This window comes from Conger conger, chromosome 19 (assembly GCF_963514075.1).
Source record: "Conger conger chromosome 19, fConCon1.1, whole genome shotgun sequence".
Classification (NCBI taxonomy): domain Eukaryota; kingdom Metazoa; phylum Chordata; class Actinopteri; order Anguilliformes; family Congridae; genus Conger; species Conger conger.
Window position 1 is genome coordinate 5,860,299 of NC_083778.1, and position 144,179 is coordinate 6,004,477.

Genomic DNA, 144,179 nt, shown 5'->3' on the forward strand with positions numbered 1-144,179 from the left:
AATTGGCCTGTTGGAAAAGTCACCATATGAGAAAGAGTCATATTTTGTAGAAATATAAATTTGTCATTCATTTATCTGAAATAACAGTGCCATGTTTGGCACATATTTGACAGCAGGTATGACGCGCTTCTCCTTGAATTATTTTCTTGCCGCCAAACGTGTCGATGGTGTGTATGGGCCAAATATTCAGTTTCACAGTCATTGTAGTGGTAATTCCAATGACTTTTGGGTTTGTTTATTGTATTCAGAAATGGCTTTTTTTTTGCAGGTCATCCTTTCAAATGGTTTGTGATCCATTTCATGGATCTTTTTGAGACTGACCTGAAGATGTGCGATTGTTAAACTGTGGTCCTTGGGTTTCTCATGACCTCCCTCAACATCATGCTCACCATCCATGGTGACAATGTGCACTTGCATTCTCTTCCTGGCAAGTTAGCAAGCTTTCCATGCAGTTTTGTTTTTTTCTTATTAAGTGCTTAACCGTTGAGACAGTCAATTTCCATTTATCTTTTCAATAGCGATTATCTTATATAAATTATCTTTAGACTGAGCTTTCTTTTTACCTAATTTTTTGACTGAATAAGATCAAAAATTAAATAGACATTGTACTTATTTTCTTGTCAATGATAGTTTGTTTGTTTGTTAGAGGTGGCACCTATGTTTTTCAGAAGAATAAAAAATTGTTGAAACTAAAATGAAAGAATATCATTTATAGTGTAATATCTCTGCTGTTTATTACCTGCAGCATTTTGTCTTCATTTTTATCAAGGGTGTCAATAATTGTGGCACTTACTGTGTGCAGAAGTATTTAAAAGTACAGCAGTATTCATAGGGCACAGGCCTCTTACAGGAGGCATTCTGCAGTGTTCAAGACAAGTTTTCGTAAGTCACCTGTTCGGCGAACATTTTCTTGATAGAACACTACAAAAAGACGGCAGGCAGTCAGCTTTCCAAAACAGTGCGCGAGAACATTGAACTGTATAATCACACTTTACATTATGTGTTATATTCATAGACTTTGGGAACAGTGTTGTTGTTTGAGGCGGTTTGTTGCTGCAATTCCTCTCTTGACATTTAGGAGTCCGAAATTACCTATTGTACCTTTAACGTCAAAAGCTGAGTGTTGCACAGCCTTGGCGTACTGTTTGCTACATTATTTGTGTAAAGTAAATACACACATGTAATATTTATGGAACTTGCGGCTGCTTTGGCATGTGAATACATTCATGTGTGCATACGTGTGTGCACAGCCCGATGTGTAAGATGGAGGTTCCAGAGCTTCCTCAAGGTTGCAGCTCATCAGCAGCACGGTGTGGCCCAGCCCCTTCCTGTGAGAGAGACTACAGACCAGGAGATACTGCTCACTCACAGGTGAGCAGGAGACCCCACCACACACATACATACACACATATGCATAAACATACATGCACATAAACACACAAACACACATACCAAAAGTGTCTGTTATATTAAATATTATGTAATGTAATGGACAGTTCTTATAATTCTTGTTTCTCAACCAGCAGAGCAGCAGTGCAGAAGGCCAATGCCAGCCACCCATTTAACTGGACTATTCTAGCCATGGCAACTATTTATGATTGTTCATCACTTTTTCAAAACAGGCTTCACTTCACTTTTCATCCAAAGGGCTTCAAGGAATCACCACTCAGTAATTATTGGACATTATATGTCATTATACGACATGGCTCAGGCCGTAAGAGAAGTCGTCTGGCAGTCGGAGGGTGCTAAAGGCTCCGCCCAGGCTGTGTCGAAGTGTCCCTGAGCAAGACACCTAACCCCCAAATGCTCCTGACGAGCTGATCGGGGCCTTGCATGGCAGCCAATCGCCGTCGGTGTGTGAGTGTGTGTATGAATGGGTGAATGGAGAAGCATCAATTGTACAGCGCTTTGGATAAAGGCGCTGTATAAATGCCTGCCATTTATAATGAATAAAGATTTTAATGTCAAGATCCGTATTCTCTGTTTTGAAAACCATGCACTCAGTTTCCCAATCTGCACCATCAGTTTTGTAAACAGTGAAAAATGTAAGTCTAAGGTTTGGCAAACCGAGCGCAGGGATCACAGAATTGAGTGTCCGGATTGCAAAACCAAGAACATGGATTTTCACTAAAATATTTTTTAGAGGGGACTCCGTAGCTATCTGAACTGCGCTTTCATAAGATTAGGTTAATCATGGGATTAGGGGTGTACTTTTTCATTCCCGGACCTGAACTCTTGCGTGTTTCTAGCCTTGATAATATACAGGTGATCAAAATGACCACACATGATGTTTGTTTGAACAATCATTCCTTTGAGATACTTGTTAATGTCAATTTCACATTCATATTAATTCATATTAATGAGAATTTGGTTTTGGACCATTGAATATCCTGTACGCTCCCAAGCCAATGCATATTCCAATGTCATCTTTATCAAGAGCTAGGACAACAGGACAGGCATGCTATACCAGCCTAATTACTTTACAGGAGTGAAATTGGCATGATTTGGCAAGGAAATTCTCACACCCAAACAATTTCTGAAATTATTTTTATACTCATTGTATGTTCAGTGATAGCCTACGAGGAAATAGCATGTACAAAGAACACTGACATTTTGCTTGTTTGGAAGGCACTGCTCAGTTTCTGTATTATATTTACCAAAATATACTTCCTATGATTCAAATTTTTCTCATAATTTACCATCTAAGCCAGTGTATCATCCTTGTTTTTAGCTGAGAACAGCCTTTAAGACTATGTCCTAGCCCATAGACTGATGTGATATGATTAGTTTGAAGGTATACATAGCCATTTTTCCTTTGGCTGCTTTGACATTTGCAGCTGCAGTCAACACACGTGCACGTTGTTGGTCTGAGTAAATCAGTCCAGGCTGGAGCCAATGACCTGTGTCTAGCATTTGTTTGTAACTCATTTTGATTCATCCTGAGTGCTCCTCTTCCGATTGGACAAAGATCCACACCAGTAATTATATTCAGTACCATTTTAATCTTATGTTAATCCGACTGCTGTCTGTCCTGGTCCCACGGTGGTGGAATGACCTCCCGGTGGATGTCAGAACGGCAGAGTCTCTGACCTCCTTCAAGCGCAGACTGAAGACCCATCTCTTCAGGCTACACCTTTCCCTCCCCAACTCACCACCATGATTAGCCTTAGACTGTAATGGCACTTACGTATAGATATTGTTACTTGTATAGGTATTGTTGTTTTTATTGGTTGTTGTATTGTTGTATTCTAGCTGCCAACTGTGGTATGCTAGTTTGAAAGTTGATTGTACTCTTGTGATTTTCGGTACGTTTACACAAGGACTCGGAACTGTACTGTCCTCTCAGGTCCTCTTTGCACTTGTTCTTGTGTTTGATTTGCACTTTGTTGTACGTCGGATAAGAGCGTCTGCTAAATGCCATGTAATGTAATGTAATGTTGTTTTTTTTACAAGTTAAATGTTTTGAAGTGCACTTGCAAAGTGGAAAATAAACATGATTCAAACCGTAAATCGTGTGTATAATCAAATGTCTTATTTCATTCATAGACTACAATAAGTACAGTAAATCCCCGGTCTCTCAGGCTGAGAAATGATCCAGCGGGAAACCAGTTGAGTCAATCTCAGCCGTTCCTGTGGTTCCATTTTATTCAGCTTAGAGTGGCGATTACATTTGTTCACAATGTTAACAATTTTGTTAGTTAATGCCAATCCCTGTCACTTTTTTGTAAAGTGTTTCCCAAGTGCAAACTGTGACCAGGGTGTTTCCGTATTTGCGGTGGTAAAATGAGCAGTTGCTGAGCTGAGGGTTGGCGCATGCAGGAGGGGAGAAGTAAAAGAAAAATAGCCACACCAAGATCCAGCCTCCATTTTATTCAGCTCTTTACTTACTGAACAACAGCAACTCTCCCTTACTTCTAAACCTTAAAGTTAACATTTCATTTCTTAAAACCATTCAAGTATAACAGTATTTCATATGCTGGAATAAATAATTCAACAATATGAAGCAAGCACCCTACTTAACTGCTGCTCTCTGCTTTAATTTAACCCCGAAATACAAAGCATGCGAATATTTAATACCAATCACATATTTTAAGATGAAAGATTTTATATTTGATCAAACAGAATTAGAATTTTAAAACAAACAAAATTCAGTTGGTAGAGAAGGTAAGCATCTGAACACCTTAAAAATGTTCCATCACAAAGTGAGAACTTGCTTTAAAACATGTACCATCAAAAATGTTTCATTCAAACGCCGCATCAAATTATTAATTCATCGTGCCCTTGAGCATGTGAGTTCGCTGGTGTAGTTTAAGGCTTCACTCCTGACTGAAACTCTTCCCACACTGGGTACAGTGGTACGGCCTCTCCTCTGTGTGAGTTCGCTGGTGTAGTTTAAGGCTTCTCTCCTGACTGAAACTCTTCCCACACTGGGCGCAGTGATACGGCCTCTCCCCTGTGTGAGTTCGCTGGTGTAGTTTAAGGTGTGCCCCTTGGCTGAAACTCTTCCCACACTGGGTACAGTGGTACGGCCTCTCCTCTGTTTGAGTTCGCTGGTGTAGTTTAAGGCTTCTCTCCTGACTGAAACTCTTCCCACACTGGGTACAGTGGTACGGCCTCTCCGCATGCATGCGCTCTCTTGCTGCTGGTGTCCACCTGTTTTGGGCTGAGGAGTCTGACTGTATCTGGGACAATCTGAGAGGGTGCACAGTGCCTGTGGGAGCTGGTGGAAGGCTGGAGACTCTCTGGTGTGACTGATCCTGCTCTGAGCAGTCTCACATATTCCTCATGGTGAGAGTGCTTGATGTGCTTGTACAGGTAGATCTCTGCTGTGTAGGAGAGCGAACACTGAGTACAGGGGAAGAACTGAAGGAATAGCATCGCCCCCTGGTGGAGGAAAGGGAGAATGAGTTCAGAGCGATACGTAGAACTGGACAGAAAAGAAGAATCCTTTTATTTGTGTTTTTAGCACCAAAACATTTTTCCCCGGCGTGTCTGACACGATTCTCAAATCTCAAAAGGAAATTTTAGATCAACATGAAATCAACAAAATTCTGGTTGTTGATTTCTCAAAATAGTACAAAGACACACATAGGTTAGGGTTAACATGGGCATTGATTAGGGCAAAGTCCTTTTTAAGTTAGATTTTTCTAGTCTAGTCTAGTAATGCTGTGAAACAGGTCAATTCAGAATTGCAGGACACCAAAACCTGTGATCTGTGAGAATCTGTGAGAAGGCCCCAAAAACCATTTGAAGAACCAATGCCTTTAATGCCCACACCAGCTTAGCAATTTGGGCAAGCCAATATTTGGTCCCCATCCAGAAAATCATAGCAAACCACAATTTCCATGTTCCCCTTTCCAGAGGTTTACCCCAAAATCATTGCCCAAAAAGTAGGGGAAATGCTTTACGGGAATAAATTCCAATTCAGAATTTTAAGAAGGCCATATTGATCTTTCAACGGTGGAACAAGAATGCAAATAAAACCGCAAGCTGCCAGTTCCACAGTCTTGGCTGTTCTGGTGTTAAGAGAAGGGATTAGTACCTTTAGAAGAGCACTTGTTGCCGCTCTCCTTGGCTATGTTGTCGAGGACCCGGCCCTAGGCCCCCCTGATGAGAGATTGACGGGGGATGGGTTAGAAAGGAATGCATTGTTAACCCCTCGCACACGCCATCGAGGTGGTAGTAAGAACGCCCGTAAGAAGAAAAATATGTGGTTCAGAGAATGAGCAGCCATACTTGTCAGTAGAGGAGTCTGAAGTCGGGAGACTTAGATTTAGGGTTTTAAGGAGCAAGGTTAAAGTTCTGACTGAGAATACCCCAACCCTACAGGGGAGGGGCACAATGCCTGGCTAAAGAAAAACAAAAATAAGGAAAACGGAAGGGATGTCAATACCGAAAGAAAATTAATGATTAATGGCGGATGATTTACACTCAGCTATTGGCTGGATGTCCTTTGTAAATCCCTTAAGGCGCCGCGGAGAGGGGCACCTGAAGAGTGTGTTGAGATGGTGGCAGGCTTTAACGTCTGGCTTGCATGAGATCAAAGTTTGGAGGAAGTCAAGGAGAGATTATGAAACTGACACAGACACCAGTGATGAATAGGTTCATTAAAAACAACATAAGGGCTAGTGTTTTTCCACTCGTATATTAAGATGGTGGAAATTCCCAAACCAGAAGGGCCCATGAAATAAAATATTGGGGACAGTTATTTTTAGGTATGAGAAAATGACAATTGGAAAAACAGAAATAATTAATATGATCATTAAAAAACAGGTTATATAAAAGATAAATGTCTTCCCGCTTGACATAATGGGGGCATTTCTTATCAAAAAAGGTACACTTTTGTATGCAAAAAAGATATATAAGGAATAAGCTTTTAGACCTTAGAGCAGGATCTTAGAATTTTGCTTCAGAAGATATCTACGAGCTGTTGAAGAGAGAGCAACACAAGACAGCTGTATTCAAGCTGGAGTGGCGCGCTCCCTCTGCGCGCCACTCCAGGATATGGATATGGAGAGAGGAGTGACGTACGCGGTGCGGACTCATCTGAAGAAAGAGCCACGCAGAACAATTATAACCAAGCTGGAGTGGTAATTATAATCTATATTACTTGTAGAAGTAGGAAAAGTAACATATTATAAGTTTACTTTTATATATCTTTTATTTCTCATTAGAGTACTATATAAAGTAGAAAAATGTAGAGAAATTATCATATTTAGATAAATATAATATTATAGGAATAGTTTCTTTTTAAACGTCAAGAAGGGGGAGCTATAGGATAAGGCTAAGGCCAAAGAGGATGGATATTGGAGGGGTGTACCTTGATTTTTAAACATCGTGGTGGAAAGGTAATTTAGAAAGAGCTAAGAGGGGTATATGTAACTTGCATGTGATTAGCAAACTGCAAAAGATGATATGTACACTGTAATCTGTATAACTCTATTCTTTTGATTGATTATAATAAAGTATATCTTACTATAATCATATGTGATAAAGATTCTTTAGAGGAATACATTGAATACAGGACATCGATTACCAGATTTGCATCACACCCTTCACTTCGAGACTGGGCTGGAAGTTCAGTAGAACTTACCAGGGCTCCAGGATGTTCGGAGTACTTGAGTTCGTCCCCGAGACACCTCATTGTGAGGTACTGCTCGTGGGAACGTGAGGTCTGAGCTCGGCAAGGGGTCCGTGGCTCACGACAATTTTGGCGCCCAACGTGGGGCTCGAGCAGCAGAGAATTGCTCACGGCCTATTGAGGCATTGTCCGAGTGGATTCCTACTCGAGGGTCTCGAGTTGATTACTGGCACTGAAGAGAAAGGTGCTGGACACCTAAGTAGTGAAACCGTAAATACTCGAACTCAAAAGGAATCGAAGTAATTTAGAATAAGTTACAATATTAAAAAACTGTATAGGACAGTAGATTCTAATAAAGTAATAGTATAAATATCAATTCATAAATAGGTGGGAAAATGGCTGTCAATGTCTTCCTCAGTCAGCTCTCCCTCGTAGGGTCCATAGTGCACTCCCCTGGGCACTGTCTGTCCCATGGCGAACACCTCCAGGGTTGCTGGAGACTCTGACCTCCAGACCGGGGGGCAGGGTAAGCCGGGCCCTGTCGGGGGCCCCCGCGGGCGCTGGAGAGTCCGAAATGAACGAAGGGGGTCCGTGGACCGGGCATTCATCAGTGAAGAAGGAATGGCACTCATCACAATCTAAGAGAAGGGAGAGTTTATCCATAGCTGGACCTCAATCACAAAGGAACCAAGAGAAATAGAAACAGCCTTTGTTTCCGCATGGCTCACAGAGATAATCTTCATCTCTGGGCTCCTCTTCCTCAGTGTAGCACACTTTCTGCGTGCTGCGGAGGTTTTCACCACGGATGTAGAGGTTTGCCTGCTCCTTCTGCGATTTCAAATTCAAATTCTTCGATCGTCCTGAAAGTCACAGAGCAACACAACTGTGGGGAAAATACAACAGATGAACATGCTAAATAATGCTCAAATGTTATTTTGTGTTTTGAGTCTTGAGCCACTCTGAGTGGGATTTTCTGGACCAATATTGGGAACTGATGAACCTTGGACAAATGATTGTTGTACTGATGTGTCAATCTGTAAGCACTGTGTACATTTCATTTTATTGACAGTAGAGCTTGCATGCAATAGCTGTTTTGTTTTGACCCGTCGTTTCAGTTTCATGTTTGTAACCACTCAAATACCCCAGAGAAATCGCTGTTAATGAAGATGTCTGCTCTGCTGTGTGTAGTTTAAGGCTTCTCTCCTGACTGAAACTCTTCCCACACTGGGTACAGTGGTACGGCCTCTCCTCTGTGTGAGTTCGCTGGTGTAGTTTAAGGCTTCTTTTGTGGAATTTGTGGAAGTGGAAAAACAGAAAGCTGGAGTAGGGGAGTTCAGCCCTAAGACCAAGAAGAAAGGTAGGTAACTCAAGTTCAGAAATTCAGACCTAGGTACTATCTAATTTCTAGGCACAAGGACAAACAGCAAGCCTTTCAACTGCAACTTCCTGTTCACATGTGGTCAAAGTCACACTCATCTGAGGTGAGGATAATTTTCTTGAAAAAGGAAAAACAAAAGACACTTCACAATTTATGTAATAAAACATTGTATTTTATGAATATTGAAAAACATTTTTCAAGTGAGTAGAGGGCAGAATGAAGTGTTTCGGTACTCGTCAGGAAGTACAACCTTGCACTGTGTAAAATAAAAAGAGCCTCTTACCGAGGGCTAGCATAACTTCATGGTTCCTCTTGATCCTTTTGAATCGCACTTTCTCACATTTCTGCAAATTGGTCCACTCAGACTTGGAGAAGTAAACTTTGAGCTCCTCTAATTTATCCTGGAACAGGACCAGAATGAGTTATAGATGTAACATGCAGTAAAAGATCATACACCAATTATTTGCTTTCCCTGGAATACAAGTTTGGTTGCTATAGCCATAGCATTTGTTTCTTAAAAGTGATGTGTGCTTACAGGATCAATTATTTTGAAACAGATTTCTTCATAGAGATGTATTAGTGTGCGCACCTACATGTTTCAACTTAGGAGCACATGTGAGTGTAGAGCCTTGACACAGCTAGGAAGACGATGGCTATTGAAATGAGAATCTCAACTTGAACTTGAACTGTCAACTAATGCATCCAGATAAAACTAACATTGCAAATTGAATTCTATAACCAGTAAATGTACAAAGCAAATTGGTCTTGCTCATGACAATTAAACTAAATACGAAGACATAATCTATCATCAGGAGGCTAATATATTCATGAGAACGAAATAATTGTGGGAGGTCTTGATTCAGTCGGAGAGAACTGCCATTTTGTTCCGTGTGAAATAATCACATACGATGCAATAGCACCATCTACAGGTGCTTGGCTTCAACTTTGTAGCCAAGGACATTTCTGAATCCCGAACTACGATTCCAACTAAGTTAACAGTTTCGCATCTTGAATGTTGGCTAGATTCGACGACAAGTGGTAAGAATTATTGGGATATAGCCATGATCAATAAAACCTTGTAAGTTACCTACGTAAGCTTATTAAAGAATGTGAATAGAATATAATTCACAATAATTCATATATATTTTGTTAGTGTTAAAATGCGAATGTAATCTTCACATCTAGCTAGTAAACGATATGTGCGAAACAGTTATGGAGGCGGCTTAACTTCAAGATACTAAGTTACGGGAAAGCACCAAGATGTCGCTAACGTCTGCTTCCCACCCAAACGCCAGTCACCTTGAGTGATCGCTTAGGTAAGCGTTACGTTCTTACCTCATCTTCCGAATCCATCTCTGGCACCTTTCTGGCTGTGGTTTAAAATGTTAAGTGTTAGCCGGGTAACATCAACATTTGGAAAACGACAACAACCAAAAATCCTGCTATGGTCTGCTTTTACATTTGCTGAGTAAAACAAACGTTAGCTCGGTAACAATATTCGTATTTGTCTAAATGTCAGATTAAATAGTTAGGTAGCTAGCTAAGTTAGCTACTAATGTAATATAGGGACTGAAGGTTAACCTTAACCATAAAACGTTTGCGAATGGTGTTCGCTAGCTATAATAGTTTCATGACATTAATGTTAGCTAGCTACATCTTTGAATTTCAGATCAGCGAATTAGCTAGACGTTTGTTTATTCGCTTATTTTGACATTTAATTTGGCTAACATTTTTCACGATCATTCATTAGGGAAGCGGACGCGTTGTGTTAAATAAAATAATTTTTTTATTTAACACAGTGCTGTGCTGTCACACGTCTATTGCTGTCAAGTGAACAACAGGCGAAAAGTCAAACGACCCTCTGACCATTTTTTTCTTTTTTCTTTTTTTTGCCCGCCAAAATGGAAATCTGGCCAGGCACTGCACTGCCACTGATTGACGAAATAGATGATACAATTGTGTTTTGCCTCATTGTTTTTTTGCAATCGGCTATATTCTCTTGAAATATTCAACAACATGGTCAGAATCTATTAATGATTTTTTTTTTTTTAAGTGACCATGAAGTAGAAAGGTTTGTCGAATTACTGCTTTCTAATGGCAAATTAGGCTTTCGGAAAAGGGCGTAGCTAACTGTACGCCGCTAGCGACAGTAACTTTCATTTAGCGGTTGTGAAAAATCAAAGTATCCTTTCCGGAACAACTGTGATAATGTCTTATCGTTTTCTTAGAATGTGTAGTTTATTATTCTGTGTAGGTACAAATCGTGCATGTCTGCATGTGCACATTTTGAAGCGATTGAAATTTTTTTTTAAAGTAACTAATCCTCTTATGCATAATTTAAAGTAGTATCCATGGCTAATAACAAATGTTTCATTTGTGTAATTTGACTTTGGGACCCGGTATTTAGTGTTGAGCACAGTGACTGAAAAACATTATAACTGCATTGCATTACATGGACAAATTATAATAATGAATGAAAACATCCTGGATAACCTGAGCTAATGTGTAGCGTCATTGAACGTATACAGCTGTGGGTTTGTTGAAAGTCTGGTTATTTAATAGGAGACTGTTTTTTTCAGTAAAAGTTAAGCTTCAACATGCTGGCCATAAGATTTATTGGCTCATGAAATCCTAGAATGTTTGATATTATGAATTTATTTAGCAGTATTAATCTCCTAAAAATGTGTTTATTAAAAAGAATTGCAGAGGATTATTGATTGATTGATTGACAATTGTTAAGTAACTGATTTCGTGAATCCTGTACAACGCTACAATTGCCATTTTCTTTGACAGCATAATTCTACAGGATGTATGAACTCTGCATATAAAGCGTGATATTCGAAAAACCAATAAAGAATTGTATTGTTTTCAACAATACGTGTTTTCTTGAAATTTGTGATTGATTCCTAACGACATATTTTTATTTGTTTAATATTTGATATTTAATTGTTTCAGTCAATTTCTGTGTCAAAAAAGTGGTCTTCTGAATTCAGAAAAAAAAATGCAGCAAACTTATTTTTTCAAAATAAGAGGAACATACATTGAACATCCATTTTATGAAATGAAATAAAATGGGAAAGGTGAAAAATTGAATCCAATAAATGAGTAACTTGATAAATTAATTTAGATAAAATTACATTTTTAAACTGGAAAACCAAGATCTCGTGTGTTTGTTAAATGTGTAGTTGCTGCTTCCAAGAATTGTATTTGCAATTATAGTTGGAAAATTTGTTTTTCCAAATGGCATTCTTTGGCTAACTAGGAGATGATGATGATGAGGCCTACATTTAGTGTAAATTTCACCCTTATGAATATCGTATGTAACCGATTTGAAGTATCTTATCTTCGGTAGCTGAATTATGAGGCTTTGAAAATGAATGCACAAAAGCCTAATTGTGAAAATGCAGATGAAATGTAACAGAGCAGAATAAAAATGAAATATCACTTGGGATGAATCATAAGAGGCCGACAAGGAATGTAATGAATTAAATACTAAACGTGTTCTCTTCTTCTCTAGGAAAATCGTTTTGAGTTCATTTGAAAGTCCAATTTGAACATCGAAGCTGTCTTTGCCGGGGCAGCCTATATTAAGTTTATTTAGTAAGTTGTTCTGCAGTAGCCTTCTCCGAAATAGTAGCCTACACGAATTGCAATCGGGCTACATTTTGCAGTTCGTCGGGAAACGCAGTCTACCCATGCCATTCTGGCATGTCAGGAACCTTGCCAATTTCCACGCTGCGCGATTTCCCAGGAGGACCAGGTAGGTAGTGTGCCCATGGTGGAACGGCGGAGAGTGAAACTATACAGAGTTGTAATAATTCGCTTTTAATCAATACATGCCAGAGTGAACAGATGAAGGGTGAACATGACAAAGCATATGAACGGAATATTTAGCATTTGTGGATTGTCAGGCATTCGTTACTCAAATTGTCGTTTTATTTTAAGAGTAATTCTTTCCCTGCGAATACATTTTAGAGTTCGAAAGTGTGGTCCAAAATGATATAATTTGGCCAGGGTAAATTCGTAGTTTTGTGTAGACGTTTATGGGCAAATTTTCTTTTAGACACCAGAGGCTTACAAAACGGCGATACCTCCACTGGAACATCCAGAAGAGCAATTCTTGGCCCCTGGTTTAAGTAGATTAATGATAATGAACAATTGGCCTTGATGATCCAATAGCTTTGGAGGGGACTGTATGTGACCTCACACTTTAAAGGGCTAATTGTTGCTTGATAATAGAGGCCCAGCAAAATGGTCAAGGTAAACTCAGGTGATGGGGGGATCATTGAATGCTCCCATGGCAAGACAAAAACATGGGTTGTTTTGTGGTGCAGCTGCATCGGCCAGTTTCCCCAACACTGTTCCTGTGGTTTCATCCTCATCAGCTTTAAGTGCCCTTACATTTGTTCAGTGTCAACAACATTTTGACAATGTTAGTTAATGCCAATTCCTGTAACTTGTTTCTCAAGTGCAAACTGTGAGCAGGGTTCTGTATTTGTGGTCATAAGATGAGCACGTAGCCAAGGGTTGGCACATGCAGGACGGGAGAAGTAAAGGAAAAATACCTACACACCACCAAGATCCAGCCTCCATTTTATTCAGCTCTTTACTTACTGAACACAGAAACTCTCCCATATTTCAAATAATAATCATTCTTAAAGTTAACATTTGGCGGCACGGATGGTGCAGTGGGTAGCACTGCCGCCTCACAGCAAGGAGGTCCTGGGTTCGAATCCCCGTCGGGCGGGGCCTCTCTGTGTGGAGTTTGCATGTTCTCCCCGTGTCTGCGTGGGTTTCCTCCGGGTACTCCGGTTTCCTCCCACAGTCCAAAGACATGCAGGTTAGGCTGATTGGAGAGTCTAAATTGCCCATAGGTATGAGTGTGTGAATGAATGGTGTGTGCGCCCTGCGATGGACTGGCGACCTGTCCAGGGTGTATTCCTGCCTTTCGCCCAATGTATGCTGGGATAGGCTCCAGCCCCCCTGCGACCCTGTTCAGGATAAGCGGGTTAAGATAATGGATGGATGGATGGAAAGTTAACATTTCTTGAAACAATTCAAGTATAAATACAATAACAATAATATACAATAATAGATTTACAGTCAGGTCCATAAATATTGGGACATTGACACAATTCTCATCTTTTTGGCTGTATACACCACCACAATGGATTTGAAATAAAAGGAACAAGATATGCTTTAACTGCAGACTTTCAGCTTTAATTTGAGGGTATCCAAATCAGGTGAATGGTGTAGGAATTTCAACAGTTTCTATATGTGCCTCCCACTTTTTAAGGGACCAAAAGTAATGGAACAATTGGCTGTTCAGCTGTTCCATGGCCAGGTGTGTGTTATTCCCTCATTATCTCATTTACAAGGAGCAAATGCTATTTGCATTTGGAATCTGTTGCTGTCAACTCTCAATATGAGATTCAAAGAGCTGTCACTATCAGTGAAGCAAGCCATCATTAGGCTGAAAAATCAAAACAAACCCATCAGAGAAATAGCAAAAACATTAGGTGTGGCCAAATCAACTGTTTGGAACATTCTTAAAAAGAAAGAACGCACCGGTGAGCTCAGCAACACCAAAAGACCCGGAAGACCACAAAAAACAACTGTGGTGGATGACAGTAGAATTCTTTCCCTGGTGAAGAAAACCCCTTCACAATAGTTGGCCATATCAAGAACACTCTCCAGGAGGTAGGTGTATGTGTGTCAAAGTCAACAATCAAGAGAAGACTTCACCAGAGTGAATACAGAGGGTTCACCACAAGATGTAAACCATTGGCGAGCCTCAAAAACAGGAAGACCAGATTAGAGTTTGCCAAACAACATCTAAAAAGGCCTTTACAGTTCTGGAACAACATCCTATGGACAGATGAGACAAAGATCAACTTGTACCAGAATGATGGGAAGAGAAGAGTATGGAGAAGGAAAGGAACTGCTCATGATCCAAAACATACCGCCTCATCAGTGAAGCATGGTGGTGGTAGTGTCATGGCGTGGGCATGTATGGCTGCCAATGGAACTGGTTCCCTTGTATTTATTGATGATGTGACTGCTGACAAAAGCAGCAGGATGAATTCTGAAGTGTTTCGGGCAATATTATCTGCTCATATTCAGCCAAATGCTTCTGAACTCATTGGACGGTGCTTCACAGTGCAGATGGACAATGACCCGAAGCATACTGCGAAAGCAACCTAATACTTTTTTTAAGGCAAAGAAGTGGAATGTTATGCAATGGCCAAGTCAGTCACCTGACTTGAATCCGATTGAACATGCATTTCACTTGCTGAAGACAAAACTGAAGGGAAAATGCCCCAAGAACAAGCAGCAACTGAAGACCGTTGCAGTAGAGGCCTGGCAGAGCATCACCAGGGATGAAACCCAGCGTCTGGTGATGTCTATGCGTTCCAGACTTCAGGCTGTAATTGACTGCAAAGGATTTGCAACCAAGTATTAAAAAGTGAAAGTTTGATTTATGATTGTTAGTTTGTCCCATTACTTTTGGTCCCTTAAAAAGTGGGAGGCACATATAGAAACTGTTGTAATTCCTACACTGTTCGCCTGATTTGGATGTAAATACCCTCAAATTAAAGCTGAAAGTCTGCAGTTAAAGCACATCTTGTTTGTTTCATTTCAAATCCATTGTGGAGGTGTATAGAGCCAAAAAGATGAGAATTGTGTTGATGTCCCAATATTTATGGACCTGACTGTATAGTCATAGATTATGTGATAAATCATGGTCTGTCCCTGAGGGAAGCAGGTTCGAGGGTTCAACCAAACTTGCCTAGATCCACTTTCAATAGTGAGGATTTTCAGGCAAACAAACAGGTACTATACAGTATTTACAGCATTCTGACTGAAGGCATTCAATTTATGTGTATATTACAGTAGTACTGTGATTTCAGAAGTCTCCAGAAAAAGCAGATGTATCAGTACACATTTGTCTTTGACTCACTACAGGACCCAGTGGTTACCTCACACAGGGGGAAGGGGTAGAATATTTACACCTCAACGGGAGGATGCAATAGTTGGGATGGTCATTACCAACAACAGCATCAGGCTAAGAGAAATATGCAACAACATAATCGCAGACAACAACATATTTCCAGACATTGACAGTGTTAGCACAACAACACACTACCTGCAGAGTGGCAGACCGGGGTGGTGGTCCCCATTTTCAAGAAGAGGGACCGGAGGGTGTGCTCCAATTATCGGGGTATCACACTCTTCAGCTTCCCCGGGAAAGCTTACTCTAGGGTGCTGGAAAGGAGGCTCCGACCAATGGTCGAACCTCGGATTCAGGAGGAGCAATGTGGCTTCCGTCCTGGTCGTGGAACAGTGGACCAGCTCTACCTTGGCGGGGTTGCTGGCGGGGTCATGGCAGTTTGCCCATCCAGTCCACATGTGCTTTGTGGACTTGGAGAAGGCTTTCGACCGTATCCCCCGGGGAACCCTGTGGGGGGTACTGCGGGAGTATGGGGTACCGGGGCCGTTGTTACGAGCCATCCGGTCCCTGTATAACCAAAGTGAGAGCTGTGTCTGCATCCTCGGCACAAAGTCAAGCACGTTTCCAGTGGGTGTTGGACTCCGCCAAGGTTGCCCCTTGTCACCGGTCCTGTTTGTGATTCATGGACAGGATCTGAAGGCGCAGCGGAGGTGAGGAGAGTGTCTGGTTTGGTGACCTCAGAATTGTGTCTCTGCTTTTTGCGGATGACGTGGTTCTGCTGGCTTCATCGGACCGTGACCTTCAGCACGCACTGGAGCAGTTTGCAGCGTGTCAAGGAACTCAGGTACCAATATGAAGTTCATGAAGGTATATGTGAAGGTTTATGACCACATGACCAGATGTCACTTCTAGGTGCAGTGGCTGCTGGGTGTATGGACATAACAGTGGAATACATCCAGGGCTTGATAAGGCACGCAAAGAGATGTTTTCCTCTGTGTACGGCAAGAAAAAACATTCGGAGTGATGTTGATGAAAAATGCCAAATGCAGAGGACAGGATCGATGGGCCAGGCCAACAGTAGACTTCTGATACTGATAAGCAGACAATATATGTGCAAATTACTGTATATAGTGAAAATATTGCTATTTGGTATGTATTTGTTATAGATTGTAACCCCCTGAAGAATACTGTTACTTTTGTGATTTGTTTATTTATCCTATTGTTTTACATTACACAGTAAAAAAATATATTCTGGGTTTCCGATACAGTAAAACATTCATTCATTTACAGTTTACTGTAAATTTACCACATTCAGTCATGACATCTATTGTGAGAGGCAAACCAACAGATCAGAAGTTTCTTTAGCTGCTTGGCTTGAAATATTTGTAGATGCAAAAATAGAGGAAAGGGCAACACATATGTATTTATCAGTGCTCCAAGTTGTTTGTTTTGTAGTTCATTGTACATTGAGTGATAAAGTAGTCTTATGGGAGAAAGCATATGCTATAGTTAAGGCAGCATGAGTCATTTTTGGGTGAAATATGTGTTTTGGTGGTTGAAGTGCATTTTGCACCAAAGGTTAACTGATGTGCTCAGGTGTGTGTTTCAAAAGCACACTCTGAAGAGTTTTGAAAAAGTGAACATGGTATTGAGTGTAAGAGTGTAAGTGTAAAAACGATTGTAAAAAACTAATAAAATCATATTGTTTATAGTCATGGTGTGTTTATATACTCTAGATGATTAAAACATGAGTATAACATTAAGAGTGATTCTGGTGAAAGATGGTAAAAGGATTTTGAGGTAATAATTCTGTCTTCTGTACCTGCATCTTTATATAAAAGTTCACTGCATTTTACTAGTTTTTGCAGTTGATTTCATTCATTTTCACAAGAGTTCCAGTGTGGAAAGTTGTGTGGGTGAATGCAGCTCAAAGTTATTTATTTCCTTTCATTACTGTGAACAGTAATGTATTGAGTTTCCTTATTTACTGTGTCATTGTTTGAACCTGTTCCTGTAAAATCTTTATGTGATTATACCTAAATTATAAAAACATTGAACATCTTGCTGTTATTTAATACTGCGGACTGCTGTGCTACAGTAGTACTTACAGTGGTGTGAAAAAGTGTTTTCCCCCTTCCTGATTTCTTATTTATTTGCATGTTTGTCACACTTAAATGTTTCAGATCATCAAACAAATTTAAATATTAGTCAAAGACAACACAAGTAAACACAAAATGCAGTTTTTAAATGAAGGTTTTTATTATTAAGGGAGAAAGAAAATCCAAACCTACATGGCCCTGTGTGAAAAAGTGATTGCCCCCTAAACCTAATAACTGGTTGAGCCACCCTTAGCAGCAACAACTGCAATCAAGCATTTGCGATAACTTGCAATGAGTCTCTTACAGCGCTGTGGAGGAATTTTGGCCTACTCATCTTTACAGAATTGTTGTAATTCAGCCACATTGGAGGGTTTTCGAGCATGAACCGCCTTTTTAAGGTCATGCCACAGCATCTCAATAGGATTCAGGTCAGGACTTTGACTAGGTCACTCCAAAGTCTTCACTGCAGAACCCAAGTTCGTTTCAGCTTGAGGTCACGAACAGATGGCCGGACATTCTCCTTCAGGATTTTTTGGTAGACAGCAGAATTCATGGTTCCATTTATCACAGCAAGTCTTCCAGGTCCTGAAGCAGCAAAACAGCCCCAGACCATCACACTACCACCACCATATTTTACTGTTGGTATGATGTTCTTTTTCTGAAATGCGGTGTTACTTTTACGCCAGATGTAATGGGACACACACCTTCCAAAAAGTTCAACTTTTGTCTCGTCAGACCACAGAGTATTTTCCCAAAAGTCTTGGGGAACATCAAGATGTTTTCTGGCAAAATTGAGACGAGCCTTAATGTTCTTTTTGCTCAGCAGTGGTTTTCGTCTTGGAACTCTGCCATGCAGGCCATTTTTGCCCAGTCCCTTTCCTATGGTGGAGTCATGAACACTGACCTTAACTGAGGCAAGTGAGGCCTGCAGTTCTTTGGATGTTGTTGTGGGGTCTTTTGTGACCTCTTGGATGAGTCGTCGTTGCGCTCTTGGGGTAATTTTGGTCGGCCGGCCACTCCTGGGAAGGTTCACCACTGTTCCATGTTTTCGCCATTTGTGGATAATGGCTCTCACTGTGGTTCGTCCCAAAGCCTTAGAAATGGCTTTATAACCTTTTCCAGACTGATAGATCTCAATTACTTTCTTTTTCATTTGTTCCTGAATTTCTTTAGATCTCAGCATGATGTCTACCTTTTGAGGATCATTTGGTCTACTTCACTTTGTCAGGCAGGTCCTATTTAAGTGATTTCTTGATTGAGAACAGGTGTGGCAGTAATCAGGCCTGGGTGTGGCTAGCGGTTTGATAAACCACAGTTAAGTTATGTTTTAACAGGGGGGGCAATCACTTTTTCACACAGGGCCATGTAGGTTTGGATTTTTTTTCTCCCTTTTCTCCCTTCATTTAAAAACTGCATTTTGTGTTTACTTGTGTTGACCACTATCAGATCTGTGGGTCCTGTTGGGAAACTTGAAACAGAAAGTGGATGCATTCCGCTATTGCAAGTGACTGAACTCGAGGTTGAGATTCATGGCAGAAGTTGAAGGTTCTGAAGAATTCACTGAACAGATCAAGCAAATAAGTGATCATGCTGGCTCTTTAACATGATTGGATAGTACTGTTCTTTTGCAGTATGTGGTCACAGTGTAACACCAATCAGAGGAAAGGCACTGATGGACTGTATCACCGCATAGATGTGATGGGACAGAGGGCATACAGCAGGTGCGCAATATTAGGGACATAAACTTGGGCTTTAATAAGGCCAAATTAAAGTTTACACAAAACACACAACATGAAATCTGAAATAAACCTTGCTCCATTTTGGAGTCCATTTCACTTTCAGTTCCCTGCCTAAGCCTGGATCACTTAGCGATTTGCCTGGGCAGGTTTCTTCAAGCAACACACAAAAACACAACAAGTGTACCAAGAGCACAGGTAAGTACCAAAGCATACATTTAATGTTTTCACAGCTATCTTATTTCTTCATTCACCTTGATAGTGGCTTTCACAAAGTTTCACAAAGGTCCAGGCCATATCTTTGGTCATGCAGGGTCAGTTCAACAACCTGTTCCTCCACCAAAACGGGTCAAGTTCAAATCTGGCCATGAAAGCCCTACCCCAGCATTTCCCCCACAGCTACTTCACATCTGGGTGTGGAGTGGCAGGCTTTAGACAGGAAGCCTGATGGGTATTAGCCCCAGGTGTGCATCCTTACAGGTGAATTCCACATTTGAAATCTTTCATGGCTCCATCTGTTGGAGTCATTTGGTACCACATATCTCCCTTTAACACCTGCCATACAGGTATCCATAAGACATGATAACATGCCATACAGTAACAACTTACCAGCATCTATAAGGAATGCCAAGATACCATACAGTAACAACTTACCAGCATCCATAAGACATGATAACATGCCATACAGTAACAACTTACCAGCATCCATAAGACTAACATGCTAACATGCCATAGAGCAAGCCAAATGATCTACACACTGATGGCAAGGTCCATGAGGTAGACAGGAAAACATGCCAGATTACATTCTTCCATTGTAACAGACTTTAAAGGCCCACGATGTAATGCTAATGGCTTACAATGAGCAAAAAGTCAAAGCTATGGTATACTCGTAGAGAATTATTCCCCTAAAAAAATAAAGGAAAAATAAATACGTAAAAGTACCGTCACTAGTTTTGTGTTCATCTTCGTCTCCCGTATTTCATTCTTATTCTGGTTACCTGTTACTAAGACGCCAGTGCAAGACGTTAAATACTATGAGTACCATGATCCCCGGAGGTACTTAGTTGCCATCCATAAAAAACAACTTAATGAGCTGTGGAAATTACATAGTGGGTCTTTATCGTCAAGTCAAAGTTATTATCCCAAAATGGGGAAATTTATTTGCCTCAACACTCCAATACAAAATGAAACCAAAAGTATTAACATACAGAACACAAAGAGGACATACATTCTGCTCCAGCACACAATACAAACTAATATAATACACCATACCTGGGAAATAAGAAAGCATTTCTGGACTATGACTAATGTTGCTCTGTGTGAGAGCTCATTACACAGATGGACCCCGGCTGGGATAAAGGAGACTGCAGAGCGTTTAGTCCTTTTCCTGTGCTGCAGGAGCCCCCTCTGTCCCTATGGCTGTGCCTGCTCAGCTGGCTGCAGTCAACAACAATCTGTGTGACCTTATTTTCCATGAGTTTAACATCCAGCTCCTCAACATCAACATCCAGATCTGCTCTAGGCCAACAACCCGACTAGCCAGTCGCACTACTCGCTCCGGTTTGGTCTGGTCTTGTGCTCTCATGTTTCAAAACAAACATGTGAGATGCTTTGGATAACTAATTCATAAAATGGTTCCATTATAGTTTTCTCTATGTTAAGTCTCAGTGTCCTTAAAAAGTGACAAACGCTGTTGACATTAGCTGTATTTTGACTGTGCAGATTACACCATAGGGTTGAGCTGACCCTGACCTGTTGGGATCTCCTTAAAAGCAAATCAACACTCCACAGAATAAGGTTGCTGTTCACTTGCAGCTCAGTCAGTTTCTTGGCCAATTTATGAGATTGGATTGTGCGGAAAGCACAAGTACAATTTTATCCAGAATACAATATGCACCAGGGAAATAGCCACTACACAGCATGCAGAGCATTCTCCAAAGACTCACTGAGCTATCTCAGTGTTGATAGTAGTTTCTAAGCGTCACGCCACATATGGTCACATGTCACAAGCATGTAGGCTGCGGTCACACACGCATGGGTGCCAGAGCTTTTGGGGTCCTCTCAGGAGTGCACTGGGGACGGCCCTGAGCTGCACCTCATCCTCCCTGTAGCTCTCCATCGCTCTGCTCCCTCATGGCCATGCTCACTGGGAACGTGGAGACTGGGACAAGGCCGCAGGCCTAGGAGTACATACAGAAACACAGAGACATACACTTCCCTTCACTATCTTAAGCCGCTGGGCAGCTGTACACTGCAGAACACTGTCTGAAGTCCTATAATCACTGCAGGTCTCCTCCTGAATCTACAGGAACTGAGGCAGAGCAATGAGAGACTGGGCAGCTGTTCACTATGCAACTAAAACACACATGAAACCTGTTTTTTACCAATCAAACATTGCCTGAATGATCTGTAAAACACTTTACTTTACAGCCCTATCTACTGCAATTAAGACATGAGAATACCTGTGGAGTTGTGAGAATTACTGTTGGAAAAACAATGGATTGCAGTTTCTTTAAACGGCCACTAGATGGTGGAGGAAGTTCTGGGGCCTCATTTAGAACCAAAAAGGGCTTAAAATGTGCTTATGCCACTTTTCATGGTAAATGGTTGGCATTTATATCGCGCCTTATATCCAAAGCGCTGTACAATTGATGCTTCTCATTCACCCGTTCATACACACACTCACACACCAACGGCAATTGGCTGCCTTGCAAGGCCCCGACCAGCTCGTCAGGAGCAAACGGGGGTTAGGTGTCTTGCTCAGGGACACTTCGACACAGCCCGGGCGGAGGATCGAACCGGCAACCCTCCGACTGCCAGACGACTGCTCTTACTGCGTAAGAGCTCAGGCAGTAAGAGCAGTTTTTTATGAAAATAAAAAACCTTGACGAGGAAATGCATGTGCGTACATTTACGGAAACCTTGACCCATGCGTACGCGCATTTTGGAGGCAGAGGGAAATAGCGACTCTGCAGGAAAATGTGTTCAAATGAGAATTTCACTCAATTATTTGAAATCCATACCATCCATTGTTTTGTTACCAATAAAGCACATAACCAAAAATAAAAGAAAGAGATTTATCTTTTTTCAATTAATTGGGGCATTAATTAGTCCACACTGATTGATTCAAAGCAATTCCACTCATTGTGAAAGGGTTATAAAAGGTCTGGGTGATGCCCGTGCGCAATGATGCGCAATAGCTGCTTTAGCACTGTTGGATGGCTTTGCCAATGGCAGGCTTCGGATGGAGAGGGTGTTCAGGATTTTCACGCCCATGATGATAACTGGCTTATGAGCCCATTTCCATTCCCAAGAGCAATTCTCTTTGAATTGTGCGCTGAACTGGGTCCAACATTAGAGCGACCAACCTCCAGAAACCGGCCAATTCCAGTCCACTTACAGATTTTGTCCACTCTTCGGTTTCTGGCAACCAGCACGTTCCAGAGGGAATTGGGGGGAATCTGTGATGCAAATGTGATTGTGATGAACATAGTTGCTGGATGGCCTGGCTCAGCCCATCATTCATTTATACTGAGACACAGTAGGGTAGAGCACAGACTTGAGGCTGGAGATGTGCCTGATGGTTGGCTACTTGGTAAGATAAAGCTTCCAGGAGTCTGTGTTTTACTGACCGATTAACCAACTTAACATTCCTGCAGGCGACAGCGGCTATCCACTGCAGCGCTGGCTCCTCACCCCGTTCCCAAACCCACAGAGCGCAGAGAGAGACACGACAACAATGTCCCCCGTGGAGCACACCGCCGTGGCCACGCCTGGATGCAACAGGCTTTCAAATCACCCGGCAAAAAGTCTGTGCTGTTCTGCACAACATGGCACAGAGGAATGGACTCCCCCACCCCCCCTTCAATTTGCCTGATGACCCTCGCCCACCAGACTGTCAGCCAAATGCTGTGCTCTGCAACTGCCTGTGGAAATAACGGATAGGCTGCCATGCCTGCCATAACATTTTTAGTTCCTTGAGAGTGGAGCTAATTTCAGACAGTCCTGTTATTGAGGCTTCCCTGACAACTTCCCTGACAACTGCTGCCATGCGCTCATCCAAGGGAGAGAGGTCTGGCGTCCCCAGTGGCACTTACACTCTGCCTACGCAGAGCAATGCGCTTTTTGGCGTTAACTTTGAGGTGGGACCACTTCTCCTGCACCTCCGACATGATTGGGCTCTCTGAGCTGGCAGCATTGACAGCAGCTACAACATGCTGCCACTCAGCTCATTTCATTTTGTTTGCGATGCCAGCGCTATGGCTACCAAAGAAAACATTTTTTCTTGCCTCAATCTCCCCCAAAAGCATTGCAAAGAAATTTCTCTTCTTAGGTCTGCAATCTGCACTCCATTCACAGACATAACCTACATAGGGATTATCCAGGACATTTCTATGCTTATCAATATTAATTCAGGGCATTTCTTCAACCATTTATGGGTAATTGTGGGAGTGAACTAGGCAGTGTGTTAGGCTCGTACAGACAAGTCAAAGTTTTTTGGGGATTTATAAAAGGAAATTACACACTGGCAGGCGTAGGCAAGGTTTTATAAATCAGAATATTTTTTGTGGTACGTACACTTCCTCATTTGTATGTAGGCTAACATTTAGTGTGGATTCTTCGCAGAGTTTTATAAATGAGGCCGCTGGTCTGATTGGAGTTTCCTTGCTTAAACCATAATCTAATGTTTGGGCTGTTACAGAGACAATGAACATAGCAATGCATTTAGAATAATCATTTCTTTTTTTTTTCTTTTTTTTTTTCATTTTAATGTTTTTATTGTGCAATAAAGTCCAATACAGAGTCACAAAATAATCACAGAAAAGAACCAAACAAACAAAATAAAACAAACCAGCAAAGTACCAGAGAGAGGAAATAAGGAAATAATCAATAATAATAAAGATAATGATAACACTGTGTGTTAATATGCGTGCGCGCGTGCGTGTGTTATAATCATTTCTGAGAGCTGGCCTTCTAATAGCTTGTCACACATGGCTTACAGCAGCTTTCTCAGGTCTGACCGTCACAGACATCAGAATGAAGGTTGGCTTTTTATGTAATGAGTATCATAAAATAGTCATATGGGAATCATAAATGGTTCAATATTTTCACTTATGAGCGAGAACATGGACTGATTCTGAATGGACCCTCTATGTTGTGTAAAAGTATAGATTCAGTGTGGGCTTCTTAACATCAGTAGACAAAACTAGTATCATTCATTTGTCCACTGAATCATAAATGACTTTCTCTTTGACTCTGACCAGTGAGATCTGATTCCACAAGTGTAACTCTGTACATTGTAACATCAATCAAACAATGGGCACTGGTACCCAGTCTTATAGTTACTGGCCAAATATGTATCCTTTGGTTACAGCTCACTGATTCATTTCACTATTTCATTTTACCTGGCTGTATTTTAAACACCTTTTTGATAAAACATTGTCTATAATAATGTTGATGAATTTATCAAGTTGGAAATTCAGTTGATTATCCATTGAGTACACATTTAACAAATAAACTGTTTGTAATCAATTCAATTTTAATGTATTAATTCTGGCGATGACCTGCCCAGCGTCAATACAAGGACAAGTGACTGAAAGAGAAAGAGAATGAGTCTTGTCACCTTTGGCAGGGTTTGGAGGCAATCACTTCATGCAAAGCGAGATCAGGTGTGTTGTTGACAGTGACGAGGCCTTGCCAGACCAGCTGAACTTGTTCTACGCCCGTTCTGATGCCAAGAACAGCCCCCGCCCATATCACTGCCTGATCCCAAGGAGTGTGACTTTCTCCAATTTCAGTTCAGAGACCTTGGACAAGAGCAACACCCCCTCCCCCACTACACCCCAAACCCCCCTGACTTCACACTCACCCCCTACTACACCCCAAACCCCCCTAACTTCACACTCACCCTCTGCTACACCCCAAACCCCCCTGACTTCACACTCACCCCCTACTACACCCCAAACCCCCCTAACTTCACACTCACCCTCTGCTACACCCCAAACCCCCCTAATTTCACACTCACCCTCTACTACACCCCAAACCCCCCTAACTTCACACTCACCCTCTGCTACACCCCAAACCCCCCTAACTTCACACTCACCCACTACTACACCCCAAACCCCCCTAACTTCACACTCACCCTCTACTACACCCCAAACCCCCCTAACTTCACACTCACCAAACTCCTGGGGCCGTATGTATCAAACTTCTAGTGACCAGGTGCATTTGTAGAATTTCTATACTCCTCTTTACGATTGTCAGTATAGATAACTTTCGGCTCAGAAAAGGATAAAAAAAAAACACATGGACTCTGGAGGTAACTGTGGTGTTGGTGGAAGAGGTTGAAACAAAAAAAGTTTTAAGTAAAGGAAAATTTAGCCCCACACTTAGGAGTAGATATAAAAACGAGGCATTGAGGCAGATCGCAAATAATTTAAACGTCTGCTTCACCTCTGCAATTCAAAAGCATAAACACTTTCGTCAAATGTCGAGTTAAAAGCATTTATGCATACAAATGTACAGGACGATGCAAGCAACAACTCAGCCCATACATGTTTGTCCGGTGCGTGTAGATCAAACAACAAGAGCCATGTTCAGAGCAGGAATACAGTTAGGTGTGTCTGTTTTCGTGATGATATGAGGAAGTCGTAAGAGAAAAAGCAGGAGGCATTGCGTTTACTGTACTCCTTTTGTCTGTCATTGTATTTCAAACACAATTTTGAGAAAGAAGATGAGAAAGAAGACGGAGTTAAAGAAGGAATGAAATTGAAAAAAAGAACGGTGTAAGTATTTCGGTGTAATATGCTATTTTCAAATGTCCCATTAGTATTTTAATATTATAATTAGGACAGGCGAGGCTACATTTTGACAGTGACGCGACTGATTTGACAGGCCGAACATTTTTTTGATAAAACATTGTCTATAATAATGTTGATGAATTTATCAAGTTGGAAATTCAGTTGATTATCCATTGAGTACACATTTAACAAATAAACTGTTTGTAATCAATTCAATTTTAATGTATTAATTCTGGCGATGACCTGCCCAGCGTCAATACAAGGACAAGTGACTGAAAGAGAAAGAGAATGAGTCTTGTCACCTTTGGCAGGGTTTGGAGGCAATCACTTCATGCAAAGCGAGATCAGGTGTGTTGTTGACAGTGACGAGGCCTTGCCAGACCAGCTGAACTTGTTCTACGCCCGTTCTGATGCCAAGAACAGCACCCCTCCCTGCCCCGCCCATATCACTGCCTGATCCCGAGGAGTGTGACTTTCTCCAATTTCAGTTCAGAGACCTTGGACAAGAGCAACACCCCCTCCCCCACTACACCCCAAACCCCCCTAACTTCACACTCACCCCCTACTACACCCCAAACCCCCCTAACTTCACACTCACCCTCTGCTACACCCCAAACCCCCCTGACTTCACACTCACCCCCTACTACACCCCAAACCCCCCTAACTTCACACTCACCCTCTGCTACACCCCAAACCCCCCTAATTTCACACTCACCCTCTACTACACCCCAAACCCCCCTAACTTCACACTCACCCTCTGCTACACCCCAAACCCCCCTAACTTCACACTCACCCACTACTACACCCCAAACCCCCCTAACTTCACACTCACCCTCTGCTACACCCCAAACCCCCCTAACTTCACACTCACCCACTACTACACCCCAAACCCCCCTAACTTCACACTCACCAAACTCCTGGGGCCGTATGTATCAAACTTCTAGTGACCAGGTGCATTTGTAGACTTTCTATACTCCTCTTTACGATTGTCAGTATAGATAACTTTCGGCTCAGAAAAGGATTTAAAAAAAAACACATGGACTCTGGAGGTAACTGTGGTGTTGGTGGAAGAGGTTGAAACAAAAAAAGTTTTAAGTAAAGGAAAATTTAGCCCCACACTTAGGAGTAGATATAAAAACGAGGCATTGAGGCAGATCGCAAATAATTTAAACGTCTGCTTCACCTCTGCAATTCAAAAGCATAAACACTTTCGTCAAATGTCGAGTTAAAAGCATTTATGCATACAAATGTACAGGACGATGCAAGCAACAACTCAGCCCATACAGGTTTGTCCGGTGCGTGTAGATCAAACAACAAGAGCCCATGTTCAGAGCAGGAATACAGTTAGGTGTGTCTGTTTTCGTGATGATATGAGGAAGTCGTAAGAGAAAAAGCAGGAGGCATTGCGTTTACTGTACTCCTTTTGTCTGTCATTGTATTTCAAACACAATTTTGAGAAAGAAGATGAGAAAGAAGACGGAGTTAAAGAAGGAATGAAATTGAATAAAAGAACGGTGTAAGTATTTCGGTGTAATATGCTATTTTCAAATGTCCCATTAGTATTTTAATATTATAATTAGGACAGGCGAGGCTACATTTTGACAGTGACGCGACTGATTTGACAGGCCGAACATTTCAAGTGTTTACGGGCCAGTGTGCAGTTGAAAAACTTGAAACATCCAAAGTAAAGTTCGTTTCGTCAAATGTTTTATTATAGTTTTATATGAAACGTGCTATCATAAACGTGCAATTTCTCAATAGAATGTTTATGTTTGTTTGTTTATGTTTATTTATTTAGCACAAATTTTAGTACAAATCTGTGCAAGGTGGGAGCGAAGCCCTAACAGGCTTGTACAGAGCTCCACACCTAACCAACACTTACTACTTACTAAGATGATATAAGAAAGAAGAAACCGACAACATAGAGTGATGATTAAACATAAGATGATATAAGGAAGAAGAAACAGACAACAAAGAATGATGATTAAACATAAAATGAAATAAGAAAGAAGAAACAGACAACATAGGATGATGATTAAACATAAAATGATAATGAATGTAAGTTAGCTTTGCTTTAAACGAAAGGATGTGACATGTTGATGTTATGAGGCCATTGTCAATCGAAACATGTCAATCAACAAGCATTGGTGGTGGTATTGGAAGGATTTGTAAATCCTTGCTTAGCCAGATTCTCATTGTATACACATCGCATTGAACCCTGCTTTAATACGGTTAGCGAAATAATCGCTGCAATGCACTTCTTACGCAAACGTGGTCATGTTGGGAGAATACATTATGCATGGATGCAGAAGGAAAACTAATGGACTAGTCAAATCAGCTGCTATTGTCTTAATGCTAGCTAGCTAGTTTCCTTCTTGACCAATGAGCAGTCAGTCCTATATTTAGCTGGCTTGGCAACCTTAGCTAATTATATTTTAACAAGTGATCTATTCTAATTAGTTAATGTCTTAATGAGTATTGAATCCAGGGATTTAATAAACAATCTTTTCGTAATAAGTTTTCTATGTTTTTTGCCGCCCCATGTTTTTACTTTTAGGATATTACTTGAGTTTTCTTGAGTTTATTTGCATAGTCTATGCATTTACTTTGTGAGCTCGCCTGAGCTACATGACGGACAGCTCCGACTTCGCCGAGCTAGGGGATGAGGTTTTCGATTTTGACAAATAAATATAACCTTACAGGTTTTATTCGGAATTTACTGAGGAATAATTGCGTGAGCCGGAGAGACAAGCAGGGAAGGAACACGGACAACCGGATACGGAGATTACATCACTTCCAGTAATAAAACCCTGCAGGGTGAACCCTTGCTACACCCTGCAGTACTTACCAACTTATTCTGCAGAAGTAACTTATCTAAATCTGTGGTTTTAAACGGGACAGTCCTGAAGCACACATCAAAATATCAAAGATCTGGAAAGATTGTGGATGGAGGAAGGGTCTAAGATCCCTCCTCATGTGTTCTTCAGTCTTATAAGACATTACAGAAAAAGACCCCATTAATCTTGCAAGGGGAGGGTGTCTAACATCCTGAATACAGTAATTGTGATGCCTAATTTTACTCAATAAATGTATGATCTGAGAAAAGTGTAATTTTGGTTGAGTCCATTGAATCATTAATAAAATACATTCTGCATGTCAGACAGTCAATGTATAGCTGAGCACTGGCATTATTTTCATTATAAAGAAACACTTCAACATTATCAATGGTCCTACATTACTGAGGTGGGATAGGCTCCAGCCCCCCCCATGACCCTGACCAGAAGTTGAGTGTATTAGATTATGGATGGATGGATGTGGAGTATAGGTTTATGGACCATTTAAATTCCAGACTGCTTCCTGTCAAAATTGCTATATTGTGTATGTGCTTGTCTGTTTGTATTAGTGTGTCTATATGTGTGTTCAGTGTGTTCTCATTTTGTGTGTTTACAGGTTGGCTGATTTGGGTCAGAACCCACATGTGGTCTAGTCTGGTCTGACGTGTTCCAGTCTCCTGAGATGGGGGGCACTGTTTCTAAAATGAGTCTCTCAGAGGAGCCAGAGAGCAAAGGTGGAACCCTCAGCACTGACAGAAAGAGGTATAAATCAGATATTTGATGTTATATGAGGTAGAGCTGCTGTCTCCATGTTTTGTTTTGTAAGCAGTTAGTGGGCTCCATGATAAATATGTACAAAAAATAATAGTTATTGACAAACTTTTTCCAACGTGTATTGTGTTTTATTTTTATTATTATTATTTTTTTAGGCCTTTTTCAGCTTTATTGGACAGTATATAGTATAGAGAGACAGGAAGAATGGGAGCAAGAGAGAGGGGAAGACATGCGACAAATGTCGGACGGTCGGATTCGAACCGCCGACGTCGCGGCTCGTAATGAGCAGGCGGGCAGTGCTCTACAGGCTGCGCCACCGAGACACCCCGTGTATTGTGTTTTATTAATGATTCCTCCAGGCAGAACCTTTCAGAATCCTTGATAACCTTGAGTTTGCCGTATGGACCCCAGACCACAGGTTTTAAGTCTGGAGACTGAGATGGCCATTGCAGAACATGGATGCTGTTTTTACTTAACCATTTCTGTGTGGATTTGTATGTATGTTTGGAGTCTTTGTCCCGCTGGGAAATCTACATACGGCCAAGTCTCAGCCACCAGATTTTCTGATTTCCTGGTACTTTGTTGAATTAATTGTGCCATTGATGGTAAATAGTGTTTGAGTTTGTTGGTATGGAGATGCCATCCTATGCAGTGGAGGCTGGTGGTGATACTGGATGGGGGGCTAAAAACTAAAAGTCTTAAAGCTATCAATAGCTCACACTCCAGCATTGCATTTGAATATATGCCATTTCATTAATACTTTTATTCAAAGCACCTTACAATACCATGAGCTCATATCATTTTCAGGATGGCTGGCACCAGTGGGAATTCAATCCATAACTTTGTCTGTCATCTCAGTTTGCACAGGCACAAATGTTGCCTTTGATAATTCATCAGCCAGTTATTTTCCAAAAGCAGTGAACATAACTACAGTCAAGCAGCTCATTTTAACTTGTCTCTGACGGGTAACTTAGCCAGTTAGCCAATCAATTGTTTAAACGCACTATCTAAACAAAGAGGTGAATCAACTGGGCAACCAGGTGGAGAAACTTGCCCTGGTGTAATGATGTGGGCATTTCATCCTAGCCATCGCAAAGCTTGTGTCCTCCATGGAATTTAATACAACCCACAATTCAGACAGTCTTGTCTTTAGTTCATCATGTCTCTGTATGGAGTTACGATTAGCTACCTCCATCAAGCTGACACACTATGGTAGCTTTACCCAGCATTGACAGCTTGATGCTATTTCCAATATCAGTTTCCAAATCATGCTTCCAAATGTTCTCCAATAAATGTTTCAAATCTGTAATGCCTGGCTGAGTCCATGCCGTGTCTACTCCTAAAAGCAATCATGAGAAGCAGAAAAGCTTCTTCTTAGCTACGCTCGCTCTTAGTTTATTCAAACCATCCATCCATTATCTTAACCCACTTATCGTGAACAGGGTTGCAGGGGAGCTGGAGCCTATCCCAGCATACATTGGGCAAAAGGCAGGAAAACACCCTGGACAGGTCGCCAGTCCATTGCAGGGCACACACACCATTCACTCACACACTCATATCTTTGGGCAATTTTGACTCTCCAATCAGCCTAACCTGCATGTCTTTGGACTGTGGGAGGAAACCAGAGTACCCGGAGGAAACCCACGCAGACACGGGGAGAACATGCAAACTCCACACAGAGAGGCCCCAGCTGAAACCCAGGACCTCCTTGCTGTGTGGCGGCAGTGCTACCCACTGCACCATCTGTGCCGTCACACACCTGACACTGTAATATGCTAACCGGGGGCTAAGAACAAGTATCCCTGGAGATAAAATATTGGTCATATGCTGTTTTTCATATGACCATTAGATGGTGTTATTGTTATTGGTTTCATCAAAATTCTAACTAAACTGCTTCAATTACAGTTTTTTGCAATCACTTTGACACTAATTTCAGAACCTTGAGGTCATTTTTCAAAACTGTAGACACAAAAACGGATAATCAAAATGCACATCATTTTTCAAAACTCCAAACACTTTTATCAATTGCTTGGATACAATATTCATGAACCAAAAATAATTTGCTCGCTGAACCAGATCACTTGTTCTCAATGTCACTGCTTAACATTCAACGTATTGCCATTTCAAAATGAAATGTACACATTACATTTGAAAATACAGTTTTTTCATTCATTACAACGCATCTAACAACCAACGTATCCAACTACTCAAAATAAGTGCAACATTACTCGTAAAGCATAGTTTTATGGAAATGGATTACTTATAACAACATCCATATGCGTCGGTTTCCTCCCACAGCCCAAAGACATGCAGGTTAGGCTGATTGGAGAGTCTAAATTTCCCATAGGTATGAGTGTGTGAGTGAATGGTGTGTGTGCCCTGCGATGGACTGGCGACCTGTCCAGGGTGTATTCCTGCCTTTCGCCCAATGTATGCTGGGATAGGCTCCGGCCCCCCCGCGACCCTATTCAGGATAAGCGGGTTAGGATAATGAATGAATGAATGAATGAATGAATGAATGAACATATGTAGATCATGAATGTTCTAGGATAAATAGATTAATTGACACCAATTATTTGGAACAGGATCAATTTTACCACCATTATGATTGAATGTATGATGGGGCGGCCCATAGCGTAGTGGTTAAGGTAAATGACTGGGACACGTAAGGTTGGTGGTTCTGATCGTGGTGTAGCCACAATAAGATCCCTTGAGCAAGACCCTTAACCCTGCATTTCTCCAGGGGAGGATTGTCCCCTGCTTAGTCTAATCAACTGTACGTTGCTCTGGATAAGAGCGTCTGCCAAATGCCAGTAATGTAATGAAACCCCCAGTTTGTAAATTTAAGCTGGTGGTCAATTTTTCACAGTGGTAGGAGTACTGGAGTAGTATGATGTGTGTCCATCTGCTAAAAATTAACTTTTTCAAACCTCTTCATATTACTCTTTATCCCAGCATGCAGCTTGGAAGTTCATTTCATTAAAAAAATGCATAAAAACTACCAAACCACTGCAAACATGTCTCAAAGCGTCAATCATAGAACAATGATCTAAAAAACATTAACAACCAGTGACATTACAGTAGATGCCCTATTTTTTGTCAAATTGGACTGTAGAAATGTATAGTTTTTGGTGGTTCAGCCTGATTTTTTGAAAAAGCAATGAAAAAAATAATTCAGTTTGGTCCACTTTAATGGTCCATAAAATAAGTGAACTAAGTTTGCTATAAATAGCAAACTAATTAAGCTGGTTCAAATTGTCACTATTGTTTTATCATATTTAAATGTCACTGGAACATTTCAGGTGTATGTGAGGTGTATTATGTCATATTCAGATGTGCTGTGAGTTTGAGCTGCAGTGAGAGGATGAGTTTAACTGGAAGCTCTGTCTTTGTTTTGTTCTCAGGGTCCAGGTAAAAAGAGCAGGGTCATCTGTACCCAGCTGTCGGTCTACGAAGAGTGATGATTCAATGGATTGTCGACTCAACTTCAGAGGAGAGTTCACTGCTGATCAAAGGTAATTAAGCTGGTTCAAATTGTCACTATTTTATCATATTTAAATGTCACTGGAACATTTCAGGTGTAGGTGAGGTGTATTATGTCATATTCAGATGTGCTGAGAGTTAGAACTGCAGTGAGAGGAAGAGTGTAACTGGAAGCTCTGTCTTTGTTTTGTTCTCAGGGTCCAGGTAAAAAGAGCAGGGTCATCTGTACCCAGCTGTCGGTCTATGAAGAGTGATGATTCAATGGATCGTCCAGTCAACTTCAGAGGAGAATTCACTGGTGATCAAAGGTAATTAAGCTGGTTCAAATTGTCACTATTGTTTTATCATATTTAAATGTCACTGGAACATTTCAGGTGTATGTGAGGTGTATTATGTCATATTCAGATGTTCTGTGAGTTAGAGCTGCAGTCAGAGGATGAGTTTAACTGGAAGCTCTGTCTTTGTTTTGTTCTCAGGGTCCAGGTAAAAAGAGCAGGGTCATCTGTACCCAGCTGTCGGTCTATGAAGAGTGATGATTCAATGGATCGTCCAGTCAACTTCAGAGGAGAGTTCACTGGTGATCAAAGGTAATTAAGCTGGTTCAAATTGTCACTATTGTTTTATCATATTTAAATGTCACTGGAACATTTCAGGTGGATGTGAGGTGTATTAGGTCATATTCAGATGTGCTGTGAGTTTGAGCTGCAGTGAGAGGATGAGTTTAACTGGAAGCTCTGTCTTTGTTTTGTTCTCAGGGTCCAGGTAAAAAGAGCAGGGTCATCTGTACCCAGCTGTCGGTCTACGAAGAGTGATGATTCAATGGATTGTCGACTCAACTTCAGAGGAGAGTTCACTGGTGATCAAAGGTAATTAAGCTGGTTCAAATTGTCACTATTTTATCATATTTAAATGTCACTGGAACATTTCAGGTGTAGGTGAGGTGTATTATGTCATATTCAGATGTGCTGAGAGTTAGAACTGCAGTGAGAGGAAGAGTGTAACTGGAAGCTCTGTCTTTGTTTTGTTCTCAGGGTCCAGGTAAAAAGAGCAGGGTCACCTGTACCCAGCTGTCGGTCTACGAAGACTGATGATTCAATGGATCGTCCAGTCAACTTCAGAGGAGAATTCACTGGTGATCAAAGGTAATTAAGCTGGTTCAAATTGTCACTATTGTTTTATCATATTTAAATGTCACTGGAACATTTCAGGTGTATGTGAGGTGTATTATGTCATATTCAGATGTTCTGTGAGTTAGAGCTGCAGTCAGAGGATGAGTTTAACTGGAAGCTCTGTCTTTGTTTTGTTCTCAGGGTCCAGGTAAAAAGAGCAGGGTCATCTGTACCCAGCTGTCGGTCTATGAAGAGTGATGATTCAATGGATCGTCCAGTCAAATTCAGAGGAGAGTTCACTGGTGATCAAAGGTAATTAAGCTGGTTCAAATTGTCACTATTGTTTTATCATATTTAAATGTCACTGGAACATTTCAGGTGGATGTGAGGTGTATTAGGTCATATTCAGATGTGCTGTGAGTTTGAGCTGCAGTGAGAGGATGAGTTTAACTGGAAGCTCTGTCTTTGTTTTGTTCTCAGGGTCCAGGTAAAAAGAGCAGGGTCATCTGTACCCAGCTGTCGGTCTACGAAGAGTGATGATTCAATGGATTGTCGACTCAACTTCAGAGGAGAGTTCACTGGTGATCAAAGGTAATTAAGCTGGTTCAAATTGTCACTATTTTATCATATTTAAATGTCACTGGAACATTTCAGGTGTAGGTGAGGTGTATTATGTCATATTCAGATGTGCTGAGAGTTAGAACTGCAGTGAGAGGAAGAGTGTAACTGGAAGCTCTGTCTTTGTTTTGTTCTCAGGGTCCAGGTAAAAAGAGCAGGGTCACCTGTACCCAGCTGTCGGTCTATGAAGAGTGATGATTCAATGGATCGTCCAGTCAACTTCAGAGGAGAATTCACTGGTGATCAAAGGTAATTAAGCTGGTTCAAATTGTCACTATTGTTTTATCATATTTAAATGTCACTGGAACATTTCAGGTGTATGTGAGGTGTATTAGGTCATATTCAGATGTTCTGTGAGTTAGAGCTGCAGTCAGAGGATGAGTTTAACTGGAAGCTCTGTCTTTGTTTTGTTCTCAGGGTCCAGGTAAAAAGAGCAGGGTCATCTGTACCCAGCTGTTGGTCTATGAAGAGTGATGATTCAATGGATCGTCCAGTCAAATTCAGAGGAGAGTTCACTGGTGATCAAAGGTAATTAAGCTGGTTCAAATTGTCACTATTGTTTTATCATATTTAAATGTCACTGGAACATTTCAGGTGGATGTGAGGTGTATTAGGTCATATTCAGATGTGCTGTGAGTTTGAGCTGCAGTGAGAGGATGAGTTTAACTGGAAGCTCTGTCTTTGTTTTGTTCTCAGGGTCCAGGTAAAAAGAGCAGGGTCATCTGTACCCAGCTGTCGGTCTATGAAGAGTGATGATTCAATGGATTGTCGACTCAACTTCAGAGGAGAATTCACTGGTGATCAAAGGTAATTAAGCTGGTTCAAATTGTCACTATTGTTTTATCATATTTAAATGTCACTGGAACATTTCAGGTGTATGCGAGGTGTATTATGTCATATTCAGATGTGCTGAGAGTTAGAACTGCAGTGAGAGGATGAGTTTAACTGGAAGCTCTGTCTTTGTTTTGTTCTCAGGGTCCAGGTAAAAAGAGCAGGCTCATCTGTACCCAGCTGTCGGTCTATGAAGAGTGATGATTCAATGGATCGTCGACTCAACTTCAGAGGAGAATTCACTGGTGATCAAAGGTAATTAAGCTGGTTCAAATATTCACTATTTTATCATATTTAAATGTCACTGGAACATTTCAGGTGTATGCGAGGTGTATTATGTCATATTCAGATGTGCTGAGAGTTAGAACTGCAGTGAGAGGATGAGTTTAACTGGAAGCTCTGTCTTTGTTTTGTTCTCAGGGTCCAGGTAAAAAGAGCAGGGTCATCTGTACCCAGCTGTCGGTCTATGAAGAGTGATGATTCAATGGATCGTCGACTCAACTTCAGAGGAGAATTCACTGGTGATCAAAGGTAATTAAGCTGGTTCAAATATTCACTATTTTATCATATTTAAATGTCACTGGAACATTTCAGGTGTATGCGAGGTGTATTATGTCATATTCAGATGTGCTGAGAGTTAGAACTGCAGTGAGAGGATGAGTTTAACTGGAAGCTCTGTCTTTGTTTTGTTCTCAGGGCCCAGGTAAAAAGAGCAGGGTCACCTGTACCCAGCTGTCTGTCTATGAAGAGTGATGATTCAATGGATCGTCGACTCAACTTCAGAGGAGAGTTCACTGGTGATCAAAGGTAATTAAGCTGGTTCAAATTGTCACTATTGTCTTATCATATTTAAATGTCACTGGAACATTTCAGGTGTATGTGAGGTGTATTATGTCATATTCAGATGTGCTGTGAGTTAGAACTGCAGTTAGAGGATGAGTTTAACTGGAAGCTCTGTCTTTGTTTTGCTCTCAGGGTCCAGGTAAAAAGAGCAGGGTCACCTGTACCCAGCTGTTGGTCTACGAGGAGTGATGATTCAATGGATCGTCCAGTCAACTTCAGAGGAGAGTTCACTGGTGATCAAAGGTAATTAAGCTGGTTCAAATTGTCACTATTGTTTTATCATATTTAAATGTCACTGGAACATTTCAGGTGTATGTGAGGTGTATTATGTCATATTCAGATGTGCTGTGAGTTAGAACTGCAGTCAGAGGATGAGTTTAACTGGAAGCTCTGTCTTTGTTTTGTTCTCAGGGTCCAGGTAAAAAGAGCAGGGTCATCTGTACCCAGCTGTCGGTCTATGAAGAGTGATGATTCAATGGATCGTCGACTCAACTTCAGAGGAGAGTTCACTGGTGATCAAAGGTAATTAAGCTGGTTCAAATTGTCACTATTGTTTTATCATATTTAAATGTCACTGGAACATTTCAGGTGTATGTGAGGTGTATTAGGTCATATTCAGATGTGCTGTGAGTTTGAGCTGCAGTGAGAGGATGAGTTTAACTGGAAGCTCTGTCTTTGTTTTGTTCTCAGGGTGCAGGTAAAAAGAGCAGGGTCATCTGTACCCAGCTGTCGGTCTATGAAGAGTGATGATTCAATGGATCGTCGACTCAACTTCAGAGGAGAGTTCACTGGTGATCAAAGGTAATTAAGCTGGTTCAAATTGTCACTATTTTATCATATTTAAATGTCACTGGAATATTTCAGGTGTATGTGAGGTGTATTAGGTCATATTCAGATGTGCTGTGAGTTTGAGCTGCAGTGAGAGGATGAGTTTAGCTGGAAGCTCTGTCTTTGTTTTGTTCTCAGGGTGCAGGTAAAAAGAGCAGGGTCACCTGTACCCAGCTGTCTGTCTATGAAGAGTGATGATTCAATGGATCGTCGAATAAACTTCAGAGGAGAGTTCACTGGTGATCAAAGGTAATTAAGCTGGTTCAAATTGTCACTATTTTATCATATTTAAATGTCACTGGAACATTTCAGGTTTATGTGAGGTGTATTATGTCATATTCAGATGTGCTGTGAGTTTGAGCTGCAGTGAGAGGATGAGTTTAGCTGGAAGCTCTGTCTTTGTTTTGTTCTCAGGGTGCAGGTAAAAAGAGCAGGGTCATCTGTACCCAGCTGTCGGTCTATGAAGAGTGATGATTCAATGGATCGTCGACTCAACTTCAGAGGAGAGTTCACTGGTGATCAAAGGTAATTAACCTGGTTCAAATTGTCACTATTTTATCATATTTAAATGTCACTGGAACATTTCAGGTGTATGAGAGGTGGATTAGGTCATATTCAGATGTGCTGTGAGTTAGAACTGCAGTCAGAGGATGAGTTTAACTGGAAGCTCTGTCTTTGTTTTTTTCTCAGGGTCCAGGTAAAAAGAGCAGGGTCACCTGTACCCAGCTGTTGGTCTACGAGGAGTGATGATTCAATGGATCGTCGAATCAACTTCAGAGGAGAGTTCACTGGTGATCAAAGGTAATTAAGCTGGTTCAAATTGTCACTATTGTTTTATCATATTTAAATGTCACTGGAACATTTCAGGTGTATGTGAGGTGTATTATGTCATATTCAGATGTGGTGTGAGTTAGAACTGCAGTCAGAGGATGAGTTTAACTGGAAGCTCTGTCTTTGTTTTGTTCTCAGGGTCCAGGTAAAAAGAGCAGGGTCATCTGTACCCAGCTGTCGGTCTATGAAGAGTGATGATTCAATGGATCGTCCAGTCAAATTCAGAGGAGAGTTCACTGGTGATCAAAGGTAATTAAGCTGGTTCAAATTGTCACTATTGTTTTATCATATTTAAATGTCACTGGAACATTTCAGGTGTATGTGAGGTGTATTATGTCATATTCAGATGTGCTGTGAGTTAGAACTGCAGTCAGAGGATGAGTTTAACTGGAAGCTCTTTCTTTGTTTTGTTCTCAGGGTCCAGGTAAAAAGAGCAGGGTCATCTGTACCCAGCTGTCGGTCTATGAAGAGTGATGATTCAATGGATCGTCGACTCAACTTCAGAGGAGAGTTCACTGGTGATCAAAGGTAATTAAGCTGGTTCAAATTGTCACTATTGTTTTATCATATTTAAATGTCACTGGAACATTTCAGGTGTATGAGAGGTGTATTATGTCATATTCAGATGTGCTGTGAGTTTGAGCTGCAGTGAGAGGATGAGTTTAACTGGAAGCTCTGTCTTTGTTTTGTTCTCAGGGTCCAGGTAAAAAGAGCAGGGTCATCTGTACCCAGCTGTCGGTCTATGAAGAGTGATGATTCAATGGATCGTCCAGTCAAATTCAGAGGAGAGTTCACTGGTGATCAAAGGTAATTAAGCTGGTTCAAATATTCACTATTTTATCATATTTAAATGTCACTGGAACATTTCAGGTGTATGTGAGGTGTATTAGGTCATATTCAGATGTGCTGTGAGTTTGAGCTGCAGTGAGAGGATGAGTTTAACTGTAAGCTCTTTCTTTGTTTTGTTCTCAGGGTGCAGGTAAAAAGAGCAGGGTCATCTGTACCCAGCTGTCGGTCTATGAAGTTTGATGATTCAATGGATCGTCGACTCAACTTCAGAGGAGAGTTCACTGGTGATCAAAGGTAATTAAGCTGGTTCAAATTGTCACTATTGTTTTATCATATTTAAATGTCACTGGAACATTTCAGGTGTATGTGAGGTGTATTATGTCATATTCAGATGTGCTGTGAGTTAGAGCTGCAGTGAGAGGATGAGTTTAACTGGGAGCTCTGTCTTTGTTTTGTTCTCAGGGTCCAGGTAAAAAGAGCAGGGTCATCTGTACCCAGCTGTCGGTCTATGAAGAGTGATGATTCAATGGATCGTCCAGTCAAATTCAGAGGAGAGTTCACTGGTGATCAAAGGTAATTAAGCTGGTTCAAATTGTCACTATTTTATCATATTTAAATGTCACTGGAACATTTCAGGTGTATGTGAGGTGTATTATGTCATATTCAGATGTGCTGTGAGTTAGAACTGCAGTCAGAGGATGAGTTTAAATGGAAGCTCTTTCTTTGTTTTGTTCTCAGGGTCCAGGTAAAAAGAGCAGGCTCATCTGTACCCAGCTGTCGGTCTATGAAGAGTGATGATTCAATGGATCGTCGACTCAACTTCAGAGGAGAGTTCACTGGTGATCAAAGGTAATTAAGCTGGTTCAAATTGTCACTATTGTTTTATCATATTTAAATGTCACTGGAACATTTCAGGTGTATGAGAGGTGTATTAGGTCATATTCAGATGTGCTGTGAGTTAGAACTGCAGTCAGAGGATGAGTTTAACTGGAAGCTCTGTCTTTGTTTTGTTCTCAGGGTCCAGGTAAAAAGAGCAGGGTCACCTGTACCCAGCTGTTGGTCTACGAGGAGTGATGATTCAATGGATCGTCGAATCAACTTCAGAGGAGAGTTCACTGGTGATCAAAGGTAATTAAGCTGGTTCAAATTGTCACTATTGTTTTATCATATTTAAATGTCACTGGAACATTTCAGGTGTATGTGAGGTGTATTAGGTCATATTCAGATGTGCTGTGAGTTTGAGCTGCAGTGAGAGGATGAGTTTAACTGTAAGCTCTTTCTTTGTTTTGTTCTCAGGGTCCAGGTAAAAAGAGCAGGGTCATCTGTACCCAGCTGTCGGTCTATGAAGTTTGATGATTCAATTGATCGTCGACTCAACTTCAGAGGAGAGTTCACTGGTGATCAAAGGTAATTCAGCTGGTTCAAATTGTCACTATTTTTTTATCATATTTAAATGTCACTGGATCATTTCAGGTGTATGTGAGGTGTATTATGTCATATTCAGATGTGCTGTGAGTTTGAGCTGCAGTGAGAGGATGAGTTTAACTGGAAGCTCTGTCTTTGTTTTGTTCTCAGGGTGCAGGTAAAAAGAGCAGGGTCATCTGTACCCAGCTGTCGGTCTATGAAGAGTGATGATTCAATGGATCGTCGACTCAACTTCAGAGGAGAGTTCACTGGTGATCAAAGGTAATTAAGCTGGTTCAAATTGTCACTATTGTTTTATCATATTTAAATGTCACTGGAACATTTCAGGTGTATGAGAGGTGTATTAGGTCATATTCAGATGTGCTGTGAGTTTGAGCTGCAGTGAGAGGATGAGTTTAACTGGAAGCTCTTTCTTTATTTTGTTCTCAGGGTGCAAGTAAAAAGAGCAGGGTCATCTGTACCCAGCTGTCGGTCTATGAAGTGTGATGATTCAATGGATCGTCGACTCAACTTCAGAGGAGAGTTCACTGGTGATCAAAGGTAATTTAGCTGGTTCAAATTGTCACTATTGTTTTATCATATTTAAATGTCACTGGAACATTTCAGGTGTATGTGAGGTGTATTATGTCATATTCAGATGTGCTGTGAGTTAGAGCTGCAGTGAGAGGATGAGTTTAACTGGAAGCTCCGTCTTTGTTTTGTTCTCAGGGTCCAGGTAAAAAGAGCAGGGTCATCTGTACCCAGCTGTCGGTCTATGAAGAGTGATGATTCAATGGATCGTCCAGTCAAATTCAGAGGAGAGTTCACTGGTGATCAAAGGTAATTAAGCTGGTTCAAATTGTCACTATTTTATCATATTTAATTTCACTGGAACATTTCAGGTGTATGTGAGGTGTATTAGGTCATATTCAGATGTGCTGTGAGTTTGAGCTGCAGTGAGAGGATGAGTTTAACTGGAAGCTCTGTCTTTGTTTTGTTCTCAGGGTCCAGGTAAAAAGAACAGGGTCATCTGTACCCAGCTGTCGGTCTATGAAGAGTGATGATTCAATGGATCGTCGACTCAACTTCAGAGGAGAGTTCACTGGTGATCAAAGGTAATTAAGCTGGTTCAAATTGTCACTATTGTTTTATCATATTTAAATGTCACTGGAACATTTCAGGTGTATGTGAGGTGTATTATGTCATATTCAGATGTGCTGTGAGTTAGAACTGCAGTCAGAGGATGAGTTTAACTGGAAGCTCTTTCTTTGTTTTGTTCTCAGGGTCCAGGTAAAAAGAGCAGGCTCATCTGTACCCAGCTGTCGGTCTATGAAGAGTGATGATTCAATGGATCGTCGACTCAACTTCAGAGGAGAGTTCACTGGTGATCAAAGGTAATTAAGCTGGTTCACATTGTCACTATTTTATCATATTTAAATGTCACTGGAACATTTCAGGTGTATGTGAGGTGTATTAGGTCATATTCAGATGTGCTGTGAGTTAGAACTGCAGTCAGAGGATGAGTTTAACTGGAAGCTCTGTCTTTGTTTTGTTCTCAGGGTCCAGGTAAAAAGAGCAGGGTCACCTGTACCCAGCTGTTGGTCTACGAGGAGTGATGATTCAATGGATCGTCGACTCAACTTCAGAGGAGAGTTCACTCGTTATCAAAGGTAATTAAGCTGGTTCAAATTGTCACTATTGTTTTATCATATTTAAATGTCACTGGAACATTTCAGGTGTATGTGAGGTGTATTATGTCATATTCAGATGTGCTGTGAGTTAGAACTGCAGTTAGAGGATGAGTTTAACTGGAAGCTCTGTCTTTGTTTTGTTCTCAGGGTCCAGGTAAAAAGAGCAGGGTCATCTGTACCCAGCTGTTGGTCTATGAAGAGTGATGATTCAATGGATCGTCGACTCAACTTCAGAGGAAAGTTCACTGGTGATCAAAGGTAATTAAGCTGGTTCAAGTTGATCTGCAGTCAGAGGGTGAGTTTAACTGGAAGCTCTGTCTCCATGTGCTGTGAGTTAGAGCTGCAGTCAGAGGATCAGTTTAACTGCAAGCTCTGTCTCCATGTTTTGTAAACAGGCTCCTGCAGTCACTGGAGTCCAGCTCTTTTGAAGAGAAGAGTTCAGAGAAATTATCTCCCCCAAAACAGGTGTGAGATCTTCTTCATAACTTCATTTTTTATTAATCAGTTATTTTTTGTGTTCTATAAATTTAATTTAAACATATAGTGGTATGTAATGCTTCTATTTATTTGAGTGAAAAGTTGAATCTGTGAAATTTACACACATTTCATAATTTCTTGGCATTTGGTATGTCCCCCAGCTTTAATGGCAACATGCACGTGAGCTGTCTTGGACCTGATGATCCATGTTATTCCAGCAGTATTTGAAAATGTTTCAAAGAGCATCTTGTGATGTTTCTGAATGATTGGTTTCTGTTAATCTCCCATAAGTGTCCCCATAAATTGAGGTTGAGGTCAGGTAATTGTGGATTATGCAGCAATCCTTGCTCTTCTTTGGTTTTCAAGTGGTTCTTGCACAGCTTTGAAATAACTTTAATTTGTTTTAAAATGTTAAAAATCCTGAAACCTTCTTTTTATTTCCACAATAAGATGAAACTGTGGTCTCAGACTTTTGGACCCCACTGCATATCATGAATATTTTTTGTGCTTAAAATTAATAACATGCTCCACCTTTGCCAAATATGACTCTTAACCATCCACATCTCACATATGCATGCAATCAACCCGCTTTTCATTTGAACATTTAATGTGAACATTTAAACATTTCTGGCTTCTTTGGCGCAAGGAGGTAAAAATTAAATTAAAAATCATAAATGTTTGGGAAGAGAATCCTGAGTGGAAACAGCAGGTGAAGCTTTCCCTCCTAGCCAGTCTCCCAGTTTGTGCCATCAAGCCCCTCCAGCTGGTCCAGAATGCTGCAGCCCGCCAGTCAGCCCAGGTCGGCTCATGTCACCCCGCTCCTCATTGGCCTCCACTGGCTTCCTATTGCCGCACATATCCGATTCAAGGCCCTGGTGTTGGCATTTCAGGCTGCTAAGGGGACTGCCCCATCTTACATACAATCCTTAATCACTCCCTACTCCCCAGCCAGACCACTCCAGTCTGCCAGTTCTGCTCGCCTTATGGTTCCCTCACTATGTGCACCTGCCAGTCGAGCTGCCTGTTTTCCGCTCTGGTTCCTCAGTGGTGGAATGACTTGCCTACTACCACTGTCAGGACAGCAGAATCCCTCCCCCTATTTCAACGTAGACTAAAAACACACCTTTTCAAACTCTATCTTAGTCTTAGTCCTCCCTTCTGATTTCCCCCGCCCCACTTTCTGATATCCCTATCCCTCTTGTCTAACACCCCAAAAAAACAAAAAAAACTGCACTTATGATGACTACATGTTTAGAACAACACTTCATGTGTATTTTACTAGTTATGGATGTGATGCTTTAAACTTGTGGAAGAACCTATGCACATCTGCCAAATGACTAAAATGTCAATGTAATGTAAATGGATGTGCATATGAAGCGCTAGTCCTTGTACGAATGTGCTACTTTTTAATCCCTCAAAAGACAGCAACACAACACACCTTAATCTGTAATCAAGCTCTGCAGTGGTACTTTTTTACCATGAGCATTTACTGAATGCATTACACAGAGCAACTCAATTCTGAGCAAATTAATTATTTATAACACTTCATCTGTCTACAAAGCCTTCAAACGGGAACAAAAGCTGCACTTCAGATATGAGCATTTGGCACTGCTGTGCGTTTTGTGTCTCAAATTATCTGCAGCACACCTCTTCATGTGTTTATTTCACACTGATACAGCACACCTCTTCCTGTGTTTATTTCAAGGATCTTGCTGACTCACTGGAGAGAGATGAGCAGCGCAGTAAGTTCTCTCTCATTGCTACTGTGTGTCCATTAGAGTACTGACATGAGTTTAGCAAACAGATCTCAGAGTGCAATGTTCTGATTTATAGAAATCACACTTTCATGATAATGCTTTACCTTGATGATCTTCCACCTAGAAAACCTTGTGAACAACATGTTCACAACAGCATTGAAATAGAATTATAGCCTCAAGTAGTGATTATAGGGGTCCGCAAATGCACAGACTAAAGCTCTGTGCCATCAGACAGACTGTCCTGAGTTTGTGCACTAACTAAAGCACTGTGTCATCAGACAGACTGCACTGAGTTCATATTCAGGGCAGAATAGATTTTGAAATTACCATGTGACCTTTGAAGATGGTATTTACCACAAGGATCCACAGCATAAACCTGAGAAAATGCATGGAAAAGGACAGTTGAATCCATTGTCAGTTTTCATCTTTTTAATCTGTTTTTTTCCTTCACTCTTATTGTGCAACAGTTTGTAGTTTTTTGCTCATTAGTTTTATTTGTTATTGATTATCATTGAGAGGTCTGTAATACTGTGAGAGAGGTGTGTTACACTGTTAAAGGTATGCAGCACTGTAATGTGAGTAAAATACTTTGAAAACTGACTGCTTTTTTTTTTTGGCTTTTCTTCTTAATCAGTTATTGAATGGGAAATGTTTATCTTAGTTTAAAAATTATTATTTCTCATATTCCTCTCTTCAGATGAATCCATTAAAAGAGCCCAGCAGGCACTGAAAACTCATCTGAAGAAGAATACATATTTGAAGGTTTAGCAGTGCAGGGCCACACAACTCTCCTCAATGAGATCTATACAGAGCTCTACATCACAGAGGGGGGAAGTGGGGGGGTCAATAATGAGCACGAGGTCAGACAGATTGAGACAGCATCCAAGAGACAAACCACCCAGGAGACTCCAATCCTCTGCAATGACATCTTTAAGCCTTTACCTGGACAAAAGAAATGCATCAGAACTGTGCTTACAAAGGGCATCGCTGGCATTGGGAAAACCGTTTCTGTGCAGAAGTTCATTCTGGACTGGGCAGAAGGAAAAGCCAATCAGGATGTTGATTTCATCTTCACTCTTCCTTTCCGAGATCTGAATCTGAAGAAAAAAAGAGAATTCAGTCTGATGCAACTTCTGCAGCACTACTTTCCACAACTGAAAGAGATCAAAAGTATTGAAGGTGATGAAGTCAAAGTTGTGTTTATCTTTGATGGTCTGGATGAGTGTCGACTTCCTCTACATTTCCAAAGCAATGAGATCTGCTGTGATATAAGAGAGTCATCATCAGTGGATGTGCTGCTGACCAACCTCATTAAGGGGAATCTGCTTCCCTCTGCTCTCCTCTGGATCACCTCCCGACCTGCAGCAGCCAATCAGATCCCTCCTGAGTGCATCCACCAGGTGACAGAGGTACGAGGGTTCAGTGACCCACAGAAGGAGGAGTACTTCAGAAAGAGAATCAGAGATCAGAACCAGGCCACCAGAATCATCTCACACATCCAGTCATCCAGGAGTCTCTACATCATGTGTCGCATACCAGTCTTCTGCTGGATTTCTGCTACTGTTCTGGAGACAATGTTGTGTAAAGTAAAGAGAAGAGATTTGCCCAAAACTCTGACTGAAATGTACACACACTTCCTGCTCATTTGATTTGATTTGATTTGATAATCTTTATTTTGAACTTACATATATTAAAACAAAATAAAACATAATGAAGGCCACAAACTATATTTAATGAAAAATAAAAAATAAAAAAAACAAAATAAATAAAGTGCGATCATTTCTCATCCCCTGTGTCCAAAAAGGAGTAGGAAGAAGTAAAGACTTATTTACTCCTACCCCCTTATTTCATTAATCATAATTTCAATAATCAATTCCAAATGCGCTGTATGCTTACTATATATTATGATAGCTATATATAATTTATTTATACCTACATATACACACCTATTTGAATATTCTCATATATTTATATATACATACATACATACATACATACATACATTCATACACATACACACATGCCAACATGCATTCATGCATGCATACATACATCACATATACATGCATATACTATACATACATATTTACATATATAACCCGCATTCACGTTGGTGTATGTTACAAGCGTGAAGACTCTCTGATCACTGTATTGTTCACAAAAAAAGACATAATACTAAATTAAAAACAATCCTCTTTCCTCCACACTATAACCATTGAGAATGATGTTTTTATACAACCTCTTAAATTGTACAATATTAGTGCTCTTTTGGAGTTCCAAATCCAAACCATTCCATAGGTTGACCCCACCGATTGTAATCCACTGACTTCTCATAGTGGTATGTATAGGAAGTTGCTTTAACTTAAAATCCCCTCTTAAATTATAACCCCCCTCTCTCTCAAAAAACATCTTCTGTATATTCCCCGGAAGTAAATTATTTCTTGCTTTAAATATGATTTGAGCTGTTTTGAACCTGACCAAATCCATGAACTTCAATGTATTTAGCTGTACAAAAAGAGAGTTTGTGTGATCCTGGAAACCAACATTGTTCACAATCCTTATTGCTCTCTTTTGCAGTATGACCAGTGGTTGTAAGATACTTTTATATGTGTTACCCCAAATCTCCACACAATAACTTAGATATGGCAATATCATTGAACAATAGAGTATATACAAAGCCCTTTGATTTAGAATTTGTCTTGTTTTCCCCAGTATAGCAACATTTCTTGCCAGTTTAGCTCTTATATATGAAATATGGTGTTTCCAGCTGATTTTGTGGTCTAGAATCACACCTAGAAATTTAATTTGATATACTCTTTCTATTTTTATATTATCTATCATTACTGTTGCCTCTGTTTCAATTTTACGATGACCAAAAAACATTATCTTTGTTTTATTCAAATTTAATGACAGTTTGTTCCTGTCAAACCACCGTTTTAGTTTATTCATTTCTGAAGTGATCACCTTCAAAAGCTGCTGCAAATTGTCCCCAGAACAGAAAATATTTGTATCGTCAGCAAATAAAACAAATTTAAGAATGTCTGAAACTTTGCAGATGTCATTTATATAAATAATAAACAGTTTGGGTCCTAAAATGGAACCCTGAGGAACCCCACACTTGATGTCCATAAGTGTTGACTTACACTCACCCAACTTTACAAATTGCTGCCTGCCCAACAAATAGCTTCTTATCCAGTTCAGCGCTACCCCTCTAATACCATACCTTTCCAATTTATCTAATAATATATCATGATTTATAGTATCAAAGGCCTTTTTTAAGTCAATAAATATTCCTATAGCATATTTTTTGGTATCTATACAATTAGTGATCTCTTCCAATAATTCAATTAGTGCTAAAGATGTACTTCTATTTTGTCTGAAACCATATTGGCTCTCAGTCAACAGCTCGTGTTTATCAATAAATGCATCTAGCCTTACACTGAATACCTTTTCTAAAATTTTTGAAAACTGTGAAAGCAATGATACAGGCCTGTAATTTGTAAAGCTGTGTTTATCACCAGTTTTATATAACGGTATGACTTTAGCTACTTTCATTTCACTTGGGAATTTGCCAGCTTGGAAGGACAAGTTGCAGATGTGTGTTAATGGTTTTGATATTCCGTCAATGACTTTCTTGACTATTGTCATATCCATGTCATTACAGTCAGTTGACCTTTTGTTCTTGAAATTGCTTACAATGTCCACTACTTCTTTTTCTTCTACTGCTTCTTCTATAAACGTGATCTAAATGAGGAATCTATGACTCTACTTAGAAAGGCATTATTAGAACAAAATTGGGAAATGGTTTACAATATAGAAGACATAGATAGAGCATATGAATCCTTTCTAAATGTATTCCAGTTATTATATGACACATACTGTCCGATTAAAAAATACAACAGTAAACAAAATTACAAGGATAGTCAATGGCTAACTAAGGGATTGCAAAATGCTTGTAAAAAGAAAAATACATTATACAGACAATTCATAAAATATAGAAATATAGAGACTGAAAATAAATATAAAAAATATAAAAATAAGTTAACTAATATTATGAGAACATGTAAGAAAGATTATTATAATAAATTATTCGATTATAATAAGAGCAACATTAAAGGTTTATGGAGTGTATTGAATAGTATAATTCGAAATGGATTTAGAGGTTCTAGTTACCCATCACACTTTGTCGAAAATGATAAGACTTTAAAAAATATGGAGGATGTTGTTAATGGTTTTAATAAATTCTTTGTCAATGTGGGACCGGAATTATCAAACCAAATCAATTTAGAGTCAAGTGAAGGTTTTGATGGCTATAACTATGATAAAAATCCAAGTTCAATGTTTCTTAAATCAGACTAATGTGAAGAATCTGAAGTATGGTGATGAAACAAACCCAAAGATGTCAGCAACAGATACAGAAATCATCCTGAAACTGGGACAGCTGGCTTTTCTACAGCTGGAAAAGGGCAATCTGATATTCTATGAAGAGGACCTGAGAGACAGTGGCATTGATGTCAGTGAAGCTTCAGTATACTCTGGGGTGTGCACAGAGATCTTTAAAGAGGAGCGTGGGTTGGGTCAGGAGAAGGTCTTCTGCTTTGTGCATCTGAGCATTCAGGAGTATCTGGCCGCCTTGTTTGTGTTTCATTCATGTGTAAATGAGAACAGAAATGTGCTCAGAGCAGAAGAATCGAAACCTCACAGTGGCACAGTGCAGCTGTCTGAGTTACATGAGACTGCAGTGGATCAGGCCTTACAGAGTAAGAATGGACACCTGGACCTTTTCCTCCGATTCCTTCTCGGCCTCTCTCTGGATTCCATTCAGTCCCTCCTAGGAGGACTACTGACACAGGCAGGAAGAAGATCTGATGGAGGACGATGGAAAACAAAACTCTTTCAGAGACTACAGACAGAAAGCAGATCAGGGAGCATCAAGAAAACAGTCCAGTACATTAAAGAGAAGATCATAGACGAATCTTCAGCAGAGAGGACCATCAATCTGTTCCACTGTCTGAATGAACTGAATGACAACTCTGCAGTGGAGGAAATCCAGAATTCCCTGAGATCAGGAAAACTTTCTGGTAAAAAGCTGCAACCCCACCAATGTTCAGCTCTGGCCTTTGTGTTACTGATGTCAGAGGAGATCCTGGATGAGTTTGACTTGAAGACCTACAACACATCAGAAGCAGGTCGTCACAGACTGGTGCCAGCAGTCAGGAACTGCAGGAAGGCCATGTGAGTATTCTGTCATTATTCATGTAGATGATTGACAGCATATTTTCACACTTTATCATTCTAGTCAGAATAAAGTGCAATACAATTGTCATTCAGCTGAAAATTTGATTCTAATTTCCAATGTGCCCTCATTTAATGTTCTGAACCCAGAACCTATGCAGTATCAAATGCAATAACCCCTCAGTTATATTTTGTTTCATTTAATTTACGATTATTATTTCCAAAGATCAACTGTCAAATAAATGATGACTTTGTTGAAAGTGAAAGGCTTTAGTGGGAAGAAAGGGGGGATTCCAGGTTCATCCTGTTTTTATTTAGTTTCAGTGTTTTTTAAAAACTATTCTCCATACCTCAGTAATGTTCAGTGCACGGTAACCCACCATCTCCCACACATAGGTGCTGTTGATTCGAATAAGGACGAGTAGTGGAGAGGAGTGAAAGAGAGGGAGATGAATATTGTTGATATACAGTGCATCCGGAAAGTATTCACAGCGCTTCACTTTTTCCACATTTTGTTATGTTAAAGCCTTATTCCAAAATGTATTAAATACATTTTTTTCCTCCAAATTCTACACACAATACCCCATAATGACAACGTGAAAAATGTTTTTTTGAGATTTTAGCAAATTTATTAAAAATAAAAAACTAAGAAATCACAGGTACATAAGTATTCACAGCCTTTCCCATGAAGCTGAAAATTGAGCTCAGGTGCATCCTGTTTCCACTGAGCAACCTTGAGATGTTTCTACAGTTTAATTGGAGTCCACCTGTGGTAAATTCAGTTGATTGGACATGATTTGGAAAGGCACACACCTGTCTATATAAGGTCCCACAGTTGACAGTGCATGTCGGCAAACCAAGCATGAAGTCAAAGGAATTGTCTGTAGACCTCTGAGACAGGATTGTCTCGAGGCACATATCTGGGGAAGGGTACAGAAAAATTTCTGCTGCTTTGAAGGTCCCAATGAGCACAGTGGCCTCCATCATCCGTAAAGGGAAGAAGTTCGGAACCACCAGGACTCTTCCTAGAGCTGGCCGCCCGTCTAAACTGAGCAATCGGGGGAGAAGGGCCTGAGTCAGGGAGGTAACCAAGAACCTGATGGTCACTCTGTCAGAGCTCCAGTGTTCCTCTGTGGAGAGAGGAGAACCTTCCAGAAGGACAATCAGGCCTGTATGGTAGAGTGGCCAGACGGAAGCCACTCCTTAGTAAAAGGCACATGGCAGTGTAGGTTCCGAAGGGTAATATCGTATTTAGTAATCAGTCTCATTTAATTATTAAATTTAGCTACGTTATTAATAACAAACTCAATGGTAATGATTTAATAAATCATTCAACAGTCATACCGTTGAATTAATACTATGAATTCAACAACCACTTATATGAGTTCGAATTTTATAAGTAGCCTTATAAGTAGTTCTTAAATAGCTAGTTGGCTTGATTTAGTGTTGGAAAAACATTGACGGACAACCGGTTACAATAAAGGGGTATTTATTATTGAACACAAGAAACATATAAACACAGCTAAATAAGAAGGGCGTGACGGAAAAGTAACGCATTGAAGTGGGAAGAAAGATGGAGGATAAAGGAATGCGCGTACACATATGCCCGCGTCGAGAAAGCGAGGGAAGGAGACAAAGGAAGAGGGAAAGAGCGTGTGCACGTGAGTACACGTAGCGGGCGAAGAGGATGGGGGAAGGAATTGGTGGAGAATGTAGGTAGGGCCTTATAATGGTGGACCTATGGTTCTAGCGCGTAATGGCGCGTACACCTAGCTAAAATTTGGGTGGTCAGGAGACAAATTAATGAAATCACCGCAACAAGAGTACTTGCGCTTTGGGAAGCGTTTCTGCGAGTTTGCGGTGCTTGATTAAATTAATTTATAAACTTACAATCCACTGACTATAAGCCCGGAGGGTTATTTGTACGGAGGAGAGAGAGAGAGAGAGAACAATGTAATTGGATGATCATGTGGAAGTTGTAAACGAGAAAAACAATTTAACAAAGTTACATAAAGTTAATCTAACGATACAATGTGTATAACATTAACAGAACTAATGCCCAGATGCGCAGCCTTACTTGGGGGCGAATATCTGATGATATTCAACCAGTCTCAAACAGCTGACCGTCGTCAGCAGGCAAAGTTTCTTGCTTGGAGAATCTGTGATGCTCCAGGGAATTAACGCTGCCCAGGTACCGTTGTCCCGGGGGAAGGGCGTCTCTGGCAGGACCAGGGAAATCCGTCTCTGGCCTAACCAGGGGAAGGCGTCGTCGTCTCACGCGTGGTTGGAGGAGGAAGAGAAGCCGGTCGTCTTCTAGCTCCAAAGTTGATTAAAACCGCACAATGTATGTGCGATCTCCGATAAAATATCGGGTCCTTGCAAGTATTCGGATGTGTATAATTTCAGAACTAGCAGGCCCAATGAATAGAACCGTGATCAAGGGTTCAGACACAAAGGGAGTGTTCTTAAAATTAATTAGATTGGAGTCTCTTTTGGAACGAACAGCATGGGATAGTCGTAGGTTAGAAAGAGGCCGTGAAATTCGCGCCTGAGGCTTTTGTGAGGTCCAGCAGTTGCGTATTTCCGGCTGTTACTGTATTGGCTAAATTTCCATTAAATTACAGTGGGAGGCGGCGTTGATTGCGTCATCAATGGCGTGGACAAAGGCGTTTCCCTGTTTCAAAAAGTTCTTACGTTGGCCCCAACAGCAGCCCGCCTGGAGTTTGTCAAAAGGCACCTGAAGGACACTCAGACCATGAGAAACAAAATTCTCTGGTCTGATGAGACAAAGATTGAACTCTTTGGTGTGAATGCCAGGCGTCAGGTTTGGAGGAAACCAGGCACCGCTCATCACCTGGCCAATACCATCCCTACAGTGAAGCATGGTGTTTTTTCAGCGGCAGGAACTGGGAGACTAGTCAAGATTGAGGGAAAGATGAATGCAGCAATGTACAGAGACATCCTGGATGAAAACTTGCTCCAGAGCGCTCTTGACCTTAGACTGGGGCGATGGTTCATCTTTCAGCAGGACAACGACCCTAAGCACACAGCCAAGATATCAAAGGAGTGGCTTCAGGACAACTCTGTGAATGTCCTTGAGTGGCCCAGCCAGAGCCCAGACTTGAATCCAATTGAACATCTCTGGAGAGATCTGAAAATGGCTGTGCACCGACGCTCCCCATCCAACCTGATGGAACTTGAGAGGTGCTGCAAAGAGGAATGGGTGAAACTTCCCAAAAATAGGTGTGCCAAGCTTGTGGAATCATATTCAAAAAGACTTGAGGCTGTAATTGCTGCCAAAGGTGCATCAACAAAGTATTGAGCAAAGGCTGTGAATACTTATGTACATGTGATTTCTTAGTTTTTTATTTTTAATAAATTTGCAAAAAATTCGAAAAACTTCTTTCATGTTGTCATTATGAGGTGTTGTGTGAAAAAAATTAATTTATTCCATTTTGGAATAAGGCTGTAACATAACAAAATGTGGGAAAAGTGAAGCGCTGTGAATACTTTCCGGATGCACTGTATCTAGTGCTGTGTGTGTGTGTGTGAACTTACGAATTTAGGCAGAATAGATCCTGGCAAGGTTTTGGCAGGGATTCTGGGTGGGGCAAATATTTGTAGCTGAAAGAGCATGTTATTTGAATGTTAATATCAGAAATTGACAGTAAATTCACTTTAGCAAAAAGTGGGGATGATGGCTCATAACGGTTAGAGTAAGTATTCTTATAATTTATTTCTGCAAAATGAAGATTCTGTGAAGAGAGGTGGGGTATGTGGCGGCCCATGCAATATTACAGTGTAGAAGATAAGTGGAAATGAGGCTGTAGTTCAGAGTTAAGACAGGACTGGTGAACCCAAGGATGGATTTTACGGATGATGGGTGATTGTGTTACTTCTACAGACTAAGTGTATGTGATCTTTCCAGTTTAACCTTTCATCAATGAAGATGCCAAGAAATTTGACTGAGCAGACGTGCTATTTCATAACCATCAATAAGTACTTTAGAAATTGATTTACAATATTTATTTATTTTTCCTGAAAATGTATCACTTTTTGTATGACAGAATTTGTTAATTTGTTAATAAATCCCGACCGATTTATTAATTGTTTCTGAGGATAGATGGACAATTCTGTGCCGTGGTCCATATAGGTACTTTCACATTTAGAATGGTGGGAAAACTGTTGTCTTCATGAACAATCTTAGAAGAAATACAGTTTTATTTGCTGGTACGTCTCTGTTCTGGAAGCCTGCCAGTGAAAACAGAAGCAGCCATGCTTCTATACAGCAATCTCATTGCTTTTTAATGGAAATTATTTCAAAGGCCAACGGATTTCACATTGTAAGGAGCACATGCCCAATGGCTCGTAGCTTTCACTGAGGACGGCAGGTGACAATTACTGCAGTCGTTGCCGCGCTAAAGCTGGACTGGCAGAGTGTAGCTCCAGAAAGGGACCGCATGTTGAACAATGCAGAGTGTTCCCCAAAAATGTAAGTTGTAGGCCAAAGAGAAAAAGTAGCCAGCCAGGGGGGTTCAGATGATGGCCTCTTTTTTCTGATGCAATTTGGAGGCTTCTGCTGCATTTTAAAATGTTAAATTAATCCCTAATACATGCCTTTATTCTTAAGCATTTTGTTTATGTTAAAATATACCGACATCACATACAATTTAATCTTGTACTGCCATTAAACAGAAATTTGTTCAAAAAGAAAGAATAAAATGTGGTAATGATAACTCTTTACTTGAATAAACAAATTATTTTACAAAGCGTTACATAAAAGATACATGTTTCACTTTAATGAATTTAAATTTAAGTTTTAATTGAACAATTACTCTAATATGACTGTATACAAATTAAACTATAAGGTTTATGTATTCAGTCATCTATGTCAGACTCTGACTCTTCCCAGTCCATGTCAAGAGACACCAATGCTCTGCTAAGGCCGTAAATGCGAATATTTAAACTGTACTTGCAATAGTCCACTGATTTGATGTCACAATAACCTGTGATGTCACAATAGCCTATGATGTCACAATAGCCTCTGCCCTCTAGCACAGCTCAAATACACACTTCATTTGGTACATCAGCTTGTAAATGGAAATATTTAAACACCATAATATTAGCAGTAGCAGCAATATTCCACCGATTTACCGCAATCACACTCTGCATTTTCTTGAGGAAATGTACATCTCTCATTTAATTTTACATCCACCATAGCCTGCCAAACATGCATCACAACTACAGATATTCAATATTCTTTGTCACTTCTCCCGATAAAGACAAGTGCAAGCTGTGAAAGACGCTCCTCGGTCATTGTCGAGCGAAGGTATGTTGTCAATAGTCTCATGACCACCCGGCTCAAGTGGACACACATTATGGGAGACCGTTTGTAACGTTTATATCAAGATTATTTATTAAAGCACACGTGTATAAGCTAAAGCATAGCTCGGACAAACAAGTTGATATCAAAAGTCAGTAAATGGGAAGCAAGAAAAGGCAAATCAAAAGTGTGGTGCAGATCAGTGAAATGTATGTGTAGAACAAAGAGGCCAAAAATGGCAAAAAGGAGCAAAAAGGTGCTGCAGCCCCCCGCGAAGCAATGGTGCCGGAGCAGAGCAGAGCAGAGCCAAAGAGACCAAACAACTGGCAGGAGATGTTTTTTAGCAGTCCCACCAATCAGCTGCTGGCTAGCCCAGATGGCCCAAAACCAGACAGCTCCCCCTTCAGATTGGAGGGAGAGAGACCGCCCAAACTTGTCAAAGGTGGAGTGAGCACGCCCAGCACGGCAAAGCCGGGCGTGACATCAGCTTTAGCCTGCTGAAAGAGCGCTCTGCTTGCTCACAGGAATTGTGAGATAAATGCGATACAATGCTGCAAGGTTTGGGAATGCTCTATTCATGTCATTAGCAACAAGGAAGGCTAAAACCTGACCTGTCACAGACCATAATAAGCTGCTAGCTCGTTTATATATTGTATTGAATCTCAGGCGATTAAATACTTGGGGTTAAGGGCTTGATATTTTGATGGCATTTCCCACACATCAGCAAATCTCTCCATGGTCTGTGTTAACCCCTTCCCCGGTGGAGACGAGTATATACGTTTTTACCGAATGTGTTTTTTTCACGGATGAGTAAACACGTCTAAACAATTTTATTTTCAAAATAAAATTTCAACCACAAAAATGGGAAAAAAATGAAATACAAGTTATTTTTCATAATCAGCATAAAAAATACTATATTAAATATAATTTTTATAATATAAACTTCACATTTAGTTATATTGTATTACATGTAGGAAATAAAAACATAAGGCAGGATTACTTTATGGCTGGTACGGAATTGGAAGGTGCTCAAGTTGAAAAAGACTTGTGGGTAATAATTGATCAAAGTATTTCAGGTTCTCGTCAATGTGCGGTAGCAGTGATGATGGCCAAAAGGATGCTAGGATACATAGCCAAGAGTATTGAGTATAAATAAAAAAGAAGTTATACACACCTTATACGATGCCCTTGTTAGAAAAGACTTTGATTACTGTGTGCAGTTCTGGGACTTCACTATAAGAAAGATATAGAGGTGCTGGAAAAGGTTCAGACAATGTATAAAAGATAAAAGTTCTTAAGAAAGACTTAAGATGCTTAATCTTGGAGACTTAGGTGGGGATTTGATTGAGGCTTTTTAATTCATGCAGAAAAGGGCGTGTCTATTTATGATTGAAATGAACCCATCATAAAATAATTTCCAGGCTGTTTTAATATCAGGGATTAGTTATATCCTGCTCCAATTAAAAAGAAAGAAATCATGTTAAAAAAAAACCCTTCCCAATAAAATGCCTTCGATTTCTCTCATGAATAATGCACGGTTTTGTCTTTGGGATCTTAGTATTTCTAACAGCAGCAACAGCACAGTGGTCACTTAGGTCATTGCAGAAAACACCAATATCAGAAAATTTGTGAGGAACATTCGTCATTAAGTCAATGAGAGTAGCTGGGAGCCGTGGTCGTGCGAGTCGCTGAAAGAGCCCAACGCGACAGCAGGCTGCCGTTGCAGCAGCGTTGTGTCAGTGGTGCGCCAGGAGTGTCCAATGTGGAGTCAGATTACACCCACAGCTCCGTCCCCATTCCTCCAGAGAGTTCCTCCCTGTCCCAGTCGCCCCCAGCTGCTCACCGGGGCCTCGGGCCTGGGGCCTGGCTTTTGGGTTTTTTACATTACATTATTGGCATTTGGCAGACGCTCTTATCCAGAGCGACGTACAACAAAGTGCATACCCATACCCAGGGATAAGTTCGCTGAAAGACCCTAGAGGTAAGTACAATTTCAACTGCTACCTGTACAACAAAGATAAGGACAAGGGCCATTTTTTTTTTTTTTTTTGAACAAACAAACAAACAGAGCAAAAGTGACCAAAGTTAACTATCCAAACACTGCTTACCTAGCCAACTAAAATACCGATACACAAAGCAAGTCACAGAGACAACAATTAAGGTTCACAGGGAGGTAGGGAGGGATGGGGAGAGGTGCTGTTTGAAGAGGTGTGTCTTCAGCTTGCGCTTGAAGGTGGGGAGAGATTCTATAGTTCTGACCTCAACGGGGAGTTCGTTCCACCACCGTGGAGCCAGAACAGACAGTAGTCGTGAGCGTGAGGTGGAGGTTCTGAGAGGGGGAGGTGCCAAGCGGCCTGTGGAGGCTGAACGAAGAGGTCTGGCAGGGGTGTAGGGTCTGATGATTTTTTGCAGATAAGCTGGGGAAGACCCTTTAACTGCTTGGAAGGCTAGCACCAATGTTTTGAATTTGATGCGAGCCATGACAGGCAGCCAGTGGAGGGAAGTAAGCAGGGGGGTGACATGTGAGTATTTTGGGAAGGTTGAAGACCAGGCGAGCTGCTGCATTCTGGATGAGTTGGAGGGGTCTGATGGCGGACGCTGGGAGGCCAGCCAAGAGGGAATTGCAGTAGTCCAGGCGGGACAGAACCATCGCTTGGACCAGGAGCTGGGTCGAGTAGGGGGTGAGAAAGGGGCGGATTCTCCGTATGTTGTATAGGAAGAACCTGCAAGACCGGGTCACCGCCGCAATGTTCTCGGAAAGGGACAGTCTGCTGTCCATCACCACGCCGAGGTTCCTTGCACTGGGTGACGGCGTGAGTGTGGTATCCCCGAGGGAAATGGAGAGATCCAGATGGGGAGAGGTATTAGCAGGGATGAATATCATTTCAGTTTTACCTGGGTTGAGCTTTAGATGGTGGTTGTCCATCCAGCTCTGGATGTCCCTCAGGCAAGCAGAGATACGGGCTGAAACCTGCGTATCAGACGGCGGGAACGAGACGAAGAGTTGGGTATCGTCCGCATAGCAGTGGTAGGATAGCCCATGTGCAGTGATCACAGGGCCAAGGGAGCGAGTGTAGAGAGAAAAAAGAAGCGGGCCAAGGACTGAGCCCTGGGGAACTCCTGTGGCGAGGGGCCGAGGTGTCGATACCGAACCAGCCCAGGCAACCTGGAAGGAGCGACCAGAGAGGTAGGACTCAATCCAGTCCAGGGCTGTGCCACAGATGCCCGTTGCGGACAGGGCAGACAGGAGGATGGAGTGATCCACAGTGTCGAAGGCAGCAGAGAGATCTAGAAGAATGAGGACAGAGGAGAGGGAGGCTGCTCGTGCAGCATGAAGTGACTCACTGACGGAGAGGAGCGCAGTCTCTGTCGAGTGGCCCGATCTGAAGCCAGACTGATGGGGGTTTGGGGCCCGAGTCCAGTGATTCACAGCTCAGATGAGTCCAGTGATTCACAGATGAGTTTGAGTGCAGTGAATCACAGATGAGTTTGAGTCCAGTGATTCACAGCTCAGATGATTGTTGTGATTCGCAGCTCAGATGAGTCCAGTGATTCACAGCTCAGATGATTGCCGTGATTCGCAGCTCAGATGAGTCCAGTGATTCACAGATGAATCTGAGTGCAGTGATTCACAGATGGGCACAGCCATTCACCAAAATATTTTGTTGAAAAGCAATATGTCATGGCTATTCTGTGAGAAGAGTTTGAGAACTAAACAATGAATTAACCTTTTTCTAAACTCCTTGCAGAGAGAATCGTCCACGAGGAGAGACTCAACAGAATGAAACTTGCACAATACAGGTATTACTTTGAGTGCTGTGTGAGTCTATCAGCCTACCGTTCAACTGAGATCTACATATGTTTGTGTTTCCATTGCTCTTTTAGTTGAACAGAACTGCTACGTCAGCATTTCATTACGCTTTGCTATTGAGACAAGCACCATGTGCTGTGATATTACTTATGATTGTAAGTTCAGTTTGTATAGTACTAGCTGACCCTCATTTCTGATACAAAAATACAGAAATTATATCACTGGCAATGTGAGTGGAGCCTTGAAGTGCTGCCATAACACTGGGTGCTACGGTTGGGGTGGCCCTCTGACATTGATCATGTATCTGACAGAAGTGACCTATTACTTACCTTAGCTTTGAGTTTGACTAGATTTAGTCTGGATGATTGCCAGCTTGAGAGAGGCTTTGGCTCCTCACCCATAGGGTGAGACGCCATACCAAACCCACACAACAGAATAAACCTCCCTCACACTGTCGTCTACTATACAGAACAAATTATTGCAACAGAAAAAAGGAAACCATAAAGGAGAGGGGGAAAAAGGAGCAAAATATGAGCTCCTCATAAACATATTTTTTCCAGGAAACTCCATTTGGATTTTTGTATATCTGTAAAAGAAGAACTCTGGCTCTGTTTTGGCTAACTTTTCACTAAGAAGCCACCAAAGAAACTACCAAAGGAATATACAAAGAAACTCCATCAACTGTCAACACAGGGAGGCACCCTCAACAAGAACCCTGACAAGACCACCAAATGAACATTAAAACATAATTTGGGGGAAAAAAAGCAGGAGGTAAGCCACAAACTAAGCCATTTAAAGTTAGCAGCTAATAAGGCTATCTGTGATAAAAGCTGCAGGCAGACCAACTGCCGCAGTGTGTGCCACTGTCAAAATCCCATGACAGTTGGAAATGGATACATTAAAGGGGCGGAGCCTCAGTAGCCTTGCTGTCAGCTACCCAGCCACAGCCACTAGTGAAGCTCAGAGAAAGAAATACAAGGAACAGGTACTAAGAGACTCTCCAGAAACCTTAATAGCAGACTTCATGGTCCTAAATGGTAGGAAAACAAAGGTAGATCTGGTGTTCTTTACTAATCATCCAGAAGAATGGCACCAGACCCTTAGTTCCTACAACAAAGCTTTCAAAATGCCTGGGAACAAAGCAATAAGGCAACTTTATTTGGATTCTAAGCCAAAATTCAATGTCAACTTGTACAACAATGGAACAGTGATGGTCCAGGGATCAGAGTCAAGTCTGGGGCAATTTGAAAGAGACTTTCCAAAACTTAAAACCCAGGTAGAGAAAGTCAAACCCACTGTCTCCTCTGCAGCAGCAACAGCAGAGAACCCCCCCCCCTCCTTCTGCCCCTGCCCCTGCCCCTCCCTCTGCTCCTTCTCCATGCGCGGCCACTCTCCCTCACTCTCCTCAGACACCCAGGACAGTGTCAGTGCAGAGGATCCAGGAGTGCCTGTCGTTTGTAGAGATGGAAATTGCTGAATATAAGGAAAGTCAACTGATGGACAGTGACACTATTAAACAGCTGAAGGAAGAATTAAAAAAATTTAAACAGGAACATGAACTCAAAATAAAATACCTTGAATTAAGAATGAACAACTTGAAGGAACAAAACAACAGCCTAAACACTGAATTGGCACAAGTAAAAATGTCCTTAGAAGAGAAACACAACATCATCCAGGGCCTTACTAAACAGCTTACCGGCCTAACCACCAACTCAACAATTACAGCCTCACTGTCAGAGAGCAACCCAGACACAAGCAGGAACAGAATTTCAGCTGATGGACACACTCCCACCACCAAACCCACTCTACCTGCTTCCCCAACCCAACCGGCATCACCAGCCACACTCCCGCCCCAGTCTACCACTGAGCCACACTCCCACCCCAGTCTACCACTGAGCCACACTCCCGCCCCAGTCTACCTCTGCAGCCACACTCCTGCCCCAGTCTACCTCTGAGCCACACTCCCGCCCCAGTCTACCTCTGAGCCACACTCCTGCCCCAGTCTACCTCTGAGCCACACTCCTGCCCCAGTCTACCTCTGCAGCCACACTCCTGCCCCAGTCTACCTCTGAGCCACACTCCTGCCCGAGTCTACCTCTGCAGCCACACTCTTGCCCCAGTCTACCTCTGAGCCACACTCCCGCCCCAGTCTACCTCTGAGCCACACTCCCGCCCCAGTCTACCTCTGAGCCACACTCCTGCTCCAGTCTACCTCTGAGCCTCACCCCTGCCCCAGTCTACCTCTGAGCCTCACCCCTGCCCCAGTCTACCTCTGAGGCTCACCCCTGCCCCAGTCTACCTCTGAGCCACACTCCTGCTCACCTCTCCAGTCATGCCCACACCTACCGCAGAGACCACTCCACTCCTGCCAATGCCGATTGCTCCCTCGACAGAGACTACCTCACCTGCTGTACAAGATCGGCCAGCCACAAAAACAGCCCTACTGGACTCTAATGGACGGTTCCTTGACCCCTTGAAACTGTTTCCCACCCACAGAGTAGCAAAATTTTGGTACCCCACCAAGTTCTCTGCCCCTCCACTCTTTTTGACACACAAAACATCATAATCCATACAGGAACAAACAACCTGAGATCAAAGAGAGAAACAGTGGCAGAGTCAATAAAAATTATGGCAGAGAAGGCCCATGAACCATTCCCAACTGCAAACATCATAATTTCATCACTCCTCCTAAGGAAAGACTTCCCCAAAGACTTCATCAACAAGATCAACCAAGACATATGGTCATACTGTGCAGAAATCCCAAACACTTGCATCGCCCAGCATCCATCTCTGTCTGAGGAACATCTCTATGACCATGTGCACCTAACACGTAACGCAGTCAGACAACTGGCAAAAGACCTGAAAGTTGCAACTCTAGGCAGAACCTCCCCTCTTTTCCAACCCAGCCAGGCGATTTCACCCGGCGACAGACGACAGGAACCCAACCCAAGTGGAGTCCGTCACACTCACCAGCAGACCAACCGAGCCCGACACAGTGGAACTTATCCCACCAGAACCCCGACCAAACCAGCCCAAACCACCAGGGCCCAGCCCAATAAGACCCAGGCTAGCAGGACACAGCCCAGCCGAGCTCAACCCAAGAGTGCTCAACCCAGCACCCCGCAGCCCAACAACGCAGGACCCAGCCAAGCTGAACTGTGCTCCCACCGAAGGGCCTTCCACACCACCAGCTCAGGTGAGGACTGCGCTCTGCTGGACAGCTGTCACTGCTGTGAAGTCTCACAGCACAATCCAACCTACTCAGACATTCTCCAAGGTAAAAAACTGTACAGACATCGGAGAGGTGAGACAACTTCTTCATCTCATCTTCAAAAAATTGAGCAAAGGAAAAGAAAAAATAAATTGTACAGTATACTGTATGCTCAAATGTGTAATGTGTAACTTACCTGCAGCCTACCCTTTTCTCCCTTTCTCTTAAATATTTTCCTTAGACTACTCTAAAACCAAACAAATCTATACATGTTGAAATCCTTTTCCATAAGCTCCTGGAACATCCAAGGGCTTTATTCATCAGCATTTGGAGTCAAGAGTCTTAATCCTGACTTTTTACTCAACATCAAAACCCAAGATATTGTTTTCCTTTTGGAAACTTGGTGTAAAACAGATGTAACTACACACTGTCCCTCAGGCTACAAAGAAATTATTTTACCATTTTTAAAAAACAAAAACATTAAACGCGGCAGAGATTCAGGGGGTGTCATAATGTGGTTTAGAGAATACCTGACACCTTATCTATCTGTTGAAAAAAGAGACCGCACTCGAGTATGGTTAAGGCTAAAAAGGGTCAAGAAAAAAAAAAGAAGAAAAAAAGTCAAGAAGGTGACCTATACATTTGTGCAATCTATACCGCACCCGCAGAGTCACCATACTTTGAAGAAGAGTTTTTCAGCAACCTGACAACAGAGTGCAGCAATTTTCAGGGTCAGAGGAATGTGCTGCTCTGTGGTGATTTCAATGCCAGAACCGGCCTGGAAAATGAAATCGTTGAAATTAGTGCAAAAGAAAACAAATTTATCATATCACCAAACTTAGAAAACCCAGGAAACCCTAGACACAACCCTGACTCTGTCATCAACCAGGAGTTAGTGCACCTCTGTCGAGGCCTAGGCCTGTATTTTCTGAATGGTAGGATGAAAGGGGACTCATTAGGTCGGTTCACGTACTGCTCAGCTCTTGGGTCTCAATCTTGGGTTCAAATCTGGTGCAAAATATTTGACAGTGTCATAATGCCAATTGCATTATATGGATGCGAGGTATGGGGTCCACTCAGTAAGCTAGACTACACTAGATGGGATAAGCATCCCACTGAATCCCTGCATGCAGAATTTATGAGAAACATTCTCAGAATCCAAAGGAAAACACCCACAAATGCATGCAGGGCAGAATTAGGCAGATTCCCATTGGCATTAAACATACAAAAAGATCCTTAAAATTCTGGATCCACCTAAAATCTAGTGCCGATGTAGCCAGTGGGACTTTAGGACCCAGGGGCGAATAGTAAGGGCTTAAATGACGAGGTGTGCATAGGGGCAGGATTCTTGCGTCATCAGTCAGCTGCTTAGCAAGGGGAGCGGAGTGGAAAGTGCCTTTAGAACTTTACTGGCAAACGGGTTTACCTCCTACAGGCACTGAGCGAGCACAGGAACCACCCGCTGTCGTGGAGCTAGTCCGACAGTGGGCCCGGATCCGGGAGAGAGACGGGGTACTGTATCGGGCCACCCATGAGCCGGGTGGACGGGAGCCAGTCTTGCAGCTTCTGGTACCGCAGGTCCTTCAGACCGAAGTACTGACGAGTCTTCACAATAACCATGGGCATCAGGGGGTAGAACGCACCACCAACCTGATCCGACAGCGTGGCTATTGGCCGTTTATGCGGAGAGACATTGAGCAGTGGTGTAAAAACTGTGACCGGTGTGTAACCGCTAAAGCAGTACAACCAAAAATCAGGACTTTTATGGGAAGCCTAATGGCTTCCAGGCCTTTGGAAATCCTTGCATTGGACTTTACCACACTTGAGCGGTCCAGTGATGGATCGGAAAACCTATTAGTGATCACGGATATTTTTTCCAAATATACACAGGCGTTTCCTACACCAGACCAGAAGTCAGGAACCGTAGTGAAAGTGCTGACAGAGAAGTGGTTTTATAATTATGGCGTTCCGCAACGCATCCACACTGATCAAGGTAAAAAGTTTGAGGGAGAACTTCTTAAATGCCTGTGCCAGTTGTATGGGGTCGAAAAGTCTCGCATAAGCCCCTATCACCCAGCGGGTAACGGGCAGTGCGAGAGGTTCAATAGGACCCTACACGACCTCTTGTGTACGTTGCCTGCAGAAAAGAAGAGGCGGTGGCCAGTCCACCTACCGCATGTACTGTTTGCGTACAATACCACGGTTCACCAGTCTACAGGGCATTCTCCATATGAGCTAATGTTTGGTCGTAAGCCCCACCTACCAATTGACTCCCTCCTCGGTGTGGAGGAAGATGAGCCAGTGGAGGGGGGGGGTAAGTGATTGGGTCAATGAGCATCAAAAGCACTTGACCTCAGTCTATAAGGATGCTCGGGAACATTTAGAAGCGGCAGCCATCCGTAGGGGGAAAGACAATCCAAGCTCGGTTTCTATTCTGGTGCCTGGTACTTTAGTGTATAGGAAGAACCATCCCCCAGGTAGACACAAGATCCAAGATATTTGGGACTCCGTTCCCTATGTGGTGGTTCAGTGTCTGGATGACGTGGGGACCTAGTATAAAATCAAGCCACGGGACCAGGCAGGCCCAGAGAAAAACATTAATCGAACTGAATTAAGACCCCTCCCACGTATGGTGGAACCCCTGACTTTGCCTGATGTTGCCCCCTTGGTAGAGGATAGCACTGTCCCTGATGAGCCAGTCACACAGAGGTATGACGAAGAGCAATCTGGCGATTGGGTAAGTGTGATTCAGTCACCAGTGACCCAGGACAATAGCTTCTCACCCCCCCCTGCGGCACAGGAGGTGGTTGGCTCGGAGGTGGTTAGGCGAACATCTCGTGTAACAGCAGGTTACCATCCTAACCCTTTCAACCTACCCCGGTCAGTGGTATAGTAACAGGTATAGGCGGAGAAGGCTATAGTCTAAAACAGCCTTTGACGCTACAGTGTTCAATGTCTCATCCACAGGGGTTGCTCAGTTCTTGGAGTATGAGCACTGTCACCGGGACGGTGACATTTGAAAAGGGGGGTAGATGTAGCCAGTGGGACTTATAGGGGCCCAGGGGCGAATAGTAAGGGCTTAAATGACGAGGTGTGCGGAAAGTGCGGTAAGTTGGAAGTGTTTGGCAGGCCAGCATTAGCTGCCTTATAATAGAGTACGACGCTTATAAGTATGTGGGTTCTTGTAGATCACCGACGGACGAAGACAATCCGGGCATTGGCGTTCCGTGTGTTAAAAGGTGTGCGTGTGCAGTCACCGGTAACTGAAGTATGGAGGCATTTTGTTGGGTTTAACAAGGGTAGGTATGCTTCCCATAAAGTGTGTGGTTTTGTAGTGAGCCTTGGCGTGGGCCGCAATGTGATTTTGCTATGGTCTGTTTCGTGGAATTTGCAGGTAAATAGAACGATTCTTAAATCTCCGCCAGTGATTCCCTCTTAATCGCAGTAAGGGGTGTATAATAAACAACACATTGAAGCGGTGCCCTGCTGTGCGCGCTGAGAATATTCATATTTAATGTCTTTCAACAGATCGTGTTGGTGTTAAGAGTATTTGCCTAATTGCTGCTGCGTGCGGGGGGGCGGATGGCCTAACAGAACTGACGTTATACCAGGTTCTGTGTGCTTCGGCGTCTGCGTGCCCCAGTTGTACACCAGGGGATTGGGAGCCGGCTTGTGAATGAACCCCGCCACTCGTCGTTTTTGCCATTTTGTTTGGACAGCTAGCCACTGTTTTCCCATACATGAAGTTTGTATATGTTTATTTATTTATATCATGTCTATGAAAATAAGCTCTTTTTATCATTGATGTTTTACTATTGACGCAACTTGTTGTGTTTGGGCAGTGTGCAATACCAAGGGTGGGCTGTACTATTGTAATCAACCATTATATGGGGGCAGTGAGCAATATCAAGGCTGGGACAAGGGGAGGTGCCAGTGGGCAGGTGTAATTTGGACAATTGTCTATCTAACTGATTATCTTGGCACTTCATGCACTTTACTTGTTACTACATTACTTGGTCTAAATCTTAATTGGCTTTGCTTGGGTTCTCATATTTAGTGGGCAGGGCTCGATGCTCAATGCGTTACGGGGACCACCCGTGTGGTGTGATTACGATTGGTGTGTATTGACCAAGCCTTTTTTGGTTAACATGGTGTCACCTTGGTTGCGGTGCTTGGGGTGTTGAGTCACTGGGGAGCCCTGTACTTATTGTGGATCAAAAGTGGGTTGCCTGTCAATATTGAGCACTGGGGTGCTGCCCAACATTATTTATTGGAATCTTTCATATAAACTTGTGTTTGAGAACTCATGTATGTACCCCTAATACACTGCTGTAAGTAAAGGTTGGTCCTCTACACAACAAATATTTTAATTACTCTGAACGAATGTTATAAAGTATTACTGTATTGCTTTTGATACATCAGCCTCCAATCGTTTCATTCATTTGAATAACACTAGCGTGGGGAGGGATCTTTACTGTAGAGTATCAGTGGGCTCTCCCATCCCCGCCAAATAGATGGGAGTGGCGTAATCATAACATATGGTGGTATAATGGAACTGGGTTTTTGTCGCTAACGGCCACATTTGTCTCGCCAAAGTGAACAAGAAAGTCCTCTGAGTCAGTGGAAGCTACAAAATCTGAAGGAGAGTTCTTCAACATTGTGAATCAGTTTCACCACACAGGATGACCAGCTGGGAGCGCACGTTGTCAGAATCACATGCCCAACAATGGTCGCCTTCATTGCCATCCCACGCAATTACCAAACTGAGCAAGGCAAGGATGACTATCATTGTCAGTCATCCATGTCAGACTGATTCTTCCCAGTCCATGTGAACAGACAGCAATGCTCTGCTAAGCTCCTCTCGGAAGCTGGGAACTGATCAATTTGAACGTAAACGTAAACACATCGGCTATTGGCTACCTGTAACTTCAGATAAAGATAACGTGAAGTGGTTGGTGTGATATGTAGCCTATGGTAGTAGTGATATATTTTAGCCATTATTCTTTAAGATATGTTTTAGTTTCTTATAATTTATAAACACTTGGCTGTGAAGAAGCTCAGCCAAAAACTCGGTCTGGCTACCTCGAGTGACCAGCAGAGGTCACCCGTTAGCTATACCCACTGCTTGACCAGAGGATGCGAGGTGTGCTGAAATTTGTACATTACATTACATTATTGGCATTTGGTATATGTCCCGAAAGGAACAGTATTCATCATGCACATCTGACGCACAGACATCATCACCAGAATAAGCTGCTAGCTCGTTTATATATTGTATTGAATCTAAGGCTTGATATTGTGATGCCATTTCCCTCACATCATTAAATCTCGCCTTCGTCTGTGTTATAAACGCGTCAAGAACCTGGAAGTATGTCTGTACTTTGAAACGGCCCTGAGGATTTAACCTTGGCTCATCAGTTGACTCATCAAACCCTCTTCTTTTTTCTTTACTCGAACATCGCCATATTCTGTATTTGGCCTGCAGTAGCTCGAGCGCCAGCTACAGTTAAAGTAATTGAGGTTTTTTACGCCACTCTAACAATAAGGGGTGAGAGAACCCTCCCGAAATCACCGATGAGCCCCGCACAAGTGCTATTCAATCAAATGAATCGGATTAATCAGATGGATGCTGATATTCTTATGAAATTACAAATCTCTGTTTACAGTCCATAATAACAAAAACACATTGGTTGGACTGGGCAATGGCTCGTAGGAGCTGAGTGGTGGACATTTGTACCACAGCTGCAATGTACAGAATTGGGTCAGCACAGTTACTAATGATGAAGCAGAAACACTATGCAGAGCAGTCTGCACTCTCAAAGATCACACTGTGTAAATTTCAGGTAGAGGTAGTGAATGAATAGTAAAGTAACAGTAAATAGGCAAACAAACAAAATACACCCTCAATCAATTAAATCAGTGTTACACTGCAAATTGTAGGGATATCACACAGATAGATAGTCTGCCTAAATTAGCTATTGCACTCTGCCCAAGGGATCAGCCCAAAGTAGGTTTGTATGAATTGAAAAGACACATACAATAAAAACACAGCGACAAGTCGGAGTTTATAAACCATTCAGGAGGTCCGCGATTCAGGTTACCTGCTCCCTCTTTCATAATGCGCCACCCCCTGGTGGACCCGCAGCTATTACACGCTCCTGAATATAAATCTTAAGCGGTGATAAGGCACGTTACTAAATCAGAGGATAATAAAATACTCAAATTATAAATTAGGGAAAAACAGTGACTGACGGTTGAGCAGGAGAACACACAAAACACCGAAAGAATTTGATTTAATTCCATTACTTTCCCACTGCCACGCAAACCCCAACCCACTAATTTTAAGAGAAAATGAACAAGAGATCAGAACCTCATTCTTGTTTTATGTTCACCAAGAATGGGACGGAAGAATCCGCTTACCCCGTTTCAATATTTGCCACCCGACAACTCTCTCCGCTTGCATCGAATCACCAACAAAAGCACAGGTAAAGTGACGTATTGCCTTTGTCTAGGTCAGGGGTCAGCAACCCAGGTCCTTGAGAGCCACAGGGTGTCCTGGCTTTCGTTGTTGCTTGGCATTAATTGATCAATGAAAGTCGTTGATTACACAGTTAACTCACCTCACCTGGTTTCTTGGGTCTGAATCGGTTGCTTATTTTAAGGTGGAGACGAAAGCCAGCACACCCTGCGGCTCTCCAGGACCAGGGATGCCGACCCCTGGTCTAGGTAAACCAGGTGACTGAGGGAAGACTTATGTCCTAATGTCCCACCTGATTTTCACAGTTGTCTACAAGTTCAAGAGCTGTAGATCTATCGACTCTTTTTGAAGATAGTCAGACAGAGCTAATTTAGGTTTGCTGATCATGTTTTACTCATTTTGATTTTCAATGCAAGTTCTGTTGGGTTGGTTCTCAAAGTCTGAAAGTTCTGCCACGCCTCACAAAAAGATGCACAAAGACAAGTACACAAAATGAATCACTTGTACTTGGGTACAGCTACAGCACAAAATTAAAGCAGGGCTGCCAATAATTCTGAAAGCAGTTTTTGGGGGATTTTTCTTTTTATTATTAATTCTTTTTTTTTTTTTTTTTTTGTCTACAGTATTGTTGCGCATGTTTATGTATTCATTCTTCTTTGCAGACTGAACAGCTGTGGCCTAAGAAAGAAGTCATGTGAAATTGTGGCCTCAGTTCTCCAGTCATCAGACTCACCCCTGAGAGATCTGGACCTCAGCTACAATAACCTGAGATGTTCAGGAGTGAAGCTGCTCTGTGCTGGACTGATGAGTCCAAACAGTAAAGTACAGAGACTGGGGTGAGTAGTGTGGTGTTCTGTGTGACCTTATCTAAATAGAATTAGTGATTATGGCTGTATGCAGTGAAATGATGAAAAGCTCTTTCTCTCTCAGTTTACTACTCTGTCCATCGGCATTCTTTCTTTGTCCACATTAGTCTCATCCCTCTCTTCTTACTCATCTATCACAGCAAAGAAAAGCAGGATAAAACCTGATGAGTCTTAGGGTTGGCAGGGTTGTGGTTCCTGACAAGAATGTAAGGTTTCAGTGGAGTCTAGTATCAGGGCACAGGTGATGACTGGATGCTGGATGTCTGATTGATGTGGTAAAAGACTGATCACCTGCATAGTACAATGTTTCAAGTCTGTCACACATTACAGTCTTCATCCATCTCCACTATTCACTACCTGCTATGAACTGTTATCAAATCCTTAATTTTACCCCACTCTCTGATGAAGGGGAACTGTACTCCTCACAATACAGTACACCTCATTCCCACCTACAGAACAAGACTTTTGTGCTGTCTGTAAAGAGCTCATTCCCACCTACAGAACATGACTTTTCTGCTGACTGTGGCTATATTCTTCCTTGAATTAAATGATCAGAACACACTCTGCTGCTTTGTGAAGGCAGAAAATCTTTGCGGTTTATTCTGGCTAGCCATAATTTCCTCCTGACTTGGCTTTAATTCCTTGTTTCCTCTACCAGTTGCCTATGGTAAAATAGACTGTGTTATATGTTATAGTGTGATATTATATCAGGCAACTATTGCACTCCCAACGGAGTGCGCAACCCTGTCTAAGTTCTTAACAGTAGCATATTTACAGATTTAACGCCAATCAAGTCTGTCTTGCAGAAGCCATAGGGAAGAGGGATAAAAACATGAAGAATTCTTATTTTAACCAATGCATTTTCTTTTTTAATAATACTCGATCGACCAGCATGCCTGGACGTAAACTATATGGATTGAACTAGCCTAGACTGCTGTAACTGTGAGGTTACACTGCACCATGTCAATGTACATGTAAACCTTTAATTTGGAAATTAGGCTATTATCTAACTTACAATGTTGACATCTAACTACTAAGATGGCCCAAAATAAAGTTGAAAATGCAATTAAATTTTTCAGTACAGTTTTTATAAAAAGAAAAAAAAAGGAACAGTGTCGGTTACACAGTTAAATGTTTAAAAAATGAGATGGTATCAGTTTACAAAAACTGATTATTTGTCACATCCCTACCTCATGTAGTGTTTTTACAGTGATATGAGTGCAGTCGATCGCACTGATGACATTTGGAAACGCGCTGTAAATTGCGCTTTGGCGTTGGCTTGTTCACCTGCAGTGTAGGGAAACCGTATGTATCATTGGGTCATTCCAATTATGCCATCCCACACAGATGGCATGACAAGGCTGAATGAAACAAAATGGAAACGGAAAATCTGTGCGGTCCCTGAACACCATCTCCATCCGAAGCCTGCCATTGGCAAAGCCCTCCAACAGTGCTAAAGCAGCCATTGCGCATCATTGTGCACGGGAATCACCCAGCCCTTTTATAACCCTTTCACAAATAGTGGAATTGCTTAAAACTTTGAATCAATCAGTGTGGACAAACTGATGCCCCAAGTCCATTATGAAAATGAATTGAATGTTATATGGAGTCTAAATAATTGAGTGAAATTCTCATTAGAACATATTGTCTGTATTTCACTACTTTGCCTGCATGGTCACTACTGTCCTCTGCCTCCATAATGTGCGTACGCATGGGTCAAAGTTTCCCTAAAAGTATGCATACAAGTTTTATTTTTATGAATCCCAATTTATGCTTAAAGTGGAGTACCCACATTTCAAAAAATATATAAAATCGGCTAGCTAAAACAGACATACCATTGAATTTGCCTCTAGATCCTTCATATAGGATTTTAAGGCATCTAATGAGACCCGCTCCTTAATTTTTATGTCCTTTTACAACATGTTCCAAACAGAAGGAGCAGAATAAAGGCCCTTTTCCCCATTTACATACGGGTATTGGGAACAGACAGCATAAAAAGATCAAAGATCAAATGTAAACAATAACTTCCAGCTGTTTTCTGCAATATATAAATGCATAGGTATGACAGAAGCAGACCGAGAATTGCCTTACAAATAAGGATATACCAATTCAGTCTATGGGTGGCCAGTGCTGGCCAGCCAACCTGATCATATTAAGGTACAATGGCGAATGAGAGCTCTACAATTTTTAATGAATCTCAATGTACCACCATGAGAAACAGTGTTGATAGCATGGAGGCACTGAGAGGATGCATGCATGTAGAAAACCTCACGATAATAAAGCACAGGCAGAAAAGTCTCCTTTTAGCCTCAAAAGAAAAGACTTGTTTCTGAAGAAAAAAAAAATTCAGTTTCGTAACTAGGTGCTGAATATGTGGTTTAATAATAATAATAATAATAATAATAATAATAATAATAATAATACATTTTATTTAAAGCGCCTTTCACGTCACCCAAGGACACTGTACACTAGTGGCAAGTGGCAGTCATAAAACAACATATAGGGACACACACTATACACTTATTATAAGACACTACAAAAATGTAGACAATAAAATAAAGTATATAAAACAACAATAGGATGGGACATGGCGAGAGTGAGATGGAGTAGGGAGGAAAAGCAAGGGTGAAAAAGTGAGTTTTGAGCTTGGATTTGAAGGTGGACAGTGAGGTGATTTTCCGTAGTGCATGTGGGAGGGAGTTCCAGAGTTTGGGGCCAGCTACGCTAAACCCCTGTCATGTGCAGTGGGGGTGAGCAGGAGGTGGGTATTGGTGGAGCGTAGGGTGCGGGTTGGTTGGTATGGGGTCAGGAGGTTCGAAAGTTAAGAGGGTGCAAGATTATGTTGGGCTTTGAGAACAAGTAGAATGATTTTGAATTGAATACGGTATTGCAGAGGGAGCCAGTGTAGTTGATGGAGGATGGGAGTGATGTGTTGCCAGGGCCTAGTGCGGGTGAGAACTCTTGCAGCGTAATTTTGAATGTATTGGAGTCTGTTTAATCTCTTTCCTGAGATACCAAAGAGAAGGGCGTCACAGTAATCAAGTCTGGAGGTTATGAATGCATGGATGAGTCTCAGCAGTGGTGGGGTTAAGTGAGGGGCGGAGTTTGGAAATGTTTTTGAGGTGGAAGAAAGCTGTTTTGGTGATGTTTTTTATGTGAGTGTCAAATGAGAGGGTAGAATCAATAATGACACCAAGGTTTTTAACTTCAGAGGTAGTGGTAGTGAAATAGCCGGGGATGGATAAATGTGATAGTTTGAGTTTTTTTCAATACAGCTGGTGTGGCAATGAGTATGGCTTCTGTTTTGTCATGGTTAAGTTTGAGAAATTTCTGTGTCATCCAGGTGCTAATGGCATTGAGGCAGGTGACCAGATTGGAGGGAGGGAGTGTGTGAGAGGGCTTAGTGTGAATATAAATCTGTGTGTCGTCAGCATAGCAGTGAAAGTTTAAACCATACTGATGTAAGATGTCACCAAGGGGGAGGATGTAAATGACGAAGAGCAGGGGACCTAGGACAGAACCCTGGGGAACACCATGTGAGAGGGGTGAACTGGGGAACCTGAAATTACCTATGGAGACAAACTGTTCCCTAGCTGTGAGATATGACCTAAACCAGGAGAGTGGAGTGCCAGTGATAAGTGTTTAAAGGAGAGGCAGTCATCAATTAAGACTCATATGAGGAAACAAGCTCAATCTCTTTTCCCTGAAGAGAAACAATCAATGGTAGATTCAGTCAGTTTTTTCTTGAATTGGTAAACACCAATAGTTTTGTTTTGTCTGCATTTAAAACACATTTCAATTGACATTGCATATTTTCTACAATATCAAAAGCACTTTGCAAGTTCTGAAAGGCTTTGACAAGATTTGTAGCACAGCAATAAGTAACAGTATCATCAGCTTAAAAATGAAGAGCAAGCATCTGACACATTATGACCCAAACTATTGATATAAATAGTAAATAAGACGGGAACCAGAACTGAACCCTGCGGCACCCCCTTATGGATAGATGGCACATCTGAAGTGAGACCATCAAATCGAGTGCACTGAGCTCTCTCAGAAAGATAGTTAACAAACCAAGCAACTGCTTGCTCTGAGAGAGCTGTGTTAAGCAATCTCTGCTTCAGAATGCTTTGGTCAACTGTGTCAAGAGATCTATAAAAAGTGAGACACAGTGCTACTTATTGTCAAGCACAACAGTAATATCATTCACAGCCTTCAGGGCTGCTGTAATTGTGCTGTGTTGTTCCTTAACCTGATTGGGACGTAGATAAGATGGCGTCTGTAAATACAAAAGCTAAGTCATTCACTAATAAGAGCTTCAAGTACTTTAGCCAGTGCTGACAAATTTGAAATTGGCCTGTAATTATTTAAAAGACTCTGACCTCCCCCTTGGGAGAACATAGGCCGATTTCCAGATCCTTGAGATTTTGTGGCATTCCAGGGTAAGATTAAAACTATGTTAAAGGTTCAGCTATAATGTCAGCTGCCAATTTCAAACAGCTAGCATCTAAAAGGTCAGGACTAGCAGAGTTTCTTTGATCTAAGGCTTTAAGGGCTTTGTGCACTTCCTGTACTGAAAAGGGGGTAAAGCTGAAGGTTTGACCATTATACACAGGTTCATCAGCACAGGGTTGTATGGAAGCAGATGAGACAGAATCAAACAGAGGGGTTGAAGATATGACGTGCTCATTAAAACAGTTCAACATTTCAGATTGGTCATGAATAGCAACTGAATCATTCATTACACAAGGAGGTAAAAGAAAAGTTATTGTTCACAGACATTGACATTTGAATTTTCGAGAATCATTTAGATTTGTTGTAGTAAAACTCAGACTTGACTTTTTAGATGAAAGAAGTGCATTTGTTTCATTGTTGTCTAAAAAGTAGCCAATCAATATCAGGTCTTGATTTCCTTGCTTTAGCCCAGACTAAATAAAGTTCACAAATAAGACTTGAGAGCTCTGGTGAAAACCAAGAGTCATCCCTCCCCTGAACTCTGTACCTGCACGAAGGGGCTTGTCTACGTATGATTGTAATCAACCCATCATAAAAGAATTTCCAGGCTGTATCAACATCAGGGATTAGTTCTATCCTGCTCCAATTAAAAAGAAAAAAACCCTGGTCGATAAAATGCCTTTGATTTCTCTCATGAATAATGCACGGTTTTGTCTTTGGGATCTTAGTATTTCTAACAGCAGCAACAGCACAGTGGTCATTGCAGAAAACACCATTTGCAGAAAATTTGTGAGGAACATTCGTCAGTATTAAGTCAATAGGAGTAGCTCAAAGATTTAAAATCATCAGACACTGGTCGTAACTAATCCCAGAAGGTGGTCTATAGCAACCAACAACAGTAATACAATGGAGAAAACTGAGAGGAGCACGTCTGTGGCAAACAGTAAAATCCAACAAGGTGCTGTGGGTGATGAGAATATTGAGAAAAGGATGGCTACCAAGGCACTCTTGATATGGGTGCGTTAAAAAGCCTTTATTATACGGCTAATGCATAGGCGAGAAATGAAAAACACGCACCGTTGCGGCACACAAGCCTTCATCAGGGTGAATAAGCAGAGGTGAGGCACAGTCAGGTGTCATTTGTTGACCTGTGACGCTTTGGCTCATTAACATAAATAGCGCCAAAATCCAATGCACAGGGGAAGCCCCACATACTTATATGTGACCGTCTGAAACGTCTTCTACAACGGGAAACATTTTGGATTTTTCAGCTGAAAGCTACTGTCACGTCTGTGCCCTTCTATTTGTTTTTCCCTTTCCTATCTTCTCTCCTTTGTCTCCGGTCCTTGTTTTACCTCTCTCCCCATTGCGTGTCTCCGCCCCCCACTCCGTATATGCATTTCCTCCTTGTCTTGTCCCAGCTGTTTCTCATTGTCTCAATATCTATTCTCCAGCACCCATGCCTGTTAATGGTTTAGTTCATGAGACGGGTGCGTGGGGGTTGGACCCAAGATGCACGACTCAGAAACAATAGTAATATAAAGACCCCTCAGGGCTTTATTCGGGACGAATCCCAGGAGAGTAGTCAACACAAGCAAAGTCCATACACGTAGATCCAGCCAAACAAAAAGTAAACAAACAAAAAGCACGGTGCCGAGGGAAGAGGCAAACTCGTAGTCGGTAGACGTGCAGGGAGGTCCGGTAGCAGGAGAGCTGTCAGCGGGGCAGATGAACAGACGGACGGCAGGCAGAGGCGTAGTCGTGGGCGAAGCGGGAGTCGAAACCATGAAACAATCAGCGGGGCAAAAGTACAAAAACGGTAGGCGGGGACGTAGTCAAGAAACAAACGAAGGTCACAAAACAGAAATCAATAATCAATAGTCGATGACGGGCTTGGATCGTAACGTGTAATCAAAACAGTAAATGCTCAAGAGTTGCGTGGAAAACAGAGGCAGACAATTTCGCAGTGAACAGTTGCGCGACTGGGCTATAAATGCAGGTGTAGACAGGTGTAGACAATTAGTTAGAGCGTAGCAAGGAAATGGAAAACAGGTGCGATGGATGACAAGTTTAACAAGGAGATTAGCAATCGTTAGTAATAAACCTATCCTGCCCTAGCATTAGTAAATTAGTAAATGACATGCACGAGAAACGTAAGGTAACATGAACACATGATTAGTTTTGTTAGTTTCTACCCAATCCTGATCTAGCGTTAGTAGTTTTAGTAAATAGACAAATAGAAACAATTTAGGGAGTGAATGACAGAAGGAGAGAGAGAGAAAAGGCGGAACGCAAGGTTTGCGGAAAAACATGTAAAAGTGTATGCATAATAAGACAATACAAGACTAATACAAATGAATAAACATAAAACATGGCGAGACAGACCTGAAACGTGACAGGACCCCCCCCTTAACGACCGACTCCTGGCGGTCCTTGGAATTTATCAGGGTGGTCACGATGGAAGTCTCTGATGAGCGATTTGTCCAGAATGAGACTGGGAGCGACCCAGGAACGCTCCTCAGGGCCATAGCCCTCCCAGTCAACCAAGTATTGCACCCCACGGCCCCTCTTACGAATGTTCAAGAGTTTCTTAACAGTGAATGCAGGGTGGTTGTCAATAATGCGGGGGGGAGGTGGTGGGGGATCCGGGGGACATATGGGGTGAGAGGATACAGGCTTAATACAAGAAACATGGAAAGTGGGGTGAATCCTAAGTGAAGCAGGGAGTGAAAGTTTAACAGAGGAAGGGTTGATGATACTGTGGATCTTAAAGGGACCAATAAAGCGGGGTTGTAGCTTGTGAGAGGTGGCTTGGAGGGGAATGTCCTTAGTGGACAGCCAGACGGAGTCACCTGGTTTGTAGGCCGGAGCTGGAGTGCGGTGGCGATCAGCAAAACGCCGATTACGATCTGCCGTGCTTAGCAGCGTGGCCTTGGCATCCCTCCAAACCTTGGAGCACCGTTTCATGTGGATGGCGAGGGAGGGAACAGCGATCTCGGCTTCCTGGTCAGGAAACAGTGGAGGTTGGTAGCCCAGGGAGACCTCAAACAGAGATTTCCCGGTGGCGGCACAGGGTAAGGTGTTGTGTGCGTATTCCACCCAGGTTAGCATCTTGCTCCAGCCGGCTGGATTCTTTGCCGATACGCAGCGTAGAGCGGCCCCCAGTTCCTGATTGGCCCTCTCCGTTTGGCCATTGGACTGAGGGTGGTAGCCCGAAGAGAGGCTAGCTGTGGCCCCGAGGGCCACGCAGAACGCCTTCCAAACTTGGGAGATGAATTGGGGGCCGCGGTCAGAAACAATGTCTGAGGGAAGTCCGTGAATGCGGAATACTTCTCTCACCAGAACCTCTGCGGTCTCTTGGGCGGTGGGCAATCCAGCCAGGGGGATGAAGTGTGCCGCTTTGCTGAATCGGTCCACCACAGTGAGGATGGTGGTGTTACCTTCGGAAGGGGGAAGTCCGGTAACAAAGTCCACGCCGATGTGGCTCCAGGGTCGGCTGGGCACAGGCAGAGGTTGGAGTAGACCAGCAGGGGCTTGGTGGGAGGCCTTGCTTCTGGCACAGGTGGTACATGCCTTGATGAAGCGCCTGGTGTCAGGGATCATGGAGCTCCACCAGAATCTCCTCTTCAGCACCGCCAAGGTGCGGGTAAAGCCGGGGTGGCAGGAAAGGAGGGATGAATGGGCCCATTGCAGCACCTGTGTCCGAGCGGCTGCGGGAACGTATAGGCGTAATCCGGGGTTGGGCCTAGGATCGGGTTCATCCCGTAGAGCCCTCTGGATCACCGACTCGATCTTCCAGGTGACGGACCCAACGGTGCAGGAGGCCGGAAGGATGTTCTCTGGAACCTCACGCTCAGGACAGGTGTTAAACTGGCGAGAAAGGGCGTCAGGCTTAACGTTCTTAGAACCCGGGCGGTAGGTGAGTGAGAAGTTGAACCTCCCGAGAACAGTGCCCATCTGGCCTGTCGGGAGTTCAGCCTCTTGGCTGTCTGGAGGTATGCCAGGTTCTTGTGGTCGGTCCAAACGATGAACGGCTTCTCGGACCCCTCCAGCCAATGTCTCCACTCCTCCAACGCCAGTTTGACTGCTAGCAGCTCTCGGTTCCCAACGTCATAGTTCCTCTCCGCCGGGGACAGCTTCTTGGAGAAGAAGGCGCAGGGGTGTAGTCGGTTGTCAGCGGCCGCCACCTGAGAGAGCACTGCTCCCACCCCTGTGTCGGAAGCATCCGTCTCGACCACAAACTGGCGGGTGGGGTCGGGGTGTACCAGGATGGGAGCGGAAGAGAACAGTCTCTTGACCTTGGTGAAGGCCGTCTCAGCTTCGGAGCTCCACCGGAATGGCACCGCAGGGGATGTGAGTTTGGTTAGAGAAGAGACCACTTGACTATAGGATCTAATGAACCTTCGGTAGAAGTTGGCGAATCCCAAGAAGCGTTGGAGCTGCTTACGTGAGGTGGGTGTGGGCCAGTTGGTAACTGCCAGAATCTTCTTGGGATCCGCCCTGATCCGTCCCCTCTCAAGGATAAACCCCAGGAACTCAACTGTGTCGGAGTGGAAGACGCACTTCTCCGCCTTGACGAATAGTCTGTTCTCCAGGAGTCTCTGTAGGACTTGCCTGACGTGGTATTCATGATCCTTGGCATTGGTGGAGTAGATTAAGATGTCATCCAGGTAGACGAACACATGGCGACCCAACAAGTCCCGAAGAACATCATTCACCAGGGCCTGGAACACAGCAGGAGCATTGGTGAGGCCGAATGGCATGACCAGGTATTCAAAGTGTCCGAGAGAGGTGTTCCATTCATCGCACTCGCGGATACGGACCAGGTGGTAAGCGTTGCGGAGATCCAACTTGGTGAAGATGGTGGCCTTGTGAAGTGGGTGGAACGCGGAGTCCATCAGGGGCAGAGGATACTTGTTCCTCACCGTGATGTTGTTCAGCTCCCTGTAGTCGATGCACGGGCGTAGGGAGCCATCTTTCTTCTGAATGAAGAAGAATCCCACACCGACGGGAGAGGAAGAAGGGCGAATTAGTCCGTTAGCCAGGCAGTCACGGATGTATTTCTCCATCGCCTCCCTCTGTGGTCTGGAGACGTTGTATAGGCGACTTGAGGGAAGTGACGAACCAGGGAGGAGCTCGATGGCGCAGTCGTAGGGTCGATGAGGCGGCAAAGACTGAGCTTGTGTCTTGGAAAACACTGTGCCCAGGTCATGGTAAGGAGAGGGGACCCTCTCCAGGGAGGGTTTGGGAGTCTGTGGTAGAGCTGGCACTCCCTCTGCTGGTGGTGGGGCGGAACGCAAGCAGGACAGATGGCACTTCGGATCCCATGCTTGCACTTGGTTAGAACTCCAGTTGATCGTGGGGTTGTGTTTCTGGAGCCAGGGTAATCCCAAAATGAGTTGGTCATTAGGGGACTGGATGACGCGGAACTGGATCATCTCCCGATGGTTCCCAGAAATGATCAGTTGTAAGGGAATGGTGATTTGTGTCATGCGGCAGAAGGTCCTTCCATCCAGCGACCGCGCGTTCTCAGGGTGGGGTAGAGGGAGGGTGGGGATGTTCAGTTCAGACACCAAAACTTTGTCAATGAGATTGGCGTCCGCTCCAGAATCCACCAACGCGTTAATCCGGGTCGTTCTGTCGGGCAGAATTAAGAGAGTCGTGACCGTGGGACGATGGTTGTCTCTGTCAGACCCCTCATGTCTGTCGACAGCTCTCACCTCCACTGGTCTCCTGGTCTTGAAGGAGCACCGAGCCTGGGTGTGACCCGGCCTCCCACAGTAGAAGCACGAACCAGTGGTTCTGCGGCGTGCTCGTTCCTCGGTAGAGATCCTTGTACCGGCCCGGGACAGGTCCATGGGTTCGGATCCCTCAGACTGCTGCTCCTCCAGTCGAGGACTTGGCCCCTGCCTGGAGTAATGGTTGCCAGGAAGGATCGGGCTCTCCGACCGACGTTGTCTGGCACGGTTGTCCAGGCGGATCGTGGTGCGCACGAGCTGGTCGAACTGGGTGATGGGGTCCAGTCGCGCCAACTCGTCCTGGAGCGTCTCACTCAGGCTGGCCAGGAAGAGATTTGCCAACGCCGCATCGTTCCAGCTAGTAGCCGCCGCGAGGGTGCGGAAGTTGATGGAGTGGTCTGCCGCGGTCTTCCGTCCTTGGCGCAGAGCAATCAGTCTCTGGGATGGCTCCTGGTCGCTGGATGCGTGTTGGAAGACCTTCCGAATCTCATCGGCGAAGACTGGGTAAAGAGGAGGGAATGAATCCCCGGACCACACCGCCGTAGCCCAGTCCAACGCCCTCCCCTTGAGTAGCCCCATCACATAGCCAATCCGACGGTCGTCGCTGTTGTAGGTCTGGGGCTGTTGCCTGAACACGAAGTCGCATTGTAGAAGGAAAGCCTTGCACCTCTCAGGTTCTCCACCAAACCTCTCCGGAGGGGGTTGTTGGGGCTTTCGGAATTGGCAGGTTCCCGTGGGGTTGAGCGCTGGGGATGTGGGTGGGTGGGAAGGCTCCTCCCGTGGTTGTGGTAGGACCGCGACGGCAAGCCTCCTCATCTCCGCACACAGTTCACGAATCTCCAGGTGAAGTTCGGAGATTCCTTGTGAATGCTGCCGGACGATGGCTCCTTGTTCCTGGAGGGCGTGGAACATGGCAGTAGAGTCAGCAGGGTCCATTTTGGCAAAATTGTTCTGAGACGGGTGCGTGGGGGTTGGACCCAAGATGCACGACTCAGAAACAATAGTAATATAAAGACCCCTCAGGGCTTTATTCGGGACGAATCCCAGGAGAGTAGTCAACACAAGCAAAGTCCATACACGTAGATCCAGCCAAACAAAAAGTAAACAAACAAAAAGCACGGTGCCGAGGGAAGAGGCAAACTCATAGTCGGTAGACGTGCAGGGAGGTCCGGTAGCAGGAGAGCTGTCAGCGGGGCAGATGAACAGACGGACGGCAGGCAGAGGCGTAGTCGTGGGCGAAGCGGGAGTCGAAACCATGAAACAATCAGCGGGGCAAAAGTACAAAAACGGTAGGCGGGGACGTAGTCAAGAAACAAACGAAGGTCACAAAACAGAAATCAATAATCAATAGTCGATGACGGGCTTGGATCGTAACATGTAATCAAAACAGTAAATGCTCAAGAGTTGCATGGAAAACAGAGGCAGACAATTTCGCAGTGAACAGTTGCGCGACTGGGCTATAAATGCAGGTGTAGACAGGTGTAGACAATTAGTTAGAGCGTAGCAAGGAAATGGAAAACAGGTGCGATGGATGACAAGTTTAACAAGGAGATTAGTAATCGTTAGTAATAAACCTATCCTGCCCTAGCATTAGTAAATTAGTAAATGACATGCACGAGAAACGTAAGGTAACATGAACACATGATTAGTTTTGTTAGTTTCTACCCAATCCTGATCTAGCGTTAGTAGTTTTAGTAAATAGACAAATAGAAACAATTTAGGGAGTGAATGACAGAAGGAGAGAGAGAGAGAAAAGGCGGAACGCAAGGTTTGCGGAAAAACATGTAAAAGTGTATGCATAAACCGTGACCAGTTAACGCAACAATAAACATGCATCAAAACATAACACAAAGCGAAACTAAGACGATAACCACTAAACATAACCAGGAATATGATCGTACGAAAACATAACTAAACAACATGACGAACCTAGACTAACATAATACATGATAAGACAATACAAGACTAATACAAATGAATAAACATAAAACATGGCGAGACAGACCTGAAACGTGACAGTTCATTTGTTGGTATATTTAAGCCTGTCTTTTTCAGTTCAGTGTTGCAAGTTTGTCAGTTCTGTTTCCCCTGTGTACGGTTCTTCGCTGTTCGAACCTCTGTTTGATGTCCGTGTATATACTCTGTTCTGTCTGTTTTTATTTCTGGATTTCTGTTTTGATCCCTGCCTGGTTCTGACCACCCAAATAGTATTTCTAGGGCTTAATGAAGAAATAGATTATTCCCCTTTTTTGGAATTTGATTTGTTTAGTTTTTATTTTGGGCGAGACATGAGATTTTGTAGATTTTAATTTATGTTTGGCGATTTTTCCCACGCTTTATTACATACGTCACATACGTTTTATGTCAGATTTATGTCAGTATTTGGGGGTTCCCCTGTGTAAAGCGTCACGGGTCCACAAATACACCTGACTGTGCCTCACCTCTGCTTATTCACCCTGATGAAGGCTTGTGTGCCGCAACGTGTCGGTGCTTGTTTTTCATTTCTCACCTATGCATTAGCCGTATAATAAAGGCTTTTTAACGCAACCATATCAAGAGTGCATTGGTCGCCATTTTTTAGCTATTTCAAGATTTAGTGCCAAAAAATCTAATATTGCAAACAGATTTTGGAAAGTATGATATTAACATGAAATTTGGACTTTACAAAGACCATTAAACGCCCCTCTCTCTTGGGTTGGTCGGTACAGAAAAAATCGTAGCCATTAATAGAAGTACGCTGATTTAAAATATTTTTTGCTAAAATATGTTTCTGATAACACAATAACATCAGCATCCGTAGATTTAGCTCCGATTCGGATCATGTCTAATTTCGGAAGTAAACTGCGTACATTCAAATGAATAACACCGAGACCGGACCTACATTTAAAATCAGCTGGGGTGCTACATTTCAACACGGGGCCAGGATTTGGTTGCATATTTCCTGATATTAAAAGCAAAAGAAGAACTAAACATCTCTGTCTCGCCAAAGTGAACGAGAAAGTCAGTGTTACACTGCAAATTGTAGGGATATCACACGGAGAGATACTGTATGCCCAAATTAGCACTCTGAACAAGGCATGAATTGAAGAGACACATACAATAAAAACACAACGACAAGTCGGAGTTTATAAACCATTCAGGAAGCCCACGATTCAGGTTACCTGCTCCCCTCTTTCATAATGCGCCACCCCCTGATAGACCCGCAGCTATTACACGCTCCTGAATGTACATCTTAAGCAGTGATAAGGCACGTTACTAAATCAGAGGATAATAAAATACTAAAATTATTAATCAGGGAAAACAGTGACTGACGGCGCGCCACCTCTTACATAGTCAGGAGCAGGAGAACACACAAAACACAGTAAGAATAAGAGAGTTAGATTTAATTACTTTACTTTACCGCTGTCACGCAAACCCCAGCCCAAACGCAACCTGCATCACAACCGTAAACATAATAATTTTAAAAGAAAATAAAGAAGAGATCAGAACTTCATTTTTGACACACAAACCCATACCACATGGCAAGCGTATGTTCACCAAGAATGGGACGTAACAAACCGCTTACCCCGTTTCAATATTTGCCACCCGACAATTATCTCCGCTTGCATCGAATCGCCATCCACTCAATGCTGCGCTTGACAACTTAAGTAGTTTGTCATTGTGGCATATTGAGTGTAGAAAACAAACCTATAAAAACTGAAGGGGTGAACGCTTTCAGTATCTAGTCTTGATTCTTGCCTTTTGAGTGCCATGGATTCTGTTATTGGCTTTTTTTTCTGTTAGGACCAGAATTGTGCCAATTGAAGTCAAGAAAGCCATTAAAAACATTGTTAAGGGCAGAGAAAAAAAAAAAAAACAGTCAAAGACATCAGTGATGCAATAGGCCTACTGAAAAAAACTGTTTGAAACATCAAACAGTTACAGTATCAGAAGGTAGTTGAATGTATCTGATATATTTTAAAGTTCTGCTACGCCTCACAACTAAAGACAAGCAAATACACGTACACAAAAGGAATCACTTGTACTTGGGTACAGCTACAGCACAAAATTAAAGCAGGGGTGCCAATAAATGTGAAAGCAGTTTTTGGGGGATTTTTCTTTTTATTATTAATTCGTGTTTTTTATTTGAATTCTTTTGTGTCTACAGTATTGTTGTGCATGTTTATGTAGGGAGCCCACAGGATATGAGCATGTCGTGTATGTCAGTCCGCCTTTAACTGTGTTAGCTTGCAATGCTGTGGGAAGTTTGTCACAGAAAACCAAAAGGAAAAAAGCTAACTCCCTGGCCTCTGTGACAGATGTGTGTTATATTTTACATCTTACCATTAACTGTGCCAAATGTCCCACAGCATTCCAAACTAACTCACTGTCCACTCTGAAAGATGTTATCATTTACATCCTACCTCACCTTTTTATTCTATAATGTATTCATTCTTCTTTACAGACTGAACAGCTGTGACCTAAGTGAGGAGTCATGTGAAATATTGGCCTCAGCTCTCCAGTCATCAAACTCACCTCTGAGAGATCTGGACCTCAGCTGCAATAACCTGGGAGATGCAGGAGTGAAGCTGCTCTGTGCTGGACTGATGAGTCCAAACTGTAAACTACAGGGACTGGGGTGAGTAGTGCGGTGTTCTGTGTGACCTTAACTCAATAGAATTAATGATTATGGCTCTATGCAGTGAAATGATGAAAAGCTCTTTCTCTCTCAGTTTACTACTCTGACCATCGGCATTCTTTCTTTGTCCACATTAGTCTCACCCCTCTCTTCTTACTCCTCTATCACAGCAAAGAAAAGCAGGATAAAACCTGATGAGTCTTAGGGTTGCCAGGTTTGTGGTTCCTGACAAGAATGTAAGGTTTCAGTGGAGTCTGTAGTATCAGGGCACAGGTGATGACTGGATGTTGGATGTCTGATTGATGTGGTAAAAGACTGACCACCTGCATAGTAAAATGTTTCAGGTCTGTCACACAATACAGTCTTCATCCATCTCCACTATTCACTACCTGCTATGAACTGTTATCAAATCCTTAATTTTACCCCACTCTCTGATGAAGGGGAGCTGTACTCCTCACAATACAGTACACCTCACTCTCACCTACAGAACAGGACTTTTCTGCTGACTGTAAAGAGCTCATTCCCACCTACAGAACAAGACTTTTGTGCTGACTGTAAGGAGCTCATTCCCACCTGCAGAACAGGACTTTTGTGCTGACTGTAAGGAGGTGCTGCAGCCACACAGCCGCTGGGCCTTGAGCAATTGTCTCCTGCTTAGTCTAATCACCTGTACTGCAGTTTAATTTGTGTAGCGCTTTTAATAGAAGACAGTCACTAAGATGCTTTTCACCGTCAAAAAGTGGCGAGAAAAAACTCCCCAATGGGAAATCTCTGAAGGAACCTGGCTATAGAGGGGGAGCCCATCCTCTGCTGGCTGGCAAGGTGTAAAGTAAGGGTAGAATGGATATAACAGAAATGTGATACGAAATCTATCACAGCCAGTCAAATGGGCTGAACAGGTCACAGTCTGAGCACATTGAAATTGAAAATTTCACTGAATTGACTTAATCCATGCAGAGAAATATGTGTGAATTTGTGCATTTTCCATTCTTCATGAGATCATTTACATATGTTCAAAAAGTGTGATGATACAAAAGGAAAGGATTTGCCTGTGGTACAGTGCTTAAGAGAAGGTACCACAGGTGAATAGAACCAACCTGACCTATATACAGTCCGTAAGTATTTGGACAGTGGTACAAGTTTTGGCTCGGTACTCCAGTGCATGTGTAATGAAAGATGGCGTTAAAAGTGCAGACTGTTGTCTTTATATTGAGGGTATTTGCATCCATATCTATGTAGGAATTACAGCCCTTTTTATGCATGGTCCCCGATTTCATTTCAGTTGGAACAAATGGCTTTCCAGGTGTTTCTGATTAGTCAGTGAACATATGTGTCGCTCTTTCGAAGTATATCCGTGCCAAAATCTGCATTTTCATTTTGGCGCGCAGATGCTTCCTTATAGCACAGCCTACAATAGTGATCTGTTAATCATTAATTGTGTTGTTATTCATTTGGTTAAACCATAGAACAAAACTACCATTCCCATAATTCTGGGGGAGACAAAATGGTGGAGGAATGGAGCTGGCATCATTAGGAGAGAGCTGAGGAAACTTTTCAATAGCTAATCGATTTCTTAACCATAAATTCAGCAACTCATGTTTGTAAGACATGTGGCTAGGTGTTTACTAAGTTAATAAGGCTGCAGTTGTTTGGAGATAATGCTTATTTGCGACTGACGCACACATGAAACTTTAATGGATCTCAATTGGCATTACGGCAGTCCAAGAAACAAATTCAGGCTGTTGTTCCTCTGCACGAAGATCACTTCCGCTCCAATAGACGGTGGTAATGTACGGATTAATTATAACAGATTTTTCCCCTCCTTTTAATCTGTAGTCATGCACGACAAACATTTCAGCAACATATTTTTTTTTAGCTCCGAGAACTGATCAAACGCGCCAACGACATGCATGCAAGAATATTTTTCTTTTTGTTTAAAACTAAACTCGAAATTGGTCGGTGGTTCGATCCCCGGTGTAGCCGCAATGAGAGCCACACAGCCGCTGGGCCTTGAGCAATTGTCTCCTGCTTAGTCTAATCACCTGTACTTAACTCCTTAAATTAAGGCCTAGTGGACTTCAACATCTGCCACATTCAATAAACCCAGGGCCAGATCGCAGATTAGGGTTACATTGTGAGAGCTTACAGTATTTAGTTTCGATTCGAGGCGTTTGATTGCCTTTGAAAGTTTTTTGTATTTTTTTCATCAATTGATAAAGTTGATCGTATGCTCACGTCCTCCTGGTCCGCAACACATTTGAACTCTAACCAAAGGTATTAACATTTTTATTTGACGACAACTTTTCAGACGGTCCATAAATATGAACAGTCCGAGCCACAAAAATGAAGAATGTTTGCGAACATATAAATATTAAAAAATAAATGGGCTCAATGGACGAATTAAATGTTGTGCCTTTATGTTGGAAGGTCTCTCGTCATAATGTCGGGAGCGGGAAAAGCACCAGCTGACTCCCGCCCCCTCCACAGGTTCCTATTCTTATGGCTCCGGTCCTGGTCCGCCCGTTGCTTTTCCGCCGCGTGGAAGACCTCGTCAGGGTGAGTGTAGTCCCACTGCGTCTTTCCTCCAAGTCGCGCGGTCTTTGCCGCGGCACCAGTCCGACTCCACACCGCGCTGCTCTACCGGAATCGCCCAGCGCTGGTCCCACTTGCGAATACTATCGCCCGTGTAGCGTCCACAATTTCCCGGGGCTGTCAGCCAGCTAACCACCGCCAATGCGGGAGACAGCCGAAACAAAAAAAAAAAGAAACACAACGAACTGAACTATAATCAGTTAAAATTCCGTTCGCGGAACCCAACATTCAACCCCGGCGTCTCTCTCACGTCTGCCCCTTACCTGCTTCTTTTAAACCTGACTTATTAGCCCAACGGGAAACAGCTGCGTCACGCCCCCAAACCCGAGCCGGCACGTCACATGCGTGGATCCATGTGCACACCGAGCCCCACCCAACTCTGGCAAATCCAGCCCAGCCTCCAGGCTCTTGACAATAACACCCGTATCCTGCGATGTGTTATTATTGCAGGCTAATATCGCTAAGTTCTTGACGAAAGTGTTGCGTAATATTAAAATTGCGATGAAAAATCAAACAAAGCGTTGTGCTGCGTTCTCTGACCTAACTTGATTAGGAAACGGTTATTTTGAACACTATTGTCTGTTTTTTTGAAGTGATTGAAGTCGGAAAATCTAATTTAGAACATAACCTTATCGCATTATTGGGGAGGGTTCAAAACGATTATGGGCCAATGGCAAATTAAATCTTCCCGTTTAGAATAAAATATATAGGTAAAATTATGCTAATTAACTTGATTTTTACCTCCATTAGAATGATATTTAGTCATTTCCAAAATTTTATTTTCAGCAAATGTGTTCATATATTTTCACAAAGTCACAAAGGTCATATCGGATATCGGATTTTTTTTTGTTCCTTTTATTATCACTATATAGTTAACGGGTCAATATTGTATGTGAAACCAGACCATGTGGGACCACTACCACTACGTATGTAGTGCCCTGGAAATACAGCATTTAGTAGCCTACGATGTATTTTATTTTTTTAAAATACACATCTAAAAAGGTACCATATATAGTCTCACTATATCAAAATGAAGATGTCGGAATTACTGGAGGCATTTCAGAGTGGATTAAATTTGGAGATGATACCAAACTGGGAGGGTTTGCGAACAGTTTGGAATCTACCATAATAATTCACGAGGATTTAAACGGAATCCAGAAGTGGGTGGAAACCTGGGAAATGAAATTGAACGTAGCTAAGCACCTCTGGCTCTGCTTCAGCTGTTAGCGGGTGTAGTTTCGCAGCAGGTCTGAGCAATAATATCATTACTGGTTAGGAAGTTGGACATTCTTTTGTTGACTGGTATTTTATTTTATTTACCGGTGCATATATAAATTGTCTGTGACAGTGGTAGACTTCATGAGGTAATGTAACATAAAGCTATGTTCAACAGTAACAACGGTGGAGGGGAACAATTTGCGGTGAACGTTTTTTGACGAGTGATGGCTATAAGCTGTGTACAATTGTATTTTGATAAAATGAACAAAGCTTACAGTAAACCAGCTATCATAGCCGCGGTAACCGACCGACTCTTCTGCCACATTTTAAACAATGTCGTCATGGTTACTGGTTACTGTCATACCATACCATACCAGGCCACAGATAAATGGCGAAGAACGTAATTTTGAATTTAGCTTAGTGAATATTTCAAAATGAATGGCCAGAATACTAAGTCATCATATTTAAATTACTTTTAGTTGACAATGTACACCCCCTATCTGTGTCAATATCCACGATATACCACAGGTTTGAGTTCCATAAGACTTTTATACGACAATTATTACATTTATCTTTAGAAATGTTCACAAAAGAAGGACATGACAAACTTTATATAAATGTATTTTTAATGGAACTATGTTTTATGGTGAATGTATTCTTCCTGAACAGTCGTTTATTGGTTGATAAGCAACGGTATTGCTAACGCTATTGCAATAATACTGCACTAACTTTAGCAAGCTTGCTACTTTACGTTACACCTGATGACACTGACACAAGTCATTTGTGTAAACGTTTATCTGGACACATTCACTGAATGTTACTGAAATAATTCATAGGTCGTCATGAGTCATTTGCTTCAGCAGGCTTTGGTGGTCTTGCCGACAATCGCTGAGAAGGTCAAAGGACAAAATAACTCATTTTGTTTTACTTTGGGAGGCTACTAGCGACGTGATGATAACATGAAGTTAATTTAGGTTACAAAGTAGATAACGGTGATCTAAACGCAGAGTAAAATGAAAAGTTTTGTGATCATCGTGGATATTGGCGCGGCTTGAACGCAAACTGACCAATGGAGACAATGGACCAGACGTATCCCTTATATAAATGGTTACAAGACTAGGAGAAAAATAACTGTCCATTAACAGTTATTTTTATCCATTTATGTGTAATGATGAATGTTGAACTTTTTAAAAATGCATATATGTTTGCTGACCGAAGAACATATCACGGGGGATCCCCACAGTGATCATATGAGCACTGTTTCTTGTGTTTGCAGATGTTTGCTAATCAGATTCATCATAGAGAAAATGTTTGGTAATGAAATACTTGCAGTAGGTTCCAAACCTTAATCTTTTGTTGGTTAATGAAGCTAAAGAATTGCCTTAGAATTTGGTGGATTAATTTATTAAATAATTTCATAATAATTTATGAATGTAATTTACACAACCATCTCCCTGTTTTTTGTATGTAGCACTCAGGGATGCATAGGCACATAGGAAATTACATATGTATGAACTGCCAAGGTGAACATTATTACAATCACCAGTGAATTTTAATGTTTGTGTGTGTGTCCATGTGTATGTGGTTTTTCCACAGGCTGGGTTGGTGTAATCTCACAGAGGGCTGCTGTGATGTTCTGGCCTCAGTCTTGCGTTCTCCTCACTCAGAGCTGAGTGATCTGGAGCTCAGAGACAATGAGCTGCAGGATTCAGGAGTGAGAGGGCTCTCTGCTGGACTGGAGGACCCACACTGTAAACTGCAGAGACTGGGGTGAGTACAAATACAAACCCTTCAATCGGGGTTGGAAATGTACATTTTTTTAAACGGGCATTTTCAAAATAAATGTGGGGAATTTACATAGTAACATTTCAGCTTTTTAAAAAACAATTGTAGTGACCAACTAGTATCATGTGCAATTGGCATCAGTATAAGTTAAAACTAGGAGATTGTGGTCTCACAGAATTTTTGATCAAGAAGCGATCCATAGTACATATGAGATTGGTAATGCAATGATCACATTTATCTATGATGGGGATTATGTAGGTGCACAGACCTCCTTTCCATTTTCGTTTCCAAATATAAACACAAGAAGATCATTCTATATTACAGTATATTACATTACATTATTGGCATTTGGCAGACGCTCTTAGCGACGTACAGTTGATTAGACTAAGCAGGAGACAATCCTCCCCTGGAGCAATGCAGGGTTAAGGGCCTTGCTCAAGGGCCCAACGGCTGTGCAGATCTTATTTTGGCTACACCGGGGATTGAACCACCGACCTTGCATGTCCCAGTCATTCACCTTAACCACTACGCTACAGGCCGCCTATCGTAGGCTATAATATAAAATAATATAGTAAAATAATGATATTCTATATGAATAATTATGGCTGTGTGTTTGTCAGGGAAGTGACGTATTCTGTGATTTCTGGGCAAACATCACATCACATTACATTTTATTCAGCAGACACTTTTATCCAAAGCGATGTACAAAAAAAAGGGTAAATCAAGTCAGAACAAACAACATAACAGGTCCGATAAGGTACAATTTGCATAGGACGGTTATAAAGCAATGAACATAAGTCTAGTACGCAAGGTAGATAGGCCAGGTCTGTAAGTAATAAGGTCAGAAACTACAGTTCTGAGACAAATACACACGTGAAAGTCCTAGATTAAAGTAGATAATACAACACAGGGCTAAAGTCTGAGGCTGGTGAAGATAAGTGACAATAGATTAGCAGACTCCCACAGAGGAGTCAAGGTACAGTGTGAAGAGGTGAGTCTTCAGACTGTGGTAGAAAATGGGCAGCTGGCATTTGGACATTCCTCGGCTGTGTCCCAATCGGGGCTCTTGCCTAATTGCCTTATTCGGAGGTGGTCCCTGTCTTTGGCATCTCTGGTTTCCCTGTTTTCGTGCCTTCTGTGATTTTTCGACAGTTTTGCACGGCAACTATCAACCTTATAGTTGCCTTATATACAGTGGGAGCAATAATTATTTGATCCCTTGCTGATTTGGTAGGTTTGCCCACTTACAAAGAATGGAACTGTGTAGAATTTTAATCATAGGTACATTTTAACATTGAGAGACAGAATATCACAAAATAATCCACAATAACAACATCATATAAATTTAATAAATTTAATATCATATTTTCACATGAAATAAGTATTTGATCCATAGAACAATAGGACTTAATACATGGTGGAGAAACCTTTGTTGGCAAGCACAGAGGTCAGACGTTTGTTGTAGTTTTTCACCAGGTTTGCACAGATCTTGGGAGGAATTGGAGACTGGCTAGGCCACTCCAGGACCTTAATATACTTATTTTTGAGCCACTCCTTGGTCATATGTTTTGGGTCATTGTCATGTTGGAAGACCCATCCACGACCCATTTTCAATGCTCTCACTGAGGGAAGGAGGTTGTCGCCCAAAATGTCTAATAATTGCTCCAACACTTGTCAACTTTTCACCAAGCTGCTTGCTTATTTTCTTGTAGCCCATCCCAGCCTTGTGCAGGTTTGTAAAATAATTTGTTTGTTCAAGTACAGAGTTATCATAACCATATTTTCAGAAGAAATTTCTGTTTAATGGCAGTACAAGATTAAATTGTATGTGATGTCGGCATATTTGAACTTAAACTTAACAAAATGCTTAAGAAAAAAGGCATGTATTAGAGATTAATTTAACATTTTAAAATGCACCAAATTGGCCTACTACTTACATTTTGGGGAACACTGTCAATGTTTTGTAAGGTGTGACACACACAGCTCTGTTAGTTTATGTGAATGTGCTGTAAGGTGTGTGAGACACACAGCTCTGTTAGTTTATGTGAATATGCTATAAGGTGTGTGTGTGTTCTTCTCTCTGCAGGCTGTCAGGCTGTAGAGTCACACCGAGAGGCTGTGATTCTATGGCTTCAGCTCTGTGTTCAAACCCCTCACACCTGAGAGAGCTGGACCTGAGATACAATCACCCAAGACGCTCAGGAGTGAGAGCGCTGTCTGCTGCTAAACGGGACGCACTCACACTGCTGTAAGTACACACACACTCACTCTGCTGTAAGTACACACACACACACACACACTGCTGTAAGTACACACACACACACACTCACACTGCTGTAAGTACACACACACACACACACTGCTGTAAGTACACACACACACACACACTCACACTGCTGTAAGTACACACACACACACACTCACACTGCTGTAAGTACACACACACACTCACACACACTGCTGTAAGTATACACACACACACACATACACACACACTGCTGTAAGTACACACACAGACACACACGCACACGCACTCACACCGCTGTAAGTACGCACACACGCACGCACGCTCGCTCACTCACTCACTCACTCACTCACTTTGTTCTGTGTTTCTTACAGTGCGGAACATGGAGGAAAGAACAGGATCAAACCAGGACCCAGGAAATGTGAGTCTTTATCGATGCAGAACACTTTCCATAGATACACATTGTAGTGTGTGTGTGTGTGTGTGTGTGAGCGACTTCATCAAAAAATCTCTCACTCACATAATGAGGTGAATATGAATAATAATTAATGTCATTAATGTCTCTGGTGTGCAGACGGCTGTTGGCTCACACTGGATCCAGACACAGCACACAGAGAGCTGTCTCTGTCTGAGGGGAACAGGAAGGTGAGAGAGACACCGGGGAGAGAGGAGCCATATCCTCATCCAGAGAGATTTCAATCTGAGCCCCAGGTTCTGTGCAGAGAGAGTGTGGGTGAGCGCTGTTACTGGGAGGCTGAGTTCAGTGTGTCTGAGGGGGGAGGGGTTCATATAGCAGTGACATATAAAGGAATCCGCAGGAAAGGACGGGATCTTGACTGTGGGTTTGGATGGAATAAAATCTCCTGGAGTCTGGAGTATGATAAACACAGTTTCTCTGTCTGGCACAATAATAACCGCACAGACCTACCTGCCCGCCCTTCCCCCTACCACAGAGCAGGAGTGTGTGATGATGGTGCTGGTGCAGGAGTGTGTGTGTACAGGGTAGGAGTGTATGTGGACCGTCCGGCTGGCACTCTGTCCTTCTACAGCGTCTCTGACTCTGACACACTGACCCTCCTGCACACATTCCACACACACTTCACTCAACACACACCCCTCTGTGCTGGGTTTAGAGTGTGGGAGGGCTGCTCAGTGTCCCTCTGCCAACTGGAGTAGACACTCACACACACACACACACACATACATACACACACACACACCTCCACCACACCCACACACACACACACACACCTCCACCACACCCACACACATAATACACACACACACACGCACACACACACACACACACACACAGTCACTCTAACACACACACACACACACACACACATTTTTTCTATATTAAAAATCATATTGTATATAGTCATGGTGTGTTTATGTACATTAGATGATTAAAACATGAGTATAACATTTAAGAGTGTGATTCTGGTGAAAGATGGTAAAAGGCTTTTGAGGTAATAATTCTGTCTCCTGTACCTGTGTCTTTGTATAAAGGTTTACTGTATTTTACTAGTTTTTACAGTTGATTTCATTCATTTTCCCAAGAGTTCCAGTGTGCAAAGTTGTGTGGGTGAATCCAGCTCAAAGGGAGAATGCAGAATGATCACTGCAGTGTACTTATTTCCTTTCATTATTGTGAACAGTAATGTATTTAGTTTCCTTATTTATTGTGTCATGATTTCTTTGTCTGAACCTGTTCCTGTAAAATCTGTATGTGATTAAACCTGAATTATAGAAACATTGAAGATCTTTCTGTTATTTATTACTGTGGACCTGATGCTACAGTAGTACTTATTTCATATTCTGTATGGGTTTATGTTTGTGCTCAAAATGAGTAGATCAGGACGGGGCTAAAATCAGTTCAATGAATGACATTCATCTACAGTAGTGTAAATTAACTCTAGTATAAGAAACACACACTGAAGGAGCATAGCCTCCCCAGGGCCAGTATCCTGCTGCACACACTGAAGGAGCGTAGCCTAGCAAACCATTTATCGATGTGATCAGGTGGACTGTGTGTGTGTGTGTGTGTGTGTGTGTGTGTGTGTGTGCGCGCGCGCGCATCCATGTGTGTATTTGTGCGTCTGTCTGTATGTGTGTATTTGTACTCTGCCTGTGTGTGTATTAGTTTGTGTTGTGTGTGTCCGTGAGTGTATTTGTGTGTGTGCACTCTGCGCTGTGTGCTCTGTGTGTGTGTGTGTGTGTGTGTGTGTATGAGTATATGCTGTGTGTGTTTGTGTCTGTGTGTGTGTTTGTATGGCTGGGGGCTTGCAGGCTGTGTTAATGTACTCTGAGGATGTGTGTGTGTGCGCGCACGTGTGTGTATTTGTACTGTGTGTGTGTGTGTGTGTGTGTGTGTGTGTGTGTGCGCGCGCGTGTGTGTGTATGTATTTGTACTGTGTGTGTATGTGTATGTGTGTGTATTTGTAGTGTGTGTGTGTGTGAGTGTGTGTCTGTATGTATGAGTGTGCGTGCGTGTTCTCTGTGTGTGAAAACCATGAGCATCTTCAGTGCATCTCCCAGAATATTTTTGTGAAATGGCACCTCCATCCTCATGCTAAATGGATTACAAAACTAAACCATGCACCATACCAGAAGCTAGAAATAGCCAAAAGTACCGCTATCAGATCTGTGGGTCCTGTTGAAAAACTTGAAACACAAAGTGGATGCATCCCAGCATCTGGTGGCCTTGTGGCGCTATTGCAAGTGACTGAACTCGAGGTTCTTGGCAGAAGCTGAAGGTTCTCAAGAACCTTCAAGGAAATCAGTAACAGATCAAGGAAATAAGTAACAGTGCTGTATCGATTTATAGATTAGATACTCTATTGAGTTATAGATTAGTTGCTGCATTGATTCATAGATTAGTTGCTGTATCGATTTACAGATTATTTCCTGAATTCATTATAGATTAGTTGATGTATTAATTTATAGATTAGTTGTGGTATTGAGTTATAGATTAGTTGATGCATTGAGTTATTGATTAGTTGCTGTATTGTGTTATTGATTAGTTGCTGTATTGAGTTATAGATTAGTTGATATATTGAGGTATAGATTTGTTGCTTTATTGAGTTATAGATTAATGCTGTATTGAGTTATAGGTAGTTGATGTATTGTGGTGTAGATTAGTTGCTGTATTGAGTTGCAGATTAGTTGCTGTATTGAGTTATAGATTAGTTGATATATTGAGGTATAGATTTGTTGCTTTATTGAGTTATAGATTAATGCTGTTGTCGAGGACAATATTGAGTCCCTTCCCAATACACATGCGTTACTAAGGAAATAAATGTGATCTGGTGTGAATGCAACATGACATCACCAGGAAGTGAAAACAGTACTGAAAATTGCGGTCAGAAAATGAAAAAGTATGATAGAATGTGATGTCAGCTGTATCATCACAGACGGGAAACAGAAATGTTCAAGAGGCAGGCAAACTCGATACTGTCCAAGCTCATTGGGGCGTAAAGTAAAGCGGGAGGTCCCGAAAAAAAAAAAGGGCGAGGAGATGTGAGCTTAAATACCCCTTGATTATAAGGAAAGGGTTACCGAGTCTGGACTTTGATGGTCGCAATTAGAACGAGGAATAATATGGGGACCCACAACACCATTTCTCACTAGTCTATATATAGGGGACCCGCAACAATATCCCAAAATAGATAAGTCAATAATGATGCAAAAGGAACTAGGGTGGACACATACATATGTATATCAGAATAGAAATTTACTGTGTACATTAGCCTATTGGAGTCAAGGCAAATTTCGAAAGGGCATTTGGGCAGCCGATACAATCCAAGCAAGGCCATCGTTGTTGATTAAGACAGTAATACCTTCTCGAGAATTAGTAGAGGAAATACTTCAGAAAGAAAAGCAGATGATAGAAGAAATGAGGCAGTATGCAATATCGGTAAATACGGAAGACGAAAAAGATATAAGGGAAAAATCAATCTCTAAAAACGACGTTAAAAAGGGTGTAATGACAATGGCATGCACATGGGAAGGCGATGAATACGTAACCTTCAGATATAGGCCCGTAGAAGAACAACTTAGAAATTGGATAAGTTGGTACTGGACTAAAGTTATGAAAGGAAAAAATCCTAAAACAAACTACAGGGCAGAATGGATTCATTATACGTTAATGAGTGGTTGGTGGGAGGCCAATGCTGGAGATATAGGGAATAATGCACAAAACCAGGATTATTTCAAAAATTATATCCCTGACTACTTTATGCCACCACTCAGGACTAAGTACACAGGGAAGCAAGAACATGGATTTAAGCCTCAACTAATTTATTTTAATGATAAATACTAATCATAGGAATACTATATGTCATTTTTGTATGCTTAAGGTGCAGGCGTCATAGACAACAGTATGCATACCTGGGAAATCTGGGAGTGTGGGAGAACGGTGAAGCAGTACCGTTAGCTCTATCCATGGCGAGTTCCCTCCTCCGAGCTCTTGATTTGAATCTTGGTAACATAGTAACAGTAATTAAACTCATTAGGAGAGTTCTAAAACCAAAACACGGTTTTATTTGGTTACTAGGAATGCAGAAGGGCAAGATTTCAGACAAAGATCATAATTTGAATGCTGAATATGAGATTTGATTTTTTGTCAATAACAGGCACCTTAGGAATACAAATATGGAATTACAAATTTACTAAGTGGCTGGTATTAGTACAACATGCATTAACTGTGGATTATCTAAATTCTAATTTTTCTAATAGGCAGGTGTTAAGAAATAATATAAATTATATACCTGATCATGCTTGTGTTTGATGGGTCACAAATAATAACAGTCCTCAGTTGTATGTCCATGGAAATGCGGATACTTGTGAATCAAAGTGTAGGGAATGATTGCCCAGAGAATGATTTATATCTCTCGTGTACCTAGAAATCAAAACTGTCACCTGACGCCTAGGGCCTACAAACAAAGAAGGGGATTCAACAGAGTCCTCAAACTATCCAATCATAGTTCACAGGAGTCCCCACACTAAAGTTACAAATCCAAGACTAAACTCCAAGATGTCCCGTGTAAGAACAGTTGCATGGCCTCCTTCACCAAACCAGCAAACCGTATACATAAATCCACGCATCCAACAGAGATGTAACTTGATCAGTTGGAAGTTTAAGATTGATTGGAAAAATCCTGCTGGTTAATAAATAACCATTCTCAAAGTGAAAAGAGAAATCTTGTAGTGTGTGTCCATAATAAAAGTAAAAATAATAATAATCCCCCAAATTGTCCACCGGGCCTAGTCGAAACAGTGTAAATTTATAAAATAATTAAGTTCCCAGGGAGTGTAAATAATCAAAGGTGCATGGAAAAACTTATAATATATTCCGGTAGAGGTAGGATGGAAAAATAATATAAAATAAAGAAAAATTGTATCTGATCTCTTGCAGAATATAACCAGGCAATGGATTATGGAAAACGAACAAGTGGAAGCCAGTGAATCACAATCCCCAGTGACAGCCCTAAAGGAGGGGTTGGCAAACGAAACAGATACGCTCAGTTATCCCATAGAATTAGGAGGGTATCGTAATCATGTAGTGAAACCTTGTTTGCCTTGGGAGATAAGAGGAGGTTATTTAACACCTGCAACCTCAAATACCCCCACTAGATTCCTGTCTAAACTGTGAGATAACCGTGAAGTTTAGGCAGGGGGCCAGGGGCCTGTACGGTTGTCTCTGCAGCCCGTGCTTTGTTTCGAACAAGACTGAATGCGTCAACATCATCAACATAGAAAATCACAGAGAAAAATTTGAAATCTTAGAGCATACAATAACTGTATATTCAGACATTCCAAATTAACCATTGCCAGAAGGACTAGTCACACCCCTACCATGTATCGGCACAGTTAAGTTCTCTCCTTATGATAAACAAAGAGGAAATGTTGTAAAAATGCACAGGAATGTATTTCCTTATAACTATGAAGACCTTGAAGGTAAACAACAGACTAGACATATAATCAAGAGAAGCATAATACCCGCTTGGCAGCTGTAAAAACACTCGAACGGGAAGAACTATGTGGGGGAGGGGTTTGTATTATCTGTGTGTTATTCTATCTTTAAAGACAGTTTGGGGTAAACCCCTGAAGGAGAAGTACCGAACGAGGACAGGAGGTGGCGATACGAAGAGAAAGGTCTTTCTGGATCGCCAGGCTCTCCTTGATGGAAGGGATAGCTTCCTGGTCTTGAGATGCAGTTACGAGGTTGAAGGGGGTGAAGTTCCGAAGATGTGAGGGACGTTGCCCATTTCACGCTGCGAGGAGGCATGCGTGGAGGCCTGGAATGCGTCTGCTTCAACATGAAGACAACGCTCAGGAATGGACAGGATTTCGGATACGAGGCTCCTGTAGAGGAGTGGCTTTTGGGACTATTGGTTGCATCATTGTTTTGTTATTTAATTTTTTGTTTTTATATTAGCACTCTGCGGATGTGCAACTGTCTAAAATGAGGTGGCTAACGATGGAGTGAGGCACGAAACAGGCACATTACTGTTGGATAAGCTTGCTTTGTGTGTGCCTTAGAAGCCGCAAAAGAGGGAAATTATATAGAATATTTTCCATAGTTATTCCTAGTTATTCTATGTTTATCTTATGAATCAGTATGATTATCTTATGTTATTCTATGTATCAGGATGAGCAAAGTAGACAAATTATTTTTCTCTTTGAACATGTTATCATTTATATGATAAAAGGAGGGATTATGGAAGAAAAGTATAATATAACCTAGGATTTATATATCCAGATATGTATTCTCATGCATATAGTCAGAGGACTGCTTAAAAGAATAAATTGTTCTTGTGACAGATAAAGAGAAAAAATGTAAGGGAGGGGTGAGTACTCTGCTCAGCTTACATCATATAGGCATATGTGCAGGAGAACACTCCCATTGTTAGGTGCGCTCATGGGCTTGGTTGATGATAAAAAACAATGAGGAGGATGACAGATGGGAGCCCAGTTAGTACTTGGTACTCCCTACCGTTTGATCTCTGGATATTAATGCTGTATGGGTTAATTGAGAGGCATTTACGGGCTAAGATTGGCTTAGTGCGAGGGGTTGAAGGGGGTGTCGAGGACCCGGCCCTAGGCCCCCCTGATGAGAGATTGACAGGGATGGGTTAGGAAGGAATGCATTGTTAACCCCTCGCACACGCCATCGAGGTGGTAGCAAGAACGCCCGTAAGAGGAAAAATATGTGGTTCAGAGATAATGAGCAGCCCTACTTGTCAGAAGAGGAGTCTGAAGTCGGGGGACTTAGATTTAGGGTTTTAAGGAGCAAGGTTAAAGTTCTGACTGAGGCCATGCATAGAATGAGTTCCAGCATAACCTTGGAGGAGATTCAACATGCTGAGAGAGCTGTCGGGGAATACCCCAACCCTACAGGGGAGGAGCATGAGGCCTGGTTAAAGCAAAAAGATGAGGAAAACAATATAGATAATGGGAAATGATAATCTGATAATTTATTGGATAGATTCAAAGGACTGACTGTAGAGGAGTTGGGGGGTGATTTACACTCGGCTATTAATTGGATGTCCTTTGTAGATCCCTTAAGGTGCCACAAAAAAGGGCACCTGAAGAGTGTATTGAGATGGTGAAACTATGAAATTGAGACAGACACCAGTGATGAATAGGTTCCTTAAAAAAATACAAAAGAGCTAGTGTTTTTCGACTCGTATACTGAGATGGTGGAAACTCCCAACCGGAGGGGCACATGAGATAAAGTATTGGGGAAATTTCCTTTGAGGTATGAGAAAATGACAGTGATACAAACAAAAATGATGAATATGGTCATTAAAAAAGTTGCATAAGAGATAAATGTCTTTCCACTCGGTATACTGGGGACATTTCTTATCAAAAAAAGGGACACTTTTATACAAGTTAAGGATATATAAGGAGTGAGCTTTTAGACGTAAAAAAGGAGCAGGAAAAAAGAAGGAGAAGAGAGAAGAAAAAGCATCTTAGAATTTTGCTTCAGAAGATATCTATGGGCTGTTGAAGAGAGAGCAACGCAAGACAGCTGTAGTCAAGCTGGAGTGGCGCGCTCCCTCTGCGCGCCACTCCAGGATCTGGATATGGAGAACAGAGTGATGTACGCGGTGCGGACTCAGCCCAAGAGTTGTGGCAACAGGACTGATGTCGAAAGAGCAACGCAGAACAACTATAATCAAGCTTGAGTGGTAATTATAATCTATATTACTTGTAAAAGTAGGAAAAGTAGTACATAGAAGTTCAACGTTATAAGTTTCCTTTCATTTTTATGTCTTTTCTTTTTCAGTAAGATACTATAGAAGGTAGCATTATTAGGTGATTTAAAAGTTATAAGTTTCCTTTCATTTTTATGTCTTTTATTTTTCATTAAGATACTATATAAGGTAGAAAAATGTAGAAAAGTTTTTAGAGTTTAGATAAACATAATATTCTAGGAATAGTTTCTTTTAAACGTCCAGAAGGGGGAGCTATAGGATAAGGCTAAGGCCAAAGAGGATGGATATTTGAGGGGTGTACCTTGAATTTAACATCTAGGTGGAAAGGGAAATTATAAAGAGCTAAAGGGGTATATGGAACTTGCATATGATTAGCAAACTGAAAGATGATGTATAACCTGTCAGCTGTAGTAAATGCTGTATAACTCTATTCTTTTGATTGATTATAATAAAGTATATCTTACTATAATCATATGTGATAAAGGTTCTTTTAGAGGAATACAGTGAATACAGGAAATCGTATACCAGATTTGCATCACACCCTTCACTTCGAGACTGGGCTGGAAGTTCAGTAGAACTTACCAGGGCTCCAGGACGTTCAGAGTACTTAAAGGAAAAGAGAGTTCGTCCCCGAGACACCTCCTGGTGAGGTACTGCTCGTGGGAACATGAGGTCTGAGCTCGGCAAGGGGTCCGTGGCTCACGACACTGTATTGAGTTATAAATAGTTGATGTATTGAATTATAGATTTGTTGCTGTATTGTGTTATTGATTAGTTGATGTATTGTGGTGTAGATTAGTTGCTGTATTGAGGTGTAGATTAGTTGCTGTATTGAGTTATTGAATAGTTTCTGTATTGAGTTATAGATTAGTTGATATATTGAGGTATAGAGTTGTTGCTTTATTGAGTTATCGATTAATGCTGTATTGAGTTATAGATAGTTGATGTATTGAGTTATTGATGTATAGGGTGACATGGCTCAGGCAGTAAGAGCAGGTGTCTGGTAGTCGGAGGGTTGCTGGTTCGATCCCCCGCCCGGGCTGTGACGAAGTGTTCCTGAGCAAGACACCTAACAAATGCTCCTGACGAGCTGGTCGGCGCCTTGCATGGCAGCCAATCGCCGTTGGTGTGTGAGAAGCATCAATTGTACAGCGCTTTCGATAAAGGCGCTATATAAATGCCAACCATTTTTATTGAGTTATAGATGAGTTGATGTATTGAGTTATAGATTAGTTGCTGTATTGAGTTATAGATTGGCTTCATCCCTTTGAGAGAATAAGTAGAGAATCATCAATGCTGTGCCTCTGCTTATGTGCAGATTGCAGTGGGTCCATCCTGTCTTTGGTATCCTTCAGGATAAATGACAGCACTATTCTCTCCATTAATGTATTGCAGGTGATGTCAGAGTGATCATGCTGGCTAAAAACGTTTTGAGTGAATTTCATACACACGTGCTATAAAGCGCTTCTCCGAGGCGAGCACCTTCCCTTAGCAATGGCTGGACGAAGCAAGTGGGAAAGCCACACGTTTCTTTGTGTGGTAATTTTTTATTTTTTTTAATATATACCTGTTAAAATGTACGTATATTTCCAATGAAAACTAGGGACTGGGCAAATTGTTTATTAATTTGCCAAACGGCCAAGTGAAGGAGTCGGAACTCTGCGTGCAATGAAATAAAATGAAAGCAAATCATTTGGTTTAAACAAATTAATTATTGTATCTGCTCCTTGTAAATGAGATAATGAGGGAATAACACACACCTGGCCATGGAACAGCTGAGCAGCCGATTATCCCATTACTTTTGGTCCCTTAAAAAGTGGGAGGCACATATAGAAACTGTTGTAATTCAAACACCGCTCACCTGATTTGGATGTAAATACCCTCAAATTAAAGCTGAAAGTCTGCAGTTACAGCATATCTTGTTCGTTTCATTTCAAATCCATTGTGGTGGTATATAGAGCCAAAAAGAGGAGAATTGTGTCGATGTCCCAATATTTATGGACCTGACTGTATATTGTATATTATATTGTATATTATATATAATATATTGTAGAATGAATATGAGCTATGGATAAATGCTTTAGGTATGTATAACAGGATTAGTTATGATTGTCAATTGCTTCAAACTGTGCACATGCACCAACGCACGGTTTGTACCTACACAGAATAATAAACTACACATTCCAAGAAAACGATAAGGCATTCTTGTCAAAAACGTACTAAATCATGTAGGCCTCACTCATTTTTGAGCATAAATGTTTTATTTCTGTAATTTGCACAGTGGCATTGGCAAAACAGTATAAGGTAAAACATTATAACTGCTTGGACTAATAATAATAATAATTAATGAAAAAATCCGGGATAATCTGCTGATGTGTAGCGTTATTGAATTTGTACTGCTGTGGGTTTGTTGAAAGCTCATGGTTATTTAAAACCAGACGGTTTGCTTTAGACAGTAAAAGTTAAGCTTCAACATGCTGACCATAAGTTTTATTTTAGATACTAGATGCTTTGAAAGAAAATAATTAGACTTTTAAATGAGTCAAATGGATTTCAATGAGTTGAAATGGATACCAAAGACAGGATAGACCAAGCAAATGTCAAGCAAATATTAACTTAGGACAAGCTAATGTCTTCTGCTTGAGTGAAAAAATAAGGCCTTAAGACACTTGTTGCAGTGTATATAATGCTTGTCTCTGATGCTGAATTAGTGGGAAGCAATGTTCAATTCTAATCCCGTTTAACACTGTGAAAATGTGGGCGAGTTCTCTGTGGCGCTGCACCCACGTTGAGACGTTGCAGGTACTTGGCCCCGAAGCCCATCGCCATGCTCACGGGGTGGCTGTCCATGGACGTCAGCCTCCTGGTGACCTCGCAGGTGATCCTGGCCTGAGTTGGGCGATCCTGGCCTGAGTGGGGTGATCCTGGCCTGGGTGGGGTGATCCTGGCCTGAGTGGGGCGATCCTGGCCTGAGGGGGGTGATACTGGCCTGAGTGGGGTGATCCTGGCCTGAGTGGGGCGATCCTGGCCTGAGGGGGGTGATACTGGCCTGAGTGGGGTGATCCTGGCCTGAGTGGGGCGATCCTGGCCTGAGTGGGGTGATCCTGGCCTGAGTGAGGCGATCCTGGCCTGAGTGGGGTGATACTGGCCTGAGTGGGGCGATCCTGGCCTGAGTGGGGTGATCCTGGCCTGAGTGGGGCTAGGCGAGTCGGGGGGTGCCAGCACCTGGAGGAGCCGGCGGCGATGCTCCAATAGGGCGTAGCTGAGGCTGCTGCGGAACTGCCAGACCAAAACCTTGTCCTGCTGTATCTAACAGAAACGCACACGGGGCTCCACGCCAGTGCAGAATTCAGTAAAAATGCATTTACATTCGATTAATATGCATGACATTAAGACCTGCAGATTTTTCCCTTTTTCTCCCAATTTAGTAGCCAATTCTACCCCCCTCTATTTCAATTCGAGTTAGTGTTAGATACCCCGTCCATACCCTGCCCCCTGGCGGGCTGAGGAAGAGCGACATGCCTTCTTCAAGACGTCTCATCTCTCTAACCGTGTCTGTGATTCCAAGGCGTCCAAAGCGCTTATTGTGAGGCCCTCCCTCTGGAGCAGCTAACTACGCAAGCCGGCCAAACTTGGCTTTTGGAATCGAACCCTGGTCCTCTGTGTGCAACTGCAGTGAACTGCAACTGCAAGTCTGCTGCATCTTAGCCTGTTGCGCCACCTTGCAATATGCATTTAACCCTTTCAGTCTCAAGAGTGCCCTTTGGCACACTCTCTTCACCTTGCTCTATACCTTTTCAACTAAAGTGACTGCTATACTATTGTTTTGCGCCCCTAATAAAGCCCTGCTAAATTTTCTAAATTTAAAGGTACAATAGGTAATTTCAGACTTTTAATGGTCAAGAGAGGAAGAGCAGCAACAAACACTTTCAAACTGCAACAATATTTATCCCTCCGCCTTCTCTGTGAACACGCTGATGTTGAAACACCATTGGCTGTGGCAATTAGAACCAATTTTCAACCAATGAGCTTGAAGTTTTGTGCGGCTACACAATGTTTTGATACAGAGTGCCAGCCCGCCAACTGCATATTTTGAAACCCGAAATTTAAAGGCTATAAGCGCAGTTGAGTCAACATGTCAGTGAGCCTTTTTCAATGATAGGAAGGGATTTAGAATGGTCTTGTAACAATGTTTTAATACAAAAATCGTACCTATTGTATCTTTAATTAATAACCATCCAATTAAAGGCCTATTGCACCTTTAAGCCAACACCCTTGGGAATTTGGTGGAGCACAGGCTATGGACCGCCCCCCCAACAATCCTCCAACATGGTGAAGTTTTGGCCTGACGTGTCCACAGGAAGCATGCAGCAGAACCCCATGGCTTACCTTCCTGTGGAGCTGGTCTACAGCTCCACGATTCGATGAGCAACATCCGGTCAGTTTGGCACAAAGACCCCTCATTTATTTATTTTCCATTTATTTCATTGAATTTATATATATATATATATATATATATATATATATATATATAGTGTGGCGCCCCGTGGGGAGAGAGAGACAGAGAGCAAGAGTAGATCAAAAAATAATATTTTAATTATTTCCCACGTGCCTTCAGGGCACTTTCACAAAGTTCCAACAAAACAGTTCTCAAAAAACGGGGAAAAAAAATAACCGGCCGTCGGTGACTGTGGGTGGACCGTTCCGCCTTCGCCTTCGCCTTCGCCTTCGCCTTTCTGTAGGGCCTCCGAAGACCCGCGGTTCCACCGTGGTGTCGTTGCTTGTTTCTAATGGCTGTTTTCCACCTCACTGGGCTTCGCCTCCGTCTCCCTCCGTACTCAGCCCCGCTCTGTGGTTGCGCCCCGTCTTTTGTACGGCCTCTCGTTCTTCCTTGGAGTCAGTCCGGCTGCGCCTGTCCAATTAGAAATGTTAATTCATTTCTAGCTCGCATTCCTCACGCGTCTTTTCTCCGTGTCGCTGGCCATGGTGCTGATTCTCCCCACCGGCTCTCTCTCCTCGGTGCGGCTCTGTTAGATACGAGCAGGGGAAATACACGTGGTTAAAGATCTTTCCCAGTGCTTGGCGCCGGCGCACGGGCCGTTCCACTCCAGTGGTGTACCGATTCCTGATCGGGCCACCACAATAGACACGTGTGGTTAAAGTGCACATTGTTAGATTCTAAAAAAGGACATTATTATACATTTCGGTTTCACCGTGTGGAAATGACACTAGTGTTTATACATAGCCCCCCCATTTCAGGGAACCATAATGTTTGGGACACAGCAATGTTAAGTAAATGAAAGTAGACGTTTAATATTTTCTTGCATATCCTTTGCATGGCATGACTCCCTTCTATCAACATCATCAGAGTCTGGGGTATTATTGCTGCTAAGGTATTAAGTGATCCTCAAATGACTGTGCTGCAGCCAGATAAGTGGTAGATACTAAATAGTTTCTCCTGACAAATGTTCCTGTTGAACTATACGTCACAGGTCCACCTAGGAAGCAGCTTTTAAAGAGAACAAGCAGGCAGAACATGCCTAGACTTGCACCTGCCATAACGTATGGTACTTTTAGTTTCTCTGAAGTCGACCAAGGGGGCAACAGTGGAAACCCATGATGGAAAAAAACTGTTTAACATGCAGTAGAGGTACAAACTGCCAATATTAAGCAACATTAAAAAGTCAAATTATATCTCCTAAACCCAGCGCGCGTCTTGGCTGGTTTAAATAGCTGTGAATTGGAACCGTATTGTCTGAGAGCGCTGTCAGTATGACACAGCAGTGGCGCTTCAGTGATGCCAGCCGGAAATTCCAAAACCAAATACTTTCACTTTACGCCCGTAGCTTTGCTGCACTCACCAGAAATCTACGCATTATTCGCTCTCACATTTAAATGGCCATAATAATTGTAAAACAAAAGCAAACGCATCTATACAGTATTCAGGAGGTTAGCCAATCGGTTTTATTGAAGTTGCCAATGTTTGACAAACAAAAAATAGCTCACCCGAAAGAACAAATGCCACACATTTAAAAAGCTCGTTATTTTCTTGTTACAAACAATAGTTTAACATTAATAATAATAAAGTACAGCTTCGTTGTGCATCGCTCCACCAGCACTCCAGAACACAAACTTTTGATTTTACACTTGCCAGTTTCCAAAGGTGTCATTCCTTTTTAACAATATAGCGTCTTTGTATCTTTGCTCTTGAAGTGATGATCTAAAAGTGATAATCTACATGGGTTGCAGGGAAAGAGACGGTCTCAAAATAAAACTCCCAAGTAACAGTCACACCCCGTATACTGATGGTTAGAAAGGGAATTCCCATAGACTAACATGTTGTGGACTTAGTGTAGGCTCATGTAGCCCACATTGACTAAACGCGCAGCATGTTGTGCATAGCCTTTTAAATGTAAATTTAAGGCGTAGGGCCTATACTTAGACGCAATAAACTTAAGAACCCACTTGAGGATTTTCCGTTGTAAATAGATGACAACTTTGATGCAGTTACCTCTTTTATCTACTAGATGGGGCACACAGGTCGCTGAAATTGAAATATATATTTTTTCTTTAGAGGATGATTCAAAAGAAAAATATGTTTGATAAAATGTACACAGATTAAAAACAATGTAAAGTCTATATTTGGAGAACCCCCTGTGAAACATCGGGAGACCCAAAGACCTGCTGCAGTGCGTTCTACCCCAGTGGTACCCAGAATCGGTCCTGGAGTACCCCTGTGTCTGCTGGTTTTCCTTCCAACCACAAATACAATCCAACAAATTTCAACATGCAGTTATTTTTGCTTAATTAGGTGCTTTTCATGTGTTAAAAAAAATAAAAAAATAAAATGACCACGTTCATATTGTGCGTATTATGCAATATTGCAAATGATGCATACATTTTGCATAAAAATAGGTAAATTATTTTTAACTGATCAAATTAAAAACACTGAATTGAATCAGTATGCTCCTAATTTGTGAGTGGCACCTGGCCACTAAAACTGACCTTAAGAATTTAAGAAGGCAAACCTGCATGACCTAATTATGAGCCTATTAGCTAACCTGTCTTATTTTTTACCTCTTCTCATATAATTGTTTGCAAGATGGCACAAAAAGCACCATATGAACATGGGAATTGTATAATTTATTACATAGCAAAGCTAATTCTGGCATAACGCGCTTTAAGGTAAATAATCAATTTTAAGATGCAGTTTTGGGGATGTAAAGTGTTTTAGCCTCCAGGTCAAACCAATCTGCCTGAGAAAGAACTCCTGAACTAGATAAGGTGTTTGTATGGTCTGTGGTATGAGCATGTGCTCAATGGAAAGCCCTTTTTCTCCCAAAAGTACCCTATCTAATCCAATTAGTGTTAGCTGGGGGATACACCGCCCACACCCCGTCCCTCGGCGGCCCGAAGGAGAGCAACACGCCTTCTTTTTTATTTTTATAGTAAGTGAAGAGTTGAATCAAATGGTCGTTGAACTCACTCTAGTTTAAATGAGGGACGGTTAGACGAGGTAATTGGGGCAAACCCTGGTGTAAAACCTCGCTTGCGCTGGTCAAACCATGTTGAGTATGCAACTGGTCTGAACTGCTCAACCAGCTGTTTCAAAACCTAGCTTGGTTTCTTCTTCTTATGAATCACTACCTTAATTTTTGTTGGATTGAAGTAGGGCTGCACGATATGAGGAAAATATCTGATATGTGATAAAGTTGAATATTGTGATGACGATATTACTTGCGATAAGTAAACAAATATCAAAGTGTGCACAAAGTCTTTCTGCTTTAGGTACACTGCTAACATAGTGCCCAGACAATGAATAGCCTTTGCCCACTGAATACATTATTTCCCCCCTGCTTTTTGACCAAATTGCACCTGAACAGCCAATCAATTTAACAGAACATCAATTTAAATTAATACTATTAATCGCAGGTCAAGCCGGCCTTTTCAAAGTGTTTATCTTGCATGTTAATTTTCTCGATGACGACAAATATACCATATATAATGCAGTGCAGCCCTGGATCAATGTTAACGTTTCTTCTGTGTACAAACGATTGGGTGCTGTGGTGTTCAGCCTAGGGCAGTGTGCCAATCTGAGAGATGTCCATGACCATCCGTTACAGAAAGCGAAGGGTCCTCCTGAGACAATATGAGTTTGATTATGTGTGTGGTTAACTCCACTGGCCGGAAAAGCTCTTTAGTTGAGTGAGGTGGGCACAGATTTTGTGCTGTGTGAACGGTGCCTTGTCTCATTGCCTTTGCGAATTCTGACAGCAAACGAGGAAAACATTTTGCTGATTAAATGTGTGCAGCACTTTGTGCACTGCCTACAATACGGACATCCATCTTTAAAACATTCAAAACCATTTCAGATGGTTTTCTCAATGTCAAAATTGATATTCAGAACCATTTGAGATGCCAACAAATTTATGATTTTTAAATTTGATTGGGAAGGAGATTGTTTGACAATGTGCATTTCAGACGTGTCACATCCATAACACAATTGTGTTACATCCATAATGCTGGTATTGCCTCATAAAAATCAAGACAAAGATAATTGCTATTTTTATGTTCAGCCAAGCCTCCTACATTACATGGATATCAAACCTTCTGCATTAGACTTTAAAATTCACTGTTTTTAGAATACCTGTCTTTTTTCTGGCTTAACAATATTAAAAATTCCCCTTCCCCTCAGCAAAGTGGGTGCTCTGATAAGATTAATTTACATGTTTTATCATGTGAGAAGGCTAATTTTTCTGAGGGATTTTGTTTGTCATTTTGTGTCCAAATGTTACATCCATAACCCTGGACTTGCTACTAATTGTGTTACCTGCCCTCTCTGGCTCACAGAAGGACCAGATTCCTGACTCCAAACTGCATGTTAAGCACTCAGTTCATAGTTAGCATTAACCATATGTCTTGCGCAGAGGAACTCATTTTTCAATTCAATTTTTCCAAGAGAGTTCATAATTTATAACAAGTAGTATCTCTACAGAACAGGATCATGGATCCCATAAAGCAAGGATCTGATCGTTTCAGTGGTTCTGATCCAGCACACCTCTTCATGTGTTTATCTCACACTGATACAGCAGACCTCTTCATGTGTTTATTTCACACCGATACACCACACCTCTTCATGTGTGTATTTCAGTCTCTCCTGCGCACTCTGGTGGAGCTGAAGAAGAATGGAGAGTTGAAACTGTTTCAGAGCCATCTGAGTCAGGATTGCCCAGAATGCAGTTCTTGAAGTTCATGAAGATGAAGGAATTGTTCAAGGGTCATTAAAGCCATGATTACCCAGAATGCAGTGAGAGAGAACAGGAGGATTCTGAGGTCCTGTACATTGTTGAGAAGATGCTGGAGACCTGTGGCAGTGAAAGGTCTCTGAAGATCACACTCCACATCCTGAGGAACATGAAGCATAAGGATCTCGCTGACTCACTGGAGAGAGAGCAGCACAGTAAGTTCTCTCTCATTGCTACTGTGTGTCCATTAGAGTACTGACATGAGTTGAGCAAACAGATCTCACAGTGCAATGTTCTGATTCATAGAATTCACACTTTCATGATAATGCTTTACCTTGATAATTGACATCTAGAAAACATCATGAACAACACAATGGCATTTAAATGAAATTATAGCCTCAAGTAGTGATTGCACAGAATATTAAATGTCTCTGAATGGGATTCAATGCAGGGACTTTGTGCTCAAAAGTCAGTAACTAAAGCACTGTCCCATCAGACAGACTGTCCTGAGTTTGTGCAGTAACTAAAGCACTGTCCCATCAGACAGACTGTCCTGAGTTTGTGCAGTAACTAAAGCACTGTCCCATCAGACAGACTGTCCTGAGATTGTGCAGTAACTAAAGCACTGTCCCATCAGACAGATTGCCCCAAGTTTGTGCAGTAACTAAAGCACTGTCCCATCAGACAGAATAGATTTAAAAATGAATATGTGACCCTTGAAGATGGTATTTACCACAAGGATCCACAGCATAAACCTGAAACGAGTTAGTTTTCATGATTTTAAGATTTTTCCTTCATTTTTATTGTATTAGTGCAGCAGTATGTACTTTTTGCTCATTAGTTTTATTTGTGATTGAATATCATTGAGAGGTTTGTAATACTGTGAGGGAGGTGTGTTACACTGTGTAAGGATAATTTTCTTAATTGATTCTTAATTAACAATGTGTGTTAACATAAAGACAATCACGTGATTACAAATAACCTTTTAGTGATAATCCTAATTACTATTAGACCACTTTCTGAATTAAGTGCTTACTATGAGTCTTTCTCAGTCTCTCTCCAGCAGACAGACAGCCTTTGACCTTAATGTCTCTGCTTCTCAGCTAGCACATTCTGGTCTTAAGTAAAAGTTGTGTTTATCTTTGATGGTCTGGATGACATCTACATTTCCAAAGCAATGAGATCTGCTGTGATATAAGAGAGTCATCATCAGTGGATGTGCTGCTGACCAACCTCATTAAGGGGAATCTGCTTCCCTCTGCTCTCCTCTGGATCACCTCCTGACCTGCAGCAGCCAATCAGACCCCTCCTGAGTGCATCCACCAGGTGACAGAGGTACGAGGGTTCAATGACCTACAGAAGGAGGAGTACTTCAGAAAGCGAATCAGAGATCAGAAGCAGGCCAGCAGAATCATCTCACACATCCAGTCATCCAGGAGTCTCTACATCATGTGTACAGCACTATCACTACCACAGCACTACCACTGCTACGCGGACGATACTCAACTCTTCGTCTCGTTCCCGCCGTCTGATACGCAGGTTTCAGCCCGTATCTCTGCTTGCCTGAGGGACATCCAGAGCTGGATGGACAACCACCATCTAAAGCTCAACCCAGGTAAAACTGAAATTATATTCATCCCTGCTAATACCTCTCCCCATCTGGATCTCTCCATTTCCCTCGGGGATACCACACTCACGCCGTCACCCAGTGCAAGGAACCTCGGCGTGGTGATGGACAGCAGACTGTCCCTTTCCGAGAACATTGCGGCGGTGACCCGGTCTTGCAGGTTCTTTCTATACAACATACGGAGAATCCGCCCCTTTCTCACCCCCTACTCGACCCAGCTCCTGGTCCAAGCGATGGTTCTGTCCCGCCTGGACTACTGCAATTCCCTCTTGGCTGGTCTCCCAGCGTCCGCCATCAGACCCCTCCAACTCATCCAGAATGCAGCAGCTCGTCTGGTCTTCAACCTTCCCAAATACTCACACGTCACCCCCCTGCTTACTTCCCTCCACTGGCTGCCTGTCATGGCTCGCATCAAATTCAAAACATTGGTGCTAGCCTTCCAAGCAGTTAAAGGGTCTTCCCCAGCTTATCTGCAAAAAATCATCAAACCCTACACCCCTGCCAGACCTCTTCGTTCAGCCTCCACAGGCCACTTGGCACCTCCCCCTCTCAGAACCTCCACCTCACGCTCACGACTACTGTCTGTTCTGGCTCCACGGTGGTGGAACGAACTCCCCGTTGAGGTCAGAACTATAGAATCTCTCCTCACCTTCAAGCGCAAGCTGAAGACACACCTCTTCAAGCAGCACCTCTCCCCATCCCTCCCTACCTCCCTGTGAACCTTAATTGTTGTCTCTGTGACTTGCTTTGTGTATCGGTATTTTTAGTTGGCTAGGTAAGCAGTGGTCACTTTTGCTCTGTTTGTTTGTTTGTTCAAAAAAAACAAAAAACAAATGGCCCTTGTCCTTATCTTTGTTGTACAGGTAGCAGTTGAAGTTGTACTTCCCTCTAGGGTCTTTCAGCGAACTTATCCCTGGTTATGGGTATGCACTTTGTTGTACGTCGCTCTGGATAAGAGCATCTGCCAAATGCCAATAATGTAATGTAATGTAAATGTGTCACATACCAGTCTTCTGCTGGATTTGTGCTACTGTTCTGGAGACAATGTTGGGTAAAGTAGAGAGTGGAGATCTGCCCAAAACTCTGACTGAAATGTACACACACTTCCTGCTCATTCAGACTAATGTGAAGAATCAGAACTATTGTGGCTCTGATGAAACAAACCCAAAGACGTCAGCATTAGACACAAAAATCATCCTGAAACTGGGGCAGCTGGCTTTTCTACAGCTGGAAAAGGGCAATCTGATATTCTATGAAGAGGACCTGAGAGACAGTGGCATTGATGTCAGTGAAGCTTCAGTGCATTCTGGGGTGTGCACAGAGATCTTTAAAGAGGAGCGTGGGTTGGGTCAGGAGAAGGTCTACTGCTTTGTGCATCTGAGCATTTAGTATCTCGCCGCCTTGTTTGTGTTTCATTCATGTGTAAATGAGAACATAAATGTGCTCAGAGCAGTAAAATCAAAACCTCACAGTGGCAGAGTGCAGCTGTCTGAGTTGCATGAGACTGCTGTGGATCAGTCCAGTACATTAAGAAGAGGATCAATCAGAAGCAGGTCATCAGAGACTGCAAGATGGCCATGTGAGTATTATGTCATAAATTATGATGACGGACTGCATGTTTTCATAAAAGCTTTCTATTTCGAGTGAGAATCAGACCTGGGTCAAACAAAGTATTTAAAATACACTGAAAATCAAAGAAATGAAGGGAACACTTCAGGGACACATCAGATCTTGATGAACGATTTATTCAAGTTGAAAGAACTGCACAGTGCTGGGCTGTGAGCTGCTCCTCCTGTTCCTTCTCGCACAAAGGATCAGTTACCGGTCCTGCTGCTGGGTTGTGCCCCTCTACGGCCCTGTCCAGCTCTTATAGTTTATAACCACAAAAATACTCCTTGTTATGAACGTGCATTTATTTTAAACTGAGCTTACCATTTCACCTTCAGAAAAAAATAACGGTTATCGGTTATCAATTTTTTGCAACTGGTTACAAATCAGTTTTTATTAACCATTTTACCGTTCACACCCCCAATATACACGCTGGAGAACATGGCAAAAGCACATGACAATCTGGCAAACAGAGGGGTTCGTTACACAGGTAACGAGAGGGAATGACAATCAGGTGTGGGAATGAATGAACTGTGAGAGGGACTACGGTGTGCACAGCGGGTAAAAATATGACAAAAATGCACACAGAAAACACAGAACCTGACATCCTCAGAGCGTCATCAACCTTAAAATCCTCAATTTCACTCTTCATCACTCGAGACTAATATTCTTCTCCAATGCTTTATATTACACAATTTAATTAGACTGTCTGCCATATATATACACTCTTCTTTGCAGTCTGAACAACTGTGATCTCACAGAGAAGGCCAAATGCCATTAATGTAATGTAAAAAAATAACTAACATACTGGCAAAAGATGGCAGGATGAAATGCATTTTCAGTCATAATTCTCTCTTTTGTCTCTTAAAGAAGCCAGTGGCAAACTCCTCTTGTGACTGAGCATTTTATGAGTGTGTAAAATGCTGTGTGCAAATGCAGTTGATAAGGAGAATGGAGAATTTTCTCTAGTCTACTTGTTTCTTTTCATTACTGTGAATTTTAATGGATTGAGTTTCCTTCCTATTACTGTGTCATCGTTTTGTTTCAACCTTTTTTTTAATATTCTGTGTTTAAAGATGGCGATCTCCAGTGATTAAACCAGAATTGTAGAAACACTGAATGTTTTGCAATGTAATCGCTATTAGTTTCATGTTTATGGGATTACTTATGGGCTCAATATGAATAGATCAGGATGAGGCTAAAATGGACACAGTTGAAGCAATGACATCGATCTACAGAAGTGTGAATGAAATCGGGTGTTGGTGCCGTTTGGTGTTTTGTGCTCCCAGTAGTCAGTCTTTGTTTATTTGTTGGGCTACTATAGGCTAGTCATTAAAATCACCTTTGCAGGTATCCATGCCATCAGTCACATGTGTTTTTACAGTGGCCATTTAGAATCATGGAATAGCAAAATGCACAATTCAATACAAAAAAATAGTTTTCAGGAAACGCCATTGTATTCTTGAAGAGCACTAATCCAGATATACATAATACACATACATAAAATGTAGCTCAGTGCTTTACATTAAGTCAATTACAAAGAATTACAGAGACAGAGACAAACACTTTGGGGCCTTTCCCCTGTGCCTCCCTCAAGTGAGACAACACTGATCCTGGGAATACATACTGTAATTCCATACAACAACCAACCAAAAAAAGACATTTGACTTTAAAGACCACCAAAAGTTCTAAAGACCTGCTAGACATAGCACAAAGTTAAGAGAAAGAAATAAAAATGACCTGCTAGATAAAGCTCAGTGATAAAAAGAAAAGAAAATTGAAGTGAATAAAAACAGTAATGAGTAGTAAAAACAAGGTAAACTCGATTAAAAAGGTAGGTTTTCAGTTACTGTTTACAAATGTCCACTGAGCTAACTGTTCTGATATTAATCGGCAGGCTGTTCCATAATTTAGGGGCGTAATCATTAAAAGCAGAAAGCCCAATTTTCTTTTGTGAACCCCGGGGAACAATTAATAAACCAGCTGCAGACGAGCTGAGGGCTAGTGAAGGGACATGAAACTCCAATGAGTCTGAAAGGAGGAGGAGCCAAACTATTCACAGTTTGCAGACAGGTAAAAGGATCTTAATATATTGTAAAAGATACAGGGAGCCAATGCAGTGCAGCTAAAACAGGAGTGATATGCTCTCGCTTCCATGTTTTTGTTCAGTCTCGCAGCAGAGTTCTGAATTGATTCCAGTCTTTCAATTGATTTTTTTGGAGACCAGTAAAGAGCATTGCAGTAGTCCAGCCTATTTGAAATAAAAGCATGGACTAATTTCCCAGAATCCTGACTAGAAGAAAATGGCTGTAAACTTAGATCAGAGTCTAAAATTACACCCAGGCTTGTTACTTCTGATTGACCTGGGGAGTAAAATTTTATAACGGATTAGGAAATTTGACTCCCCAGGCTAAATCAGAAGGCTATTGATTTAGTGAAATTTTACTGTAGGAATTTGGAATTATGGCATTACAAAATCCTACAAAATGGTAGACGTATTCAATAGATGGCACTTTTCTCAAAATAAAAAGAAAATGTTTTAAATCAAACTGTTTCCTGGATATTCGATATACACCTTGAACAGCACCATGCCAGGTATACATGCTACTGATTTTGTGAATTTTTACAGTAGGAATTGAGAATTATGGGATTGCAAAATCCTCCAAAATGGTAATTGCATTCAATCCAGCACGCCGCTGATCCAACAAGTGTTCAATTCTGTTGGCAGGCCAATCCATTCTCTCTACTCCCAAGTTCTGGAGGTAGTCTCTGATAAACCCTGCTCTGTGAGCGTTGTCATCTTGGAGGATGGAGTTCGGACCCAGACTGTGGAGACCTCAAACCAATTGAAAACTTGTGGGATCAGCCGGGGCTGTTCATGCTAGAGTGACCAACACAACCACGTTGGCTGACTTGCGACAAATCCTGGTTGAGGAGTGGAATGCCGTCCCACAGCAGTGTGTGACCAGGCTGCTGACCAGCATGAGGAGGTGCCAGGCTGTTGTGGCTGTGTATGGTTCTTCCACACGCTACTGAGGCTCCTGACTGTTCAATGAATAAATTGTAAAATTGCCAATATGTCTTGTTTCTTCCTTGTAACTGATAGACTTCAATCAGCCAATCCACCAAACAACACCAAACAAGAGTCAATAGCAAAAGCAGAATAAGCTGTTTGGCACTGGCAGAGAAGATTTGGCAAATTTTACATGAGCGCTACCCACCTACTCAGCTATGCTGCTCATCCCTCAAATGCATGTTCCTTACAAATGGGGCACCATTTAAAAGGGAAATAAACAGGCTTTCCAATGGTATAAAATGTTTTGCCAAGAAGCATTGTTACAACAGAGAAATAATCAACCAAACACAAATTTCCGAACTTTTTGTTCGATGTTTATATTGCGTAATGTAGATGCGCGTCAAGATTTGAAGTGCGGGAATCTTGCATTTCACTCGCATTACTTTTTTTACTGAGTGAAAAAAAATTTTAATCGTAAGGTGTAGCTAATTGTCTAATTAGTCTACCCCACTCTCGGTCTGATTTTAGAACCAAACGATCTGCAGGTATCGCTATTAACCTTGGCGAAATGATGTCGACAGCTGAATGTTTTGTTTTTGATCGCGCATAAGCTATCGCTTTCTCACAGAGGGACAGAAGTTCAAATATTCACTGAGACAAGTAATATGCTAAATTTTTTTTGTGGTTTTGTTTAAAATACGTCCTCATAATGCAGACTCCAATGCGATCTACGAGGTTTGGATCCGCGTTTGTTCTCTCACTTGCGATATCACTGCTGCTTTCGTCCTCTTTGGGTGAGTAGGCCTATGTAATTTTTGTTGTTGTTGCATGAGCCAGTTTGTGATTCACAGAGGAAGTAGCCTAGAATTAGAATTGTAATCTACGTATGTAGATTTGAAAGAATTAGTGGACTGAAACACTGGTGTTGGTAACACGTAAGTGAAAAGTCGTTCCGGCTCTACATTGTGCAGGCTTTAATGTCTGTTACGTATACCCTTTGTTTTTACAATTCCTTAATTGGTTTGCATATCCACTTAGGCTACTCCGGAATCACCACGTTAGTACGGCCAACTTTTTAATTTTCAGGAAGCTGCAGCAGTCTGGTCTTCTCGGTCTGTTGGGTTCTAAATATCAGCGCCCACGAGAACAGGTATTACGCGGCTCAAAATGCATGTGCAACTTCAAGCATATCCATCTCTTTGTTTGAACGGTGAGTTTGTTCTCAATTCTTAGACCAGATATCAATGTATGGCTGGACAACACTGAGCTGACAGCCATAGGAAGTCAAGGCAAATTTGTGTCTCTGTCGGTAACGCCACTCGATGTACATGAATTACGCACCGAATATGAAGGAATCGCACAAGTGTGGAACTTCTCGATTGTTTCGGGTAAGTGCGGAATTCAATTGTAGGCTACACTTAACTTGCGACGGGACTGCGGTGAAGTTGGTTATTCAACCTCAGTACTTCTTGGTTGAATTCAAGAGTCTGAAAGCCATTATTGAATTTTATAAAATCACTCATTTCTAATCCGTAAAACATTTGTTATTGAATACACAGTGGCGGTGGGTGAGCTGAAAACTGGAGAAGCCTTTAAAGTAGGGATGCACAACTCCGGTCCTGGAGGGCTGGTCTGAGAGCTGGATTTTGTTCCAACAAATGTTAATTGTTGGATGTTAAATGTTAAATATTCCAACTTAATTAATTTTTCTGACAGATCCTATAAATTATGTTGGTTCACTCCACTACTTGAGCACAGTATAATCTTTAGGATGCAATTGCAGTCTGCAGCTGTAGCGTGGTCCATATACAAATGTCTGCTCGACATTATTTAGCTAATTAAATAAGAGCAGAATATCCTGAAGCGGATCGGCCTTGCTGTGTATTAATAAGCAGTAACACTAACACATTGCTCCAGGGGAGGACTCGCAATCATCACAATTAGGATTTTTTATTTATTTAATCACTAAATTACACTGGTCGACATGTATACGATGTTCGTACAGACCTTTTTCAAACTTGAATGTTTATTCTCAACCAGTTTATGGCAAAATGAGATTTCATAAATGTTGAAATAATGGCATGGATTCAAATGTGTAATTTCCCTTTAAAAAGATAAATGACGTAGCTGTTTCAGTGTACAGTTTGGCATGACTGAATTGTGAAATGCTAACGTTTCTCATTTTCTATGCAAATACCATGTTAACTCGGTGAAAGGCGATGGCGATAGAGGTGAGCGAGTGCTCAATATTCTAGGTCTAACACGCCAGATTGCGTGCCAGTCGCCTGTCTCCCAGATCCAATGCTATCCATTTTTTTATTGTCAGATTCCATAAATGTGAGTGGCACACAGAGAACGGCGCATCTTCCCTCCAGCAGAACTGCGGTGAGTATTGCTGACATTTAAATCTGGCCGACAGTTGTTGCCACTGTCAAGAAACTGCTGGACGTGTTTTCCAAAATGCGGTCCATGCCTCGGTTTTTTTTTGACAGATTGAATCACTTAAATTACTATTGCAGGCCACTGAATGTGAACAGATACTTGCAGAAAGACGGGAACTGGGCATGTAACGCAAAGATCGCAGGTTCGATTACCGGGTAGGGTACTGATGTTGTACCCTTGAGTGAGGCATTGATCTGGATTGCTTCCGTATACACTCACTGAGCTCTTCATTAGCTATTTATTAGACTTATGGCAGCTTTGACCAGTCTGGCCATTCTCCTCTGAATTCTCATTAACACGGGCCACAGAACTGCAGCTCACTGGATGGTTTTTGTTTTTCACACCATTCTCTGTAAACTGTAGGGGATGTTGTGTGAGAATCCCAGGAGATCAGCAGCTTCTGAGATACTCAAACCACCCTGTCTGGCACCAACAATCATTCCATGGTCGAAGTAACTTGGATCACACTTCTTTCCCATTCTGGCATTTGGTCTGAAACTGCTGAACATTTTGACCATATCTGCTTACGGTTATGCATTTAGTTGCTTTAAATATTTGCATGAACAAGCTGTTGTACAGGTCTACCTGAAAGTGCTCACCGAGTGTATACCGAGCTGTAAAAATGGATACTATGTGTAAATGGTTGTACATCACTCTGGATAAGGCGGCACGGAAGGAGCACTGCCGCCTCACAGCAAGGAGGTCCTGGGTTCGAATCCCCGTCGGCCGGGGCCTCTCTGCGGAGTTTGCATGTTCTCCCCGTGTCTGCGTGGGTTTCCTCCGGGTACTCCGGTTTCCTCCCACAGTCCAAAGACATGCAGGTTAGGCTGATTGGAGAGTCTAAATTGCCCATAGGTATGAGTGTGTGAGTGAATGGTGTGTGCGCCCTGCGATGGACTGGCGACCTGTCCAGGGTGTATTCCTGCCTTTCGCCCAATGTATGCTGGGATAGGCTCCAGCCCCCCTGCGACCCTGTTCAGGATAAGCAGGTTAAGATAATGGATGGATGGATGGATCACTCTGGATAAGAGAATGTGCAATAAGTGCTTTTGAATGCGTATGTACTTATGCAAATATACATTCAAAAATCGACTGCTGTTATTGATGCTTGAATTCTGGCGAACCATGACATTTTGTTCTGAATAATATGTTCAGCACTGGTTCTCTAGCTGGATCCTGTGGGGGGGAAAGGTGTGTATCCTAATTTAGCTCCAACTGTGAATTTTAATAAGCTGTTAAAAAGTTATGATTGTGCTATCGTGCAAATTATTACAAAGGTACAATTTAAAGGTACAATAGGTAAGATTTTTGTGTTAACATTGTTACAAGACAATTGTAAATCCCTTCCTATCATTGAAAAAGGCTCACTGACATGTTGACTCAGCCACTGCCTGTTTATAGTCCTTAAATTCGGGTTTCAAAATATAGCGACAGTAGACGGGCCGGCACTCTGTACCAAAACATTGTATAGCCGTACAATAATTCAACAGCCAATGGCGTTTCAACGTCAGCAGATTCACAGAGAAGGGGGAGGCATAAACAGTGTTGTGGTTTGAAGGTGTTTGTTTCTGCAATTCCTCTCTTGACCATGAGAAGTCTGAAATGACCCATTGTGCTTTTAACTGATCAAATGAAAGACAGAGGTGAATCAATCGATGGGTTGCTAAGTATGGACATCTAGCCGCTAAAACCATTTCATATTCAAGAATGGAGAATTCGGAGACAAAGCAAAGCAAAGTGGGCCGATCGTGCATGGTGTTAATGGGGCGGAGCTTTATGGGCCGAAGCTGCATTTGAGTAAGCGTGATTGGCTGCAGAAGTCGGCAGAAGTCGGCAGAAGTCGGCAGAAGTCGGCAGAAGTCGGCAGAAGTCGGCAGAAGTCGGCAGAAGTCGGCAGAAGTCGGCAGAAGTCGGCAGAAGTCGGCAGAAGTCGGCAGAAGTCGGCAGAAGTCGGCAGAAGTCGGGCCGAGTGTTCTTGCTGAAGAGCGCGATTCTGGGCTCCTGTCCAGTGTGCATGTCGGGTCTTGGTTCTTCCGTAACTTCCTCTAAAGACCATCAATGTGTCAATCAATACAGTGACACGAGATTACCATCATGTGCTCCTTAATGTTAAAGTTGCTGGTCTTGCGTGTTGGTTGAGGTGGGTCTTTCCCTAAGGATTATCACTAAAAGGCAGAGCGTGAGTCAACATGTCAGTGAGCCTTTTTCAATGATGGGAAGGGATTTACTATGGTCTTGTAACAATGTTTTAGCACAACATCTTACCTACTGTACCTTTTAAATATTCGTTTTACTTTTCCATCTCACTGAGATTTGATGCATTTTCTTTTTTTTTGGTTTCTATTTCTTTGGGTATCTCTGCCTGTTCCTCCATCTCTCGCTCACACACAGGAAGCGCTCAAGACTTTCCGGACAGAGGAAGTGTTTCCCTGTGAAAATGGCACAGAGTATCTCCATCAGAAGGAGAGCTTCATCATCACGCTTGGTACGCCTCTCTCCTAACTCCTCAGGTCTCGTGCCTTATTTATTTCAAGTTTTTTTTATTGAGTTTATTATGGAAAAAGAAGTAAATAAGACCAACAAACAAAAGATGGCCGGATAACACCACTGCATATCTACCATATAGTATGGATATACATCTTGAACTTACCATATGTATAACTTATGAGGATTTACAGCAGGATGGACAAATGTGGAAAAGAGCAAAAGGAGGGTGAAGGAAAGGATAGGTTAGAGATATAGGGGGGTGGGTTACTAATCTGCACCTGAGCAGACTTCCAGTACTGTATATTTAAAGTGTTTGCATCAAATTATTTTTCATAATAGTCTAAGAAGAGGTACCAAGTATCTTGAAACATTCTCCCAGAACCCTGAACTGTGCATCTCATTTGAGATATGACATTGTCTCTCGCACCCAGCGTGGATGGGATGGGAGGACCAAGAAGTATAAGCCGGTGGGCTAGTAGTGTTGAGTGCAATTAGGTCTGATTGGTATCTCGATACCTCACTGTTGGTAGGGAGAACCTGAAATGTTGCTATAATTGGATCTGGGTCAATCTTAGTTTTTATTATTATTATTTTTTAAAACGTATGTATGAGTGTGTTAAAATCTGGGGTAAGATATGGTCCCGTCGCGTGTCTGGGGGTACGGTCCGGTCACGTGTCTGGGGGTATGGTACGGTACGGTCGCGTGTCTGGGGGTACAGTACGGTCACGTGTCTGGGGTACGGTCAGGTCTGAGGGGGTACGGTACAGCTGGCTGTCTGAGTAATTTGTCTAGATTCTCGAGCACACCCTGCCATGCACGCTTTCCCCAGGCTACTCCCGTCGCTTTCCCCTGAGGCAGGAGTCTGGGGCTGCCTCTGCGCTCCTGGTGGCCTGGAGCAGGAGATCCCTGGCGGCCCACGACCCCCCGCACAGAGTGACTTTGTACCAGCTGGAGCCGAGCGGCCTGGTGCCCTTGTGCAACGACACCGCACACGCGCCGCGCTACCTCTTCACCGGCCTGCAGGGGTGCGGGAGCTACGTGGCGTGTGTGGAGAGGGCGCGCGGCCCCTCCCTCCTGTGCCTCGGCACGCTCACCGGTACGCGTCCGCTGCTACAATTCAGACTCGGGTGTCAATAACTCTTATCAGTCTGTTATTTAGTTGTATTGGGCTTTACCACCCAGATATGAACCCGAATACCAGGAGGTTCATATGAGCAGCGGTTGTTTCATACGTGTTCTTTAGCTACTGTATACACACAAGCTCGTAGCAGGTCGGCCTCTTTGTATGGATTATTACTTGGTTAAGCTTGGCTCTGTGAGTTGCCTGCTCGGAGCTCTGTGTTAAGCTCCCTGTGTGAACGCCTAGATCCCGACGTGCCCGCAAACTTCCGGGTGACGGCGTGGGACAGCAGCAGCCTGACGGTGGGGTGGGACTATCCCCCGAGCGACCGGCTGGCCTCCTTCCTGGTCACCGTCTTCCACACGAACGGCTCCGGCCACGTCCTGGAGGAGAGGAGGTACAGGCAGGAGCCCGACCGGCGCGGGTTCACGGTGGGGCCTCTGTCGCCCTGCAGCAGGGTGCGGCTGGGCCTGCAGGCCGAGTGCCGGGGTCCGGGCCCCGCCCACCCCAGCACCATGGCCCTCAGCGACGGAAACTCTGGTACAGCCACATGGCCCCTGTGTCTGGAACACACACACACACACACATACACGTATGCACACACACGCACACTATACCTGGAACACATGCGCATACACGCACACTACACCTGGAACACACACGCACACATGCACACTATACCTGGAACACACACGCACACACGCACACTATACCTGGAACACACGCACATACGCGCACACCATACCTGGAACACACACGCACATGCACGCACGCACGCATGCACACACACACGCACACTATACCTGGACCGCACACGCACATGCACGCACGCCCAAACACGCACACCATACCTGGAACACACGCTTGCACCATAACTGGAACACACACACACGCACGCACACACGCATACACACTCACACTGTACCTGGAAACACGCACGCGCACACGCACACACACACACCAGGTCTGGAACACCCATGCATGCACGCACGCACACACACGCTTGTTGTTGAACTTGATGTTGGGATCGTTGGATTTCAAAGCCAAAGGAAATCACGTGTGATTTGTAAATGTCTGACTCCTAATGGAATATGCCGCACTGAGTTTGTGTGGAGGTACCCTTTCTCTGTTCTTTGCCTTTGATATTCTGGGGCTCTCATACCGGCTCTCTGAGAGAGGCGAGCCGGTCGTCCAGCAGGGCAGGCTTCAGGGCCCCCCCCTGTCTCTGAAGGGCCTGAGGCCTGGTGCCCTGTATGACCTGGAGGTGGTGCCAGAGTGCCCAGGGGGTGCAGAGCAGGGCGCCACAGCTGTGCTGCAGTTCACCACAGAAGAAGTCCCCGGCGACGCCCCCAGAAATTCCCCCGGAGCCCAATCCAGTGGCACCACCAGCGAACGCTCTGCAGGCCCAACCACAGAGCGGCTCGGTCAGTGATACTGCAGGCTGTGCAGGCCCAACCACAGAGCGGCTCGGTCAGTGATACTGCAAGCTGGTACTGACGGAGCGATCTGTATTAAAGCAGGCTGGTACTGACAGAGCGGTCTGTATTAGAGCAGGAGCAAAGAAAATAAAAAGGATGGAAATGAGTGATTTTAATGAGCCCGTTGTTTTGTTCTGTTTGTCTGATTTCTGCCCCGACCCTCCTCCTAGGACTGCAGGTCCGTCTTGCGGACCACAGGATGTTCCTTGTTGTGCCGTGGACAATTCCGTCACCGCTGAAAGATCCAGCTGCAGAGTCTCGGGTCCTGCTGGAGGGCGTTATTAAACACCAGGTGGGGGTCCTGTTGGAGGGGCATTATTAAACACAGCCCTGCTGTAGCTTGTACCAGCAGGACGATCCTTCTCTCAGTTTAAGAACCCCCTCCAGTGGTCACATGGGCATCTGCAGCCAGCCTGTATGACAGAAGCCTTTTTAAGATGTCATTCCCTTCCTTTTCCGTTTCCTGCTCACCCAGCTGCAGAGCTTGCTGAGGAAATCCTGGCCGAGAGCCGAGGTGCAGCTGATCTCGTTTGAAGACTATGAAAAGAAAACGAAAACCAAAATCGCTTTTGAAAGCTTCGACGTTTCGAGCCAGAATGGGGTGGTGAGCCTGCTCCCAAAGGAGCAACTGCAGTACTTTACCTCGCTCAACCACCCCAACATCACGGTCACTGAGGAGGTCTTGTACTGGCAGGGTAGGCGTGAGGCATGCTGGCAGATCTGTCTGTGCATGCACATGCAGGTTTGTGTGCTCATTGTGTCTGGTGTGATGCAGTGGAGCGGGAGTATATGGTGGGCTTTTCTCCTCTGACCCCCACAGACCCTGACGAGTGTGTCGACTCTGCCCTGAATGAGTGTGGCTCACACTCCCTCTGCATCAACACCCTGGACTCCTTCACCTGCGTGTGTCAGCCGGGTTACTATGACCTCAGCCCCTTCCTCACCCCAGCCTGCCACGGTACACCCGGACGCACGCACACACACACGCAGACACGCAGACACGCGCACACGCGCACACGCATGCACCAATGCAGACTTGCTTACACCCGCATGCACGCACTCGCACGCTCAAGCGCTCCGGAAAAGACGCATGTTGTCTCACACAAATGCGCACACAAGTGTGTGCAGACATGCATTCACACACGCACACGCGCGCACGCGCACATGCAAACCCACATACCCACATACAAGTGCGTGCACACACACAGACGCACACACTATCATGCCACGGTCGAAATCATGAGACAACATTGATGGTTGATGTGAACATTATCTGAAGCTCCTGACCCATATCTGCATGATTTTATGTATTGCACTGCTGCCGTGATTGGCTGATTATTAGGAACACCTACTTATGTGATTATCTAAAGTGCTCAGTGAATATATGCCCACATACGCACACGTGGATGCATCTTACAATTTTCAAAGAGAAAATGTATTTCCCCCAAAAAAAAAGATTCCACAATTATTGACACTCCTGGTTTAATACTTTGTGCCAAGATGACTGCCACAAGTCTTTTCCTATTATTTATGTTAAGGTGATATGCCACTAAGCACTCGTCTTACACTACTTAGTGGCATGTTTAACTCATTTTATTTTTTTTGTTCGTCATTTACCGTCTTCTGAATTGACAGAACTGGCTTTTCCCATGCTGATGGTTGACAAAGGGATTTTGCATGTTTGTTGAATGACATAATATATAGGTCCTTTAGACTGTGAATGATTAAATGAAGAAAAATTGTATTGCCAATTTCACTTTGTTTGATTTACAGTAATTGTTGGTGGTTTTCAGAACAAATGTGATGACTGAATAAAAGAACATTGAAACATGCCAGGGAACATATAGTTGTCCCGTATGTTTGAACGTAAAACATTGATCATTATCCACCTGTGTTATAAGCAGCCTTTTTTAAATCCATGTTTAACGAGGGTGCCAGTGATTCTGGAGCCCAGTGTGCATGTGTCCGTCGCGTGACGAAAGGATGTTGTCCTCGCAGAAACGGGGATGTTCTCGCGCTGCCAGACGGGCGACGTCTCGGGCGCCGTCTCAAAGCCTTTCCTCCTCCGGCACTTTGGCGGGAATGTGACCACTGTTCTCAATGACGGCCGCTGCCCACTCCAAGAGACGGACAAGTTGTATTACTACAGGATGACTAGCGCCCCCTCCCTGTGCGGAGGGGAAACGCTGGTGAGCAGCAGGGTTCAGGCCCAGGGCCAGATTCCAATACGGTGTGTAAGCTTTCTTCCTGACTTTTCCCTTTCCAGGAATACCAGGATGAAATTTGGAGCGTCCGCCAAGTGGGGTTCGCTTCCGAATTGCATAAGGGCAGCAATTATATTCCCTTACTCCCTCCCTCCCGCCAAGGCTAATGCAGGCTTCCAGAGAAATCCCATAATGCAATGTTCCATGCGTGGAAGAGGGGAGCGAATCCGTTCGCTTTCAAGCGCTTTTTTTCGGGCTGAAATGTTTGAACCAAGAATTTCACTTCATCTGATACTTCAGCCAACAGCCTTTGTTCCTGTTTTTGAATAGGGTTTAAGAGAACCTCAAACCCTCCTGATGTGTTTTTGTCGTCACTAAAAATAAGATGGGGTGGTTATTATTAATTATTAAAAAGTCAATTCCTCAAGTTTGGCCGGCTCTCGTGGAGCGACATAATTGGCTCGCTGCTCCAGAGGGAGGGACTTGGCAGGGTCAGCGGATCATCGCACACAACAGCACCCCGGGCGCCTCAGAATCACGGTCACGAGCATGAGACGGGGTTGTGGGCAGTGTATCCACCAGCTAACACTAATTGTATTAGTGTACATTTGGCTTCCAAATTGAAAATCTGAAATAAATTAAAGAGAAGGAAATTCCAACGATATCAGACGGAAAAAGAAAAAGCTTGCACTCGGAGCCGAGGCTGCTTCCTGTATAGTTTGGGCGGTTCTGTTTTGTTCGCTATCCTCCCTTGCAGATCGCCAGTTTACTTTGCTTGTTGCATGTCACAAATTTAGTCGGGGAATCTCTCCCTCGAGGGACGGTTAAAGGGGAATTAAACCCAGTCCGTGTCACGCACACAACTGGTGCATTCTGGGAATGCACTCTCACCTAACCCTGCCATAGCTAGCTGTGAAGGCAACTCATGTGTCTCTGAGGAACACTATGACCGTGACCCTGAGCAGTGGAAGCTCCATCACGCGGAGGGACCTGAAGGTGCTGTGGACCTGTGCCTACCCCCTGCTCCACACCTCCACCGCCCACACCCAGCCTGGCCTGGCATGGTAAGGAGCCCCCCTCTCTCAGCTGGCCTCTCTCAACCTGCCATCCAATCAGATGGCCCCTCTCAACCTGCCATCCAATCACCTCCTCTCTCAACCTGCCATCCAATCAGATGGCCCCTCTCAACCTGCCATCCAATCAGCTCCCCTCTCTACCTGTCATCCAATCAGCTCCCCTCTCTACCTGCCATCCAATCAGCTCCCCTCTCTACCTGTCATCCAGTCAGCTCCCGTCTCTAAACCTATCATCCAATCCGCTCCCCTCTCCTAACCTACCATCCAATCAGCTCCCCTTCTCTCAATCTGCAATCCAGTCAACCACAAACCACAGTCATTAAGCCACAAACTAGCATTTTCAGTTCTACATGTTCACTATGTTCCATGTTTTGGACAGATTATTCTTCATTTCACATTTTTCTTTTTGTTTCACCATGTTGAAATGACATCACTTTTTATACAAAGTGCCCTTATTTCCAGGTACCATAATTTTTGGGACTCCTGGCTTTGCAAGCGTTTCTGATTAAACGGCTGTATTCAATTGTTTTCTTAGTGCAGGAGTGCAAGAGAACGTTCAGTATCTGAACAATAGGCTTGCAAAAATATTTGTATTTGCTGTTTTATTCTTTTATTTACTCTTGCCCTGTTTGGGGAAAATTTACGCTTTTTCATAAACTTCTCACAGTTCACTACTGTGCTGTGTAGTTTTGCCAAAGATTTTACACTGATTCGCCTTAACAACTGTTTAAATGAGCCGATATCCTGTCCAATTGGACCTAGAGACAAGAGACCAACGCCCATAGATCCACAAATAGGACAAACTGCCATCCTTAATGTCTGCCATATCACAAATTTGATCCTCTTGTTGACAGATGACAATAACTGACTCCGAAGTCAGTGACTTGACTCCAAGAATCAAGACTCGATGCTGAAAGCTGTCTTGCCTGCACTCAGGAGGCAATTGAACACACCTGATCAATCAGAAATACATGTAAAGCCCTTTGTCCTGAACATTATGGTCACCTTTTCTACAAGGTGAACCAGCAATACCCTTTAATAAAAGCTGAGAGTCTGCATAATAAATTGCCTGGTCGTAAATTAAATGTAACATGCTGGTAGTCTGGTCTATTTTTAAAAAATTCTTGTTGGGAATGTTCTTCTCCCGTGGTGGAATCAAACTGGTGAAGTAACGCACTGATGACCACTTCTCAATTAAAGCCTTATCGACAGCGCGTTATCGACAGTGCGCAAAGGGAGATTTGTGATTGATGCATCTGACAAGCCTTCCGTCTGAATCTCAACAAGCTTTAGGTAGCCAGCTCAGAGGAGCATCCATTACACCCAGACTTCCCGGGGTCCCCCACTGATCTGTAAACCCCTTTGATCTGTGGATCCTGTAATATCCTGTTAACAACACTTGAACCCTCTTTGTGACCAACTGTCCCTACCAGTGGGAGGGCTATTGCAGTGAGCGTGCGTGTGTGTGCACGCCTGTGTGTGTGTGTATCCGTAAATCCACAGGTAAAACGGGTCAACGTGATAAATGATGAATTAAACGGAAAAGCTCAAACCTAGCTTGTGGTGGTGCTTTAGAGGGAGGTCTGAGGGGAGAAGTGGACCCGGAGCAGCTGTTTTATATGTGGGAGTGTCTGAGGAGACGCGGTGCTGTGCTCCTCCGCAGGTTCTCCTCTCACAGCGTCGTGCAGGCCAGCTCCTCGCGCCTCCTGCAGCTCAGCATGGGCCTGTACAGCGACGCCTCCTACGCCTCCTCCCACGCCTACGCCGGCCCCGTGGAGCTGCCCCTCTCCGCGCGCCTGCACATCCAGGTGACCCTGCACTCCCAGGACAGCCTGGCCTTCCAAATGAGCCTGGAGCTGGAGGCCTGCTGGGCCACGGAGACCACCGACCCGCTGGAGGAGAGGAGGGCCTTTTACCTGAAGGAAGGGTGAGCTCTCTCTCTGTCTCTCTGTCTCTAATTGCGGGTTGAAGCTTTATTGCGATTAGAGTAAGTGCTTTGTGTTCCTATTAAATTTGTGCCATGGGAATTTTGGAGGCAAATGACAGAAGTACCGGATGACCGGGTGTGTGTGTGAGGCTTGACTAGACGCACAGCCTGTTGAATTACCGTCATGTCGGATGACCGGGTGTGTGTGTGTGAGGCTTGACTAGACGCACAGCCTGTTGAATTACCGTCATGTCGGATGACCGGGTGTGTGTGTGTGTGAAAGGCTTGACTAGACACACAGCCTGTTGAATTACCATCATGTCGGATGACCGGGTGTGTGTGAGGCTTGACTAGACGCACAGCCCGTTATCCCTCCAGCTGCGCCAACGACATAACCTTCCGCTGGCACCTCCAGGATGGCTGGCCTCAGAGGAGAAGGTTTTCGATTCAGATGTTCACCATGTCTGACCACGCCCACGTCTACCTCCACTGCCTCACCCGCATATGCAGCCCGGACGAGGACTGCACCACGGTAACATTTCAACAGTGTCACATTTCAACAGGGGTATTTTACCAATTAGTATATTTGTATAAATATCATGCAGGAATTGTCAGATGCAATTGACAAACTAAAACCATCCACCGTTGTCAATATTCCAAGCAGTGAGAGGTTGCTGCATTTGAGTAATGGTGAACAAAAACCAATGTTTTACAGTCATTCTTGGCCTTTTTGCTGTTATTCTGATGCATGTGCGTATTTCGGTCATTGCACTTGAGAGTTCTTACGAACTTGCTGAGAACTTCATGAAGAATACACCTCACTGTCCTCCCACTTCCTTTTCCTGCTTTTGCGTAATGTCAACCACAGAGAGAGGGCCTGTGTGTGCAGGAACAGACTCTGGGGTGAGAGAGGGCCTGTGTGTGCAGGAACAGACTCTGGGGTGAGAGAGGGCCTGTGTGTGCAGGAGACTGGGGTGAGAGAGGGCCTGTGTATGCAGGAACAGACTCTGGGGTGAGAGAGGGCCTGTGTGTCCAGGAACAGACTCTGGGGTGAGAGAGAGCCTGTGTGTGCAGGAGACTCTGGGATGAGAAATGTGCAAGATTGCCCCTTTGTACATCTGTACAGAACTGCAGCGAAGGCCGAAAGGTGAGAAGAGATCTACCAGACACACTGACGGCCATCGTTTCAGCAGGGCCCATCTCTGCCGCAACAGAGGAACTCTCAAATTGTGAGTGCCGTTTAATCGAACTGCTGTGTGAGTGTGTGAGTGAGCGCACACACACGCCTTTGCATGCATGTTGCATGTATATTTTTATTTGTCAGATCACTGTTTCTGAATTGCATAGTGAGGGTCACTGGGAACAAATGCATATCCAGGTCAGATACGGTAAAGTACAGTTCTATCAAAGCAGCAGCTACCCATACACTACCGCCGGTCTAAACTGAGCAATCGGGGGGAGAAGGGCCTTAGTCAGGGAGGTGACCAAGAACCCGATAGTCACTTTGTCAGAGCTCCAGCCTTCCTCTGTGGAGAGAGGAGAACCTTCTAGAAGGACAACCATCTCTGCAGCAATCCACCAATCAGGCCTGTATGGTAGAGTGGCCAGACGGAAGCCACTCCTTAGTAAAAGGCACATGGCAGCCCGCCTGGAGTTTGCCAAAAGGCACCTGAAGGACTCTCAGACCATGAGAAACAATGGTCTGATGAGACAAAGATTGAACTCTTTGGCGTGAATACCAGGCGTCATGTTTGGAGGAAACCAGGCACCGCTCAACACCTGGCCAATACCATCCCTACAGTGAAGCATGGTGGTGGCAGCATCATGCTGTGGGGATGTTTTTCAGTGGCAGGAACTGGGAGACTAGTCAGGATTGAGGGAAAGATGAACGTAGCAATGTACAGAGACAAAAAAATTTTTTATGTCATTATGGGTTGTTGTGTGTAGAATTGAGGAAAAAAATGAATTTATTCCATTTTGGAATAAGGCTGTAACATAACAAAATGTGGGAAAAGTGAAGCGCTGTGAATACTTTCCGGATGCACTGTATATGGTCAAATTCACACTAATCTGAAATGCAGATTTTTTTTTTTTTTTTGCTTCACACACCACACGGTATAAAAATCTAACCTGAAATGAGATATGAAAATGTAATGGATACTAAACATTCAATGGGATTAATTAATATTAATCAGATTAATATTCCATTGTAATATTGTGTCCAAGAAATATGAGTGAAAAGTGTGCCATTATGCCCCTACTGGTAGTAGTAGTTGTGGTAATTAGAATTCCAAAATAAACTATGTTATTGTGTGTCACTTATAAATGTCATGTAGAATGTGTTCTAGACTGGATTAGAATGTGAGGTGTGATTGTGGTTGACTGGATTAGAATGCGAGGTGTGATTGTGGTTGACTGGATTAGAATGTGAGGTGTGATTGTGGTTGACTGGATTAGAATGTGAGGTGTGATTGCTGTTCTTACTCTTTGCAGGGACTGCTGCCCTGATCATACTCTCTGTGGGTGGAGGACTGATTGGCCTCTTTGTTCTGACTGCACTGGGTGTGCGTGCTGCACAGGTCCTAGCACAGCCATAGACAATAAAGATCCATGTACACCTGCACTGTGCCCTTATTCTGTTATTGTACAAAAAGCACTGTGTCCTTATTCTGTTTGTTACTGTGCAGAAACAGCACTGTCACTATTCTGTATGTTACTGTGCACAAACAGCACTGTGTTTTTGTTTTGTTTTTTCTAATCATGAAAGAATTACCATTTTGTCTGAAATAAACAATAAGTTAATGTTTTTGTAATTGAAGATTTTAGTTTTATATTAGATGTCAAGGTTTTTCCAGTCTCATTGGCTCAGGCGGTAAGAGCAGTCGTCTGGCCGTCGGAGGGTTGCCAGTTCAATCCCGCCCTGCGTGTGTCGGAAGTGTCCCTGAGCTAGACGCCTAGCCCCCAAATTGCTCCCGACGAGCTGGTTGGTGCCTTGCATGGCAGCCAATCGTCATGTGTATGAATGGGTGAATGAGAAGCATCAGTTGTACAGCTTTGGATAAAGGCGCAGTGTAAATGCCAAATGTTTTGCTGTGACGCTGTGGAGCTCTCTAACGGTCTTCCACCCGTTCGAAAATGCGCCCGACCACAAGTGCAGCTGCAGGGCAGGAGGCTGGTTCTCATGCATCATATCAGATTTATTCATCTATGTTTTTCCTCTAGAGGTAATCAGATTACATGCCCACACATTTTGTTGGAGTTTGTTTTTTCCGGTGCTGGGCACAGGGGTGCACGTGCGAGTATGGCTTCCGTCATCCAAGGAAACGGAGCTCCTATTCCTGCATGTTTTCTGCCTCCACGGCCTCCCTGTGGAAGCCATGTCCCAGAGAGACAGAGGGGACCTCAATTTTCCTGCCCCGTTTTTTGGTATGCAGGTGGACTAGTTATTTTTGGGACTTGGTGACCCCAAGATGCAACCAATCTCTGCAAATGTTAAACCATGATCCATGGGTTCCTTATGGCCTCCCACTATCGTCCTCCCCGTCTGTGGGGACAAAATGCAGTTGCATCCTGTTCCTGGCAAGTCTGTAATGGAACCGTTTATTATTTTTTATTGTTTATTATATTTTTGGACCCATTACCAAAAAAGACTTGTGAGGGTCAATTGCCATATCTATTTTGAATTGACAGCTCTTAGGACGCGATGGATTGACACTATAATTCCTGTAGACTGAGATGTAGTTTTAAGTTTTATATTAGTCGAGGTTTAGCTGCATAGGGCTTCAGACTTTGTGGCCAAACACTGTACGAAAACCTTTTAGAAATAAAAGTCTCCCGTGCCTGTCTGTGGTGGGAGGAGTCCTGGCTGACTGCAGTGACGCAGAGTTGGTATATATGGAGAAAATGTAAATGGCGGGTTCTGATTTGTTATTATGAGTGTTTTAAGTGTGATTGGTGGGGGGAGGGAGTGTGCTGTCTCCGGGGGCCAGGGGGGCAGGGCTCAGTCTCACTCAGAGCTCAGAGGTGCAGGTGTGAGGATCCACTCCGCTCTGTAGAATGGTGCGTTTGCGCTGAAGATGGAGAGATGTCTGCTGTTCATCTCTCTCTCCTCCCTCCTCCTGCTCTCCACAGCCAGTGAGTACCAGCTTCATCCTCCTCTCCTGCTTCTCCACACCCAGTCAGGGTCAGAGACTGGGGACCAGGGCCAAGGGGTCCGAGGGCCTGCTGGTCCTGTAAGAGCAGGGTTACAGGCAGCCTTCAAACACCACAAATCACTGAATAATCAATAAAGTAGGAATATTTCCCTGCATGATTCATTACGTAAACTAATGTGATTGTGTTGATTTAAAAAGTATTTCTGTATTTGATTCACTGGTTGTAAATTAATATATTGAAAACTCTTAAGTATATAAAGTCTTTAAAATGGTCTTTTTATAATTTTTCATGTCTAGATAAGTTGCCATCTGCTTTCTCCTTAAAAGTCTAGGGCCAGCTTGCTCCCTCAAAAATACAACCTGATGCCATGCACACAGTCAAGGAGTCCAGTGCCCGAGGCAGCAAAGCAACCCCAAAACATCCTGGAACCTCCATCATATTTGACTGTAGGGACTGTGTTCTTTTCTTTTTTGTAGCCCGCGTTGGGTCACACAGGTCGCTGAAATTGGAAAATATATTTTTTCTTTAGAGGATGATTCAAAAGAAAAATATGCTTGATAAAATGTATCTAATCAAATGACAAATATCTTGTAACAATGTAAAGTCTATATAGGCTAAATATGACATGAAATCAAGAAACAAAGGCTGGCTTGTACAAAGCCAATAATGTAGAGTACTAGGCTACAAAATCAACTATTACTAACAGGAAGGAAGGCTCACCTCTCAGGTGCCTTTAAAATTTGGAGAACCCCCTGTGAAACATCTGGAGATCCAACGACCTGCTGCAGTGCGTTTTACCCTGGAGTACCCCTGTGTCTGCTGGTTTTCCTTCCAACCACAAATACAATCCAACAAATTTCAAAATGTTGTTATTTTTGCGTAATTAGATGACCACATTCATATTGTGCTTATTATGCAATATTGCGCATGACGCATACATTTTGCATAAAAAGAGGTAAATTATTTTTAACTGATCAAATTAAATGAGCCTATTAGCTAACCTCAGTCTTATTTTTTACCTCTTCTCATATAATTGTTTGCAAGATGGCACAAAAAGCATCATATGAACGGTATTATTTATTCCATAGCGAAGCTAATTCTGGCATAACGTGCTTTAAGGTAAATAATCAATTTTAGGAAAAAAAAGATCCTTAACTTGCTGTTATCTACCCTAATTTGTTATTGTTCATGAAGGCATGTCTGGCAAGTTGGTATTTTATGAAGACACATCTGTTTTGGCTTTCATTAATGGTGTAACTCCTCAAGTTGCGTTTCTGAACAGTTACAGGAAGTGCTGCTACAACAGAAGCCTAATAAGAAATAAAGGCCTGCCTCGAATAAAGGCCTGTGCTTTGTGCAGCCTAAGTAAATAAAAGACCCCGGCCACAATTTGAGGATTTACGGTATATACTATAATACTCAGGATTGATTTCAAACCCTAAAAGCACTGCATACCAGAGGAGAGGCAGTATCTCCTTTTTCATTGTCACTACTGTTTTCATAGTGTCTTGCATGACTGGTTCACCGTCATTAAGCACCATTACCGTCAACTTCCATCAAACAAACGACATTGTTTTAGAATGCGGGGAAAGGCCTACCGGCATATTCCGTTCATAAGTTTTGTCTGGAATCAACAAATGCAAACATTCACTCTGGTTGTAAAAAATACTCACCACCGTTCCACAATGCGTACGCTACCTGGTTCTCCTGGGAAATCGCGCGGCCATACCACAGCGTAAAAATAGGGGCGTCTCGTGGGCTGCCAGTGGACGAGACCACGTAGACAGTGGTGGTTTAATGCAAACGACAAACACGGGAATTTTATCAACACTGAGTGGTCTGCAAAATGTTGAATATGTTGGTTTGTTTTGAGTTTGCTTATTTGGTTAATTTATGTGGTAAAAACATGTGTTGTTCAGTTTATTGAATAGTGCTAGAGTTGGGGTTACCCAGTGGGTGGGGCTACAGGAAGCCTTAGCCTATATTAGGTCCCATGGCCAGAATACGGGAGGATGGTTGAGAGAGAAGGTACGGTCAGACCTTCTCTCTCAACCCCTAATACCAATGAATTAAATGTTTAATCTTTCCCCATTTTATTTAATTTGATATAACTGATGGTAAAATCAATGTATGATGTTTGCTCTTACTAAGAGCAAAGATCATACATTTTGCTGCCGCAGTTTGCTGCGTTTTTTCTGAATTCAGCAGACGCCTTTTTGGGGAAACTTTTTAAAACAAACGAAGACATCGACAAACTGCTACGGTCTCAAATATTAAACATAGAAAACATTAGTTTGTTTGCTAATCACGTAAATGTAAAAGTCAAATTATAATCTTTGAAAGCATCTAGCATCTAAATTAAAATTTAAGGTCAGCATGCTGAAGCTTAACTTTTACTGACAAAAGCAAACCGTCTGATTTAAAATAACATTTTCAACAAACCCACAGCAGTCTACAAGCTCAATGACGCTACACCTCATCACAGGTTATCAAGGATTTTTTCATTAATTATAATTATCAGTCCACGCAGTTATGTTTTACCCTATACTGTTTTGTCAATGTCACCGTGCAAATTACAGAAATAAAACATTTCTTATGAAAGCAAATGAATGAATCAAACCCAGTTTGAAGCGACTGAAAATGATAACTAATCCTGTTGTACATACTTAAAGCCATAGCTCATATTCATTCTACAATATTATATATCATATATATTGGCTTCTGAAAGTATTAAGTAATCAATCATAAATAACTCAATTTAACGGTGACACTTTTTGAATATTCCAACACTTTACATTACATTTTTCATTTTGTCATTAATACTGAATTATATTTTACAAACTACCGAAAAAACGATATCTACGACGGCGTATTTACGACGGCGTATTAGGGCCATTGCCGGTAAAAAAAAAAAAAAAAACGGAGTGGGGGGAGGGGGGTAATATTCTGAGATTAAACTCAGAATTTTCTGAGTTTAAAGTCGCAAATTTGCCACTTTATAAAGTCGCAAATTTGCCACTTTATAATTTCGCAAATTTACGAGGAAAAAAAAAATTATGCTTTTTAAACACATCCCTTCACTTTGCAACTTGGATCACACCGCCACCGCTTCCACTTGCAATGGATGACCTAATCAAGTTATACTTTGCAATCGGATTTAGCAATAAGGAAATACTCTTGATCTTAGCCCAGAATCACCATATTATCATAAGCATCCGGACTTTGAAGAGACATTGCCGTAAACTGGGTCTATTCAGAAGAAAACAACATACTGATTTGGATGAGGTGATCGCTTTTGTGCATCAGGAACTACAACACAATGGACAGATGCAAGGATATCGCTGGTTACATCTACGGGCAATTCAAATGGGATTTGTGGTACAGCAGGACACAATACGACAGATCATCAAATTAATTGATCCTCAAGGTGTGGATCTTAGAAGAGCGCAGCGTCTTAGGCGCAGGCAGTACAACACTAAAGGGCCTAATGCTCTTTGGCACATGGACTCCTATGACAAATTGAAGCCCTATGGTATAGGGATTAACGGATGCATAGATGGTTTCAGTCGTTTTGTTTGTTTGGATGGAAGCTTACACAACAAACAACGACCCCAAGGTTATAGCTGACTATTATATGAAATGCGTTACGCGCTTGGGTGGGTGTCCAGAGAGGATTCGTGCGGACAATGGCACTGAAAATGGACATGTCGCTAACATGCAGGTGTTTCTGAGGAGAAACCACACCGACACCTTCGCCAAAGAGAATAGTTTTATTTATGGACGCGGTACGGGCAATCAACGTTTTGAATCCTGGTGAGGAATACTGCGCAAACAAAGCGTTCAGTTCTGGATGAACATGTTCAAAGCTCACCAAGACAATGGCCACTTCTCTGGATACTTTTTGGATAAAAGCCTAATCCAGTTCTGTTTCCTCAACCTCGTTCAGGTAAGACATCATTACATTAATGACACTATTAATATGAATATTCATTTTGCACAAAAATAGAAAGTAAAATAAACACTGAACGTTTGTTTTCCTTCTCTCTCTCTTTCTCTCTCAGCATACACGTGTGTTAATATAGGCCTATGTAAATAATACATTTAAAGTTCGTGACACCTGCATCGGGTTTGAATGAATCCAAAGTTAAACAGAATTTGTTTGAAGTACATCAAACTTATGTAATTAGAGTCTATTATATAAACACCCCCTATAGCCTCATGTCTTTTCATAATCACAAGCAATCACAAAACAATTATTGTCATCGGGTGAGTTGTATTGCCTCTGCAAAACCCGAGAGTAAAAGAGAGAGAAGAGGTCACAATTATGAACGCACTTACAGTCTATGGAACGTGCTCATTTATGGAGAAAGAACATCATGATTGATAATATGACACACAGCGCGCCTGATGTAGCTGATACAATTAACGATTGGAGCTTTCCAGCTGCGTATTACGCACACAGTCAATTCCATGCAGGTAGTCAGTGAATTTCACGCGCAGGCTGTACACACAAAAAACAAAGTACAGCATAATCAGACTGTAGCTCAAAACAGCACGCGCACACACTGTACACTGTATGCAGTCTCCACATCATCAGCGCATCAGAGAACGATCCAGATGAAAACTGTACAAACGACCTATTACTTAACACAGAACACTTAATTTTATTCAGTGAAAATGAAATGTGTTAAGTTAAAATATTTAGTCTTAGTCTAACCGGTCCCAGCCGAAATGGGCTAGGACTGTAAGTCAAGCGCAATGTTAAAGTAACCTATGGCCTGATCTATAAGTGAGTGACAATAATGCAATACCTAGGCTACACACCACCTCAAGTGTAACTGTCCTGTAATGTATATTCTTGCAGAAAGAAGTGGATGAAGTGGTGCGAACATGGAACACCCACAAGATCAGACCCAGGCCAGGTCAAGATGTGCATGGAGGTCGTCCAGTCATCATGTACACAGTCCCACAGGTGTACGGTGCTGAGGACAAGCTCAAAACAGTGGACGAGTGCACACCCAAGAGTCAGCTCCCTTGTGATGAGACTGTTTTCGAGCTCTGTGTACTACTAATGCAGGAGAATGGATGGGATGCTCCTACAGATGCATTTGATGCTGCAGAACTGTACACCTCACTTAGAACAGTGATACTGCAAAATATTTAGAGATGGATGTTACGGTCAGGGTTTGTTTGGGTGTGTCCTGTTGTTTTGTCTGTTGTCCCTCTCCTCTGTCACTCTCCCAGGTCCCTGATTCATGCCAGCTGTCGGACCTTGCCAATCAGCCCACAACCAATCAGAGGGTGTTCCACCATCCTCAAGAGCCCTGCTGTTCAACCACACCTCAGTTATTTTCACCTTTCTGTTTTTGCAAGAGAGCATGCTGAAATTGTTTGCTCTTCAGACCTGCTTTTTGTTTGCTCTTTGTATAGTTTTTGTTATGGGTAAAGTTAGCAGGAGAAAAGGGGTATAGGTAAGAGCTGCCCATGGGCGTACATACTTACACGTAGGGGTTTTCTTTGTCAACACACACTAGGTAAATTGGGGACATGCCATCACTGTAGTTTTTGGCTAGTTTAGCTAGTAGCCGGTCATTACGGCTATGGTCTAGATTTTGGTAGATTAAGTTAGGGAATGTTTATAATTGTTTATTTTCACTATTGTCAACACATTGGTATACTGTAATATGTTGCGCTTCCCACCTGTCGGTCCCCTAGACTATACAGCCAAGGGTTCGTAATAATGGACTTTACTCTGTTGCATTCCTATTATTACATTGTGTTACTGGTGACATAAAGCAGTGGTTCTCAAACTTTCTTTACTAGTGTACCGCCGCTACAACATTCGTTAGTAGTAGTCCTCACCCCCGCCCTGCTGAGAGAGGGGGGGTTAGTCTGCAGTGTAAAGAGGCTGTTGCTGTGGTCAAGGAGCCAGGAGGAGACCAGTCGTGACTCTTCTCGGATGTATCACACCGGAGCACTTCCCTGGAGGCGTCTACACACAGCATATATTTTTCTTTTAGACAAACCAAAGGGTAACCCTGCCACAAAATAAGTTGTTTTTACTGTGAAAATAATTGACAGGGCTGTTATTTCTAAGGACTTACTGTACTGTTTGAAACATTTAGGTTCCCTATGTACTTATACACTTTGAAGTAGTTAAAGCTAAAGTTCAGTTTTTGTCTTTGCAAAACAGCATTTGATTTAATTTTTTATATACATTTAAACATCAATATCAATGGTTTTATGCATAGTTTAAAGGGGCAGTTCACCCAAAACACAAACAAATTATATTTCTGTTTTTCAATTCAAACAACATTGAGCTCCATTGTATTGGGCTGATTGGAGACATCTACAACTTATATCTCCAAACCTTGGCAAATCACACTGAAACGGTTTGGATGGATAGATAGCACTCTGGGTAAGGGGAAAATGATTTAATGATCATCTGTTGTATTGTGTCCTGCTGTATCAAAGTATAATTGCTTAGGTCATCCACTGCAGACATGATGCACGGTAAGTGGATTTGCCAAGGTTTGGAAATATCGGTTGTAGATGTCTGCAAACAGCCCAATTTGGAGCTCAGTGGGCCTTCTTTTGTGGTGCTCAAAGCACAAAAAAATTACATTTCAACATAGAATTTTCTCGTCATAACACCATAGACAGTCTAAAGCTGAAGGCACACATGACTGTTAAGCTGTGTTGTGTTCAACAATGTTATTTGGTTTAAATGTGTATGTATGTGTTGCTGAGGAGCAAGGGTGACAACACAATGCACAGCTAAGCAAAACTGCACTTCAATGTTTCTACACATTTGTTCGAGGAAAGTGTTGTATATTCAGTTGCAAAATGAATGTCACTAACACAACTGAACTGACAAGTGTGGATGTGTTTGACTTTGTGACTCACTCAGGCATGTCCATATGTGTGTGTTTTAAGGAGTAGACAGGGTTCAGTTGTTGAGGTGGAATCAGGAAAATGCTAAATTTCTAGGGAGATAGTTAATATCTAAACTACATGACCCAAATTAGTTAACTATTGAAAAATATACTGGGATTTGAATGTAGTTAAACTAGTCAAGTCACGTTTATTTGTATATCCCTTAATAACAATACAGTCTCAAAGGGCTTCACAAGCCCACATTTCACATCGAAACCTAGTCTGAACCCTCACCCGGGCAAGGAACAACTCCCTGAACAACAACCCCTTGGGGGAAAAAACAGGAAGAAACCTTGAGAAGGGACCACAGATGAGGGAGTCCCCCTTCCAGGACAACCAGGCTGCAATGGATGCTGAGTGGGCAACATAATATAATATGACAAATCATAGGATATTTTATTTCTATACTATGCAATGTAGCTAGACAATCATAGGTTAATGTAAGTCTATACTATGCAATCTAAGCTAGAGAATCATAGGTTAATGTATGTCTATACTATGCATTGTAGGCCAGACAGTATGAGAGTCTATTTGCTGGTGCAGCGCGCCGAAGGTAGACGCCTCCAGGGAAGTGCTCCGGTGTGATACATCCGAGAAGAGTCACGACTGGTCTCCTCCTGGCTCCTTGACCACAGCAACAGCCTCTTTACACTGCAGACTAACCCCCCCTCTCTCAGCAGGGCGGGGGGGAGGACTACTACTAACGAATGTTGTAGTGGCGGTACACTAGTAAAGAAAGTTTGAGAACCACTGCTTTATGTCACCAGTAACACAATGTAATAATAGGAATGCAACAGAGTAAAGTCCATTATTACGAACCCTTGGCTGTATAGTCTAGGGGACCGACAGGTGGGAAGCGCAACATATTACAGTATACCAATGTGTTGACAATAGTGAAAATAAACAATTATAAACATTCCCTAACTTAATCTACCAAAATCTAGACCATAGCCGTAATGACCGGCTACTAGCTAAACTAGCCAAAAACTACAGTGATGGCATGTCCCCAATTTACCTAGTGTGTGTTGACAAAGAAAACCCCTACGTGTAAGTATGTACGCCCATGGGCAGCTCTTACCTATACCCCTTTTCTCCTGCTAACTTTACCCATAACAAAAACTATACAAAGAGCAAACAAAAAGCAGGTCTGAAGAGCAAACAATTTCAGCATGCTCTCTTGCAAAAACAGAAAGGTGAAAATAACTGAGGTGTGGTTGAACAGCAGGGCTCTTGAGGATGGTGGAACACCCTCTGATTGGTTGTGGGCTGATTGGCAAGGTCCGACAGCTGGCATGAATCAGGGACCTGGGAGAGTGACAGAGGAGAGGGACAACAGACAAAACAACAGGACACACCCAAACAAACCCTGACCGTAACATCCATCTCTAAATATTTTGCAGTATCACTGTTCTAAGTGAGGTGTACAGTTCTGCAGCATCAAATGCATCTGTAGGAGCATCCCATCCATTCTCCTGCATTAGTAGTACACAGAGCTCGAAAACAGTCTCATCACAAGGGAGCTGACTCTTGGGTGTGCACTCGTCCACTGTTTTGAGCTTGTCCTCAGCACCGTACACCTGTGGGACTGTGTACATGATGACTGGACGACCTCCATGCACATCTTGACCTGGCCTGGGTCTGATCTTGTGGGTGTTCCATGTTCGCACCACTTCATCCACTTCTTTCTGCAAGAATATACATTACAGGACAGTTACACTTGAGGTGGTGTGTAGCCTAGGTATTGCATTATTGTCACTCACTTATAGATCAGGCCATAGGTTACTTTAACATTGCGCTTGACTTACAGTCCTAGCCCATTTCGGCTGGGACCGGTTAGACTAAGACTAAATATTTTAACTTAACACATTTCATTTTCACTGAATAAAATTAAGTGTTCTGTGTTAAGTAATAGGTCGTTTGTACAGTTTTCATCTGGATCGTTCTCTGATGCGCTGATGATGTGGAGACTGCATACAGTGTACAGTGTGTGCGCGTGCTGTTTTGAGCTACAGTCTGATTATGCTGTACTTTGTTTTTTGTGTGTACAGCCTGCGCGTGAAATTCACTGACTACCTGCATGGAATTGACTGTGTGCGTAATACGCAGCTGGAAAGCTCCAATCGTTAATTGTATCAGCTACATCAGGCGCGCTGTGTGTCATATTATCAATAATGATGTTCTTTCTCCATAAATGAGCACGTTCCATAGACTGTAAGTGCGTTCATAATTGTGACCTCTTCTCTCTCTTTTACTCTCGGGTTTTGCAGAGGCAATACAACTCACCCGATGACAATAATTGTTTTGTGATTGCTTGTGATTATGAAAAGACATGAGGCTATAGGGGGTGTTTATATAATAGACTCTAATTACATAAGTTTGATGTACTTCAAACAAATTCTGTTTAACTTTGGATTCATTCAAACCCGATGCAGGTGTCACGAACTTTAAATGTATTATTTACATAGGCCTATATTAACACACGTGTATGCTGAGAGAGAAAGAGAGAGAGAAGGAAAACAAACGTTCAGTGTTTATTTTACTTTCTATTTTTGTGCAAAATGAATATTCATATTAATAGTGTCATTAATGTAATGATGTCTTACCTGAACGAGGTTGAGGAAACAGAACTGGATTAGGCTTTTATCCAAAAAGTCTCCAGAGAAGTGGCCATTGTCTTGGTGAGCTTTGAACATGTTCATCCAGAACTGAACGCTTTGTTTGCGCAGTATTCCTCACCAGGATTCAAAACGTTGATTGCCCGTACCGCGTCCATAAATAAAACTATTCTTTGGCGAAGGTGTCGGTGTGGTTTCTCCTCAGAAACACCTGCATGTTAGCGACATGTCCATTTTCAGTGCCATTGTCCGCACGAATCCTCTCTGGACACCCACCCAAGCGCGTAACGCATTTCATATAATAGTCAGCTATAACCTTGGGGTCGTTGTTTGTTGTGTAAGCTTCCATCCAAACAAACAAAACGACTGAAACCATCTATGCATCCGTTAATCCCTATACCATATGGCTTCAATTTGTCATAGGAGTCCATGTGCCAAAGAGCATTAGGCCCTTTAGTGTTGTACTGCCTGCGCCTAAGACGCTGCGCTCTTCTAAGATCCACACCTTGAGGATCAATTAATTTGATGATCTGTCGTATTGTGTCCTGCTGTACCACAAATCCCATTTGAATTGCCCGTAGATGTAACCAGCGATATCCTTGCATCTGTCCATTGTGTTGTAGTTCCTGGTGCACAAAAGCGATCACCTCATCCAAATCAGTATGTTGTTTTCTTCTGAATAGACCCAGTTTACGGCAATGTCTCTTCAAAGTCCGGATGCTTATGATAATATGGTGATTCTGGGCTAAGATCAAGAGTATTTCCTTATTGCTAAATCCGATTGCAAAGTATAACTTGATTAGGTCATCCATTGCAAGTGGAAGCGGTGGCGGTGTGATCCAAGTTGCAAAGTGAAGGGATGTGGTTAAAAAGCACAATTTTTTTTTCCTCGTAAATTTGCCACTTTATAAAGTGGCAAATTTGCGACTTTAAACTCAGAGAATTCTGAGTTTAATCTCAGAATATTACCCCCCTCCCCCCACTCCGTTACCGACAATGGCCCTAATACGCCGTCGTAGGGGGGATATCTGCTTCTGGACAACTAATGGCTTCAAATTAAGAGACCCGTCTGTGTAAAATTATTAACAGGAATTAAATAGTTATATTCATTTAAATAGCCGAATTACAAGGTTTGTTGAAACCAAATTATTTTATTTCATTTTACGCACACAATATCGGCTCAGAGTTCCTACTTCTTCACTTAGCCGTCAGGCAAATCAATAAACAATTTGTCCAGCCCCTAGTTCTCATTGTTTCTCAAAGTAACTCTGTAAAAGTGGAAGTATACATACATTTTAACTGGCATATATTAAAAAAAATAATAAACTTACCACACAAAGAAACGTGCGTCTTTCCCTTAGCAATGGCTGGACGAAGCAAGCGGGAATGTGCGCGCTTCGGAGACGCGCTTTATAGCACGTGTGTGTGAAATTCACTCAAGACATTCTTAAAGAGAACACGCTGTGTTTAATTAATTACGTTCTTTGTCGGCCTCTTATGATTTTTTATTCTGTTCTGTTACACTTCAGCTGCATTTTTACAGCTACGCTTGTATGGATAAATTTTCATTCATGAGGGTGAAATTGACACTAATTGTAGAGCCCTGCGATGGTCACTACGGCTCGAATCCGCCCTTTGGCAAACCATGACATAAATAATGGAAACTATTTCCTTGTAGAATTGTCCCATAATCATGTTTGTTGTGTCATTAGATCTCCAGCTCCATTTCACTATGGATAGGAAATCCTTTCTGCCATCATTCTACTTAATAGTTACAATTAAGGTATTTGGCTTTGTCCCCCACTGTTTACTCTGAACAATTTGGGATTGGATGGAATTTGTTTTAAGTACATTGTTTTGAATGGCTGTTATTGTAACTCTGTAAATGTTTTTTTATTTTTTTTATTTTATTGTTTCAAATTGTAAAAATTAGGGATATGTTACGGCCCCCTGCTCTGTGCTACTTATTCTGGCGTTACTTCACAGGTGCCTTGTTGGCGGAGTACCAGGCACCTGTGAAGTAACAGGTGCCTGGTATTATATTAATATAATTATGATAATTTCTCGGAACAGCGCCGCGATATCAACGTGCGGCCAAGAATATATCGCATCCGAAGTGATAAGAAC

The 144,179-nt window shown here is 42.6% G+C and overlaps 3 protein-coding genes and 1 long non-coding RNA gene across 4 annotated transcripts in view; 3 read left to right on the forward strand and 1 right to left on the reverse strand.

The window, feature by feature from the left end:
* The first annotated feature begins 28,674 nt into the window (after positions 1 to 28,674).
* On the forward strand, positions 28,675 to 93,104 carry LOC133119298 (uncharacterized). The gene is given in 39 exon segments (XM_061229831.1): positions 28,675 to 28,713; positions 33,059 to 33,111; positions 33,335 to 33,445; positions 33,614 to 33,724; positions 33,893 to 34,003; positions 34,448 to 34,454; positions 34,727 to 34,779; positions 35,003 to 35,113; positions 35,561 to 35,671; positions 35,840 to 35,950; positions 36,116 to 36,226; positions 36,392 to 36,502; positions 36,950 to 37,060; positions 37,229 to 37,339; positions 37,505 to 37,615; positions 37,781 to 37,891; positions 38,336 to 38,446; positions 38,615 to 38,725; positions 38,894 to 39,004; positions 39,170 to 39,280; positions 39,449 to 39,559; positions 39,725 to 39,835; positions 40,283 to 40,393; positions 40,562 to 40,672; positions 40,841 to 40,951; positions 41,395 to 41,505; positions 41,674 to 41,784; positions 41,950 to 41,956; positions 42,229 to 42,235; positions 45,013 to 45,063; positions 45,066 to 45,960; positions 48,666 to 49,167; positions 49,225 to 49,550; positions 69,036 to 69,209; positions 83,877 to 84,050; positions 89,457 to 89,630; positions 91,732 to 91,893; positions 92,265 to 92,311; positions 92,465 to 93,104. Coding segments are annotated over 39 exon segments (5,826 nt in total). The 3' UTR covers positions 93,067 to 93,104.
* A 23,220-nt stretch (positions 93,105 to 116,324) lies between these two features.
* On the forward strand, positions 116,325 to 116,993 carry LOC133118864 (uncharacterized). Its single transcript, XR_009706448.1, has 3 exons — positions 116,325 to 116,405; positions 116,698 to 116,761; positions 116,845 to 116,993. It is a non-coding gene; the product is annotated as an uncharacterized LOC133118864 (long non-coding RNA).
* A 2,690-nt stretch (positions 116,994 to 119,683) lies between these two features.
* LOC133119300 (uncharacterized) lies at positions 119,684 to 131,006 on the forward strand. Its single transcript, XM_061229834.1, has 15 exons — positions 119,684 to 119,696; positions 119,871 to 120,061; positions 120,445 to 120,538; positions 121,371 to 121,637; positions 121,908 to 122,201; positions 122,840 to 123,085; positions 123,310 to 123,431; positions 123,615 to 123,834; positions 123,960 to 124,097; positions 125,138 to 125,328; positions 126,250 to 126,407; positions 128,083 to 128,346; positions 128,762 to 128,878; positions 129,473 to 129,575; positions 130,840 to 131,006. Exons 1-14 carry the CDS (start codon positions 119,684 to 119,686, stop codon positions 129,495 to 129,497), a joined length of 2,340 nt encoding a protein of 779 aa, XP_061085818.1. The 3' UTR covers positions 129,498 to 129,575; positions 130,840 to 131,006.
* Positions 131,007 to 140,734: 9,728 nt separating this feature from the next.
* LOC133119301 (receptor-type tyrosine-protein phosphatase gamma-like) overlaps positions 140,735 to 144,179 on the reverse strand; it is a 16,711-nt gene continuing 13,266 nt past the window's right edge. The window contains exons 10-11 of the mRNA XM_061229835.1: positions 140,963 to 141,122; positions 140,735 to 140,742 (exon numbers count right to left, since the gene is read on the reverse strand). Of these exons, the coding sequence (XP_061085819.1) occupies positions 140,735 to 140,742; positions 140,963 to 141,122 (168 nt within the window). The remainder of the gene's footprint in view (positions 140,743 to 140,962; positions 141,123 to 144,179) is intronic.

Bases quoted from the DNA above. Each gene is read 5' to 3' on its own strand.
- LOC133119300 (XM_061229834.1), top strand. The intron at 123,432-123,614 runs GTGGGGGTCCTG...CTGCTCACCCAG, and splicing joins AGGGCGTTATTAAACACCAG to CTGCAGAGCTTGCTGAGGAA. The intron at 126,408-128,082 runs GTAAGGAGCCCC...GCTCCTCCGCAG, and splicing joins ACCCAGCCTGGCCTGGCATG to GTTCTCCTCTCACAGCGTCG.